Here is a 135,519-nt window from a genome sequence, read left to right on the forward strand (position 1 = left end):
CTTCTTAATCACCTGTTGCACCTGTAAACCAACTTTTTGCGACTCATGCACTAGCACACCCAGGTCTCTCTGCACAGCAGCATGTTTTAATATTTTATCATTTAAATAATAATCCCTTTTGCTGTTATTCCTACCAAAATGGATAACCTCACATTTGTCAACATTAACATAATATCCTCTCTTACCATTAAAGATTGACTAGCTCCAGTATCTCTTAAAATTCTGACTTCTTTACCTGCTCCTCCTGATACACATGAGTAAACTTTATCCACACAAGTAAATTCTTTAAAGAGATCTGGCACCTTCTTATCAATCACCTCTTGATCAGGCTGTACAATCTTTTGCCCCTCCTTCGCTTCACTTGGGCTTTCCTTTACCACTTTAACAAACCCCACTGTCTTATCCTGTTTTACCACATCAGCCTTCCCAGTGCTTTTCTTCAACCACCAACACTGTGACTTTACATGGCCTAGTTTATTACAGTGAAAACATTTGGAACTTTTCATTTCTTTTCCACCCTCTGGATTTCTTTTTTAATCTGAGGTACACTCTCCCTATTATCTCCCATCAGATCACCTTTACTTTTACCACTTGAGTATTTCTCATGTCCCCAGTTTCTATCCCTCACAGGCTGAAACTGATATCGGAAACCAAGCTTTGATTTATGAACTAATTCATAATCATCTGCCATTTCTGCTGCTAACCTTGCAATTTTAACCCTCTGTTCTTCCACATGAGTTCTCACTACATCAGGAATTAAATTTTTAAACTCCTCTAAAAGTATAATTTCTCTGAGAGCTTCATACATTTGGTCTATTTTCAAAGCCCTTATCCACCTATCAAAATTATTCTCTTTGAGCCTTTCAAACTCCATGTATGTTTGACCAAATTCTTTCCTTAAATTTCTAAACCTGTGTCTGTAGGCTTCATATGCACCTCAGATGGATTTTTTTCACCTCCTCATACGTCCCAGATACCTCCTCCAGTAGTGATGCAAACACTTCACTAGCCCTACCTATCAGCTTTGTTTGAATCAGTAATACCCACTTGTCCTGTGGCCATTTTATTTGTTTAGCCACCTTCTCAAATGAAATGAAAAAGGCTTCTACCTCCTTCTCATCAAACCTTGGCAATGTTAGGACATATTTAAATAGATTCCGACCAAGCCTTCGACTTTCATGCTCTTTCTCACTATCCTCATCACTATCATCCAACTGTACTTTTCCCTTTACGTCTGCCAATTTTAACTGACTGTCATGTTTCATGGCCATTTTCTGAAGTTCAAACTCTCTCTCCGTATCTTTTTCCCTGATCTGTATCTCCCTTTCTCTTTCTTTTTGTTCTTGTTTTTCTAGGGCTATTCTTTCTTTTCTCCTTTCTTCTCTCCCCCTTTCTCTTTCCTCTCTCTCTCTTTCTTTTTCCTCTCTACCTCTTTCTCTTTCTTTTTCCGCTCTCTCTCTTTCTTTTTCCTCTCTTTCGTATTCAAGCTGCTTTAATTCTTTCTCATGTTCCATTTGTTTAATTTGTAACTGAAGTTTTGCCATTTCCAATGGTCAAACTGTACCTCAGGCAACTTTAAATGCTTAGCCACCGCCATAATTACCTTGTCTTTTCGCATTTTGTCAGGTAATGTTAACTGCAATGTTTTTGCCAAATCTAACAGTCTGCTTTTCTGTCCGTAAAGTACTCAGTGTGACCATCTCCACCCCAAAAAACTTCAGAGCCTCTGAAAGAGCAATTGTCCACATCACACTCCCCACTTAAACTAGAATACCACACCTGAAAAGCAACCACAGTACGCCCACCCCTTCACTAAGCCAATCCAATAGATAGACTTTTATCCCGGACGAGTCCCCAATTTGTTATGAGCCAGGGTTTAGAGAACCCCAGAGTGTATCATGGAGCTCACCTGACCCACAACTTTTAATAGATTGTGGTATGGGAGCACGCGGCCCACTCTACATGTGTGGTACAGCAGAAATGGAAAAGTGTTTTTTAAAGCAAAACAATGTTATTGTATGAACTCAAGATAACCTTTTTAAAACATACAGTGAACATCTTAGCAACCAACAATTCAAATATAACCCCCAAAGAATACAACACTAAGTAATCCTTCAGCTGTTGTTTTAACATCCATAAGACTTTTTAAAAAACCTTTAAACAGAAGTACATCAGGTTAAACTCACTACCGAGAGCAGTTATTAGTTTTAAATCACCAAAGGGTCGATTTACAGTCTTCAGATTACAGAGAGAGAGACTCATACATCTTCTGGCTGTGACTGCACTATCCAGCTCTGAAAAATGAAACTAAAACACACCCTGCAGCAAACAGCCTAAAACAAAAGTAAAAAGCTGACAAACAGTCCAGCTCCACCCACACTCTGACATCACTGATAAACACCCATTTCTTAAAGGTACATTTCTTAAACACTCATTTCTTAAAGGTACTCTCACATGACACAATTCACATAATTCTCTGACATAACAATTACAAGCAAAATAATGCGGAAACTGTAAAATCTGAAATTAAAAACAGAAAATGCTGGGTAAACTCAGCAGGTCTGGCAGCACCTGTGGAGAGAGAAACAGAGTTCGCATTTTGAGACTGCATGACTCTGCTTCAGGGTTAAAGTGGGGTAGAAATGTGATTGATTATGTAGTTGGAGAGGTGGGGGGGTGGAGTAGAACAGAAAGTTTGGGATATGTCGGGGCTAAGGAGAGATTGACAAAGATGCCATGGACATGACAAAAAGAATGTTAATGGTAGCATTAAGGGCTAAAGAAGATGCTGATAGGGCGGCATGTGGTTAGCACTGGGACTGAGGCGCTGAGGACCCGGGTTCGAATCCCGGCCCTGGGTCACTGTCTGTGTGGAGTTTGCACATTCTCCCCATGTCTGCGTGGGTTTCACCCCTACAACCCAAAAATGTGCAGGTTAAGTGGATTGGCCACGCTAAATTGTCCCTTAATTGGAGAAAAATTCATTCGGGACTCCAAATTTTTTTTAAACGAAGATGCTAATCGTGGAATTAAGGTGAGACAGCAGAATGAGTTAATAGGAGAACAAAAGCTGGTGCTCAGTGAAAGCAAAACTAAAGAACAAGTGACAGGTGGCCATGTGCGCCGGGGTGGGTTTGCATTGGAACAAACAAAGAAAGGAAAACACAAGAAAGGTGTCAGGATGGAGGGAAAAGTTCAAATGTTAAGTTGTTGAACTCAATGTTGAGTCCAGAAAGCTGCCATGTGCCTAATCGGAAGATGAGGTGCTGTTCCTCTAGTTTGCGTTGGGCTTCATTGGAGCATTGCAGCAGACAAAGGACAGAGTGGGCATGAGAGCAGGATGGTGAGTTGAAATAGCAAGGAACAAAAGGTTAGAGTCGTGCTTGCAGACTGAGTGAAGGTGTTCAGCAAAGCGGTCGCCCAGTCTGCGTTTGTCTCCCCGACGTAGAGCAGCGAATACAGCAGATTGTCTGGCCCTTTGTTTCTTTGCCATTTGCAGGACTGTTGACAGTGAACTGGACAATGGGCCACAACCCTGCTAGACATCCACACACCTCTGCCACAAGGACCCCTGCAAGTGAGATAAGAAGGTCATGGGAATTAACGCAGACAATTGGGAGACAGTCACTGATGGCTGTGACCTCTGGAGGCTGACTGTTGGAAGAGGATTGGGCGGGGGAAGCAAAAATGGAAAGGTCAGCTGGCCGAGAAGAGGTCCCAGGAGAAAAAGAGGATGGCAAATTGTGTACCTTCTCGGACCATTGTCTTCCTCTGCAGGAAATGAGGCCGAGACGGCTATACCAGAGTAGGGCTCCAGAGCCACACCAGGCGATGCTTAACACAGAGTTGACCACCAAGGCACAAACCTGTGAAACAAGACAGGGGGCTGCTAAAGTAGTCAATTTGTTAAAATTGGTAGCTGTGTTGGCATTGGAGCAGTGATTACACTTCAAGAATATTTAAATAATTGTGAAACACTTTGGACAATTTGAGAATGTATAAAGTACGTGATAAAGTTTTTGGGCAAAATCTTGCTAGAAGTGTGAGCTACTAACAGCTTGGCAAGGGTCTTTATGAATGACAGAACCAGCCAGCAGTCTATCTTCTTAACCCCCATGAAGTTCAAGAAACAGAGAGATACAGATAAAGGATGAGTATCAAGCCAAATCAGCTAGAGAAAGAGAAATAAAGACGAAAATTAAAAAAATTATGAAGCAAGAGAGGAAAGAGGCAGAAAGGAAAAGTAACAAAAAATAAAAAAGCAATTAAAATATGACATTTGTAAAAACTCAAGCAACAATTGACTATCTGCAGGAATGAGGTTGAACAATTTTAAATGGTCTCTTTAAGAGAGGTTGATTGGCAGAACATTGTCAATTATCACATCATCAAAAGGTGACTTACACTGATAATTACCTGCCCTAACATTTGCCAACAAGCTTTCTGGACAAGGAAGATACTAATGAGGCAAGATTTTAAAACTAACCAGGAGGTCAAGGGTGAACTGATGTTTCTTGGAAATAAAAAATTTGAGCGGCATAAATCATCCAGCAAATTCTGACGATTCACGATTCATGCCAGATCTCTTCATACCCTGAACATGTTGGGTTGATTTGTATATTAAAATGACTTACATCGTTACAAAGTTATTTTTCTCGCAACAGTCAGCCCAATTTATAAAAGACTAGCAGAGACAGGACTCAGATGGATTGGTCAATTATATGATGCTATCAGGCTGGGTCCGCCGGTCCCCCAGCCATGTGTTTCTCGGCAGCACGTTGTTCACTGGCAGCGAGAGTCTGTCTTCCCACTGCTTGTCAATGGGATTGCCCATTGGAGCCACCATATGCCACCCGGAAATATGCGGGCAACGGGAAAAGTGAATTGTAACAGCCAGAGAATTCCGGCCATAATCTAAGAAACAAGAGTCACAAAGAAAATAAAGATTTAGATATCCATTGATCGTGTCCTCAAGTGAAACTGCTTCACAGCCAATGGGTCACTTTTCGCCGTGCAGTCAATGATGCTGTGGAGGTATAGGTTGCAGCCATTGCACGAACCATAGGCAGGAGTCTCCCTTCTGGGAACTAAGTCCCCACGCCGGCGGGAAAACCGGCGCCAACCACTCCGGCGTCGACAATCCCCGAAAGTGAGGAATTCTCCAAGTGTTCAGGGGCTAGTTTGATGCAGGAATGGTTGGCGCCATTCCAGTCGGCGCCAAAGGGCCGGCGCAAGTTTGCGCATGCGCGGAACAGCCGGCGTGATCTCGCGCATGCGTGGACCGGCCGGCGTATTTCCGCGCATGCGCAGACTGGCCGGCGTATTTCCATGCATGCGCGGAGGTTCTCTTCTCCGCGCCGGCCACCGGGCAATATGGCGGAGCCCTACAGAGGCCCGGTGCGGAGGAAAGAAGGCCCCCATGGAAACATCCCACCCACAGGATCGGCAGGCTCCGAGCGCGGGCCAGGCCACCGTGGGGGTCCCCCTGGGGTCAGATCCCCCCGCACCCGCTCCCCCCAGGACCGCCCCCGTACACTTACCTGCCAGGTCCCGCTTTGCGTGAGGTGACTAATTCACGCCGGCGGGACTGGCCAAAACTGGACGGCCACTTGGCCCATCGGGGCCCGGAGAATCGCCAGGGTGGCCGCTGTCAACGGCCCCCAACCGGCCCATATGTCCCACAAACAAGTGATCAGTTGATTTGTTTTTGTAGTGTTGGTTGGTGGATGAATGTGGGTGAGAATATTCGAGAACTCCCTTACCTTCTTCATAGAAATGCCATGAGCGAGTTAAAATGGTAGCAGCTGCAACAATGGCGGCACAGTGGCACATTGGTTAGCACTGCTGCCTCACAGCGCCAGGGACCCGGGGTTCAATTCTGGCGTTGGGTGACTGTCTGTGTGGAGTTTGTACTTTCTCCCCGTGCCTGCGTGGGTTTCCTCCGGGTGCTCCAGTTTCCTCCCACAGTACAGGTTAGGAGGATTGACCATACTAAACTGTCCCTTAATGTAGATTAGGTTTGGGGGTTACTGGGATAGGATGGGGGAGTGGGCCTAGGCAGGGTGCTCGTTCAGAAGGTCGGTGCAGACACGATGGGCTGAATGGCCTCCTTCAGCACTGTGGGGATTCTATGAGATTCTATTCCATGAAACAATTGCAGCATTCCTCCCCCTAACCCTCCCATCTCAGCATTGAACAGATGCTGAGTGGGCCATGATTTCTTCCTGCCTTAGCAACAAGGGTTCCAACACTAAACCAATCTATGTTCAGTCAGACTTGCTGTTTGTTCCTTCAACTAATGTTATTTCCTGTAAATTAGTACTTTAGAATTAGCATTAATTTGGAAAGGCAGTCTAATTTGTCAGCGAGACAGAAATTGGGTTAACAACATTTATAAGGTACAATAGGGTAGATTTTTATCCCACACAAACTTTCACAAGCCTTGATTCCAAAAACAATTGACTACAGACAGGAATGGTTCCAAAAATCAAATTCTACACAATACTTCTATAAACTGTTTGAGATCCAAAATCAAAAGTTGTATTGATCAACAGTGCTGAGGATGAGTTAGCAACATTTTCATCATTTACCTGACTTATTTTTGCCATGATATTTAAATATATTCTGAGTTTTCTATTTAAAGTTTCTATTTTGCTCGTTATGTTAGGTTCGGGAGCACATGGCCTGTCCAAAGCAGCAGTTTATCCTGTTTTCAGGCTGGTGTTACTGACTATTTAACATAGTGGAGGACATTGTGCGAGCCCCCAGGGAGTTCCTAGGTTTGATCAATGTACAGTTCCCTGTACGGGGACCAATGTTCTTTGATTTCTGATCAAAATCGCAAACTAGGCACGTAATTATTTCCTTCTTAGAAGAATGATTAGACAATATTTATTATTTCAACCTGAAGTGAAACGACATCCCAAGAGGGGGCTGTATGTTCAGATAACAGCTAATGCATTAATCAATTCAAAAAACCTCCATCAAAGGAAATATATTCTATGCCGGTCATATGAACCGATATGTTATGAAAGGCGGCAAAAGTAGTATCGATATCTTCTGGTTACTCCTTTTAACCAGATATTGTATAGTTCAAATATACTGGTTCGTGACAAACTTTAAGCAGGTAGGTGACTTCCGGTGATGGGAATGTGCTGCGAAGTCGCACATCAGGTGGCTCTCCTCCCTCGAAGCTGTAAAATAGCCTCTTTTCACCCGAAATTGCCCACCAACACCGAGGAAACCAGGAGCGGAAAAAGCCTGGAGAAACAAACAGCCGAACCGGCCGTCACACGAAGCGGCAAATCTCGGGCCTCGCCAGAGCGAGAAGGACTGGCCCAGGATGTTTCTCACAAGAGAATTGAGAGAACATCGGGAAGAGACATAAACAGATATTGAAGCTGCCATCAAGGGTGCGGGTGCAGAAGCTCCAGTGACTATGCAGGTGGTCTTGGACAAGGCGGATAGGCAACAGGAAGCTCAGCAAAATGCTATTAAAGAGCTGGAAAAAGCCGCAACAGACCAGGGTGACCAGATCGTCACCCTAGAGAAAGAGGAGGCAAGGCAGGTCAAACACAGGGGAATCAGAAGGGGGAAATCGACGACCAAGAGAACAGGTCCAGGGGCCAAAACCTACGGACAGAGGGGATCAGAGGTAGGAACCCCACGGACTATGGGACCCAAATGCTGGGCAACCTGGTGGGTAGGGACAGCTTCCCTCTCAGAAATTGACAGAGCACACCGGTCGCTCCGACCAAAGCCCAGAGCCGGGGAACAGCCGAGGACGATAATCGGCAAAATGCACCGGTCCCAAGACCGGGAACGAATCCTGCGCTGGGCAAGACAAGCTAAGAACCGTAACTGGGAAAGTCACCGGATTTGGATCTACCAGGATATTGGGGCTGACATGGCCATGCGCGGGCAGCATTCAATAGGATGAAGGCTGCGCTGTACAAAAGTAATAATAATAATAATCTTTATTAGTGTCACAAGTAGGCTTACATTAACACTGCAATGAGTTACTGTGAAAATCCCCTAGTCACCACATTTCGGCGCCTGTTCGGGTACACAGAGGGAGAATTCAGAATGTCCAAATTACCTAACAGTTTCGGGACTTGTGGGAGGAAACCGGAGCACCCGGAGAAAACCCACGCAGACACTGGGAGAACGTGCAGACTCTGCGTAAAGTTTGGGATGCTGTACCCAGCTCTGGGTCACATTCCAAGGCAGGGAGCACTTTTTCACAGAGCCTGTGGATGCGGACAAGTTTGTCTCAGAGAACTGACAAGGGAAACGGCAGCAGGGACTGCGAGGAAGAGATCATAGGAAGCGACTTTTACTTTCCAAATCGCCAACTGTGAACCACCATGTCGAACACTTTGCACGGGATTGTACTGGGGGCAAGGGAGGAAAGAGAGGAAGAAAGTTGCAAGGGCAGCAGAATGCAGGAGAAGTTGAGGGGAATGGCAGACAAGAAGCTCAGGGAACAGGCGACGGGAGGATGTACAACCAGCCCCGGGAGGGGGGCCACCACACTAGCGGGGAAGCTAGCACAGGGAAGCGTGTGGGAAAGAGAGGCCTTGGCACATCTCACACAAGGGGGAAAGTGGCTGGCAATGGGTGGGGGGGGGCGGGGGGCAGACATTAGAAACAGGGGGACAATTGAGGAAAGAATCAGAGGAAAGGGAGAGGGGAGGACAGCCCCAGAGCAGGAGGGGAAGGAAAACGGGGAGGGGAAAGAAAACACCACCAGCAGAACACTGGAAAAGAGGGAGCGAGGGCATTAGTCTGATTAAACAGGCCACACATATCTTTCGGGACATGGGCACGCGAAGGAAACCCACGCAGACATGGGGAGAAAGTGCAGACTCCGCACAGACAGTGACCCAAGCTAGGAATCGAACCTGGGATCCTCATGCTGTGAGGCAACAGTGCTAACCACTGTGTAACTGTGCCGTTCATGTATTCTGCAAGCTCCACAGGGTAGTAAATCATCTTTTCCCCCGCGCGACCTGTGCGAGTTGGAATATCCCCCCCCCCCCCCCCCCAAAGTCAGAAGAATCCTCTGAAGGCCGTCGTGAAGGAGGCCGCCGGACTCGCTTGGCATTTGGCTGGTGTCGGGCAACATTTATCTTGAGGGTGAATGCCATCTCCGGCACAAACGTCACGGCAGCTGCAAATCAAGAGGCTGTGGATCTCTGGGTTCCCGATCGGAGATCACCTCTGAGTCCGATTCAACGACCTGAGGCATCTCAGCTTCCTGACCCCCTTGAGGTCCCGTGTGAGCACACAGATGCGGTTCTGGAAGAGGTTTCTGAAGACGAGGTTCTGCGGTAGCTTGATCAGGCAACAGATGCGGTTTTAGAAGAAGTTTCCGAGGACGAGGATCTTTCCAATGAAGCAGCCTCCTGGACCGAAGATGGTTGAGGTGCTTTTTCACAATACGACCTTGGGCTTGCACCTGGTAGGACTCAGGTCCTGTTTGACAGAGGATAATGCCGGACACCCATTGGCTGCAAACACTAAGTCACCTGGTACAAAATGACTGGAAGGTCAATGTTTTGAAGGGCAACGCTCTTGCTACTCCTGGCTGCATCGTACTTTCACACCTCTATCTTGAAAAATCATGCTAAGGTGGGTACGAAGTCTTCGGCCCATCAGCACTCCCACTGGGGCTACCCCAATCACCGCATGGGGTGGTCCTGTAGCTAATCAAGAAACAAGCCAGCCTGGTATACATCGATCCCGACGATTGCTTTTTAAGACCGCATTTAAAAGTTTGCACCGTTCACTCGGCTGAACCATTCGAAGCCGGATGGTATGGGACGGTATGAATATACCGCATCCCATTCAACTGCAGAAACACAGAAAACACCTCACTCATGAAAGGAGTCCTGTTATCAGTAACAAGTACTTCAGGGAGGCCGTGCGTGCAAAACGACAAACGTAACTTCTTGATAGTCGCCCGGGACGTGCTTCCCGGCATCTTGTGTACCTCAAACCACTTCAAATGTGCGTCAATCACGAATAGGAACATGGATCCCTGTAAAGGACCGGCAAAGTTGGCATATAACCGTGGCCACGGCCGAACCGACTATTCCCAATGATGCAGGGGTGCAGCCGGCGGGAGCTTCTGATATTCTTGGCAAACAGAGCATTGCTGGGTCATCGTTTCAATGTCCGCAGTCGAGGCTCGGCCGCCATACGTAACTGCGTGCCATCATTTTCATCTTGCCACACCTGGATGACCGTTTTGATGTTCTTTCAGAATGAAGTCCTGCCCTTTATCTAGGACGATTACCCACGTACCCCACAGCAGGATACCATCCTCCACACTAGATTCAGACAGCTTAGAGGAAAATGCCTTCAACTCGCCTGGGAGATGTTGATGCTGTCCCCCGTATAGGACCACATGCCGATCCTTGGAAAGGACCGGGTCTGTCTGGGTCCAGTTATGGATCTGCGACGCTGAAACAGGCAAAGAGTCCATGAAATTTAGGGTCGCAACCACCATGGTTGTCATGGGGGTCAGCAAGGCGCGTGTTGATAAAGGTAAACTGCTCAGAGCATCTGCATTCGCAATTTGAGTCCCTGGTCTATGCGCAAATGAATATTCATAAGCAGCGAATAATAGGGTCCAGCGCTGGATGCACATAGAAGCAATGGGTGGAATTGATTTATTCTCTCTGAAAAGTCCCAGCAAAGGCTTATGATCCGAAATGAGTATAAAATGGCAGCTGTAGACATTTATTATGAACACCAACACTAGGCCTTCCTTCTCTACCTATGTGTGGTTTTTCTCCGCTGCAGCCAACGTACGGGAGGCGAACGCTACCGACCATTCCCTTCCATACTCCATGTTATGGGACAGAACTGCTCCAATGCCAAAGGGGGAAGCGTCACATGTGATAAGCGTGGACTTGACGGGATCGTAATGGGTGAGTAACCCGGAAGATAACAACTCTCCTTTTATCTGCCGGAAAGCTGTTTCCTGCGGCCGATTCCAAGGCCTTTTTCAGAAGGGGGTATAAGGGAGCCAATGTGGTAGTCAACTTCGAAAGGAACTTCCCGTAATAATTAATGAGACCGAGGAAAGATCGAAGCTCCGAGGCCTTTGTGGGGGTGGGAGCCTGCTGGATGGCGCGGACCTTCTCCACGACAGGGTGGAATTCTCCGTGATCCACCCGATAGCCGTAGACTATCTCCTTCTCATTAAACATGTACTTGGCTCTGCGTAGGCGGACACCAACTTCAGCAAACCGTTTCAAAACAGCCTCCAGGTTATTCGAGTGTTCTTGCTCGGAGGCACCCGTGACTAACACGTCATCAAAATAGACGGACACACAAGGGACCCCTCTCAGGATGCCCTCCATTACGCGCTGAAAAATAGCATAGGCAGACGACATTCCAAAAGGTAACTGTGCCTACTCGTAAAGGCAACAGTGTGTGTAGTCAAATTGCAGGGGTCAAAAGAGAGGGGGTACGGAAAGTGTCCGAAATCGCCTCAGTTTGCTGACCATTGTGCCGCTGGCCGGGAGTCTTCCGCCAGGGCCGGGGGAGTAGCGGGGGGTGGCCAGGAGGTGGGCTGCGTGGTCGGGGTGGACGGGCATGGAACATCATTGCCACAGCCTGCAAGGCAGCCATGCAGCTGACTGCCCACTGTGAACTTAGGGCCATGGGTATGGGTGACCCCCCAGGGCAACCTCTCAGTGATGTGTTGGGTGTTCTGGATCACATACAGGTCACCAACACTTGAAATAGTGCAACACTATTTTATTGAATCATTAACTGTTTAAACATACTTAGACTGTGGGTTAATACGATACTAGCTTTAACTAAAGACCTCTGCCTTTTCCTAACCAGTCGATGCACTCAGCACATGGTGAATGGCTGTGTTGCAGGCTGTGAGCTCTGTCCTCCTAGCTGGCTGCAATTCGAATGAGCGGGAACTCTGATGCTCCCTGTCTTTATGCTGCGGTGTTGTGTATGTTGATTGGTCCCATTGTGTGTCCATCAGTGTGTGTCTGCACCATGATATACTGGTGTATATTATGACATCCCCCTTTTATAAAAAATGTACCTGTGTGGCAATAAATAGTGTATAGTGAATGTTCCATAGCAGAATGGCCTCCTCCTGCTTCTATTTTCTATGTATGTTTCTATGTAAATCAGTCAAATGTGATTTCCCATTCACAAATCCCTGTGCACTCTGTCTGATTGTATTGAGATTTTCTAAATGCCCTGCTATAATCTCTTTAAAAACAGATTCCAGCATTTTTCCTATGATAGATGTGAAGCTATCCGGTCTGTAGTTTCCTGTTTGCTGTCTCCCTCCTGTCTTGGAAAGAGGAGTTATATTCGCTATCTTCCAATCTGATGGGATAACTTCTTTGAGTAGTAAATGCTGGAGCCAACCAGAGAGCAGGCTATTCCAAACCTGGTAATGTGTAATGAGGCAGGATTAATGAATGACCTCATACTAAGAGCAGCCCTAGCTAGCAATGGCCACAGCATGGTTGAGAATCTGGAGAATTTAGGAAATTAAAACCAATGCTTCTACTACTTCAGCACTTACTTCTTTTAAGCCCCTAGGATAGAATCCATCAGAACCTGGGGACTTGTCAGCTTTCAGTTCTAATAATTTCCTCAGTACTCTTTTCTTTGTGATTGGAATTGTTTCATGTGCCATCCCCCTTTCAGCATACCCATTTCTGGGATGTTATTTGTATCTTCATAACGTGAAGACAACTGCAAAATATCTGTTCAAGTCATCTGCCAATTCCTTATTTTCCATCATTATTTCCCAGCTCACTGTGTAGCAGACCAATGTTCACTTAACTTGCTCTTTTCCTATATAAATACTTGCAGAAACTCTTTACTGTTTTCATATTTCTAGCTGACTTTCTCTCATTTCCCCCTCCTTCTTAATGTTTTAGCCATTCTTTGCTGTTTTTCATATTCTGTACGATCTCCTAACCTGCCACTATTCTTTGCAGAATTGCCTGCCTTTACTTTCAATTTGATACTATCTTTAACTTCCTTTAGTTAGCCACGGATGCTGCAACCTTCTTCTCAAGGTTTTCTTTCTCACTGGAATGTATCTTTTCCGAGTGTTATGAAATAGCTCCTGAAATGTCTGCCACTGCATCTCTACTGGCTTGTCGCTTAAACTAATTTCCTCGTTCACTTTAGCCAGCTCTACCTTCATACCCTATCAATTGCCCTTATTTAAGTTCAAAACATTGGTCTTAGACCCACCCTTCTTTCCCTTGAACTGAATGTGTAATTCAATGGTGTTGTGACCATTGCTAATCAGGGCTGCTCTTAGTATGAGGTCATTAATTAATCCTGCCTCATTACACATTACCAGTCCTAGAATAGCCTGCACTCTGAGAAGTTGTCCCGAAAACACTTTAGGAACTCATCTTTCAGGCTACCTTTGCCAAGCCCTCATTATTTATTTCTGTAAACTATGTCCTATAGGGTGATGACAGTTAGGAGGCCTATAAGCTACTCCCACAAGTGACTTCCCACCTTTACTGTTTCTTATCTCTAGTCAACCCGATCTACGTCTTGACCTTTAGAACTAAGGCGATCTTACTCTCTTGTACCATTGTCATCCTTAATTAACAGAGCTAACTCTCCACCTTTTCCCACCTTCCTGTCCTTCCAGGTTGTCAGGCAGCCTTGAATATTCAGCACCCACTCTCTGTAAGTCATGCCTCTGTAATGGCTATCAGATCATACATTTTTATTTCTGTTTGTGCTGTCAATTCATCTGTTTTGTAAGAATGCTAAGTACATTTATAGGCAGAGTCTTTAATGTTTTTTTTACCATTCTTTCAATCTCTGGCATTATTTACTGGAGCACTCTTAAGTCTGTATCCTATTTCCCTCCCTGTCATCCTCTGATTATCTCTTCTTTTATTGCTACTTTGCTATCTTGCCTTGCCTTCTCTCTTCAATTGATCACATCTTCCCATATTTGATCCTTTATACCCACTGGTTAATTTGAAGCTCTCTGTACCACTCTAGTTATATGATTCACCAGAACATTGGTCCCAGCATTGTTCAGGTGAAGACCACCCCCATGGTACAACTCCCACTAGGTCCAGTACTGGTGCCAATGCCTCAAGATTCAAAACCCATTTCTCCAAGTCTATGAGCCACACATTCAACTCCCTTATTTTATTTGCCCCATGTTAATTTGCTTGTGACTCAGAGAAATCATCCAGAGATTATGGCGTTTAAGGTTCTGCTATTTAATTTAGCCCCTAGTTGGTCACACTCCCCAAGCAGAACCTCATCCTAGCCCTATCTATGTTCTTGGTGCCTACATGGACTAGTGGATCCTGCCCCTCCCACTGCAAGTTTCTCTCCAGCCCAAAGCAGATGTCTGAACATCAAGGCAGGCAAAAAACCCCTCTGGATTCTTCATCTCACCTCTGGAAAGCTGCGTCTATCCCCTGACGATACTGTCACCTATTATTACAACATTCCCATTTGCACCCCTTCCCACCACCCCCCAAAGCGCGAATGGATTCTTGTACAATGCTGCATGGTCAGTTTGCCCATCCTCCCTGCAACCCTCACTTCCATCCATACATGTTGCAAGCACTTCAAACCTGCATTTGCAAGGACTGAGAATCTTCCACATCTACCTTCAGCGTCCTCATACCCATCTCCACTGCTACAATACAGTGGCTATGCAAGTGGCACTTTCCACTAACAGAATGCTGGTTTAGCACAGTGGGCTAAACAGCTGGCTTGTAATGCAGAACAAGGCCAGCAGCGCGGGTTCAATTCCCGTACCGGCCTCCCCGAACAGGCGCCGGAATGTGGTGACTGGAGGCTTTTCACAGTAACTTCATTGAAGCCTACTTTTGACAATAAGCGATTATTATTATATTATTATGCTGCAGTCAGTCCAAATTACATTCTGCCAACAACACAACTAAGCAGTTTTGTGTGTGAATTTCAGTGCCAGTGTGATACCAGGCACATAGACCGAATACCTTACGATTGGCTGATGTAATCAAGCAACATGTTCCTTTGGTTGTTCATAATAAGCAGAGTGCAGATGTTACTCACGAGCCTGTGCTTTCAAAACCAAACAAAGTGCTGCTAGATGTGATTCTGCAATTGGGTAGCATATGCATAACAATCCTGAGTGTGCTAATAGCTACGTGAACAACCAGTTTAAGGTCAGTCAAGCTCAGAAGATGGCTCATTTACACTTACTAAAAATGACATACATTCATATATAGGACTTATTCTCTGCAAGAAAAATGAATCAATCCTTGCATCTTTTTAGAATTACCTGGTACTTGGAGAGCCTAGAGCTCCCTATTTCTTTCTCCATGGCACCCACTCGGCTGATCAGAGTCCACTTGCCAACCAATCGACATTCTTTACTCCTACAGTATGAATTAATATGATCGCTTGAAATTTGGCATTCTGCTTTCTTGTCCTGCTGTGTACAAGGTGAAAAGTTTCAGCAACATGTGTCTTTTCAGGAATGTATTACAAATCTTGGGCAGGATTCTCCATCCCACCACACCAGATTTCTGGTATGGCATGCCGTCAGGATTCTCCGTTTTGCCGGCTGGACAATGGGGTTTCCCTTTGTGGGCAGCTCCACCGGGAAACCCCCGGGCTGCCAGAGCAATGGAGAATCCCGATGGCGGAGAATTCAGCCCCTTATACCTGACATCCAGGCGCAAGATAAATTTATCAGCCGCCTCACAAACTCTGAGTGCATTAGTGGCAAAACTAATTTTATCCAAGAAAAGCAAAATGCTTTTAATATCCTTTGAGAACTCCAGCAATTATCCTCAGTTTCTTCAAGCTGTAATCTTCAAATTTCACTCAAATTCACGTCCAGCAGCCTAAACTAATGATGCCAACAGGTCTTTAACTCATTGTTAATTAACCCAGATACAGTGAAAAACATATAATAATCTTTATTGTCACAAGTAGGCTTACATTAACACTGCAATGAAGTTACTGTGAAAATCCCTTAGACGCCACACTCCGGCACCTGTTCGGGTACACAGAGGGAGAATTCAGAATGTCCAATTCACCTAACAAGCACGTATTTCAGGACTTGTGGGAGGAAACCAGAGCACCCGGAGGAAACCTACGCAGACACGGGGAAATCATGCAGACTCTGCACAGACAATGACCCAAGCCAGGATTCGAACCTGGGACTCTGGAGCTGTGAAGCAACAGTGCTAACCACTGTGCTACCGAGCGGCCCTGAGGAGGATGAAGGTTACAAAATGGGTGGCGCAGTTTACACAATAGGTGCCTTTGTGGCACCATTTCTTGCCACAGTTTAAACCCCCTCAATGTCATACAGGAAAACATTGATTTCTTTTTGGGAAAGCACATGTTCGAATTATTTATCAGGAGGGGATAATTTGAGGAAGAAAAATATAAACATTTCTGTTTTTATTTCGCAGATTTGACTCGGTTGCACAATCCAAGGTGAACTGAACCTGGTCGGTTAAAAGAAAAGAATTTAATCTCTGGATTCTTGCAAACCAAAATCATACAAACAAACTCCTTGTTAGGAACTATGGTTTACATAAAACGAACTGGCTGACACAAATTTTTATCCAGTTATTCTTTCATAGGATGTGAGCACCGCTGGCAGGGACGACATTTGTTCACCATCCCTAATTGTTTTTGAACTGAGTCGCTTGTTAGTGGCCATTTCACTGCAGTTAAGAGTCAACCACATTGCTGCGGACCTGGAGTCACATGTAGGCCAGACCAGGTAAGGATGGCAGATTTCCTTCCCTAAAGGACATTAGTGAATCAGGTGGGATTTTACTATAATCGATGATGTTGCACATCACCATTCATAGAATCCCTCCAGTGCGGAAGGAGGCCATTCGGCCCATCTGGACTGCACGACCCTCTGAGAGAGCACCCTACCTAGGACACCTCCTCCCCAAACACGTAACCCCACCTAACCTTTGGACATTAAGGGGCAGTTTAGCAATACGCCCACCTAACCTGCACATCTTTGGACTGTGGGAGGAAACCGGAACAACCTGAGGAAACCCACGCAGGTACGGGGAGAGCGTGCAAACTCCACAGTGAAAGTCACCCAAGGTCAGAATTGAACCCGGGTCCCTGGCGCTGTGAGGCAGCAGTGCTAACCACTATACCACCTTAACTGAGACTAGCTTTCTATTCCAGAATGAGTAATTCAATTAAAATTCCACCAGTTGCCATGGTGGGATTTAAGTCCATGTTTCCCCAAATCATTAGCCTGTGTCTCTGGACTGCTAGTCCAGTAATATGACCACAATGCCAGTGTCTCCCCCTTTTAAATACTTATGCTATAAGCTCAGTTCTACTTTTTACTTGCATCTCAAGGGTTCTATTACAAAATCTTGAGGGTTCGGTCACATTTCCTGGGAGTGACCTAAAAGCTATGCCACAGCCCTCTGGAATTTACTTTAATTTTCCTTAGTATTCCAGCTATTCACTGCTGTACAAATTACATGGGGATCCTTACAATAGCTATTGGTTAAGTGGTCCTCCAATTTTCTTTGAAGACCATTGGAACACACTTCACTCCCCACACACACTTTTCCCAGCCAGTCATAGCGGGCCATCGCTGTGAACGGCGGCGGCATTGCCCAGGCACTGGCTGACTTGACACAGACACAGAGGGAGGTGGCCCAGTCCCAGAGGGAGATGGCGCAGTCACTGGCTGAAGTGGCACAGACCCAGAAGGCAGTGGCACAGTCGCAGCATCCCAGACGGAGGGGTTCCATTCCCTGTGCTCCATGACCATGAGTATGCAGACTCTGGTTGAGGTGACAGCGGGCCTCCAAGACTGACAGTGCCAGGTGGAGGGGAGTCTCAGGGGTTAGCTCCCCTGTCCCATGGAGTAGCCTGGAGGCCATCGGGCACCCCGGGGAGGAGGAGGTGCTGGGGCCCATGCCGGTGACCCCCACAGGGGAGGTGCCAGAACATCGCAGCACCTCGGACTTCCCCCCCCCCCCCCCTCCTGTTCCTGGTGCATCTGATGGGCAGCCGGCAGATCAGGGCAGCACCACGGCAATCGGGTCCATCCAGGTTACAGGGTGGGAAATGCAGCAGGCCGCCTCCACTCCTGATGTACTGCCTGGGGATCTACCTAGGTGTAGCGATAGGGTCCGTAAAGCCAGAAATGTAGACACCAGTTAAGGTGGCACAGGTGCAGGGAACACTATAGAGATAAGGGCTAGGCCACAAACCTAAACATTAAACACCTGTGCACAATGTTACAACTTGCCTCAGTACTCTGTCAGAAGGGTGTGAGGGGTGGGCTGGTCTGGGCTGGCCGCGGAGGGGGCACGGGGAGGGGAATAGGCGGATGTTGGCGGTGGGCTTGGCCCAGGGATGCGGTTCAGCCAGCACTCACTGCTCTGATGTCCCCCACCATCCCCACCACCGCCACCCCTGGGATTCGATGCGACCGTGTGATGGAATGGCCAGATTGCGTGCAGGGATCACCCAGGTGGACGGTGAAAAGTGTCACCATGGACAGGAGTCAGATGTTGTTGAACAATGCGGAGAACCAGAGCTCATCGTGGAGCGGGTCGTCATCATCTCCATCCCATGGGTCAGACCCCTTTGTCACTGCCAAACCATAGATTGGTCTGTGGCCTCGGGATAGGCATCATCAGCCACGACTGCAGTGGATAACCCCGGTCGCCCAGGAGCCAACCACCCAGCTGGGGCTCCGCCTCAAAGAGGCTGGGAACCATCAAGTATGCCAGGATGAAGGCTTTGTGCCGCTGTCTGGGTATCAGGCGCAGACGAGCATGATGCGCAACTGATGGTAACACACCAGCTGCATGTTCATCGAGTGGAACCCCTTTCAGCTTGTAAAGACCGGCCTGTCATGGGCTGGTGCTCGTAGCGGCCTTGCACCCTGTCGATTACCCCCCTGGACCCAGGCATCTCGTTGATGGCGGTGAACCCCGCTGCACGGGCATCCTGGTGGGCTCTGTCCACATTGAAAAGGATGTATTGTGCCGACTGGGCATTTAGGGCCTCCATGATGGCGCGGATGCACCTGTGAGAGCTCTGTGAGAACCTGGCCAACTCCCCACTCGGCGACTGAAAGGATCCTGTGGCGTAGATGTTCAGGACAACCGTCACCTTGACAGCCATCGGGAGGGGGTATACTCTCACAATCCCCTGCAGTGTCAGGTGCCCCACGATCCAGCAGATATGTCGCACAGTCCCCCTGCTCAGCCTTCAACGGCATAACCGGTCCGGCAGGTCCTCAAATGACAGCCGCTGCCAGTACACATGGGGCCTCATGTGTCTCCTTCGCACCTCCTCCGGGGCCCTTTAGGCGGCCAGCTCTCCATCTTCAGTGGCTGCATCCTGTTCCTGTGGGCATGTTCCGCTGCTGCAGATTCCTCCTCCTCGAGCAGCTACGGCTTGTACAACCTCAGGGCATCCCTCAGGGCTGCGGCGACCAGCAGGAAAGCCACCATTGCTGGTTAAATTCCAATATCCATTATCTGCAGGGGGTGAAAGGCCGACAAGTTGGCATGGTGCATACCCCCATGCCCAACCAGGTCCAACAGGCTACATGGTGGCCCCAGTTGGCACTGCGGACCCATACGACTGGTGGTACTCTGCAGATCCAGAAGCCACAGTGGGTGGTTAGTCAGGTATGCAGCACGATGGCTGCCTTGCAGGCCACACCAATGGCGATCCATGCCTGGATACTATCCCAGTCCCGTGGGGTGGTCACACCAGCCCCACGGTCCTTCCCCGTCACCTCCCACCCCCACATCCAGCCAGCCCGACCACTTTCAGGACCGACAGCCCACAGTTGCATCTCTGCATGTCCTACCCCCTCTCTCTCCCTTATCATCCATGGCACCTATATCATGCTTTTTAAAAGCACAAGTGAACCTTACCATCGTGAATTCCCCCCAGTGGAGGTGGAGAATCGCTGAAGCTCTGGAGAATACCAGGTCAGGCCTGCTAATGATATGCAAACGATGTTTACTGTGCGTGCAGAGTGGAATGCATTGACGCCGCTGTCGAGGAAACTGAGAATTGCAATTTGAAGGGCGGCGAGGTTGCGCAGTGGTTAACACTGCTGCCTCACGGTGCCGAGGATCTGGGTTCAATCCCAGCCCTGGGTCACTGTGTGGAGTTTGCACATTCTCCCCATGTGTGCGCGCGTTTCACCTCCACAACCCAAAGATGTGCAGGGTAGGTGGATTTGCCATGCTAAATAGTCCCTTAATTGGGAAAAAAAATAATTGGGTATTCTAAATTGAAAAAAAGAGAATTAAAATTTGGCGTGAACCCGGAGCCTGCCATGATTTTGGCATCAAAACCAATTCTCCGGCCTATCACCTTTCCCGAGTTCGGCCGACGGAGAATCTTCCCAATATCTTCAGAGCCTCAATGAGGTTACTGAAATGCCAATAGTGATGAAAAAGGAGGCAAAGAACATTTCAACAACATTCTAAAGATTTTTCTTTACAAAAAAATTATACTTCCTCACAAGCATAACGTCAACAAAAGTTTAGAAAAAAACAGACAAGCCTTTTTTTAATCATGGGATGAGGGCATCGCTGGCTGGGCCAGCATTTATTGCCCATCCCATAATTGGCCTTGAACTGAGTGGCTTGCTAGGCTACATCAGATAACAATTAAGAATCAACCAGATTGCTGCAGGTCTGGAGACACATGAAGGCCAGACAAAGATGGCGGATTTTCCTCCCGAAAGGACATGAGTGAACCAGACGAGTTTTCAGACAATCGTGGTCATCATATTACCAGATTTTAATTCCGGATTTTTATTGTGGTGGGATTCGAAGCTAGGTCTAGCTTTGACAAAGAGTCATCCAGACTTGAAACGTTAACATAGAAAATGGAATCAGGAGGGGCCCATTCGGTTCTTCGAGCCTGCTCCGTCATTCATTATGATCATAGCTGATTACCAAGTTCAATACCCTGATCCTGCCTTCGTCCCATATCCATTGATCCCTTTAGCCCCAAGAGCTGCAACTAATTCCTTCTCGAAATTACACAACTCCCTTGTCTCTCAACAGACGCTGTCAGACCTGCTGAGATTTGCCAATATTTTCTGTTTGTCTTCCCCAGAGCATTACACTGAATTACTAATTCAGTGCCACCGCCTCCCTATTTAATTGTTGTCAAAATGGGTTTGATTGATCAATGTCAGGAATCGCACAAGTGTCCTTTTGAGTCGGATGCAGATCTGGAGATGCAGGTTGCAGATACCTGGAGACTCCAAGCCATGGAGGCTTGGCAAATATAGAATCATAGGGTCTTAACAGTGCAGAAGGAGGCCATTCGGCCCTTCAAGTCTGCACAGACCCTCTGAAAGAGCAGCCTACCTCGGCCCACTCCCCCACCCTATCCCCATAACCCCACCTAACCTGTGCATCCCTGGACACAAAGGAGAAAATTTAGCATGGCCAATCCACCTAACCTGCACATCTCTGGACTGTGGGATGAAACTGGACCACCCGGGGGAAACCCACGCAGACGTGGGGAGAAGGTGTATACTCCACACAGTCACCGAAGGCAGGAATTGAACCCGGGTCCTTGGCGTTGAATGGTCAGCTGTTTAAAATAGCAGAAATGTAATTTGAAAACAGGCTTTTACTGGCTTGAAATGGGACTGCAGATTTCATGTGAAGTTGGACCCTTTTGCTGTGGGTTTTGGTACATTATGCAACAGTGAGTAGAACCCTTATTAAGTTTTATTCTACAAAAAAGAAATTAGACCCTGCAGTTTTATAGACACAGGAAACATGTAGAGACAGAAATCCAAGTCAAAACCTCAATTAAGTCTCATTATTCCAAGGTAGCTGCAGTAATATCAAATACCCACGTGGCAGCAAGTTTTTATGATGTTTCTCTCAACTGTCCGTGTCAAAGTCCAAAACACCTTATTAACTCTTGAAAATAAAATAGTCCTGCAGTGCCATCTAGTGAACAATAGGCAATTTTTACTTTCCCAAGAATTATTATGAGTTGCAGTTTTAGACGATACTTTGTAAAATCATGCTGCACAAGCGTAGACCATTCATGCGTTGTGTCAGTATTAGCTCTTAGAAAACGTTATCCAATTAGCGATACTCCCCTCACACTGCAAGTTTCTCATTATCAAGTATCCATTTCACATATCCAGTTCCCTTTTGTAAGTTACGACTGAATCTGCTCCTGCCATACTTTCAGCCAGTGCATTCCACATCGTAGCAACTTACTGCACAAAATAAATTCCAGCTGGAATTTTTACCAAATATCTTAAATCTCTGCCTTTTGTTACTGATTCCTGCCAGAAAAAAATGTTTCTCCCTTAGAGTTTTATCAAAGCCCCTTGGGATTTTGAACACCTTGTCATTTGATTGTTCAGTGGCTGTGTATTGCTGAAAAAAGAGACATGTTGTTGAAGCTTTTCATCTTGCACTCAGCAGAACAGATGCAAGAATGCCAACTTTCAATGGGAACACGGCTTATACCGCAAGAGAAATGGGGTGCTGATTGGTTGCCATTTTGGGACTGATGTACTGGGCTCTGCCATCATTGAGGATGGGATAGTTTTTGGAACTTCTTCCTCCAGGTCGGTTATATATTTGTCCACCGCCATTCATCATTGGGGCTACAAAGCTTTGATCTGATTCGTTGGCTGTGGAATCACTGAGCTCCACCTATAGCATGCTGTTTCTGCTGTTTAACATGCATATAGCCTTGCATGTACTTTAGCAGCAGGTTGGTGCCTAATTTTTTATAAGCTTGGTGCTGTTCCTGCACTTTTCATGGAACCAGGGTTGATTCACTTGATGGTAATGATAGGGCAAAGATTGGTTACAGATTGTGGTTGAATACGATTCTGCAGTTGGTCCACAGTGCCTCATGAATGCCCAGTTTTTGAGCTGCCAGAATCTATCCCATTTAGCACACTGGTGTTGCACACAACACAATGGGCAATATCCTCAGTGTGAAGATGAAACTTTATATCCACAAAGACTATGTAGCGATCATTCCTACCGATACTGCCGAGGTCTACAACAATCTACAACAGGTAGATTGGTGAGGCAAGGTCAAGTAGATTTTTCCCTTCTGTTGGTTCCCACCTGTTGATTACCATCTGCCGCAGGCCTAGATTAGTAAATATGTGCTTTGGAGAGCTCATTCAGTAGTAGTACTACAAAGTTACCCGTGCCCATTGTGGGTTGAGTCGCTGTTGTGGGAACAGGGGGGTTGAGAATGAGGTAAGAATGAGGTAGAAAGGCAGATGCTGCCAGGGGGTGTTGGTGTGAGTGTCGCTATTGTTTGGAGAGGAAGGCAGAGGGTGTGAGCAGGCAGGGGGATGTGGAGGAGGCAGAAGAGTCGGCCCCGGCTGTAGCCCTCTGCCCATCTGTGCGGCGAGCACAAAAACCATACACAGCTTTCCAGGAACGAGCGCAAAACCGCTTTCTGCCACCGATCTCCGGGGTGCCAGGGGAGACCGGCTCGCTGCCATCTTTGGAGCACCACTAGGTTTACTGTAACACAACACAGAGTACGTTCTGTGTCCTTTGCTACCCTCTGTGCTTCTTTAAACTGGTGTTAAACATGGATGAGTACTGATACACCAGCTGAGGGGTATTTTTCTGACAAAGTCTGTATCCAATGGGGTCACACTGGGATGAGTGTTCGGGCCCTTGCTGTTTGTGGTTTATATAAATGATTTAGACATGAATGTGGGAGGGTTGATCAGTATGTTTGCAGATGATACGAAAATTGGTGGGATGGTAAATAGGGAGGAGGATAGCTTTAGATTACAGGAAGATATAGACGGGCTGGTCAGAAGAGCTGATCAGTGGCAAATGGAATTCAATCCGAATAAGTGAGAGGTGATGCACTTGGGCAGGACAACTCAAGCAAGGGATCACATGATAAATGACAGAGCCCTGGGAAGCCCCAACGATCATACGACCTGCACAATAAAGAACAGATGCAACCAAGATAGAATCCATGGATTTCTCAACAACCCACTCAGTAACACTGTGAATCAGTTAATTTTGTTGGAATTCTATCTCTCACATGAAGAATTCCTGTCTTCGTCTTTGAAGATATTTTTTCTTTATTCTTTCATGGGATGAGGGCATCATTGGCAAGGCCATCGTTTGTTGCCAATTCTTAATTGTCCTTGAACTGAGTGGCTTGATAGTCAGAGGGTCATTAAGAGTCAACCGCATTTCTGTGGGTCTGGATCACGTGCAGATCAGTCTAGGTAAGTGGTAAATTTCCTTCCCTAAAGGGCCTTAGTGGTTAGCACTGCTGCCTCACAGCACCAGGGACTTGGGTATAACTCCGACGTTGGATGAGTGTGTGGAGTTTGCACGTTCTCCCCGTGACTGGGTGGGTTTCCTCCAGGTGCTCCGGTTTCCTCCCACAGTCCAAAGGTTAGGTGGGTTGGCCATTCTAAATTGCCCCTTAGTGTCCAAAAAGATGAGGTTGAGTTCTGGGGATAGGGTGGTAGCGTGGGCTTAGGTGGGGTGCTCTTTCGGAGGATCGGTGCAGACTAGATGGGTCGAATGGCCTCCTTCTGCATTGTAAGATTCACTGGTTCTAATGAACCAGATGGGTTTTAGTGACAATTGAATATAGTTCCATGGTTTTCACTTCCAGATATTATTAATTAAATTGAAATTCCACCAGCTACCCTGGTGGAATTTGAACCCACCTTCCCAAGGGACTAGACTGAGCCTCCGGATTACTAGTCCAGCAACACTACCACTCCACCATCATCTTGCCTTGGAATTCTTTCGGAAAGTTGTTCCAACGGCCTATCCCGTTGTTCCAACGGCCTATTCAAACTCATCTCCCAAGGTTCCGTTGCCCTGCATTCCCAAGTGAGTGCTCAAGGGCACCTTCAGCTCTTTGTCCGCACTGAAAAGAACACTACTGTTCCAGAGGGATACCTCCACCCCAGCAGCATGGAGTTGCCAACCTTCTGTTGCCCTCTTTGATTGTCAGAGCCCTCCTGAGTTTCTGGTGACAATAAATCAAATCAAATCAATGGTAACCCCAGGACATTAATAGTTGGGGATGGTAATGTCATTGAATGTCAAGGGACACAAGTCTCTTTTGTTGGAGATTGACATTGCCTGGCCCTTGTGTGGCATGAATGTTACTTGCCATTTGTCAGCCCAAACCTGGATAATCCTTCTGACTCTATAATGGAGGGAAGGTCATTGGTGGAGCAGCTGAAGGTGTTCGGGCCGAGGACACTACCCTGAGGACCTCCTCCAGTGATGTCCTGGAACTCAGATGATTGACCTCCAAAACCACAACAGCCTTCCTTTGTGCCAGATATGACTCCAACCAATGGAAAGTTTTTGCACTGATTCCCATTAACTTCAGTTTTGCTAGGGCTCTTTGATGCCACACTCAATTAAACAGTCTTGATGTCAAGGGCAATCACTCTCACCTCATCTCTGGAGTTCAGTTCTTTTGTCCATGTTTGAACCAAGGCTATAATGAGGTCAAGAGCTGATCATCAGTGAGCAGGTTATTGTTGAGAAAGTGCTGCTTGATAGCACATTTGATGACCCCTTCCATTGCTTTACTGATGATGGAGATAGGGCGGTAATAGGCCACATTGGATTTGTCCCGCTATTTGGGGCAGCACGGTAGCACAGTGGTTAGCACTGTGGCTTCAGAGCACCAGGGTCCCAGATTCGATTCCTGCTTGGGTCACTGTCTGTGCAGAGTCTGCACATTCTCCCCATGTCTGCGTGGGTTTCCTCCGGGTGCTCCGGTTTTCTCCCACAGTCCAAAGACGTCCAGGTTAGGTGGATTGGACATTCTAAATTGCCCTGAGTGTCCAAAAAGGTTAGGAGATGTTATTGGGTTACAGGGATAGGGTGGGAGTGAGGGCTTAAGTGGGTTGATGCAGTCCCGATGGGCCAAATGGCCTCCTTCTGCACTGTATGTTCTATGTTCAAACGCTGTGACAATGTGGCCTCTGCTTCTGCGCTGAAGGGCAGCTTTCATGGGTCGAAGATTTTCCGATGAGATTGAATTGTGGCCATCAACTTATTTTCACCCAAGCTAATATGTTTTACCAACCCCCTGGCAGTGTGATCCTCAATGAAATCAAGTATGTTGCTCTTCCTGGACACCTCCCTATGGTCAGTCAACCATATACAAGGCGTCTCATTGGTGAGTTCAATGGGACCAAGATAAGAATGCTGCTCTTTGACAGCAAACACTGCTGACTCCGCAAAAGAAAAACAGCAGAGACGGAATATGCCTCAGTAATAGATTCAAATAGTGTATCAACTTCTAGGACCTCATCCTCCAATGGATCATATATACATAAACTTCAGGAAAGTCAGCCTAGGTCCAGAAGGTCCTCTTACAGATAGCCACCATCTGCCACAGTGCCTGGATCCTCCTGCCTAGCTTCAAAAATAACTCATATCCACAATCTCAATCTTTGCCCAGGTGTGTGGATAGTGACTCTGTAATGGAGAATGAGGCACTGCTCAATGAAAAAACTCAACTGTTGCAGTGAAAATCCATCAGTTCTACATGACTTTGGAAATTCCCCCATGATAGGTATAGAGTTGTCCTGTTGTAGGTCATCATCTACTTTTTTCAGAATACCGTGTTGAATATGAGCATCGACTTATTAAAGATATGGTTTGATTGCAGACATGGAGGGTGCCCCCTGTGGCGAAGGGTGGTGGCTATCTGAACTTTTTCTAGAAGTTTTCCCCCACCTTGGCCTTGCAATTTAATGTTTGATGGCAGGATGGGTACTGTTTTGACCCATTTCAGATGATCAGCTCATATTGTATCGCCAGCTCGTGTCAATTTTGAGTCAGTGTTAAAGCTATCTGCCAGTGACTTACCAAAAGTCTTGATCATGCTCTTTTACTTCACCTAGGAACTCTAATTTTGTTTTGCATTATTTCCAACTTCTTGAATTGTTTGTGATGCTCTGTATAAAATTTCAACACTCGGGAGTCCAGATGCAATGTTAAAGTGGTTTTATTATGCATACGGGGAGCAAATGTCAGGTAATCCAGCCATTTCTTCACCGAGGTTCAAATGAGCAGTTTATATGTTTTCATTATTAGTTACAACTTAATGGTATCGAGTAGACAAAGGCCACAGCACAATTGCCTCTGGTGGGCTGATAATGGTGTTCCTGTACAGTAATTGCAATGCAGACTTGGTATTGTCCTTCTGGACAGTAAATAATGTGTATTCTGTATAAAAGGGTGTATTGATGCGGTTTAGGATCTTCCCCATTTCTTAATTAGGTTATCCTGTACATCTTCTGTGGGTCTCCCCTTTCCTAATCACAACTGCTCTCATGTCAGGCTGCGATTGTCCGTGTATGCTTGACACCCTAGCTGCTGGTCCTCACTGGCACTCTGAAATTAATCCAAATTTTGCACCTTCAACTGTATTTCATAGATGTTCTTTCCTTATTCCTTTACTGAAATTATGAGATGAATAAGAACTGTCCAATCTTTCCTCATTGGAAACTTTGTGCCCTAATCTGCTGTTCTGCTTCTTTGCTCTGTAGTGCAAGCACCTCAAGATGGCTGCTGTAGGGTTTCATACCCTTTCAGACATTGATAGGCTTTGGACTGGGTGTATTCACCACTCTTGGGCCTGTCCAGCTAAGAGTCATCCAAAGAGCCCTGTAGGCACAGGTACAGAAGTTCAAATAGTCCAGTAGAACAGTGTAGATGAGGGTCACGCAATTTAAACCCAGGTCATAGAATTTACAGTGCTAAACCCAGGTCATACGATTTACAGTGCAGAAGGAGGCCATTCGGCCCATCAAGTCTGCATATGCTCTTTTGTCTTCCCATTCAGGTACATTACTCAAACTATTTTAATACTATATACACATTAGACCCCTACAGAGATTCTAGTAATGACAGATATCAATAATAATCTCATTGCATTAACCAGTTAGCATAAATTGAAGTTATTGGTCTGGTTAGGAAACAGCAGTGTTGCAACATTTTCTATAATTACTGTAGTTGGCAAGGTGTGACTAGATCAGTGTTTGAGGTCACCTATTCGTAACCTAGATGTGTAGATATAAAGCTACAGGCCTAAATTTGCCAATGACAAAGGTCACATGACAAGCAGTGCAAATTGAAGCATAATCTATCAATCTTCATAAGTGAAAGGGTAAAATTGCAGGAAACAGATTAAAGTTGCCAAATGGAAGACCGTTCACTTTGAATAGAAAAGAGGATGGAACAAGATATTTTCTAATAGATCAAAACATTTGAAGTCTGATATTTGGGTTCAGTCACAGGATTTTCTGCTCTTGGTCATGACATTTAAGAATTAAATGCTCAACAAATGCTGGCCTTTTAAGATCGAGAGATATGCTACACCAAAAAAAGCCCTGAATAGACCACTTCTATTAGAGTGGCACGAGCAGCTCTGCACACATCTTCAGGAAGGATATTGATTGAATGAAAGATGGTAGTGGTGCCTGGGCATGATGAGACCAAATCCAGCTATTGGTTAGCTTAGTTGGGTGGACAGCTGGTTAGTGATGCAGAGCAATACCAAGCAGGTTAAATTCCCATACGGCTGAAGTTATTTATGAAGGCCCACCTCTCAACCTATCCCTTGCCCAAGGTGATGATCCTCAGGTTAAATTACCACCAGTCAGCTCTCAAAAGGGGAGAGCTGCCTACAGCCCTCTAGGACTGGGGTGACTAAATTTGCAATTCCTGGAACATACCTCTTCATTCACCTGAGGAAGGAGCAGCGCTCCGAAAGCTAGTGACATCGAAACAAACCTGTTGGACTTTAACCTGGTGTTGTAAGACTTCGTACTGGAATTAAAAGGTTAAGGAGTGGGCAGCACGGTAGCATAGTGGTTAGCGGAATTGCTTCACAGCTCCAGGGTCCCAGGTTCAATTCCCGACCAGGTCACTGTCTGTGCGGAGTCTGCACGCTCTTCCAGTGTGTGCGTGGAGCACCCGGTTTCCTCCCACAATCCAAAGATGTGCAGGTTAGGTGGATTGGCCATGCTAAATTGCCCTTAGTGTCCAAAAAGAAGAGCCCAGTATTAGGGAGCCAGCCCAGAAATTGGAGGCAGTAAGAGCCACCATCAAATTATTATTGGTCAACCAAAGCTTAAGACGACGACTTGGGGCAAAAGGCAGATATTTGCCACAATTGCATAGAATGGCAGCTCAACCTCAAATGGCCAATAGTCTACTTCTATTCCTAGTTTGGTGGAAACTTAAAGGGTGTTTCCATTGAGGATAATTGGAGGTGGAAAAAAAAAAAGAACTTGCCAGGCCTTGAAGAATGTGTGGGACTAATTAGATAGTGAGCTAATACAGATAATTAACTGAATCACCTTCCTGTGCTCGATGACTCAACAATTGGGAGATTCTTCTGGTATGCAGGAATTGGAAAAGCATGGTAAATGTTAATCATTTTACTCTACTGCAAATATTGGCAACATACTACCCCTCTTAAGTGGGAAGATTGGAAAGACCAATCTATAAATTCTATAGTAAATCTAAAATATTTCAAGGAGAAATGAGAGAAAAAAAAAAGTGGACAGAAGTACATAATCTACATGTCTAATATTCTTTATTCAAAGAAATATACACATACAAATCCATTAGCTAAAGCAATAAAATAAATTGATGTTAAGGAAGTCATACTAATGGCACTGAAGCTTCTCATTGCACTCACGGCAAAGAATGGCACATTTCAAACAATCAATACTGCAGGAGATAAAGGGTGCTGTTTGGTTGATCAGCCAATTAATGTCAAAAGAATTAGTACTAAAGGTGAGCAAATAGCTGGGGCCCTAGCATGTGGAGTTTAAGAATTCCAACATGTATAGGGCCCTAACCATTTGCTCACCTTGCACGTTCAATGAAAAAAGTACAGCACAAAGCTATCTTGATCAGATCATTGTTTGCTGTGTAAACTGACAATGAGTCAAAGGTCACCACTTTCAGAGCTGAAAAGCAGGTCAACCTCAAATTACCCCGAAAAAGAAAGCATCTCAAAATTTGGAGCAACAAATGCCATTTGTTTATGTTGCTACCATGCAGTGGTGACAAGTTTATTTTTCACTAATAGGATCCTGCCAGTCTAAAACATTTCACCCAACACATAACAATGTGTATGAATTTCAGTGCTAGTGCAATGCCAGGTATTTAGGCAATTGTCCTAATGATTGGCTGATTGAATCAAATAGTACAAATTGTTGGGATTGTTTGAAATTTGGCACACATTAGTCCAGATGATCAGCTTTGGTAAAATGTTGCCCTTTTCAGCAGTACTAGTTCTGTATTGGCAAGCAATTGTTTTGTACTATTAAAATGGAACAAGTAAAGCCTTTCCATTATTGACTTTTTTTTTTTTTGCAAGAGGGGGGCAAATGAACATTTCAGCCAGTTAAATACCTAATCACAAACGTTACAAAGTTCTTTACGAATGAAAATATGCAGATCACTGAAGTCCAGGTGTTCTCCAACTATTCAAAAAAATGGACAGTGGTTTAAGGGAGAAAATTCTAAAGCTATTTAATTGCCAACATTTACTGAGGGAAGTTACCAATTTGAGACTGATCAGGATATCAGAAATGTTACCACAAGATCCTGTACACATGGTAGATTTCTAATATTCAACTTTATTTGTCTAGAAACATAAAATATATTTGGAGTCATAGGAGAGTTCAAAGGAGCAAGACAGAATAGTTTTTTTTACAAGTCGGGGGTGGTGATCAGATCGTTTCCATCTTGGAAATCAGTTCATCACAGATTTTTGATAGTTCCACATTTTCCTTAGTCTGTAGGAGACAAAATTAAAGTTTAGCATATTGCAAACCATACAAGCACCAGCATCTTGTCCTTTCAGGAACCAGAATTCAGTATTTCATCAGAAGCTGGGTTTTCTCTCCCCCCCCCCCCGTTTACCCCACCCCAGACTAAAAGTGACAGTTGCAACTCCAGGAATCACCGGGGTTATACAATATCCAAATTGATGCAAACTGAAATATACACAAATCTTGCTGAGAAACAATCCTCCAAAAAGGTCCCAAGTTTTCACAAGGATAACAATAATTTGTGTCACAAGTAGGCTTACATTTACACTGCAATGAAGTTACTGTGAAAAGCCCCTAGTCACCATACTCCTGCACTTGTTCGGGTACACAGGGAGAATTCAGCATGTCCAAATTACCTAACAGCACGTCTTTTGGGAGGAAACCAGAGCACCTGGAGGAAACCCACGCAGACACGGGGAGAATGTGCACACTCCGCACAGAGTGACCCACGCTGGGAATAGAACCTGGCGCTGTGAAGCAACAGTGCTAGCCACTGTGCATCGCTTGACCATTTTTTGGACAGTTGCTAAATGAATATACTATCTTATGGGGCTAAAGAGCAGATGGACAACCTTTCTTGCAAGGTCTAACCATTGCACTGCAGCAAAATATTACCAAATTTGCCACCTTCGAACTTGCAGCTTTCAGTTCAGTTTCCTGAAAACTGGCGTGCCAGGGAACAAAATTACAACATTCCTACAGAAATTGGATTAATCTGCAGATATATGGATCCTATTTATATGAATTGCCAAAAGGCAATTAAAGAAGTCGAAAGAGACTGATCAGTAGAGGAGAATTATTGATTTAATGCCCATTTGTCTGATGATCTGGAACTTTTGGCTGTCATCAGAAGAGCTACAATTCGATGAGAAAATTTAAATTCATACATTTTAAAATCCATGCGCAAGTAGTCACAATCAAACCAGTGTAGGTTTCACCACGTATTTTATAAAAATGACTCCCATACTCATGAATCTCTGTATCTGAAGAGATACATCTACAATGATTGAATGAAATGATCTTATTTAAATTTATCAACTTGCCTTTTCTTCCACACTCCTTTCCAAGGAATTGGCTTTCATTTGCTCCTTGCGCAGATGAGCCTGGAGAGCAGCAACCTCTGCCTTGTATTTGTTACGTACTTGCGCTATCTCTTCATTTGCCCTTTTCAGGAAAAGGAAGAAATTACAGACATCATGTCATTTACAAAACTCCACCCTCTTAGTATCCAGAGTAAGCCTGTATTACTAGGAACAGGAGTTTACTCGCCATTTAATTAGATCATAACCAATTACTCACCTTGATCATCTCAATACTTCTTAGCCAATAAAAATCTGTGCACCACAACATATCAATTGACAGCATTCACAACCAAGGAGGGTAATGGGACATGTTCACCTTCCACTTACCTTTGAGAGAATACTTCAATTTCATTAACCCACCAAGACCCCATGTTTTCATGGGGACATTTGTTGGCCTAGCAGAGGGTTCAATTACCAGGGGCATAGATTTAAGGCGATTAGTAGATGGGTTGGAGGAGACACTAAGAAAAACATGTTCACCCAGAGGGTGGTAGCCACCTGAAATTTACTGCCAGTTGGTGGAGTTGGTGGTTGAACCCGAACACATTAAAAACAAAAAGTTACCTGGATCTGCATCTAAGTGCTATAACCTGCAAGTCTACAGATCAACTGCTGGAAAATAGGAGCAGCTAGTTTCATTTTTTTGGCTGGCACAGACAATGGGCTGAATGGCCACATTCTGCATTGTAGCTTTTCTAAGGTATTCACCTGAATTTAGAAGAATGAGGGAGACTCCATGAAATGCATAAAATTCTGACAGGGATGGACAAAAATGGATGTAGAATGTTGCTTCCTCTGTCTTTGGGGGTTGGGGGGGTAGTGCGCGCAGAACAAAGGGCTCACAGTCTCAGGTGGAAGGGCATATAGCACTGAGGGGGAAGAGAAACTTCTTCATTCAAAGGTGGCAACTCTGTGGAATCTCTACTACGGAAGGTGGAGACACCAATTCATGAACATATTAGAAATAGATAGATTTTTAGACATCAAGGCGTTTGGGGAGAGCATGGAATTATTAGAGGATCAACCATGATCAAATTGAATAGAGGAGCAGACTCAAAATGTCTACTCCAGCTCCTATTTTCAGGTTGTTCATGGGCTTTATGTCATGAGTTGTTCCTTGGATGGTGAGCCACCTTCTTGAACTGCTACAGTCCTATGAGGCAAAGGTATACAGTGTGCAGTTTCATTCTTATTTTAAAAATTGTAGCAGTTTCAGTGACTTGCTAGGCTATTTCAGAGGGCAATTATCATCAACAGCAGTCTATATTATTAGCTGTTTAAGGTATTGATATGAAGGAGACAGCACACCTTCCATTTCAGGTAGAATAAAGCTTGATCTACACTGGCAGAGCATGGAATTTTTTTGAAATGAGTTAATATTTCTCAAGTGTCTGCCAAGACCAGATTAAGGTTGGCCCGTTAGAGCCATCCTCGACCTGGTTGAAAGCCACTGCAGATTTTCTATTATTTTTTAAATTTTAAAGTCTCCTGAAGTGGTAGATTTAACACCAGATTGTTAACTGTGGATTAAAAGTGACATTTCGAGCTCAATAAAACATCAGAGGCAACTCACTGATTCAATTTTTCTTCAGCATGAACTTTCAGAGCCTGGTATCTTTGCTCTTCCTTTTTAATCCTTGCAAGATAATCCTGGGCACATTTCTTGAGCGACTCTTCATTCTAAACAAAGGAATGAAGTGTAATTTTAGTATCATTAATTGCAATTAATTATTTGACCCAGCAGTGATGCAGGGTGTCTTTGGAAAAGAAGATTGCAGTTGAAAAAGTCAGACAGCAATGGGATTCTAGATTTTATTTATGGGGCATTTAGAAGCTAGCATACTAGTTAGGCCATAGTTGGAGTATTATGGACATGTGGTTATTGGAGGTCAATCACCTCCGTGCCAGAACATCTCTGCAGAGTTCAGGATTTTTGGTCCAACCAACTTCAGCTGCAAAATACCCCATCTGCCATCACAATGTCAGAAGGGGATGTTCACTGATGATTGCAGTGTTCAGTTCCATTTGCAACTCCTCAGGAACTGATGCATTCCATGTCCACATGCAGCACAACCGAGACAACATTCAGGCTTGGACTGACATGTGGCAAGGACAATTTGCACCACGTGTAAGGATGATTATCCCCAATCAATACAGTCACTGAATTCCCCCAAACCACTGATCAGAACCTTAACTGGACCAGCCACAGTGTGGCTACGAAAGCAGGTAGGAGACAAAGAATCTTTAGCAACAAAGACCTCCCAACTCAATGCCCATCCACCACTGGCAGCACGGTAGCTTCACAGCTCCAGGGTCCCAGGTTTGATTCCTGGCTTGTGTCACTGTGCAGAGCCTGCACATTCTCCCAGTGTCTGCGTGGGTTTTCTCCACGTGCTCCAGTTTCCTCCCAGTCCAAAGATGTGCAGGTTAGGTAGAGTGGCCATGCCCTCAAGTGTCCAAAAAAGGTTCGGTGGGGTTACAGGGATAGGTTGGAGGTATGGGTATAGGTTTAGGTAGGGTGCTCTTGCCAAGGGCTGGTGCAGACTCGATGGCCAAATGGCCTCCTTCTATGATTCTAAGATACAAGGCACATAGTATGTCTACTTGCCTACACGAGTGCAGTGCCACCACAACTAGCTCAACACCATCCAGGGCAGCACCATGGCAGTACTCAATCCACTGTCTTAAACATTCACTCCCTCTATCACAGGATTACTGGAATAGAAACAATGTGCAAGGGCAGAGGGAAAAGACAGAGGAATGACACCAAGTCATAATGCTTGTTTGGAAAGCTGATGCAGACAATGGGCCAAATGCCCTCCTTCTGCACCATTACAATTCTGTATACCATCCACAAAATGTAGTACAGAAATTGGCATGCCTCCTTTGATAGCACCTTCCAAACACACACCTAGGACAGGATAAAGCAACACAGGGAACACTTATCAACAGGTTTCCCTCCAAACCACCCCGACTTGGGAACAATATCGCTGTTCCAACATTTGCCAAATGTTCTACCTACACCAGATACCTTGCGTGACACACTACCACCTTCAAGGACAGTGTAATTGAAGGCCCACAAAAGGTTGGCCATCACCCTCAGCCCATGAAGAGAATAGTAAGAAGTCTCACAACACCAGGTTAAGTCCAACAGTTTTATTTGAAATAACAAGAGCGCTGCTCCTTCATCAGATGAACTTCACCAGAGGAAGGAGCTGTGCTCGGAAAGCTGGTGATTCCAAACAAACCTGTTGGACTTTAGCCTGGTGTTGACTTCTTACTGTGCCAACCCCAGTCCAGTGCTGGCATCTCCACATCATGAAGAAAATGTTTTAAAAAGCGAGGGGATGCATTTTGCAGAATGGATAGGAAAGGCCAAAGTTCTGCCAGTTCTAGTCAGCCCATTACCTGCAGATCTTGGCACCCAGTTTATTTGGGCCAGATCAATCTTTACTCTATTAAAGAGGACTTTCTACCAGTTAAATCTCTTTAGATTGTTCCTCGTCTATAGCCAACCTCGTCAGTGCCCCCTAAACATTTCCCCACTCCTTATCCATAGCCAACTTCATTACTGTCCCCTAAACATTCCCCTACTAATACTGGATCCACCTCATTCCCAACAACTAGGTCTAGCAATGCCTTTCTTCACTGGACTGGAAACGGTGCAGAAAATCCTCCCCAATACACTAGAGGAACTTTTGTCCCTCTCAAGTATAAAATCAACCAATTTTCAGTTTAAGATGGACTACTTTGCTGCCCAAAATTGCTCCAATCTATTCACATCGATAATGGATGTAGCAGCAAAAAAAGCACCAAGTTACTTGAAACAAAAGACTTACTTTTCTGTAACCTTCAATTGCTTCTTTCTGTTTATCAAATCGCTTAAACACCTCAGAAAATGATTTTTCAACTGAATTCAGCTCCTTTAAGACTTGCAGCTTTTCTTCTGTTACTTTCTCCAGCTCTGCCTTAGCCAATTCACTCTTCTTGCCAGATTCCTCTAAATTCAAAGAAAATTTATGAAAATGCAGATTTATAACCAACTATTTGATAGACACATCCCACACACACACACACACACACAACTACTCCAAAAAGTTGCAGCATCATGAATTTGCAAGTTTAATTTTTTGTCAAAGATTGTAATTGCAAAGAGGAATCTAAAGAGTCTGAAAGTGACTAAAACAACGTAACTCACCCATCATTTGAAAGATGACTTCAGAATATTCACTAACAATTTTCCTAGGAGATAATGTACAAGATGGTTAGACTTCAAAAGATTTAAACGAATTTCCAATGTGTAAAGTTACAAAACTTTATACATGAAAAAATGTTTCCTTACTTCATTTCTGCACACTGTGCTAGGCTTTCTTCATACTTCTGTTTCCATTCCAAAGTTATGGTTTTCTGACAAGTAACCTATGACATTTTTTAAAGCAATTGAATCCAAATGTCAGAAACCAGTTTACAAAGCACACGAACATATGCAAAAATGTTCCAACCTGCTACAGCAAGTGAAACTTGGGAAAGCATCCCAAATAAATTACAGTCATACTGCAAAGCAATGAATGCAGAGATGTAATCCTTCGGGAAGTTGCACATTTTTCCGCCCGGTGTGAATTCAAGCAGAAGTGTTGGAGAGGGTGAAAGGTATTTGGAAATGCAATGAGAAGGAGGTAGAATCACGACCCATCAAAACTGTTCCATTATTCAGTGAGACCTTAAATTTATCTGCGACCCAACCCATTTAACCCAAGTTAGCCAATGGTCTTGAGGGATATGGAGCAAACAAATATCAACGTCAAGTTTCAAAATTCAGTTGATCGGATATCAACTGTTATTTGGGGAATGTGAAGTGTTTCCTAATATCACTCCTGAAAAGTCTAATTTAAAATTTTTTTAAAAAGACTATTCCACCTAGATCTAGACCCCAGCTAGAAAATAATTCCCCTTCGCCATTTAGAATCATCCCCAATATCTTCAACTGCAGTTAAATAGTCATCCCTCAACTTTCTAAATTCTAGGAAGTAGCTACAAGGCAATGTTAGGCAACTTCCAACTCCATTGTCAGGAAGGGCAGACAGAAGAATTGCAAGATATAGGATTCTCATCCTGGCTCACTGGGCCGAATCGAGGGGTCAGGAGGTTGTGCGTTCATTGTGACTTAGGCTTGAGCTTATTCAAAGCGGATGCTATATTTTCAGCCGTGCTTTCGATAGATGTTAGAACTATGGATCATGTGGTTACTAACTTAACCATTAAAACAGGACAAGATTGCCCATGTTCACCAAGGCAAAGAAAGTAAAACTGGCTCAAAAATAGTTAGAGCAGAAAAGGGGAGAATGACAAAGGGTTAGAAACATAGAAAACAAAACAGGGAGGTCATTCGGCCCTTCGAGCCTGCTCCACCATTCACTATGATCATGGTTGATCATCAAGTTCAATACCCTGATCCCACCTCCTCCTCTTCCTTCCCCCTCTCCCTCCCCAATTCCACAGATTCACAACTCTGGGTGAAGAAATTTTTCCTCACTTCAATCCTAAAAGGTTTACCCCTTAACCTCAAACCCCTATTCTGGACATCCCCACCATCAGGAACATCCTTTCCGAATCTACCGTCTAATCCTGTTTGAATTTTGGAAATAGTGAGATCCCCTCACTCTAAACGCCAATTAATATAATCCTAACTGATTTCGCCTCTCCTCATAGGACGGTCCCGCCATCCCAGGAATCAGCCTGGTAAACCTTCACTGCGTTCCCTCCATAGCAAGAACATCCTTCCTCAGATAAGGACACCAAAGCTGCACATAATACTCCAGGTGTAGCCTCACCAATACCCTATACTTTAGAGGAATCAGAATGCAAGAGGCAAAACATTGTTGGAGGTGGAGGAGATTGCAGAGATAAAGTATGCCAAAAATTAGAGAAATTTGAAGAGCCAATATTATTTCATTTGAGAGCTTCTACTTGGGTCAGTGTGAATGGGGTGATGGTAAAGATAGCCAAAGTACTTGTGAAAAATCTAGATTATGAAATGTCAGGGCTTAGGCTCAACAAAAAAAACTCCATTAGCACCACAAACAACACAACCAAGGCCAGTACTGGTGAACTGCTAGACAGAAATATCAAATGGTTACTTTGCCAGTGTCTTCTCTTCAGTTCAGCTGTCATTAAAAGAATGACCAGACCACAGCAATGTGAGACTGTCAAAAACCCTTTGAAATGGCTTAGCATGCCACTTGCAAGGGAAATTAGGATGGGCAATAAATGCTGGCCTTTACCAGTGACCCAAAATCTCCCATGAAAAAGAGTTAAAGAAATAACATGCATAAGTCTCCAAATTAAAAAAAAAAAAAGTGGGCAGGGATTTTAATGCAAAGTTGAACATGAATTTTATTCATTCCTAGGTTTGTCAGCATTATTGCTCACCCCCCATTATACTTGGTGGTGGTGAGGTCCCTTCTCAAATTCTTCCACAGTAAGAAGTCTTATAACACCAGGTTAAAGCCCAACAGGTTTGTTTCGAATCACTAGCTTTTGCAGCACTTCTCCTTCCTCAGGTGAATTCTTCCAGTCCATATGGATTATATACAATAGAGCTTGTTAGGCCATTTGATTCAACCACTTTGCTATGTATTTGAAGTCAGACAAGCCAACGAGGCAAGGAAAGCAGGTTTCCTTCCCCAAAAGAACAGATGCCGTCAGACCTGCTGAAATTGTTCAGTATTTTCTGTTTTTGTTTAAAATACAGATGGATTAAACTCTGCATGTGAACAGACCATTTGAACTTTGGGGTGGAGGTGGGAGGAGGTAATGCACAGGTGCCAGGAAGCTTTCCTTTTACATAGAGCTGAGATGGTTGGAATAAGTGAGTGCGCAGATTTGTTGCAACAGTTAATAAGAAAGAGTCCTTTCCTGTGGCTAATATGGAATTAAAACAAAAAACGGTTATGTATCTCAAAAAGGAGTTGGAATGGAATTTCCCCAATCTTGAACTGGTATTATCGCGTCTAAACAGTGAACCCAGCTTGTTCAAATTCTCACTAAATATTTTAAAAATCAAATGTTGCTATAAAGAACAATATGTTGCCAAAGCTTTTTGTCTAGCTCCCAGGACAAAATGCAAGAAAGCAAATACCAAGTAATCACAACAATCTATACTATAGGAGAAGAGGATGCAGATTGGCTGAGGCATTGCCCTGGAGAATTCAACAGGGAGCAAGTTTAAGTAATGCAAAAACAGCCACATGGCTTGTTGGAAGTAATTCTGTGATTAGGCACATGAACAATCCTGTATGCTAATAGTTAAACAAACAACTAATTGAACAAAGTGGTTGAGCTTACAGAATAATTCATTTACACTTGCGAGAAGTGACATACATTCATAGGGACCTGTTCTCTGCAAATGGCAAGGCTTGGCAGAGTTGACCTTGTAGCCACCTGGGTTGGCCATTTCCCGACTTAAAATGGAGATCCACAAAGAATGATGGAGATCCGCAAAGAATGCAGGGCAATGTCGTGTTGGGTGTCCTGATACACAAATGAGCCAATACGGCTGTAGATGGTACAACTTGATTTTATTATGTTAACTAACAGATGCAACCAACTATAGACTTGGGTACCTTCACTACCAGCTAACTTATGGACCTAGCCCTATCACTAATGTTGGTGAGGCGCTCAGCACATGGTCTATGTCTGAGTGTCACGCTGCAAGCTCGGTGTCCCGAGCTGTCTCCTACCAGAATGAGCGGGTACTCTCGTGTTCCCCCTTTTATAGTGCGTGTGCTCTTACTAGTGATTGGCTGCGATGTTGGGTGTGTGCTGGTTGGTCCAAATGCCTGTCCATCAGTGTGTGTGATTGCACCATGATATGCTGATCTGGCTATCATGACATCCCCCCCCCTTTTCACAAGAAATATGTGCCTGCATGATAATAAATAAGATTGTGTACTGGGTGCAACTAAATGTGTGTGTGAGATTAACTACAAAATGTACAGGAGGCTAACTATATACATAGGAAGATGCCAGGTGCAACACAAGAACAAAAGTGTACCAAGAACGGAACAAATGCAAACTCTCGAACACAGAATGATAATAGAAACATGTCAACAGTACTGTAAACCAGTTCAGCAAGTCCAATGGAACAAAAGAAACCAAAACAGGCTCATAAGTTCAGTCTCTCAGGTGGGCGACGAATTCGGGTTGACCGCCTCAAGGGTGGGTCAGGAGCCACCAGCTGAGGAATGGGCCTATCGAAGGGCGAGAGGGGAAAATACATCGCGGCAGGAAGCTCAACAAAGTCGTCATCAGGGGCAACAGGAGGGCATGGCACCGGTGCAGAGTGTCGTAGCGAGCACAGAGTCAAACGAAGGGCCCGCCGATTGCGGCGGCGAATAAAGCCATCAGGCATGCGAACAACGAATGATCGGGGAGCCACCTGGTGGAGAGCCTCAGCCGTTGCTGACCAGCCACCGTCCGGAAGGTGTATGCGGACATTGTCACCAGGCTCCAGGGCAGGAAGATGAGTCGCCCGAGCATCATGTGCCACCTTCTGCTGATCGCGCTGTTGTTGCATCTTTCGCAAGACCGGGGCATGATCGAGGTCAGGAACATGAATGAACGGAACAGTTGTTCTGATGGTGCGACCCATCGACAGCTGAGCCGGTGACAGGCCTGTGGACAGTGGGGCCGAGCGATAAGCCAGCAAAGCTAGACAGAAGTCAGACCCGGCATCAGCAGCCTTGCAGAGAAGCCTCTTAACAATATGGACGCCCTTCTCCGCCTTGCCATTCAATTGAGGATACAACGGACTGGACGTCACATGCGTGAAGTTGTAGGCAGCGACAAAGGAAGACCATTCCTGACTTGCAAAGCAAGGTCCGTTGTCAGACATGACGGTGAGCGGAATGCCATGGCGAGCGAAGGTCTCCTTGCATGCCCGGATGACAGATGAAGTGCTGTGCAGGCGTATGACCTCCAGGTAACTCGAGAAATAGTCAATGAGAATAACGTAGTCCCTGCCGAGCGCGTGAAAGAGGTCGACACCAACCTTCGACCAGGGGGAAGTGACCAACTAGTGGGGCTGAAGGGTCTCACGGGGTTGCGCCGGCTGAAACCTCTGGCAGGTGGGGCAGTTGAGCACCATGTTGGCGATGTCGTCGCTGATACCCGGCCAGTACACAACCCCCTCGGGCCCTCCCGTCTGCACGTCTCTACTCCGAGATGGCTTTTGTGCAGTTGTTCGAGGACAAGCTGGTGCATACGGTGTGGGATCACAATCCGATCCAATTTTAAGTGGATGCCATCAACGACGGCCAGGTCATCCCGGACATTGTAAAATTCTGGGCATTGCCCCTTTAGCCACCCTTCTGTCATGTGGCGCATCACGTTGTAGCGGGGGGGGGGGGGGGTTCGCCGTAGTCTCACGTCGAATGTGGGCCAGACGTGCATCAGTGGCCGACAGATTGGCCGATGTGAAGGCTACCTGTGCCTCGACCTGGCACACGAACCCCTCGGGGTCGGACGGTGTGTTGACCGCCCTAGACAAGGTGTAGACAAGCTGAAAGTCATACCTCCGGAGCTGGAGCAGAATGCGCTGGAGGCGGGGTCATGTCGTTTAGATCCTTCTGAATAATGCTGACCAGGGGGCGATGGTCGGACTCTACAGTGAACTGCGGAAGACCATAGACATAGTCATGGAACTAGTCAATGCCCGTCAACAATCCTAGGCATTCCTTCTCGATCTGCGCATAGCGCTGTTCTGTGGGGGCCATAGCCCGCGAGGCATAGGCGACTGGAGCCCATGATGAGGTGTCGTCCCGTTGCAGGAGGACTGCACCAATACCCAATTGGCTGGCATCCGTGGAGATCTTGGTCTCCCGTGTGGTGTCGAAAAACGCCAATACCGGGGCGGTGGGGAGCTTGACCTTGAGCTCCTCCCATTCACTCTGGTGTGCAGGCAGCCACTGGAACTCAGTGGTCTTCTTGACCAGGTGTCAAAGAGCAGTCGTGTGTGAGGCAAGGATGGGAATGAACTTCTCCAGGAAGTTGACCATCCCGAGAAAGCCTTCTTGTCTGACGGCCGTGATGGCTGCCACCTTGTCGGCATCCGGCCAGACACCCGACCGAGAGACGTGGTTCCCCCAAGAACTTCAGTTCAGTCTAGCCAAAAGAGCATTTAGCTCGGTTAAGGCGCAGGCCCCGATCTTGGATAAGTGCAAAGACACGCTGGAGACGACCGATGTGCTCCTGTGGTGTTGTTGACCAGGTGATAATATAGTCTATGTAGACGCGTACCCCTTCGATGCCCTCCATCATCTGTTCCATGTTGCGATGGAACACTTTGGAAGCAGAAATGATGCCGAATGGCATTCTGTTATAGCGGAACCTGCCAAATGGAGCGTTGAAAGTGCAGAGCTTCCGGCTGGACGGATCCAGTTGAATCTGCCAAAAGCCCTTTGAGGCATCAAGCTTGGTAAATATTTTTGCCCGAGCCATTTCGCTCGTGATCTCGTCCCGTTTGGGTATGGGGTAGTATTCCCTCATGATGTTGGAATTCAAGTCTTTCGGGTCAATGCAGATCCAGAGCTCGCCGGAGGGCTTCTTGACGCACACCATGGAGCTGACCCATGGCGTTGGTTCCGTGACCCGAGAAAGCACTCCTTGGTCCTGCAACTGTTGCTTGAGGCGGTCCTGGAGGGGTGCTGGGACCCTATGAGGGGTGTGAATGACTGGGGTGGCATCCGGTTTCAGCTGTATTTTGTATGTGTAGGGCAACATGCCCATGCCCTCGAAAACCTCCTGGTTATGCGCAAGGATCGAGTGGAGCTGCGCCCCAAAGTCTACATCTGGAAAGTCAGATGTGCAGTCAGGAGACAAAGTGTGGACTCGCCGAATGAGGTGGAGAACCTTGCACACCCGTGTGCCTAACAGATGTGGACTCGCCGAATGAGGTGGACAATCTTGCACGCCTGTGCGCCCAACAGAGTCCTTCGAGGATCCTACGATCTCAAATGACAGCTTGGCCGTGCGCAAGTTGTGGGTGACTTCCAGCTGGCAGGACCCCGTGGCCGGGATGACATTCCCACTGTCAATTGGTGGATTACAATGGGAAGGTAGAATGGGTGGTTTGACCTTTAATGCCTGGAAGGCTGACCATGCGAGCAGATTGGCGAAGACACCAGTGTCCAGGCGAAATGTGACTTGGGATCGGTTGACCGTCAGGGCGGCACACCACTCATCGTCCGGATCAATGGTGTGGACTGGCAGCTGCTACTGGTGCCTACTTGGGGACAGCCTGTTCTTATGGATGACCGCAACACGGAAGGGCTTGCTGTCGTCGGTGTCGCCGGTCTGCAAGGTGTCTGGAGGTGAGCCAGTGAATGTAGGCTGAATGGCGTGCACGGTCCTGCAAGACTGGCGGAATTGTTGCGAGTTGGCAGTTTGAGGTGCTCGACAACAGGCAGCATAGTGGCCCAACCTGCCACAGCGTAGGCACTGTCGGGTTCTAGCAGGACATTGCCGCTTTAAATGTGCAGATCCACAGTTGCTGCACGTCGTGATGTCATTACGTTCGTAACGTTCATTGCGCCACCGCGCATGCGCGGTGCGGTCCTGTGTAGTGCGCGCCTGTGCATCGCGTTCCTCTGCCTCAGCATCCCCTCTTTTGGCACGTACTAGCGCGGGAGGCCTTGGAAAGCGCGCGAAATGGCCGCCCTCGTCCGGGCCGCGGGCGGTACTCGATCGACTGGATCCGCTCCGCCTCGGGGGCCCCGTGCCTTGCCGTTTCGGCCGCCTGGATGAGAGTACCGGCTGGTTGCGTTTTCATGGAGGACACAGGTCTTGATTGCAGTCGCTAGGGTGAGTTGTTTCACTTTAAGGAGCTGCTGGCGTAGGGTGTCTGACACAACCCCAAAAACTATCTGATCCCCTATCATGGAGTCGGAGGTGGCCCCGTAGCCGCAGGATTGCGCAAGGATGCGGAGGTGTTAGGTATGATTGAAAAGGTTCATCCTTACCCTGCAGGCGCTGCTGAAATAGGTACCGTTCGAAGCTCTTTTACTTCCACGCTGAAGTGTTCATCGAACTTGAGCAGCACCATTTTGTATTTTTTTCTGTCCTCGCCTTCCGCGAATGCCAGGGAGTTAAAGATGTGGATGGTGTGTTGCCCTGCCGTGGAGAGGAGAAGGGCTATCTTCCTGGTGTCTGATGCATTCTCCCAGTCTGTGGCCTCGAGGAATAGCTGGAAGCACTGTTTGAACAACTTCCAGTTTACACCTAGATTGCCAGCAATTCGGAGCGGCTGCGGCGGGCTGATGCTTTCCATGGATCAGGATGGCAGATTGCTGAAATGGTGCAGGTAGGTCTCAGTCGCTGGTCTGCGTCCACTCTTGGTATGTCGTGTTGGGTGCCCTGATACACAAATGAGCCAACACGGCTGTAGATGGTACAACTTGATTTTATTATGTTAACAGATGCAACTAACTATAGACTTGGGTACCTTCGCTACCAGCTAACTTATGGACCTAGCCCAATCACTAATGCTGGTGAGGCGCTCAGCACATGGTCTATGTCTGAGTGTCACGCTGCAAGCTTGGTGTCTCGAGCGGTCTCCTACCAGAATGAGCAGGAACTCTCGTGTTCCCCTTTTATAGTGAGTGTGCTCTTACTAGTGATTGGCTGCGATGTTGTGTGCGCGATGGTTGGTCCAAATGCCTGTCCATCAGTGTGTATGTGATTGCACCATGATATGCTGATCTGGATATCATGACAGGAAATTCAGTCAAGCCAGGAAAAACTAGCAGGCGCAAAGTTCCTGTGTATTAAAAAACTTGCAGAAACCCAGACAGCAGAAACCCAGACAGCACTGAAACCAACAGCCATCTGCATATTAATGAGCGATCCCCAGGAACAATTGAAACATTTAAGGTGAATAAGGCCAAGCCAGACTCCTCCACGCCAGCAGGAGCCAAGACAAAGGAAGGTCAACGGACACTCCGGGACCGCCCAGCCATCAGGGAACGGCTCCAGTATTGGAGAAATCGATCCAAGTGATCGGAACGTAGTCCAATCACTTGGAACCAGATACGGGGTCCGCCCCGAATGGCGCAAAGCCCCTGGGGACTATAAAGTAAAGTAGAGTCCCCAAGTTTAATTCGTCCTTCTTGGCAGGGTCACTCAGCAGCTCGAACCAACCCTTGACAGTGACCTGCCTAGCTGCCGCATCAACCAAGTAAGTCTCCAGTCAACGCACGCTACGAGATAGGCGCTCCTAGCTACCAGTCCATACCAGCTTTTGAATCCTGCAGACTCAGAATCGAACGAAAGGCCATTTGTTCCCCTGACCTGGTGGGCCAGTTCCAAAGCAAAGTATAGGCCTTTTAGTGTTAGAGATAGTCTAGTAAGTAGAGTTTTATGCATGAGTAGTGATTGACTGTGTATAATAAATGTGTTTTGATTTGAAACTTACTAACTGGTGTAGTGAGTTATTGATCAGTACTTGAACCTCGTGGTGGTATCATAAAGATACCTGGCGACTCTAGAGCAAAGGTTATAGAAACAGAGCAAATTAAGTAAAGACACAACAGGGAACATTTAAGAGCCAACCAAAAGTTAGCAACAACCTGCCAACCAATCATCACCCCTTTTCTCATGTGGTACAAATTGCATTTAAAATTTGATATTCCTCCATTTGTCATGATAAGTGCAAGACAAAGAGCTTCAACAACTCCTTTCAGTGATATTCCTTACTTCCAAAGAGCAAGGTGTCTGTTTTAGATAAAACTACAAAGACTTGAGCCTTGGAAACAGGGAACCATGACAAAGTAGTTGATACTTGCCTCTTCCTTTACAGCCAAAATTGCAGCATCCATGTCCTTCTGGCTGTATTTTAGCACTTCAATAATGGCATCTTCAGTAAGAATGGAAACAAAATCAGCTCCTGGATTGATAATAGGTTGCAGGTCAGGGATTATGGTACGAGTATCCTAAAAAGACAGACTTGCAGTAAGAAATTGCACACAGATTCACAACATCCCTTTGTTAGTACAATTAGGATTCAAATTTTAGTACCCTTAACAAGAGAAATATCTACTCCCCTTTCTACTAGGACTGAGTTAATTGGAAAGTTGTTCATTTATGTTGCAAACATATTGTGGAAATGGGCAAGAAATAATGCAACTTCTCTTTTCATGGAATGTGGGAATCACTTTCAGGGGCATTGCCCACCTCCAATTGCCCTTGAATAAAATGGCTTACTAAGCATTTCAGACAGCAGTTGAGCCAGTCACACGTAGGCCAGGTGGTAGATTTTCTTCCCAAAGGCAGTGAATCAGACAGGTTTTTAAAATCAACAATCACAATAGTTGTCGTGGTCATTACCAAGATGAGCTCCAATTCCAGATTTATTAACTGAAATTAAATTCCACCAACTTCCATTATGGGATTGAGTCCATGTCCCCAGACCACAGCCTAGGCCTCTGGACTAGTAATCCAGTGACATTACTAGGACACCATTGACTTGTCAATTAAAAAACAATTTGCACTGTTAGTGGTCCACAAACAGAGGAACAGTTCAGTAGCATTAGAGAGAAGAAGGTTAAGAGGAGACTTAATAGAGGCATACAAAATGATCAGAGGGTTAGATAGGGTGGACAGTGAGAGCCTTCTCCCGCGGATGGAAATGGCTAGCACGAGGGGACATAGCCTTAAACTGAGGGGTAATAGATATAGGACAGAGGTCAGGGGTAGGTTCTTTACGCAAAGAGTAGTGAGGCCGTGGAATGCCCTCCTGCTACAGTAGTGAACTCGCCAACATTAAGGGCATTTAAAAGTTTATTGGATAAACATATGGATGATAATGGTATAGTGTAGGTTAGATGGCTTTTGTTTCGGGGCAACATCGTGGGCCGAAGGGCCTGTACTGCGCTGTATTGTTCTAGCATTGTGGATAGCACAATTGCTTCACAGCTCCAGGGTCCCAGGTTCGATTCCGGCTTGGGTCACTGTCTGTGCGGAGTCTGCACATCCTCCCAGTGTGTGCATGGGTTTCCTCCGGGTGCTCCAGTTTCCTCCCACAGTCCAAAGATGTGCAGGTTAGGTGGATTGGCCATGAAAAATTGCCCTTAGTGTTGGGTGGGGTTACTGGGGATAGGGTGGAGGTGTTGTGTAGGGTGCTCTTTCCAAGAGCCGGTGCAGACTCGATGGGCCGAATGGCCTCCTTCTGCACAGTAAATTCTATGTAAATCTATGAATAAACAGCAATGCCTTACTAGAAAGGCAGCAAAATCAGAGTCGGTTTCAAGGATATGGGTAAATGCGAATAAACAAGTCAGCTGTGGCAGTAGTCTGCCTTCTGCCAGGAGGCTAGTTAAATTTCCATTGAGGACGATATCTAGACTCATGCGCAAGTGCACGATTGAGGGAATGACTGTTGCACTGTAAAAATGTGGAGATGCCAGCGTTGGACTGGGGTGAGCACAGTACGAAGTCTTACAACACCAGGTTAAAGTCCAACAGGTTTGTTTCAATGTCACTAGCTTTCGGAGCACTGCTCCTTCCTCAGGCTTTAACCTGGTGTTGTAAGTCTTCGTACTGCACTGTAAAAAGGCATTAAACCAAGGCTCCATCTTCCCATGGGAAGATGAAAAAGTACTTGCAACAACAAAAATCAGATAATGAAACTACTTACCATCATTTCTTCTGGTCGCTCAGCATGCTGAGTAGGTCTGGTTTCAAGATCCCAAAGGGTGGAACTGAAAAAAAAAAAAACAGGACTTTTATATAAAAATGTTTGTGATATTTTCAAATTTAGATAACTTCCCAATTTATTATTATTTTTTTTTTTTTAATTTAGAGTATCCAATTAACTTTTTCCAATTAACGATGGCCAATCCACCTACCCTGCACATCTTTGGGTTGTGGGGGCAAAACCCACACAAACACAGAAAATGTGCAAACTCACACAGACAGTGACCCAGAGCCAGGATCGAACCTGGGACCTTGGCGCTATGAGGCAGCAGTGCTAACCACTGCCACCGTGCTGCCCAGATGACTTCCCAAATTTAAGCATCATCTCTAACATCCACATTCAGTATCAAGTATATCAGATATTATTCCTGTTAATCAATTGTCTAAAAGCAAGATTTTTCTTTCCTTGACTGGTTGCAAAAGTATTAACAAAATTGGTGAAAAATACTGCATGCTGTAGGAGTGGAGTGGACCAAAATTCTATTAGTTACAAAATGTCAGTGATCACCTCCCATCTGAAACTTTAGCGGGGTTCAAAACAATCAAGTCCTGAATATTGTGGATGTAGATATCCGAGAAGATTCAAAATTTTCCAAACAATGCACACCTACTGCTATACTGACTCGGCACAAGCAATAATAGGATTGAGGAAATTGAACAATTTACCGATCAGGTGCCTGGTTAGTCAAACCAGAATTCGTCTCCATGTGTCTGACTGGGCTCTCTCTCAGAAGAGGATCAAACTTCAGGTAGAGGGATTGCTTTCTCAAAGCAGATGCATGGAACTGAAAATAAAAAGTCTGCATTCAATTCAGTGTTTGATGTTTTTAAAAAACTAGACGTTCACTTTTAAACAAGCAATTTCTTGTCCCCCTCACCAATGAGGGACATAATACGGAAATAAAGAATGTTATCTTAAATGCTTGGCAAGAAGAGATCAGGCAACTGCACCTGGGACCATCCTAGACATGAAGCTCCAAGATGTATGCCACTACTGGCCCACCCAAGTGAACAGCAGTTACCAATACTTTGATTGGCTGGCTGTGAGGAAGACAGTTGTTAGTGCGTTAGTGGATGGGGATTTGCAATTTGCCTTACTAACATTTTGGAAAAAAATTAATGTTATAAGACTTGTCCAGAACAAGAGGAAACACCAGGGTTGATTGAAGCATTTAATGCAGGGTTCAATTACTTTGCCAAATGGTGCACAAGCAATCATAAAACAGCAATTCAACACACCCATAATCAAACATCTTTCCAGTACTTCTTTCCTTTGTCTAGCAACAAAAACGGTTATAACTGAATATGGCATCAATAGTTGAAGTGAAAACTTTAGGAAAGCAAGGTTTACAATCAGTAATCAAAATGACAGCTGTATAAAGTTCCAAGCGGAAAGAAGAAATACAACATACAGCTTTAAACAAACAAATGACAGACATATCGTACTATTATCCAGCATTCAAAGAATATCCAGCATTCAAAGAAAAAGTTGGATACTGCGCACGTTATGCTCATCTTTGCATCATGATTTCAGTAATTACATAGAGCATGCATTTCAACATGTACAACTGACAAAAACGGAACCAAGTCTTAAATCTCAAAAAACAAGCCAGTCTTTATACTTACTGAAGAGTGGCCAAACTGCTCCAGGTAATCAATTTCTATTGGTTGATTAAATGCTGGAACTGTAACAAAATGGAGCAAATTATAAAGCATGGAAAATAAATTAAATCTCCAGTTGAGCATTGAATTCAGCTTAAATATCTCAAAAAGATGGAATCAGTAAAAATGGCCAGTAAAAATGAACAAGTGATCATAAAAGCTTACATTGCTATTCTAGTCTTGTCTGGCCTGGCTGTGCAACTCCAATGTGACAGATTCCACACACACCCTCCCTGCAAAGAATTGCTGAGTTCTGGGAATATGGCACTCCCTATCTGAAGTATGAGTGGTCGCTTGGTTTGTGGCATAAACAATGTGGCCTCGCAGAGGAAGCTGCTGGCCGAACCTTCCCTAACTTTACACAACAGGCGGTCCAAATTGCTCTCTCCTGTGAAAGGGCAGAACAAGGGGTGCAAGAGATGCAAGGAATAGAGGTGAATGCCTTAGGGCATGCTCCTAGTCATCTCACCACCTTGCCTGGACTGAACAGCATAAAGGCCCGACCCAGTGGCCAAACAACAAACCTTTTCTGCGCAGTCTTCCCCGTAGTCCAAATAAGGGGGAGCCATCTGCTTCCCCTCCTACACCTCAGTACGAGCTACTCAGGTGACATGGGGGCAGAGCTTCTTCCCAATTGGAGGAGCTCCCCATAGAATATAAACCCTGCCCTGAAAGCAGTTCTGGGAAGGAGATCCTGTAGGGAGAAGAGATTATTGTGACTAGTGTGGAATAAAGTGAGTTGTACCCCATCAGCCTGGCCTCTTGTGGAGTCTTTGCCTCAAGTCTTCAACACATTCCACTTAGATGCACCAGAGGAGTACGACGACTGCATGCAATTGCATTGTATGGCACCCCCGAGTGTCCCCCAATGAGCAGCACAGCAGCAGAGAGTGTTGCTTAACAGTGCCAAGGACCTGGGTTCGACTCCCAGCTTGGGTCACTGTCACTGCGGAGTCTGCATGTTCTCCCCATGCAGTGTTAATGCAAGCCTAATGTGACACTAATTGATTACGGTTGCGCTGCATGAAAATGGACACCTACTTGACATGGGAGTTGGACACCAGTGACCAAGGGTCATCTGGACTCGAAACGTTAGCTTTTTTCTCTCCCTACAGATGCTGCAGACCTGCTGAAATTGTCCAGCATTTTTTCTTTGGACAAGTGTAGCGGTTTCAGTGATTGGTCAGTAGATGTTTGACTGACTGCATTAAGACGGGAATTCAGCCATTTGGTGAGTAGCTAAGCCGGATTGGCTACCTACACGGGAGAACTTTTGGATATTGCAGGTACTTCTATTTTGCTGATTTGGCAGTGCCAATCATGAAGCCAGACAGAATGGTTCAATCAAGTCAACAGTGAACAGTGAATAATTACTTCGCGGAGCGAGTGATGGAGGGAATGTTGTGGGCTCCCGTCTGCAGATGCTTATTTAGTCAAACTGCTGATCACAGGTGCCTCGGAGCAAGAGCACTTAGATAACCTGGAGGCCGTGTTGAAACGATTTGCTGAAGCTGGTGTTTGCCTACGAAGAACCAAGTGCGGGTTTAATGAAGGAAAGAGTCTACTCGGCTATTGATTGGATTGCGAAGCTCGCCACCTCATCGTGGAGAAGGTGCCCACCATCCGGCAGGCCCCCAACCTTGGAGCCTAGATCTTTCTTCGGTCCCATTAATTACGGGAAGCTCCTTTCAAATTTGGCTGGCTCCCTTGCACGTCCTTCGGAAAAAAAGAACACAGTGGACTTGGGGCCGGCTGCAGGAAGCAGCTTTCGGCAAGCCCCCCCATGGTATGGGGGCCTTTGGAGGACAGAAGGAATGGCCAATAGCTTTTGCAACCTATACGTTGGCTGCAGCTGGAAAGAAAAGTTTGTGGACAGAGAAGGAAGGCCTGGCAGGGGTGTTCGCTGGAAAATGCTTTCACCAGTAGGTCTACGGCCGTCATTTATACTAGTTTTGGATCATAAACCTTTACCTCAGACTTCCAAGTGAGAAGAAAAGTAATTCGGTCCATTGCTTCCGCATGCCTCCAGTGCTGGGCCTCTTACTCGCCGCTTACGAGCACTCTTTTGAACAAGACTGTGGACTCAATTTTGTACGTGGAGTCCAAATCCACACAGACACGGGGAGAATGTGCAAACTTCAGTGACCTGGGATCAAATCCCAGGTCCTCAATGCCGTAGGCAGCAGTGCTAACCACTGCACCATGCCACCCCGTAAGAGCCCAATTATTGTTGTGAAATTGTATTAAAATGATTCAAAGCCAACTTACTTTGGTCAGCAGGTCGGAATTCTTCAGCTTCATCTTCAATTGTACCATTACGGAATACCGAGGATCCTGGCTCAGAGTAGCCAAAGTCAATAACATCCAGTGTTTCTGCATCAGTCATAGTTGATGGTACTCTGGCATCAGCAATTAGCCTTTCTAAACCAGATGCCAGCATAGACTCAGCAGTAGGTGAAGGGACACGATCCTAAGGAGAATAAACGTTTGTAAAATCATAATTAGCAATCATCTTCAGGAGCCACATGTAATCGGTTTGCATGACACTAATTTCTATAAACTAATTGGCAAACTTTAACTCAATAGCTTTCATAACTCAAAGCTTTCATGCCTTGGCATTGCAAATGCACATCTAAATATTAGGAGGGTCTCAGTCTCCACCACCCTTTCAGGTAGAGAGTTCTAGGCAGCTGGCTTTGTCTCCATGTTCATAAAAGGTCCTCCATGTCTGGCAGAGCTGGTGCACTGCTTTCCTGCTGGAGAGCAGCTCGAAGTCCATTTGCAACATGTTCCTCTCTGCCAGCAGACCCACAGTTGGGGTTGTGGAGTATCGCAGATCCACCTCAGTCAACCAGCTGTTGCCTGGCCGTCCTCGCCTCCAGCTTTGCGTGCTTGGAATGCAATTCTCCTCTCCTCTATGGTGGAGGGCAACACCTGCCCATTCTACTTGTTGGTTACATCCCAGTCTACCGTGACACCTGATCACAAAATGCCTCGTCGGCAAGGAGGGCCATGTCCAGCCTCACTTGGAATAAAAAAAAAATGGGATCAGGAGGCCATTCAGCCCGCTCCGCCATTCATTATTATCCAACTCAATAGACTATTATTCAACTCCGCTTTCCCCCATATTCTTGGACCCCCATCATCCTTAGTGGTATATCCAACTGCTTCTTGAAACCATACAATGTTTTGGACTCACCCACTCAGTGCTCATGAATTCCACAGGCTCACCAATCTGGGTGAAGAAATTGCTCCTCATCTCTGTCCTAAATGGTCTGCTCCATATCCTCAGACTGTGACCCCTGGTTCTGGACACACCTACCATCGGGGACATCCTTCTTGCATCTACCCTGTCCAGTCAGAATTTCATAGATTTCGGCACGATCCCTCCGCCATATTCTTCTGAACTCCAGCGAATACAATCCTAACCGATTCAATATCCCTTGTACGTCTGTCCTGCCATCCCTGGCATCAGTCTGGTAAACCTTCGCTGCACTCTCTATAGTTAGAACATCCTTCCTCAGATAAGGAGCCGAAAACTGCACACAATATTCCAGGTTTGACCTCCCCAAAGCCCTGTATTGTTGCAAGACATCCCTGCTCCTGCACTTGAATGCTCTCGCAAATGAAGGCCAGCGTATCATTTGCCTTCTTTACCACCTGCTGCACCTGCATACTTACCTTCGGTGACTGGTGTAGGAGGACAATAGTCTGCCTTCTTATTTTTGCTACCAAAGTGGATAACCTCACATTTATCCAAATTCTACTGCATCTGCCATTCATTTGCCCACTCACTCAACTTGTCCAAATCACACTGCAGGATCTCTGCACCCTCTGACAGCTCACCCTCCTACCCAACATAGTGCCATCTGGAAATTTGGAGATATTATGTTTTGTTCCCTCATCGGAATCATTTATATTGTGAATAGTTGGGGTCCTAGCAGAGATCTTGCGGATCCATGTAGGGTGTGGACCCCTGGGTCCAAGGGTTCACTGTTCCCTCCTGCTCCTTGAAAGTGTTCAGCTCTTTCACCATATATTAGTTTCCCCAGATTTGGGATTTGATCGGTCCATTCCTGGGTCCTATAAGCGGTGTGCCTTCACAGCTGGTGCTAATGCCCATGCACAAACTCATCCACCTCGGTTGGTGCGGTGAAGTGGAATTCCTTCCCCTGGAAGGTTACCCACAGTTTGGCCGGGTGCTGCATACATAATCCACGTCCCATTCTTGTAAGGGCCACCTTGTAAATTCAGTGCGGCATTTGGCCAGGTCTGCCCCAATGTCCTGGTAGACACAGATTGGATGTCCTGCCCACTGGCAGGACCATGTGCTTTGCCCAGTTCAGGATCTTCTCCCGATCTTGGTATCACCGTAGCTTCACTATTACGACCCTTGGCTGCTCCCCCACTTTAGGTTTTGGCTGGAATTACCTGTGGGCTGTGTCCATCTCCAGGGTTTCGGGAAAGCGCTTCCTTTCCAACCAGGTTACACAGCTGGGCCACTTAGTCCGTGGAGTTCCTGCCCTCTACCAGGGAGAGGGCAGGTCCACGAGGGGTTCTGGCAGTGCAACAGATTCTCCTGGTCTTCCAACCGCCCCTTAAATGGCCCTTGCGATGCTGCTGTCGAGGGGGGAGGGGGGGTTCCAACATGTTTGGCAGGCTATTATGTTATGTTAAAAATCAAAAGTCGATTGAGTTCCCAGAGGAGAGCCACCTTCCCTGCGTCTGCTCATCCCCCTCACTGGAAATCACTTCTCATTCTTCTAACTCCCAATGAGTACAGACAGATCCTGCTCATCCTTTCTTCATAAAACACCTTCACCTAGGAAAATCAGCCAAGAGAAACTCCTCTCAAATGCTTCTAATGAGAATATATCCCTCAAGGGGACCAGAATTGTGCATAGTATTACAGGTAGTACAGTATTATCAGTGTCTTTTACCGTTGCAGCAGTTCTTCCTCCATCTCCTTGGATTAAATGCCAACATTCCAGTTGCCTTCCTAATTACTTGCTGTACATATGCAATACTAATATGATTCTTGTAGCATACCAAATCCTTCCGTACTGCAACATGCAGTGGTCTCATTTTAAAAATACTCTGCTTTTCAGTCTTCCTGTCAAAATGGACAACCTCACATTTATCCACATTACACGATCAATCAATTTTTTGCACCCTCAGCCTACATCTCTTTGCAGAGTTTGCAACTTTTATTGTTAGCAAACTTGGCTACAATACAGTCAGTCTCTTCAACCAGTCATGAATATAAATGGTGACTGGTTGAGGCCCCAGCACTGGTCCCGATGATACTAGTTTACAGTTTGCAGGGTGGGACACCGGGGTGAGATTCAGAATTTTAACCCACCTGTGATAAAGTTGATGCTGAGACTTCCATCATAGGTTTAACTTTACAAGTGTTCCTGTGAATGTTGAGGTGAAGAAGTTTAGAATCAAAGCAACAGTCAATTTGATAAAGCTCAAACCTGGCGATTTCCATTTTCAGGATGAGAACATGGCCGTAACAGTTATATTCACAACACAAGGGGGAGATTTAGCGATAAGCAAAGAGAGAGCAAAGGGAAATCTATTTTGACACTTTTTCGATTCAAGTAGCCTCATTATGCTTGGCCACAATAAAAATTACAACATTTGGGATTCTTTTTTGGCATGGCAATGGCTTAACCCTGGAACAGAAATTTACTGGAAATTCTTTCCTCTTTCCAAAAGAGGAAAAAAAAAAAGGTTAACATTTGCAAATTGGTAGCAAAGTTCATACAGAAAGGAGTGTTGGGGGGGGGGGGGGGGGGGGGAGGAGTGGAAAGAGATGGGAGGTGAACATATTACTTCTTGCTTGTCCAAATCTAGACCACCATAGTCAGGATTAATTATTTTCCCCATGGTTTTAACTGGGAGAGCATTGGTTTACTTTGAACAATTCTAGAAAATAGCATTTAAAAAGATATTCCACCTTCAACATTGCTACAGGTCAACGAGGGAGAGCAGTGGTAGAGTGCTAATCTTTGGGTTACTCAGCCAGAGGCCCATGTTTGAATACCATGGCAGGCAGCTGGTGGAATCCGAATTAAAATAATTCTGGAATTTTAAAAAAATCAGGTAATCTGATAATATCCATCTGGTTCACTAATGTCTTTTAGAGAAGGAGGTCTGCCTACACGTGACAATGCTGGCCTTGCCAGTGGCACCAACATCCCATGAAAGAAAAAAAAAAACTAAAACAAAAAGATCTTTATTCCTTCTCCAAATGCATATTGATTAGAATAGAACAAATTGGGCAGCATGTGGCACAGTGGTTAGCACTGCTGCCTCACGGCACCGAGGTCCCAGGTTCGATCCTGGCTCACTGTCCGTGTGGAGTTTGCACATTCTCCCCGTGTCCGAGTGGGTTTCACCCCCACAACCCAAAGATGTGCTGGTTAGGTGGATTGGCCACGCTAAATTGGAAAAGAAAAATAAGTGGGTACTCTAAATTTTAAAAAAGAATAGAATGAATGCTACAATTTATTTGGGGTTCTGGGCATCATTGGCAAGATCGACATTCCACGTGTTCTCCGGAATAGGTGACAGTAGTGCTCAGATATTTGTAGCGAGTTGTGCTCGGATATTTTGCAGTCTGGTTATCAATTGGTAGCTCTAGGGTTTGATTCAGTGACGAGGAAGGAACAGTAATTCAGTCAAGTTGTTCTGACATTACTCAAATACTATTAGAAATACAGTCCTCTATCTTAGTCAGTCAGTCTCACAAAACAGATCGAGATGCTAAACAGGCATCAATTGCCATGATATGGACCCCCTAAGACTGTTTAAACAAGTGTGCAGGCAAGGCAAAATTAGAATACCATGTCTGGTATACAGATCACATGGTTAAAATGTCTCTAAAGCCACAAAGGATGTGTTGGTCTCCATTCCCAACATCAGGCCACAAGGCCTACTCGAGGTGGAGAATTCCAATGAAGCAGAAGGACAATGCAAGCGTGCAGTTAGGATTGGATACCCATCTACAAAATATGCAGAGGCAGATATGAATAATTTAAAAGCAGGTTCAGTAGAGAGAAAAAACTTGCATGATCAAATTAGGATTGCAGTACATGGACTAGACGTCCAGAGGCTGAGCCAAATGCTCCATGACAGTGAGAGCAAGTTAAGAAATATTTCATGTAGTCTTGACAATAAAAGCCATCTGGTTCAGTGATATTCCTTGGAAATCAGCTGATTTTACCCTGCCTGACTTACATGGGACTCAGATCCACAAGTGTGGTAGATGAGCATGATCATACCCATTTCTCTGCAATGGCTAAGTGACCATCAATATTCAAGGGTATGAAAGGATGGGAAGAAAGGGGTAGCTCTGTTAATAAAAGGGAGAGATAGTACAGTACAGTAATGTGAAACAGACAGCACGGTAGCAAGTGGTTAGCACTGTTGCTTCACAGCGCCAGGGTCCCAGGTTCGATTCCAGGCTTGGGTCACTGTCTGTGCGGAGTCTGAATGTTCTCCCTGTGTCTGCATGGGTTTCTTCCGGGTGTTCCAGATTCCTTCCACCACAAGTCCCAAAAGACATGCTTGTTGGGTGAATTGGACGTCTGAATTCTCGGTGCACCTGAACAGTGCCGGAATGTGGAGACTAGGGGCGTGTCACAGTAACTTCAGTGCAGTGATAATGCAAACCTACTTGTGACAATAAAAGATTAAATTAAAATGCAGAATCAATTTGGGCAGAGTTAGGGAATAAAATCAATGATGGGAGTGGTTTCTAGGTGCTGTGGGACAGTATAAATCAGGAAATAATGGAATACAATAACTACAGGTGATTTTAATCTTCATAAAGATCAGAAATGAAAGTGGCAAAGGCTGCCTGGAGTGTAATGGAAACAGTTGCTGAGAATATGCGCTGCAGCTAACCAGGGTTGAGCAAGTGGGGTAATAGGGAAATGGAGAGGTTGCCCACTATGCAGGAAGAGTAGAAAGGCAGATTATTTAAATAGAAATACGGCACAGAATTTTGCAGCACATCAGGGCTCTGGGTGTTTTGGACATGAATCACCATGCAGGTACTGCAACTGGAATGGTGGCCTTTATTGCAAGGAGAATGACTGGAAAAAGTAGGAGACTTGCTACAATTGTAGAGGGCATCAGCAAGACTTCACATTGAGCACTGGGAACAACTTCGGTCTCCTTACCAGCAGTGTACTTGCATTGGAAGCAGTTCAAAAGAATGTTCACTAGGTTGATCCTCAGGATGAAGGAATTATCTGACCAGGTGGGGTCTATACTCGAGAGTTTAGAAGAATGAGGTAATCTTATTGAAACAAAGATTGTGGAAGCTTGACAGGGTAGATATGGTGGTGTTGTCCAGCATGGGGGAAGAGAGCGCAATGTAAAAATAAGGAGTCTACCATTTGGAGAGAGAGGAGTTTCTCCTCCCGATCAGTATCTGGGATTCTGTGCATTGGTGGCTGGGTCACAAGACAGATTTTTAATGAATTAGAGGGATGAAGGGGAAAAAAAAGACATGGAGTTTAAGTAACAATCAGATGAGCCTTGATCTTATTCAATGGTGAGCATGCTCCGGGGGCTGAATAGCCTATTGTGTTATTATGGTCTCGACACCCTGGCAAGGCAAGTCACTTGGTTGTATCAAACTGTTACAGGGAAGAATGTTGTGGTGCATGGAGTTCAGTGGCTCAATGAAACTCACCGCCACCTTCAAAAGGCAATGAATGCTGGTTTTGTCTGCAATCTCCATATTCCCTGAAAAACGCAATAGTAACCATTACTTTCCAATGGAGTGCAAACTGGGACAAGGCCAGGATGAAAGCCAACTTTACATCCTGCAGAATGTATTTAAAATTTTGAAGGTATCTGACCTGCTGCGAAGAGTGAAATGTGTTTCAGCTCCATTATTTTGCTGAACTTTCTTTTTCCAGGATTTAATTTAATGTTCACTGCTAGATCAAATTGTAGGAACTGGGCATTAAAGCGGAGAAACATATTTGCATATTTTAGATTCATCTACTCACTTTTTGGAAGGTTGCTTGATAGGCATAGTAGAAACACCATTACAGTTGATTGTCTGAGCAAAGCTTGCTGGCTTCTGTACCTCATCTGTCTCTTTTACAGCAGGCTCCACACTTCCTATTGTATTTGGACACGGTCCATCAGAATTGGCACCTGGCAGTTCATTTGAACTGAGAAAATCACCAAATCTAGGATCTTCATCTGACCTTTGTACCTCACCCATTTCCTTTTCAATAGGATCAACATTTTCTACTGGATCTGATGTACACAGTTCACCAGAATTGGTTGCTGAGGTTGCTGGCTTATGTACCTCACCTGTCTCTTTTACAGCAGACTCCACACTTTCTATTGTATTTGGACACGGTCCATCAGAATTGGCACCTGCCAGTTCATTTGAACGGAGAAAATCACCAATTTTAGGATCTTCATCTGACCTTTGTACCTCACCCATTTCCTTTTCAATAGGATCAACATTTTCTACTGGATCTGATGTACACAGTTCATCAGAATTGGTTGCTGGTAGTTTAGCTGAACAGGGAGAATTACCAATTTTAAAACCTCCACCAAAGGGATTAAAATTCACATCATCCAGTTTGTCCCACTCGATGTTGTACTCCATCTTCGGGCCTAAAGCATCAGAATCTGTTTTCTCATTCTGCTTTATAGCTTCCGTAGTCTGTTTTTTGGATTTGCCACATACAATTTTCTTTGCAGTGGTAGCTGGCTTCTTAAGCTGCAACTGACCTCCAGGTCTTTTCCCCAACATTTTTGGTGGGTGTTTCTCACATTTAACACAATTATCATTGAATTCAATCTCCAACCTCACTGGTTGCACTAGGTCAACATCCTTTGTATTTTGAGACGATTGATCATGCTCAGGTAGTGTACTTGGAAGCTTTGGCTCCCCTGGTTTCAAGCTGATAGAGTCTTTTGGGGGAAGTTGTGAAATTTGCACTCTCTGACTTGCACTAGGATCCATCTTCTCATGACTGTCTTTCCCACAGTTGGATAATGTTGGTGATCTGATCACCTCACAGTTCTGTTCAACATTGCTTGGAATTTCCACCAGTGGTGAAGGGACATCTTTTGATACATGGTCCGCATTGCTGTTGGAGGGAGTGGTTTGGGACCGATTTGTAGTTTTCTTATGCAGTGCTTGGTCACTCATGGAGGAAGTCTTTGTACATTGCTCCACACAGTCAAGTTTGGAGTTGCTCAATTTCTCTGCTGGGGAGTTTAAGATCTTGGACACACCCTGAAAAGGATTCATTGCATCAAGCATGTCAAAATCAAGTGTATATGTTCCTTTGGGCGAAATATGCTCCTCATCTTCGTGACTGCCATTATTGGCAGTAGTTTGTTTGGCCTCTGACAATAGTAAAAATAAAATGACAATTTCAAAGGTCAGCCTCCATTATGCTATGTCTAATTGTTCAGTAATAAGTCTGCAATTTAATCTCAAATGTATTTACTCCAAAATCCAATTCTTGATTGTTTTTGCCAAATATCTAAAACAAAGATTTGAAACCAGTCAAGAAGCAATTTTTATAGTACAACAGAAATGAAACCCATGTTAAGTAAATTGGAATGTGATGGAACAATAGGAAGCTTTTAAGAACTGGTTCGGGTACGGTCAGTCAATCGAAGTGGGTTGCTTTATCCTGGCTGGTGTAGAGGTTCCAGTGGTGTTGGAGCTACACTCATCCAGGCATGCAGAGAGTTTCAATCACAGTTGGTCAAGTTCAGTTTCTGCTCAAGTGGTGACGCCAGGGACATAGATAGTGGGGGCTTCAGTAATGGTAATGCCATTAGAGATGGTTGGATTCTCAGATATCCATTGCCTGATTTAATGCTACCCAGGATTTGCTAAAAATAGACATTATCGGAGGAGTTACTAATGGTGCAATCAGAAAGAGTCAACATCCCCACTGCTGCCCTTCTGATAGAAACTGTTGGGCCTAGGACAGTACCCAGAGAAATTCCTGCATGGCATCCTGAGACTGAGATGATTGACCTCAAACAACCACCTTCCCTGCAACCAGGTATGACTGCAACCAGTGGAGATTTCTCCTCCATACCCATAATCAAATTGGACTGACATATTTGATGCCAGTGACCTCAAGATGGATCACTCACTTGGCACTCCTGGCAGAGGATTGTTGCAAATGAGCCTCATCGATGTGATGGGGTCTCCCCTCATTGAGGATAGGGCTATTTGTGGAGCCACCTCCCAATGATTTAATTGTCCACAATTCATGACTGATGTGGTAGGACTGCAGAGCTTAAAATCAAATCCTTTGGTTGTGGGAAATTACTTAGCTCCTGCTGCTTTCACTGTTTAGCACACAACTAGCCTCATGTTTTAGTTATACCTGGTGCTGCCCCAGGCATGCCCTCCTGCATTCTTCATTGTACTAGGGTTGATCCCCTAGTTTTCAATGGTAGAGTGGAGGATATACTGTACGATGTGGTTACATATTGTGGCTGTACACAATTCTGCCATTGACAGCATCTCATGGATGCCCAGATCATAGCAAAATCTATCCAGTTAAAAGTAAAGTCACTACCAGCACAGAAGCACAGTGGTTAGCACTGCTGCTTCACAGTGACAGGGGCCCAGGTTCGATTCCCAGATTGAGCCACTGTCTTACTGTCTGCCCGGAGTCGGCACATTCGCCTAGTGTCTGCGTGGGTGTTCTCTGGGTGCTCCAGTTTCCTCCCACAAGTCCCAAAAGACATGCTTGTTAGGTGAATTGGACCTTGAATTCTCCCTCAGTAGGTGAATTGGACATTCTGAATTCTCCCTCAGTATACCTAAACATGCTCCAGAGTGTGGTGACTAGGGGATTTTCACAGTAACTTAATAGTGTTAATGCAAGTCTGCTTGTGACACTAATAAAGATGATTATTAGTCCCAGGTGACCATAGGCTGCTTTTCCCCTTTTGAGGGGGGAGAGAGGGGGGACTGCTGGTGATTTTAACCAGGGGATCACCACATTTCAGTTGAAGGGCAAGGTTGAAAAGGCATGGCTTTCAGGAATAACCTCAGCCGGTACAGGAATGGAACATGCACTGTTGGTCTCGCTCTGCATTATGAACCAGCTGTCCAGCCAACTGAGCTAAACCAACCCAGTTATCATAGTAGCACCAAACAACACAATGGACAGCTATGTGATGGTGAAGACAAAGTCTGAGAAGGACTGTGATGGTCAGCCTTACCAACAGTCATGGACAGATGCATTTTCCCTCACCGCCTGCTGCAGACCCAGTCTTGCAGCAGTGTCATTTGGGACTAAGCCAGTGCAGTCAATAGTGGTGCTACTGAGCCACTTTTTGGATGGATATCGAAATCCCCCACCCAGAGTATATTCTGTGCTCTTGCCACCTTTCAGGTTTCCTCCAAATGTTGTTCAACCAGAATACAGACTCATCAGCTCGGGGAGAGGATTCATTTTTATGATGTAGATGCTGCTAGTTAGGCCAGCATTTATTGCCCATCCCTTGAACTAGCAATTTCAGAGGGCACTTAACAGTTAACCACATGGCTGTGGATTTGGTGATAATCAGCAAGAGAATTTCTTGCCCATCTTTGACCCAATGCCAAAAACATCAAAAGGTCAAAAGTCAACATTACAACTCTTAGGGCACCTACCTCCTGACTGTATACCACTGTGTCGCCACCTATGCTGGGTCTGACCCGTTGGTGGGATGGTGATGTCTGGGACACAATCTGTACATGTCAGGCTATTGCTCGACAGGTCTCCCAGATGTTAGTAAGGAGTGTGTAGGATCAATAAGGCTGGTTTTGGAGTCATCATTTCCAGTGCCTAGGTCAACGTTGGGTATGCCATCTGGCTTAATTGGTTTTTGTAGCTTGATACGATAGATTGGGTTGCTCACCTGCTCGGCCATTTCATAGGGCAATTGAGAGTCAACCAGGCCTCTGAACACAGGATTAGTCCCAGGGGACTGGAGGATTGCAAATGTGACGACGTTTAAGAAAGTGACAGACAGGTTAGATCAAAGATACAGCAGAGAAAGAGCCATTCAGCCCATCTACACCCCTCAGCTCCCTCTCTTCTAAAGAAAACAACCATAGCCTATCCAATCTTTCCTCAATGTTGCAATAATCAAGGCCAAGGCATTGTGGAAGGAGTGTGCACATGAAATGAATGCAGGCTATGTAAAAGGGATACTCGAGAAACAGGTTGTTGCATGGTGGTCTGACAGGTTGAGTAAGTGGTTTAAAGTGATATGTGGAACACCGAGGTTCGGGAGTAAAAATGCCAGAAAGCTGTTTAAACACTGGTCTGGCATCAACTGGAGTACTATGTCCAACTCTTGGCACGGCATTTTTAGGTTTAGAGGATGGAGAAACGTTGAGAACGTTTTAGGGATAAAGAACTTGTCATGTTTATAGATTGAAGAAGCAGGCGCTGTTCGAGATTTAGTCAGTGCTCAAATTGATGAGGGGTCTGGACAGAAAACTGTTCCCATTGATAAAAAGGGTTGAGAAACAGGATACAAGTTGAGCCAAATGTCAAAGGAACCACCACAGACATTGGGAGAACAACTTTAGGCAACAAGTGGTTAGGATTTGGACTGCATGGCCCAGGAGTGTGGCAGAGACAGATTAAATTGTAGCTATAAAAAAAAAAAAAAGGGGGAATTAGTTAAGCATCTGAAGGAAAGAAAATTTGTAGGGCTACGACGACAAGTGCCGAACAATGGAAATGGCAGAGAGTCAGCATAGATATGATGGGCTGAAAGACTTCCTATGCTGCAACTATTCCAAATCCAATAGTTTTGGAAATCAAGACAATTCAGTTTATTATTCCTTTTCTCATGTGACTTGATTTCACAAATCTTGTGATGTAATGAAAATAGAGCTCTGAGTCAACGTATGATTGTTTTTAATCAATCCATGTAAATTTGAGCACATTTACCTGTTTTCTCTGGTTGGAGATTAAAACCTAGAAAGTCAAAAGTACCTCCAGAATCTTCATGCCTGCAATTGAGACAGAATTGAATTAATTTTGTTTTTACTCAAGTTATATTTCAAACAAGAAGCAGCACGGTGGCACAGTGGTTGACACTGCTGCCTCACACTGTTGATGACCCGGGTTCGATCCCTGTCCGTATGGAGTTTGCACATTCTCCCAGTGTCTGCGTGGGTCTCAAATGGAAAGCAGGCTCAAAATTGTTTCTGGGCGTCTTTGTTCGCAGACAGTCTAAATGCAATAAGAAAGGCAAATGGAACGTCAGCATTTATTACAAAAGGACTGGAGTATAAAAGTAGAGAAGTATTGTTGCAATTGTATAGGATGTTGGCGAGACCACGTCTGGAGTATGGTCTCCATTTTTGGTCATTTGAGGAAGGATGTGGTGGCATTGGAAGCAGTTCAGAGGAGGTTCACCAGATCGATTCCAAGTATGAAGAAGTTGACATATGAGGAAACAGTTTGGGCTTCTACTCGCAATCTATAACAAGAATCACAGATATAGGCCGAGAGGCAGTAGTTTTAAAACCTGAGATGAGGAGGCACTACTTCTTGCAGAGGGTGGGGAATTTGTGGAACTCACTGCCCCATAGTGCCAAGGAATTGGTACTAGTGGAATCGGAGTCATTAAATGGTTTCAAGAGGGAGATTGATATATTTTGGATTTTAAAAACAGGTTAATGGAATATGGGAACAGCTAGAGAGGTGGCTTTGAGACCAGGAAGAGATGAGCCATGATCTGATTGAAAAGCAGAGCAGGCTCAAAGGGCTGAATTGCCCATTTCTGCTCCTAGTTCCATGTTCCTATGATAAGGTGGATGTGTCTAGAACATGAGGACAATTTCACAATAAAGGAGTAGGTCATTTAAGACCGAGACAAGGAGGAATTTATTCATTCAGAGGATGGTGAATCTTTGGAATTCTCCATCTCAGACAACTGTGAAATCTCAATTATTGGGCATTTTCAGGCAGCGCGGTGGCAGTGGTTAACACAGCCTCATGGCACGGAGGACCCAGGTTCAATTGCAGCCCCGGGTCACTGTCAGTGTGGAGTTGGTTCTTCCAGTTTTTGCATGGATCTCATCCCCACAACCCAAAAATGTACAGGCTAAGTGGATTGGCCACGCTAAATTCCCCTTGGAAACAAAGGAATTAGTACTAACGTTTAGGCATGGAAGTAGAAAATAGGTCATGATCTAATTGAATGGGAGAGCAGGCTCGCCAGGCTGAATGGCCTACTCTGTTTCTAAGTACCTGTTTAAGTCACTATTGATGTTTAAACAGGTCCTCAATCCAGTTAGCGGTCTTCTAGGTTCAATGTTAAACAATAATGCATGCAATACATTCAAGATGAAATCTAGGTAATAAAGGGAGAATGAAAAAAAGTAAGCGTGGGAAGCAGCATGCACTAGAGCATGGAATTGTTGGGCCAAGAGAAAATACAATGCTGTAATATCCAAAAACCTCAACTATTATACAGATTGCTTAATGAGCTTAATAAAAACATACCAGTGTCACACATACATACAGAAGATAGGAGACTGCATTTTGGCCCTTCGAGCCTGCACGATCATGGCTCATTATCCAACTCATAGCCTTTGATCCCATTCTCCCCAAGTGCTATATCTAACCGCCTCTTGAATATATTCAATGTTTTTGCACTAACTACTCAGTGGTAATAATTCCACAGGCTCACCACCCTGTGTGAAGAAATGTTGGCTCATCTCCATCTGAAATGGTTTACCCCGAATCCACAGACGGTGACCCCTGGTTCTGGACACACCCATCATTGGTAACATCTTCTCCTGCATCTACCCTGTCTAGTCCTGATCGAATTTTATACACCTCTATGAGATCCCCCCTCATTCTTCTGAACTCCAGCAAGAACAATCCCAACCTGGTCAATCTCCCCTCATATGACAGTCCTGCCATCGCTGAAATCAGTCTGGTAAACCTTCACTGCACTCCCTAGAGAACAAGAACATCCTCCCTCAGAGAAGGAGACCAAAACTGCACACAATACTCCTTCCTCAGAGGAGACCAAAACTGCACACAATACTCCATGTGTGGCCTCACCAAGGCTCTGCATAATTACAGCAATTACATCCCTGCTTCAATACTTGAAACCTCTCGCAATAAAGGCCAACATACCATTAGCTTTCTTTACTGCCTGCTGCACCTGCACCTTCAGTGACTGGTGCACAAGGACACCCAGGTCCCACTGCACTCCCTTCTTCCAATTTACAACCATTCAGATAATAATCTGCCTTCCTGTTTTTGCTTCCAAAAAGTGGATAACCTCACACCTACCCAAATTATACTGCATCTGACTTTAGTGGAACATTTAGAAAGCCTTGGCAGTATCAGTTAAGAGTTGGCATGGATTTATGAAGGGAAAATCACTCTGGGGGTTCTCGAACCCTGGCCCATAACAGTATCCAGATGTTACATTTTGTTCTCTCATCCAAATCAACAATATATATTGTGAATAGCTGGGGTTCCAGCACTGATCTCAGTGGTACCCCACTAGTTACTGCCTGCCAATTTTAAAAAGGACCTATTAATTCCTACTCTTTGTTTCTTCATCTCAGTTCACCCTCCCACCCAACTTGGTATTGTCATGTGTGAGTACCTTTAAGAAATGGGTGTATATAAGTATCTGTAGTGAGTACCTGTAAGAAATGTGTGTTTATTACTGCAGTGATGTCAGAGTGTGGGTGGAGCCGAGCTGTCTTTCTACTTTCGGTTTAGGCTGTTTGCTGCAGGGTGTGTCTTAGTTTTGTTTTCAGAGCTGGATAGTGCAGTCACAGCCAGAAGGTGTATTAGAGTCTCTCTCTGTAATCTAAAGAACTTAAATCGATCCTTTGGTGATTTAAAACTAATAACTGCTCTCAGTAGTGACTTTAACCTGATGTGCTTCTGTTGAAAGGTTTTGTTTTAAGTCTTATGGATGTTAAAAGAAAAGTAAGAATTACTGGGGGTTGTATTTGAATTAATGGTTGCCAAGATGCTCACTATGTTTTAAAAAGGTTAACTCGAGTTCATAGAATAAACATAGTTTTGCTTACAAAATACTTTTCCATTTCTGCTGTACCACACCTGTAGAGTGGGCAGTGTGCTCGCCATACCATAATAGAGTAAAAGTTGTGGGTCAGATGAACTCCATGATACACTTTGGGGTTCTCTAACCCTGGTCCATAACAGTATCCAGATCTTATATTGATGATTTGGATGAGAGAACAAAATGTATGTTGTGAATAGCTGGGGTCCCAGCACCGATCTCTGTGGTACCTCACTAGTTACTGCCTGCCAATTTGAAAGGACCTATTAATTCCTACTCTTTGTTTCTTCACTGCCAACCACTTTTCTGTCCATCACAACACATTTTCCCCAATCCCATGCGCGTTTAATTTTGCACAATAATCTTATATGCGGGACTTTGTCTTTGACAAATATACCACATCGAATGGCTTCCCCTCGTCAACTGTACTGATTACACCTTCAAAGAATTCCAACAGATTTGTCAAGCATGATTTTCCCTTCATAAATCCATACCGACTCTTAACTGATACTGCCAAGGCTTTCTAAAATGCTCCGCTATGAAGTCCTTGATAATGGATTCAAGAATTTTCCACACTACTGATGTTAGGCTTACTGGTCTATAATTGCCTGCTTTTTCTCTACCTCCCTTTTTGAATATCCGAGTGACATGAGCTACCCTCCAATCTGCAGGGACAGTCCCAGAGTCTACAGAATCCCAGATGACCAACAATGCATCCACTATTTCCAGAGCCACCTCCTTAAGCACTCTGGGATGCAGATTCTCAGGCCCTGGGGATTTATCCACCTTCAATCCGATCAGTTTTTCCAGCACCATTTCTCTACCAATGTTGCTCTCCCTTAGTTTTTCCCTCTCACCAAACCCTTCATTCTCCAACATTATTGGGATCCGATTTGTGCCCTCTTGTGAAGTATGCATTCAATTGCTCAGCCATTTCTTTGTCCCTTATTATGCATTCACCTGTTTGTTTCTGTGGGGGCCTACATTTATCTTTACCCTCCCTTCAAGCTTCCTTTCATACTGTACTTCCCCCTTCTTAATCAATCCCTCAGTCTATGTTTAGAAGCTAGTGGAGGCACGACAACTAGCTTCAGTATCCAAAAAAAAACATTTGCTCTAGTTAAACAATGTGGATTATGGGGTTAGGATCAGGCTTGGTCATGTTACTATGCCCAGACACCTGGATTCCCACTACTCATACAGGCTTATATATGAAGTCACTGGAAGTACCAAAAGGCAACTAAGCTATAGTTCCATGGACCAGTAGCACCTACCTTCAACATGAACCGATCTCAAATCCAGTGAACAGACTATGGTAGTCTTCAAGAAGACTACCATAATACCAGTACCAAAGAAGAATACAGTAGTTGGTTTGCCTCAACGACTACCGACCGTGCCCTGACATCTGTTATCATGAAATGCTTTGAGCAGCTAGTCATGAGACGGATGAATGCCAGCCTCCCAGACGGTCTTGATCCATTGCAGTTCGCCTGTCACCACAACTGGTCCACAGCAGATGCTATCTCCCTGGCTCTACAATCAACACTCAAAACACCTCAAAAACAAGGACACCTACGTGAGACTGCTGTTCAGACTACATCTCCACCTTCAGCACCATTATCCCGACAAGACTAATAACCAAACTCTGCAATCTTGGACCTGACCCCTATCTGTGCATCTGGATCCTCAACTTCTTCACCAACAGACCGCAATCTGTCAGGATAGGCAACAGCCACAATAGTCCTCCACAATAGTCCTCAACACCGAGGCCCCGAAAGGATATGTGCTCAGTCCTCTACGGTACTCCCTATACATACACGACTGCTTGGCAAAATTTAACTCCAACTCAATCTATAAGTTTGCGGATGATACGACTGTGGTGGGCTGTATATCAAACAACGACGAATCAGACTACAGAAGGGAGTTAAATCACTTAGTTGCATGGTGTACCGAAAACAACTTCCTCTCTAAATGTCGGAAAGACCAAGGAACTGATCACCAACTTCAGGAAACCTAGCACGATCTCCCCCCCCCTCCCCCCCCCCCCCCCCCCCCCCCGCATCAATGGCTCCGAAGTGGAGATGGTCGATAGCGTTATGTTCGGCAGGGGGGGTCACCATCACCAGTCTACCCTGGTCCACTCATGTTGATGCAACAGTCAAGAAAGCCCAACATCTCTACTTCCTGTGGAAGCTAACAAAATTTGGCATGTCTGCATCGACTGTCTCAAACTTCTACAGATAGAGAGCATCCTATCCTGCTGCATCGCAGCTTGGTATGGCAACTGCTCGGCCCAAGATCGCAAGAAACTGCAGAGTGTGGTGAACTCAGCCCAACGCATCACACAAGCTTGCCACCCCCACATTGATTCTGTATACACCTCCCGCTGCCTCAGGAAGGCTGACAGCATTACCAGAGACCCCTCCCACCTAGACTTTGCCTTCTTTCAGACTCTTCCATCAGGCAGAAAGTACAGAAGTCTGAAGACCCACACATCCCGACATAGGAACAGCTGCTCTCTCCACAGCTACTAGATTCCTCAACAACTCCCCCTCGGACTGATCGGTTCCATGTTAAGAAAACTATTCACGACGCCCTATGCTGCTCTTGCTCATGTATTTGCTTTGTTTGGCTCCTTGTTCTGCACTGTAACCAATCACTGTTTGTCACCATACCATTTGTCAATGTACTCTGTTGATTATGTTTTGTCTACTATGCACGTACGGTGTACGTTCCCTTGGCCACATTCCCTATTGTCACTGTACTTTGATACATGTGGCAATAAATCAAATCAAAAAAAGTTACTGAGGCAGTTGCATGGGGTACTTCAGCAGTTTCGCTCCACTCCCAGTGGGTACTGGTCCAAAAGAAAAATGAGCAAATTTGGATGAAACAGCAATTGGGTCAAACATTGACATTGGAACAAACATACATGGTCAGATCAGTACTGGTTTCTCCCATAGATCACTTCTCCACCATTAAAGTAGTAAAGCATACAAAGATGCTTCACACACCTCAAGTAATCTTATTCTTTCATGGAAAGGGAGTGTTGCTGACACACCAGCATGTGCTGCTCATCTGGAATTGCCATCAAAATCAGTGCAGTCTCTGATGTGGATAGCCCTACAGTGCTGTCAGGTAAGGAGTCCCAGGGTTTGACCTGGTGATAGCAAAGGAACAGCAATACATTTGCAAATCAGGATGGGTAGACACTTGGGGAGGGAAATTTGCAAATGGTGGTGTCCTATGCACTTTGCCCCGAGGTGGTATTGACTACTGGTCTTGCAGCTGCCACTAAACTATGGGCAAGCAGTAAAAAGATTGAATATATACGGTGGTACTTTTGGATGAAGTGGGCTGTTTTGCTTTAGATGGTGTCAGGTTTCTGTTGACAAGTAGAGGGAATTCCATCACACTAAGGGTGAGAATGTGAATTAGCCAAAAAGATTAAAGTCCAAAAGGCTTACAATGAGGAATCATGTAATTGCAGCATATGTAGCATTTTATGATCTGGAGTGAAATGCAGATGCTTCTTGGCCACTTCACCTTTATTAGACTTCAAATGGATAGAAAAAACAGGCTCACCCGCTGTTTACAGGTGGTGGACAAATTATTTGCAAAGTGGCCGCAGCATTGAATTAATTTGTATGGACTTCCATCCGTCTGGCCTCCAAATCCAAAACAAGGTGGTTGACTCTCAAAATGCCTTCTGAAAAGGAGGGCAGTTAAGGACAGGCAATAAATGCTGGCTCAACCAGTGACGTGCTCACACCCCATAAAGTGAATGAAATACATTGCATGAATTCATCCTCCGCAGCATATGCTAATGTGATCTATAACCAGCATCCACCTTGTTCATTGTCTCTTTGTTTCTTAGCTTCATCCAAACCAAATTCCACGTCTTGATTTTCTCATCCAAGATACGCTCATTAATAAACTGATCTCATCCTTTAATAACAGTGTTACCCCCACCTTTCTGCAGCCAACCTCCCATATTCCCTGGTGGCAGAAGACAAGATAGCCCCTCTTTACAATCCCCACCTCCTTACTTAGCAGCATGACCTTTCCAAAAGGGTCCGACCGTCCCCTGCATGGTCAGAACATCATAACCGGAAATCAATGTAGATTCTATGCACAGAGCCATGGGTGAGGATTTCTGCAGATGAACTGAAACAGGGTAATAAAGAGGAGGCAGTACGAATGGCAGCATGGACATGGATTAACACATCTCCGATGCCAGGCAAGACATTTGGAAACATGAATCAAACCATCTCCACTGTCATTTAATGGCATTTCCAAATACAACTTGAAGGTTACTAACGACCAGAAACTGCCCAGCCATATAAATACTGTGGCCACAAGTGGAAGGAGTGACTCATCAACTCCCAAAGTTCAACACCAGCAAAGACAAAGCAGCTCACTTAACATTCACCCCCTAATAGCACAGGGCTAAATAGCTGGCTTTTAAAGCAGACCAGACAGGCCAGCAGCACGGTTCAATTCCGGTACCAGCCTCCCCGAATGTGTGCCGGAATGTGGCGACTAGGGGCTTTTCACAGTAACTTCATTTGAAGCCTACTTGTGACAATAAGCAATTTATCATCTTCATTTCATGACGGTATATACCATCTGCAAGATGCACAACAGCAGCACATCTCTGAAATACACTATTCCAAAAACAACTTGTATTGATATCATAAATCAAACAACTGGACTTCCGGTTGCGGCAGGGATGAGCTAGCCGCACGTTTCGGCGGCTCCAGCTCCGACGGAACTTCGGGCTCTTTTAAGAGCCCCAACGGGGACTTGGACGGCCGTAAAACTCGGTGCGAGGGAAGGGAGTCCCCCCCGAACGACGGAGGGAAAAACCGGCGGTGGCGAAGGCTCTGCAGCCAGAAGGTCAGAGGGAGTGGAGCAAAATGGCGGCGGAGAAACCACAGGTGACATGGGGGCCTGAGCAGGACGAGGTGGTGAGACGGTGCATGGACCTGCTGAAGGAGGTAATGACCCCGTTGTTACAGGCAATTGAGGGGCTTAAGGAGACTTAAAGACCCAGGAGACTGAACTTCGCGTGGTGGAGCAGAAGGTGTCAGGTATTGAGGATGAGGTTCTGGGCCTGGCGGTCAAGACTCAGACGCACGAGGCACTTCATAAAAAGTGTGCTGATAGGATAGAGGCCCTTGAAAATGGAGCGCGAAGGAAGAACCTTAGGATACTAGGTCTCCCGGAGGGTGTGGAAGGAGTGGACTGTGGAGCGTACGCAAGTAAGATGCTGAGCTCACTGATGGGTGCTGAGGCCCCTGCGGGCCCCATGGAGGTGGAGTGGGCAAATCGGATCCCGGCGAGAAGACCAAAAGCGGGAGAACCACCGAGGGCGATAATCGTGCGATTCTACCGCCTTAAGGACAGAGAAGAGGTTCTGAGATGGGCTAAAAAAGGTGCGGAGTAGCAGATGGGAGAATGCGGTGGTAAGGATCTACCAGGATTGGAGTGCGGAGGTGGCGAGAAGGAGGGCGAGCTTCAACCGAGCCAAAGAGGTTTTGCACAAAAGGAAGGTGAAGTTTGGGATGCTGCAGCCGGCAAGACTATGGATCACGCATCAGGAGAGACGCTATTATTTCGAGACGGCGGAGGAAGCATGGTCCTTCATCAATGAAGAGAAACTGGACCGGAACTGAGGGACTGATGCTGCAGGGAACTGTTTTTGTTGTTATTATTGTTTTTGTTAATGGGATGATGAAAGTTAATAGAGAAGTAAACAGGGAAGGGGGGGGGACACTGGGGAAATGTGGGCACCGGTGAGGGGGGGGGGGGGGGGGGGGGGGGGGAGGCGAGACATAGTCAGAGAATGGGGAAGGAGAGGGGGAGGGGAAAGGGAGCTGCGCCATAAGAGGCGGATCAGGTAAAGGGATGTTCCCGCGCCAGAAAGAATAAGACGGGAAAACAGGCGCAAGGGAGTTCCCTCACACCGGGGGGGCCGAGGAGCGAGCAGGAGTAGCCGGGGTCAGTTGAAGTCAGCTGACGTACGGAAGTGATATGGGGGGAGCAATCAAGCTAGATAGGGATCTGGGGGGGGGGGGGGGGGAGAGAAACAACTGGGTTGCTGCTGCGGAAATCCAAAAGGAAATGGCTAAAGAGAGGGTGGTCGGGAGCGGAATGCGACGCTGGGGGAGCGAGCGGGAGCGCAGAGGCGGGATATGGGACTGGCCTAGAGAAGGTAGTGGCTAGTCGACACAGGAGGGGGGCAGGTAGCCCCCCAGTGAGGCTGATCACGTGGAACGTGAGGGGCCTGAATGGACCGATAAAAAGGGCCCGAGCGCTCGCACATTTGAAAGGACTAAGGGCAGACGTGGTTATGCTCCAAGAGACGCACCTAAAGGTGGCGGACCAAGTTAGGCTAAGGAAAGGATGGGTGGGACAGGTGTTCCACTCAGGACTGGACGCGAAGAACAGAGGGGTGGCCATTTTGGTGGGGAAACAGGTAGCATTTGAAGCAAAGAACATCGTAGCAGATAGTGGAGGTAGATATGTAATGGTGAGTGGTAGGCTGGAGGGAATGGAGGTCGTGTTGGTTAATGTGTATGCCCCAAATTGGGGCAATGCGGGGTTCATGAGACGGATGCTGGGGCGTATTCCGGACCTGGAGGCAGGAAATTTGATTTTAGGAGGGGACTTCAATACGGTGCTGGACCCGGGGCTAGATAGATCCAGCTCAAGGACTGGAAGAAGGCCGGCAGCGGCCAAGGTACTTAAGGGGTTTATGGACCAAATGGGGGGAGTGGATCCATGGCGATTTCTTAGACCCAGGGCTAGGGAGTATTCCTTCTTCTCCCACGTCCATAAAGTGTACTCCCAGATAGATTTTTTTGTTTTAGGAAGGTCGTTGATCTCTAGGGTGGAAGAAGCTGAATACTCAGCCATAGCGGTTTCGGATCATGCCCCACATTGGGTGGACCTGGAAGTAGGAGAGGACAGGGCGCAGAGAACACTGGCGATTAGATGTGGGACTGATGGCGGATGAGGGAGTGTGTGCAAGAGTGAGGGGGTGTATCGAGAGATACCTGGAGGTCAATGACGACGGCGAGGTCCCTGTGGGAGTGGTCTGGGAAGCACTAAAAGCGGTGGTCAGAGGAGAGCTGACTTCTATTGGGGCCCACAAAAGGAAAAGAGGCCAAGGAAAGGGATAGATTACTGGGGGAGATTTTAAGGGTGGACAGGGAATTTGCAGAGACCCCGGAGGAGGAGCTGTACAGGGAGAGGAGACGACTCCAGACCGAGTTTGACCTTCTGACCACCAGAAAGGCGGAGGTACTGTGGAGGAAGGCACAGGGGAGGAGGTATGAATATGGGGAAAACGCTAGTCGCCTGTTGGCGCACCAGCGAGGGAGATAGGAGGAATTAGGGATGAAAGGGGAGATACTGTGCGAAGGGCAGGAAAGATAAATGAGGTGTTTAAGACCTTTTATGAGGGACTGTATAGGTCTCAGCCCCCAGAGGGAGAGGAGGGGATGCGGCAGTTCCTGGACCAGTTGAGGTTCCCGAAAGTGGAGGAGCAGGCGGTGGCAGGCCTGGGGGCGCCGATTGAGGTGGACGAGGTTATTAAGGGACTGGGAAGCATGCAAGCAGGGAAGGCCCCGGGGCCGGACGGGTTCCCGGTGGAATTCTACAGAAAATATGTGGACTTGTTGGCCCCGTTGTTGGCGAGGATGTTCAATGAGGCCAGGGAAGGGGGGACACTACCCCCGACAATGTCGGAGGCGACGATATCGCTAATTTTGAAGAGGGACAAAGATCCGATGCAGTGTGGGTCCTATAGACCTATTTCACTATTGAACATGGACGCCAAACTGCTAGCAAAAGGTGCTGGCATCGAGGATAGAGGACTGTGTCCCAGGGGTGGTGCACGAAGACCAGACAGGGTTCGTAAAAGGGAGACAATTGAATGTTAACGTGCGACGGCTATTAGGGGTGATAATGATGCCTCAGTGGAGGCAGAGATAGTGGCGGCAATGGACGCAGAGAAGGCATTTGATAGGGTGGAGTGGGAATATTTATGGGAAGTGTTAAGGAGGTTTGGGTACGGATTTATTCGCTGGGTTAGACTACTTTATGGGGCACCGACGGCAAGCGTAGTTACAAGTCGACATAGATCGGAGTATTTCCGATTATATAGGGGAACAAGACAGGAATGCCCGCTGTCTCCATTGTTGTTTGCGCTGGCAATTGAACCTCTGGCCATGGCGCTGAGAGACTCCAGGAAATGGAGAGGGGTGACTAGAGGGGGAGAAGAACACAGAGTCTCGTTATACGCAGATGACCTATTGCTATACGTGTCGGACCCAGCCGGGGGGGGGGGGGGGGGGGGGGGGGGGGTGACAGAGGTTCGGGGAATAGATTAAACATGGGGAAGAGTGAATTATATATGTGATACATCCAGGGGACCAGAGTAGAGAGATAGAAGGCTTACCGCTAAGGAAAGTGGAAAGAAACTTCCGATACTTGGGGATTCAGATCGCTAGGAGCTGGGGAACCTTGCACAGACTTAATCTGACACGGCTGGTAGAACAAATGGAGGAGGACTTCAAGAGGTGGGACATGCAGCCTCTGTCGCTCGGGCGGGCAGGGTGCAGGCAATTAAGATGATGGTCCTCCCGGGGTTCTTATTTGTATTTCAATGTCTCCCTATTTTAATCACCAGGACCTTTTTCAATAAAATAGATAGGAGCATTACGAGCTTTGTGTGGGCAGGGAAAGTTCAGAGAGTAAGGAGGGGGTTCCTTCAGCGCAGTAGGGACAGAGGAGGACTGGCACTACCGAACTTGGGAGATTATTATTGGGCCGCCAATGTGGCAATGATACGTAGATGGATGATGGAGGGTGAGGGAGCAGCGTGGAAAAGGCTGGAGAGAAGGTCCTGTAAAGGGACGAGTCTAGAGGCGCTGGTGACGGCGCCGCTACCGTTCTCACCGAAAAAGTACACCACGAACCCGGTGGTGGCGGCAACACTGAACATATGGGGACAGTGGAGGCGACAGAGAGGGGTGCGGGGAGCCCTGGTGGGGTCCCCTATCAGGAACAACCATAGGTTCGCCCCAGGAAGAATGGATGGAGGATTTCAAAGTTGGTACCAGTTGGGAATTAGGAAGGTGGGCGATTTATTCATAGATGGGACTTTTGCGAGCTTGGGAGCACTGGAGGAAAAGCATAAGTTACCCCGGGGGAATTTCTTGAGATATATGCAGGTGAGGGCGTTTACTAGACAACAGGTGAGGGAATTTCCGCGGCTCCCGACACTGGGGATACAGGACAGGGTGCTTTCAGGGGTGTGGGTCGGAGAGGGCAAGGTGTCAGAGATTTATAGAGAGATGAGGGAAGAGGGGGAGGAGTCAGTGGGCGAACTAAAAAGAAAGTGGGAAGAATTAGGGGAGGAAATAGAGGAGGGTATGTGGGCTGATGCCCTAAGCAGGGTAAATTCCTCTTCCTCATGCGCCAGGCTTAGCCTGATTCAATTTAAGGTGCTACATAGAGCACACATAACAGGAGCAAGATTGAGCAGGTTCTTTGGAGTGGAGGACAAATGTGGGAGGTGTGGCGGGAGCCCGGCAAACCACGCACATATGTTTTGGGAGTGCCCGGCACTGGAAGGGTATTGGAAGGGAGTGACGGGAGTGATTTCGCAGGTGGTGAAGGCCCGGGTCAAACCAGGCTGGGGGTTAGCTCTATTTGGAGTTGCGAGAGTGCAGGAGGCGAAAGAGGCCGACGTTGTGGCCTTTGCGTCCCTAGTAGCCCGGCGCAGGATCCTACTCACGTGGAAGGAGGCGAAACCGCCCGGACTGGAGGCCTGGGTAAATGATATGGTGGGGTTTATTAAACTGGAGCAGATAAAGTTTGCCCTGAGAGGATCGGCGCAAGGGTTCACCAGGCGGTGGCAGCCATTTCTCGACTACCTAGGGGAACGTTAGAGGGAAGACGGATGACCAGCAGCAGCAACCCGGGGGGGGGCTCAGTTGAGTACAGGTCAATAGAGTACGAGGTTTTGTTACTTGTTTATTATTATTGTTAAAAAGTTAAAAAATTTCTGTTTTGTTACTGTTATCGTTTCGCTTGTTTTGTAAGCGGGAAAAATGTTGCTCAGGGAAAAAAATTTCAATAAAATATATATTTTTTTTAAAAATAAATCAAACAACTTGTATTGATATAATAAAGCCATCAAGTCATTTTACATGGTGGTACATTTGGACAAAAAAAAGGCATTTGGCCAGCTTCCTACTATTCAAAAACTGTGGGTCTGTTACACTGATCCAAAATAGCTAATGGGGCCTTTCGCACTTCAATATCTCATCTGAAAAGAAAGCACTACATTCTTTGACACAGTATGGAGATGTCAGCCTAGATTTTCATGGTCACGTCTCTGAACCAAGTAGAAGAAATGATCAAGCACCCATAAAGTAATACACCAACTAGAATTAGTCACTGGACAAATTCAATGTCACTGGACAAAATTTGGAAGTAACTACTAACACCACAATGAAAGTGCACCCATCAGGTGGACTGCTGCAGTTCGAGGGCAATAAATATTGGTATCAGTGATGCTCAATTTTCATTCATTGAGTGTACTGCACAAAAACACTGTCTTGTGCAAAAAGTAGAACCGTTGAACATAACTGTAGTCGGTTCTAGTTGTCATGTAGGTCAGTAACAATGGAACGGTATCTTCAAAGTTGGTTTTGCTGCACGGGCATACAAATGAATATTTTGCAAATACAGTAAAGACATCAAAAGAAATACGAGAGCTTGGAGCATTTGGAGTGGTGGGGGTGATGCTATTAATAATCTTTTTGTGTCACAAGTAGGCTTACATCAACACTGCAATGACGTTAGTGTGAAAATCCCCTAGTCGCCGAACTACAGCACCTGTTTAGGTACACCGAGGGAGAATTCAGAATGTCCAATTCACCCAACAAGCACGTCCTTTGGGAGGAAACCCAAGTAGACATGGGGCGAACGTGCAGACTCCGCACAGACAGTGACCCAAGCCGGGAATAGAACCCAGGCCTCTGGTGCTAAAGTAACAGTGCTAACCACTGTGCCACGTTCCCTTCAGATGCATTTTCACTAATAAAACAAGGGTCTTACATTCAGAGGGAGAAGAGATGCAATGTCAAAAAAGCAGAAGCACACACTATACAGGCTAATCAACCTGCTCATCCCATTCCACTCAGATTCAGCCCAAAGCCTTGCAGTGAGAGTGGACAAACCCCCCCCCCCCCCCCCCCACAAATTTTGACACTGACTCAGGATTTCAAGATACACCTGTGACACATCTGGAAAGCACCCTAGAATTCAAAAATAAATGGACTCTGCAGTATTCGAACAGTGATCTCACCCATCAGCCAAACATGAACAAAATAAATCAACATACAACACAGTATTCAATTGTAACTCATTATAACATGTATCAAAATACTTTTTCTTACACTTTTTCTTCAGTCACGTCAAGATTTTCCGAGCACCCAGTGCTTCTCACATCATGTTTTCCAGCCTCAAGTGCATCCCATGTATTAGTCAGGTGCGAGCCAAGCACTATGCGTGTAATAGGGTCTCTTACAGGAGTCTGAAAAGACACCTAATACACACAAAAAAAACTTATATAAAGTTGGAATATACCAAGAGTTACAGCATACAAATAGTGGTCAACAGATGACTTAAATAATGCGGGGGAGAAAAGACAGTAAAACAAGGATCGTGCTCAATTTTCTTTTACCTCTACTGTCAACCTTTATTTAACTGTGCAGGATGCCAACAAAACATGCAAGTTTGAAGCTTGAATTAAGGACCAGAACGAGTGTGCACAGTTCAGTTCAATGAAGCCCCTTCATTTTTATAAATGTAGAATTCTCCCTTAGCACCAATGAAATTTAAATTCAAAATTGGACTGCAGTAGAGATTTCTTATTTCGGGATTTGTACTGAGAAACTTGGCATATATTATTTGTCATTATGCTAATGCAAAAGTTATGATGCCTCCATCAAATATTGACAGTAAATTCATGGGTTCAAAGGTCAAGCAAAAAGATTAGTCTCAAAAACATGCAGCACTAAACTATATGAAAGCAAGTTTGAAATTGACTGGACAAGAGCATGGCAGAAACAAACCAGGCCTTTCAGAACAGCACCTGATAGCAAGGCAATAAGGAGAGGTCAGGGCAGTTGGACTAATCAAATGACCCCTCCTGTGCTAACCATTCTAAAACGCAGAGAGTCTACCTTGGATAGCTTCATTGACCCTTTGGGAGGGACGTTTTCCTTCTGTGACATGCGAAGAATTGATGGCCTTCCTGAAGTCTCCACTTGTAATAATGGGTCACATTGTTCATCCATTATGTTAAAACTTTGTAGGTCAATTAAATCCATGCTAGTAACAGCAAGAAACAAAAATCATTTTCTTGGGGAAAAGAACGAATGCCAGTTTTTATTGCACAAAGTGCAAGAAAACCACATTAATTTTTCAATTACTTTACAACTTAAAAGGAGTTCACAATAACAGATATTAAGTCAACAGAACAGAACATTAATAATATTCATTAGTGTCACAAGTAGGCTTACATTAACACTGCAATGAAGTTAGTGAAAATTACATGGATTGAAAGCACACGCCAACTTGAAGAGCAAGAACACAACAGTTAATTCATTGACTTCCCGAGGCGCCCATGGAGTGAGTGGTTGCACACAGGGCATTGATTGGAGCTCTTTTTACCTGAAAATGGGGGAATTTTGACAGGAAAGTGTAGCTGAAGGTGTGGAGGAGAAGTTTCCTCCCAGGAGTGGCATGTCTGCTGGTTATCAGATACGCAGGAGGTTAAAGACCTGGCCAAAGAATTGGAAGAGACCTGTGGCACAGCAGCTATTGGGAAGGTGACGGAGGGGGAAGGGTGGTCTCAAGTTGGAAAACCCCAGATGGAGCAGTTGATGGCATTTAGAGAAGAATTCCACCAGCAGCAAAGGGAAATGCAGGAAGATCAGTCGAAGGCCTTTGAGGGAGTGGTAGCACCCCTGAAAGGATCGACGGAGAGAGACGAGAAGTGCCTGGAGGCACAGGGGTCACAGATCCGGGAGATGAAGATGATGTCCGACCACAGCTTACCCGAGGGCCGGCCCGGGGGGGGGGGGGAGAGAGAGAGTGTAGGGAACACCGGGTGTCACTATATTGGACCCATTGGAGTGCATAGGGAGAATTATGGGCATGCTAGAGGGGTTCAGGCCCTTCTCAGGCTATAAGCTGAATGTCATAAAATGTGAGGTGTTTCCGGTTAATGCAGCAGGCCAGGGAGCCAATCTTGGGGCGTTGCCATTTAGGGTTGCCTGAAACAGGTTTAGGTATTTGGGGGTTCAGGTAATGAGGGAGCATGCAATGATGCACAACGGAACCTAACAAAGTTGGTGGAGGAGGTTAGGGAGGACATTAGGAGCTGAAATCCATTGCAACCAAGACTGGCAGGGAGGGTCCGGTTGGTAAAAATGAACGTTCTGCCAAGGTTCCTGTTTCTATTCCAGACCCTCCCAATCTTCATTCCAGAGACCTTTTTCCAGAAACGGGATGCAGCAATTTTGGAGTTCATATGGGTGGAGAATAATAAAAATAATCTTTTATTGCCAAAAGTATGAAGTGACTGTGAAAAGCCCCAAGTCGCCACATTCCGACACCTGTTCGGGTAAGCTGGTAAAGGAATTAAACACACGCTGCTGGCCTTGTTCTACATTACAAACCAGCTATCTAGAGACAGAGAGAGAGCCAGGACAGCGAAAACAGCGCGGGAGGAGAGAGCGGGGACAGCGAAAACAGCGCGGGAGGAGAGAGCGGGGACAGCGAAAACAGCGCGGGAGGAGAGAGCGGGGACAGCGAAAACAGCGCGGGAGGAGAGAGCGGGGACAGCGAAAACAGCGCGGGAGGAGAGAGCCGGGAGATTTAAAAAGCGCGGGAGGAGAGAGCCGGGACAGTGCTGGGAGAGGTGAGTGCACAAAACGTGTGGCAGGAGTGCCTTTAGACATGGAATGCTGATTGGAACAGAGTGCATCTGAGTTTAGGTGAATGCTGATTGGAACAGAGTGCATCTGAGTTGAGGTGAGTGACTGAGATCGGGTGACTGGCGAGAGAGGGCTGTTTTTGTTGGTGTTCGGGTTTATCCTTGAGGTTATATTAAAAAAATGTTTTTAAATTATTATTTAAATTAATTAACTAATTGAATATGGCTGGACAGGTGATGTGCTGTTGCTGTATGATGATGGAACTGGTGGATTTCATTGAGACCGTCAGTGACCACATCTGCAGCAAGTGTTGGCTGCTCGAGGAACTTCGGTTCAGAATTGATGAGCCGGAGACCGAGCTGCGCACACTGCGGCACATCAGGGAGGGGGAACATTACCTGGACGCTTTGTTTCAGGAGGCAGTCACACCCGGTAGAATAAGTACTGTTAATTCGGACAGTGGTCAGGGACAGAGTGGTGTGACTGCAAGGGAGGCAGGTAGGGGGATCCTGAGTTTAGGAGTTGAGGAGCCTCAGCCCTTGACCAACAGGTATGAGGTACTTGCTCCCTGTGTGGATGAGGAAGAGGGCTGTAGGGAGGATGCGTTGACTGACCACTGCACCGTGGTACAGGAAGCCATTCAAGAGGGGGGAGCAAAAAGACTAGTGGAGTTGTAGGGGATTCTATAATTAGGGGGATTGATGGCATCCTTTGTAAGCCAGATCGAGAGTCCCGCATGGTATGTTGCCTGCCCGGTGCCAGGGTGAGGGACATCTCTGATCGGCTTGAAAGGATTTTGGAGAGGGAGGGGGAGGATCCAGTTGTTGTGGTCCACGTTGGGACTAACAACATAGGTAAGACTAGGAAAGAGGGCCTGTTTGGGGATTATCAAACACTAGGGACTAAATTAAAGAGCAGGTCCTCCAGGGTTATAATCTCTTGATTACTCCCCGAGCCACATGCCAATTGGCATAGGGTTGAGAAAATTAGGGAAGTTAACACAAGGCTAAAGGAGTGGTGCGGGAAAGAGGGATTCCATTTCATGGGGCATTGGCATCAGTACTGGGGCAGGAGGGACCTGTACCATTGGGACGGTCTTCACCTGAACCATTCTGGGACCAGTGTTCTAGCGAATAGGATAAATAGGTTGGTCACAAGGACTTTAAACTAGCAAGTTGGGGGGAAGGGAAGTATAAAGCTATGGACAGTATAATGGTTAATGGAGATCAAGGCAGCAGGTTACGTGACAGGTTATTATGTAGAGATATGGGTTCAAAGACAAGGAAAATTAGGAGAAAGGGCAAGAGGAAAAATAAATTGCGAATAGTTCCTGATCAAGGTGTTAGGATTCATAACAAAGCATAAGTGTACTTTACCTGAATGCTCGTAGTATACGAAATAAGATAAATGAGTTGATGGCGCAAATCATCGTGAATGACTATGATTTAGTGGCCATTACTGAAACATGGTTAAAAGATGGTCACGACTGGGAGTTAAATATCCAAGGGTATCAGACTATACGAAAGGATAGAATGGACGGTAAGGGCGGTGGTGTAGCATTGTTGTTTAAGGATGGCATCCGGGCAATAGTAAGGGATGATACTGGTGCTATGGAGGACAAGGTTGAATCAATTTGGGTGGAAATCAGGAATAGTAAGGCGAAAAGGTCACTGATAGGAATAGTCTATAGGCCACCAAATAGTAACAGGATGGTAGGGCAGGCAATCAGCAAAGAAATAACGGATGCATGTAGAAATGGTACAGCGGTTATCATGGGAGATTTTAATCTGCATATCGATTGGTTTAACCAGGTTGGTAAAGGCAGCCTTGAGGAGGAGTTTATAGAATGTGCCCGGGATAATTTCCTTGAACAGTATGTAATGGAACCTACAAGGGAACAAGCGGTCCTAGATCTGGTCCTGTGTAATGAGGTAGGATTGATTAATGATCTCATAGTTCGGGATCCTCTTGGAAGGAGCGACCACAAAATGGTGGAATTTAAAATACAGTTGGGGGATGACAAGGCAAAATCAAACACTAGTGTTTTGTGCTTAAACAAAGGCGATTACAATGGGATGAGAGAAGAACTAGCTAAGGTAGACTGGGAGCAAAGACTTCATGGTGAAGCAGTTGAGGAACAGTGGAGAACCTTCCGTGCGATAGTTCAGTGTTCAGAAAAGGTTCATACCGACAAAAAAGAAAGACGGTAGAAAGGGGAAAAATTGACCGTGGATATCTAAGGAGGTGAGGGAGAGTATCAAATTGAAGGAAAAAACATACAAAGTGGCAAAAATTAGTGGGAGACTAGAGGACTGGGAAGTCTTTAGGGGACAACAGAAAGCTACTAAAAAAGCTATAAAGAAGAGTAAGGTAGACTATGAAAGTAAACTGGCTCAGAACATAAAAGCAGATAGTAAAAGCTTCTACAAATATATAAGACAAAAAAGAGTGGCTAAGGTAAATATTGGTCCTTTGGAAGATGAGAAGGGAGATTTAATAGGAGATGGGGAAATGGCAGAGGAGCTGAACAGGTTTTTTGGGGTCAGTCTTCACAGTGGAAGACACAAATAACATGCCAGTGACTGATGGAAATAAAGATATGATAGGTGAGGACCTTGATGATTGTAATCACTAAGGAGGCAGTATTGGGCAAGCTAATGGGGCTAAAGGTAGACAAGTCTCCTGGCCCTGATGGGATGCATCCCAGAGTGTTAAAAGAGGTGGTTAGGGAAATTGTAAACGCACTAGTGATAATTTATCAAAATTCACTAGACTCTGGGGTGGTCCCAGAGGATTGGAAAGTAGCAAACGTGACACCACTGTTTAAAAAAGGAGCTCGGCAGAAAGCGGGTAATTATAGGCCGGTAAGCTTAACTTCAGTTGTAGGGAAAATGCTGGAATCTATCATTAAGGAGGAAATAGCGGGGCACCTGGAGGGAAATTGTCCCATTGGGCAGACGCAGCGTGGGTTCACAAAGGGTAGGTCGTGTCTGACTAATTTGGTAGAATTTTTTGTGGACTTTACCAGTGCAGTAGACAACGGGGAGCCAATGGATGTGGTATATCTGGATTTCCAGAAAGCTTTTGACAAGATGCCACACAAAAGGTTGCTGCATAAACTAAAGATGCATGGCATTGAGGGTAAAGTGGTAGCATGGGTAGAGGATTGGTCAACTAACAGAAAGCAGAGAGTGGGGATAAATGGGTGTTTCTCTGGTTGGCAACCTGTAACTAGTGGGGTCCCTCAAGGATCAGTGTTAGGCCCGCAGTTGTTCACAATTTACATAGACGATTTGGAGTTGGGGACCAAGTGCAATGTGTCAAAGTTTGCAGACGACACTAAGATGAGTGGTAAAGCAAAAAGTGCAGAGGATACCGGAAGTCTGCAGAAGGATTTGGATAGGTTGGGTGAATGGGCTAGGGTCTGGCAGATGGAATTCAATGGTGCCAAGTGTGAGGCTATCCATTTTGGGAGGAATAACAGCAGAATGGATTATTATTTAAACGGTAAGATGTTAAAACATGCTGCTGTGCAGAGGGACCTGGGTGTGCTGGTGCACGAGTCGCAAAAAGTTGGTGTGCAGGTGCAACAGGTGATTAAGAAGGCTAATCGAGTTTTGTCTTTCATTGCTAGAGGGATGGAGTTCAAGACTAGTGAGGTTATGCTGCAATTGTATAGGGTGTTGGTGAGGCCGCATCTGGACTATTGTGTTCAGTTTTGGTCTCCTTACCTGAGAAAGGACATATTGGCACTGGAGGGAGTGCAGAGGAGATTCACTAGGTTGATCCCAGAGTTGAGGGGATTAGATTATGACAAGAGGTTGAGTAGACTGGGACTGTACTCATTGGAGTTTAGAAGGATGCGGGGGGGATCTTATTGAAACATATAAAATTATGAAGGGAATAGATAGGATAGATGCGGGCAAGTTGTTTCCACTGGTCAGGGAAAGCAGAACTAGGGGGCATAGCCTCAAAATAAGGGGAAGTAGATTTAGGACGGAGTGTAGGAGGAACTTCTTCACCCAAAGGGTTGTGAATTCCTTGCCCAGTGAAGCAGTTGAGGCTCCTTCTTTAAACGTTTTTAAGAAAAAGATAGATACCTTTCTAAAGAATAAAGGGATTCGGGGATATGGTGTACGGGCCAGAGAGTGGAGCTGAGTCCACAAAGATCAGCCATGATCTCATTAAATGGCGGAGCAGGCTCAAGGGGCCAGGTGGCCTACTCCTGTTCCTATTTCTTATGTTCTTATATCTAGCCCACTGAGCTAAATCAGTCCTTCAGGTACCTAGGGTGAAGAGGGCCTTGCTACAGAGACGGAAAAGCGGCTGGCATTACCAAATCTGTTGCACTACAATTGGACAGCAAATGCAGAGTTGAGGCAGTAGCAGGAAGGAGAGGGATTAGAGTGGAGGAGGAGTCCTGTAGTGGTTCCAGCCTGAGGACCATGGTGATAGCGATGCTTCCGCTGGCACCAAGGAGGTACACGGTGAGCCCGGTAGGACAGGCCATGATTAGGGTGTGGAACCAGTTAAAGATACTTGAGGGAGGTTGAGGATGGAGGGGATGTCAATGCTAACACCACCGTGTGGGAACCATAGGTTCAAGCCCAGGAAGACAAATGCATTGTATAGAAGGAGGGGTTGGGGAGGGCGAGGGTTTTATATCTGGAGGAGGTTTGAAAGGCTGGAAGAGCTGCAGGAGAGGATGGAGCACCCAAAGGGAAACGAGTTCAGGGATATGCTAGTGAGGGACTTGCGTGGAAGGAATTGAGGGTTGCCCAAGCTGCTGCAGTACACCCTATTGGAGCGGTTGCTGCTCCAAGATTTAGAAGGGTAGGATTGGGGATATACACAAATGGCTGGGGAAGCGCAGTTGGTGAGGATCAAGGAGAAATGGGAGGAGTGGGGGGGGGGAATAAGAAATAGGATGGGGAGTGTGGAGTGGCAATGTGCAGGGTAAATTCATCCTCCTTGCGTGCAAGAATGAGTTTGATTCAGTTTAAGGTGGTGCATATGACTTGAGCAAGGATGAGTGGCTTCTTCCAGGGGGTGGCAGATGAGTGAGAGAGGTGTGGGCAAGGACCAGGGACATTATCTAAGGTTGTGGTGGGTACAGCCCAGGCCAGACTCTATCGCAGCGATTCCAGGCTATCGGAAATGCCGGAGCCGATGGAGGGGAAGAAGGCCAACGTTGTGATCGGAGCTTCGTGTTGCCTGGCGAAGGATTTTGTTGGAATGGTGGTCGACAACGCCAGGGTGGTGGCCTGGCTGGGAGACCTGTTCGACTTTCTCCGGGTGGAAAAGATAAAAGTTTGAATTTCGGCGATCAGTGGAGGGCTTTGAGACATGGTGAGGGCTGTTCAAGAACATGTTTGAGAAACTGTTCATCGTGGCAGCGTGGGGAGGAGTGAAAAGGGGCAAAAAACTTGCACAAACTGTGCACAGCGAGGTGTGGAGAATGTTATTGGATTTATCAAACTGTGCACAGCGAGGTGTGGAGAATGTTATTGGATTTATCTATGTACCTTTGAATATGTTTGGAATAAAATAAATTTGAAAAAACAGTAGTTTTTGAACAAAAACATTAAGGCATTTATGATTTTATAACAAGATACAAATCGAACACAGAGCACAAGGAGGCCATTCGGCCCATCGAGTCTGCACCAACCCAGTTAAGCCCTCACTTCCACCCTATACCCATAACCCAATAACCCCACCTAACCTTTTTGGTCATGAAGGGCAATTTATTATGGCCAATCCACCTAACCTGCACGTCTTTGGACTGTGGGAGGAAACCGGAGCATCCGGAGGAAACCCACGCAGACACAGGGAGACTGTGCAGACTTCATACAGACAGTGACCCAGCAGGGAATCGAACTGGGACCCTGGCACTGTGAAGCCATAGTGCTATCATGCTATAAACTTAATTCAGTACACAACATCCCCCCACCATACCCAGCGAACAGGCTTTATACACAAAATTCCCAATTCCCTTCATCGCTCTCAATGATCCCACCAAACAAAACTAACCCCCCCTTCCTTATTGTTTTGCTCACAGTTTAGTTTCCCCCCGAAGTCTATAAACGGCTGCCACCTCCGGCCGAACTCTAACATTAAGCCGAACTTAATCATCTCAAGCCCGAGAAACCGGGCCATGTCGCTAACCCATACCCCCAATTTCAAGGGCTCCCGAGTCCCTCCACGATAATAGGATCCATCTCCGGGCTACCAATGAGTCAAAGGCCAAAACATCAGCCTCTTTTCGCCCCCCCGGGACACACGGTTCTTCCGACACTCCAAAGATCGCCACCACGGAACTCAGCACCACCCTCATTTTAGCACCGTGGACATGACTCGGCAAAACCGTGCCAGAATCCCCCAAGCTTCGGACATGTCCAAAACATGTGGACATCATTTGCAGGTCCTCCCGCACACCTCATACATCTGTCCTCCACCCCAAAAAACCTACTCATCCGGGCCACCGTCATGGTTGCCCGGTAAACCACCTTGAACTGTATCAGGCTGAGCCTGGCAAATGATGAGGACATGTTGACTCTGCTCAGAGCATCCTCCCACAAAGCTGCCTCTAGCTCCTCAGCCAACTCACCTTCCCACTTGCGCTTTACCTCCCCTATCTGGGTTCCCTCCCATTCCATGAGCTCTTTATAAATTTTGGAGACCCCCCCCTCCGTTTTTGTGACTACCTATCCTGTATCCCGTGTGGCGGCAGAAGCGGAAAAGTCAAAACCTGCCTTCGCACAAAGTCTCTCACCTGCAGACAGCGAAGCCCATTCCCACCCAGCAATTCAAACTCCTCCAAATCCGGAAAGCTCCCATAGTTAATCACTCCTAACCAGACAAACATTGGGCTTATCCAGCTTATCCCATTGCCCCTGGATTTCCCCATAAATTTCCACTTTTCTATTAAAGTACTTCATCTTATTTTCTTTTGAAAGTCACAATGGAGTCTGCCTTCTCCACCCATCAGGTACTGTGGTACATCACACACACAAAAAAAATTGCAAATCAAACCTAGTTGCTGCACAAGTTTCACCTTGTGTCACATTTGGTTGCCAGGCACCTTAAATCAGTGTTTGTTGATCCTAAATCAGTACCTGTTGATCCTCGATCATTCGCTGTCCAGCCCCACCCCCATGATAATTTGAGCACCATCAAAATGCAGTCTCAACATTTGCTCCAAGAGTAAAACCAGAGCTTCCCCATTTATCCACATGAATGGTTACAGGGATGAGGGACTCAGTTACGTGATGCTGTCCCCTCCAATGCAGGCGGCCATTTGGCCCATCAGGTTCACACCGACCCTTCGAATGAACACTCTACCCACGTCCACCCCACCCAATCCCTGCAACCTCACGAACCAGCACATGCATGGACACTAAGGGGCAATTTTTAATGGCCCATTCACCTAACCTGCACATAAGAACTTAACATAAGAACACAAGAACCAGGAGCACACCATCTGGCCCCTCGAGCCTGCTCCGCCGATCAATGAGATCATGGCAGATCTTTTATGGACTCAGCTCCACATCTTTGGACTGTGGGAGGAAAACAGAGTGCCCAGAAGAAACCCACAAAGACACGGGGAGAACGTACAAACAGCACTTGTGACCCAAGACCATAATTAAACCCAGGTCCTGTGATGCAGCAGTGCTAACCACTGTGCCACCATAGTTAAGTAGGGATTCAGATTTTGACTCAGAAATGAAAGAACACCATATTCGGGGCAGCACAGTAGCCTTGTGGATAGCACAATTGCTTCACAGCTCCAGGGTCCCAGGTTCGATTCTGGCTTGGGTCACTGTCTGTGCGGAGTCTGCACATCCTCCCAGTGTGTGCATGGGTTTCCTCCGGGTGCTCCGGTTTCCTCCCACAGTCCAAAGATGTGCAGGTTAGGTGGATTGGCCATGATAAATTGCCCTTAGTGTCCAAAATTGCCCTTAGTGTTGGGTGGGGTTACTGGGTTATGGGGATAGGGTGGAGGTGTTGACCTTGGGTAGGGTGCTCTTTCCAAGAGCCGGTGCAGACTCGATGGGCCGAATGGCCTCCTTCTGCACTGTAAATTCTATCTATGATATTTCCAGATCAGGATCAGTGACCTGTATCAGTAATCAATGCACCCATTGCTTAGAGAACGAAAGCACATGGATTTTGCTTTTGAAGTCATAAGCACGGAAGAAAAAAAAAAAAAAAAAAAAAAGTTTCTCCTGTCACTTTTGCCTTTTAGGCATTACTTCAAATCTTTGCCCTCTCATTCTCAATCCTTTCAAGCTTGGGAACAGAGTCTCCCCAACTACTCTGTCTAACCTGTTGTAACTCCCACAGAATATGCACTATTTGTTGCCCCACAACCTCCAATGAATATGAACTTTCCCAACAGGACAAGGCTGCTCCTTTAACGAGAGGGGCCCTCAGTATAAAACCCCCCACCTAGGTGCAGGTCAGGGAGAGAGATCCTTCAGGGAGAGGCGACTGGTGTTATTATAATACGAGCATAGTTTTGCACCCTACTTGCCATTCATGCTTTTCTCTTGGCATGGATACAAGTCCCTCGCTACTTTAAATAGATCACTATCAATACTTTGGGGTGTATGGTCGACCAGAAACTGAACTAGTCCAGTCATATAAATACTGGAGCTAGAAGAGCAAGTCAGAGCCTGGAGAATCTTGCAGGAGACGTCCCTCCCCAAACAGCTCTGTGGGTGTACCCACAGTACATGGACTGAAACAGGTAAGAAGGCAGCTCACCACGCACCTTCGAGGGCAAGTAGAGATGAGCAATAAATGCTGGTGTGATGAACAGTTACTGCCTTATCATCATGTAAGGTGATGTCCCCTTTAAGACCAGGCTTGGAACCCTGGGGACTCCGCCTCTGGCTCCGCCCATCTGGGAGCCATACATAAAGGCCTGACTCATGGTCTGTATAGCAGTCAGCTCTCGTCCAAATCTGTAGCATAGTTATTAGCCTAATAAAGCCTTCTTTACAGTTTAATCTCTAAGCATCATTATTGAGGGCACCTCAGCTGGCTTTGTCAGCGACACTCACATCCCTGAAGGAATAAAGTTGGGATGCCCTCCCAGTTTTGACAGAGGCTCCAAATGAAACCTGGTGTATTTCTAAACCATAGCCTGCAGGGTTAAGGACACAGTGTCTGAGAAGTTAGGATTTGCCCAGGGAAAGCAGACTTTTTAAATATAGCACCTTGGATACAGGGAAGGCACTTCACACAAGTAATAACGTTTGAGAGAGAGCTACATTGTGCTGAGAGGGGGAGGGGTTGGAAGACGACATAAATCAAAAAGAGGATTTGTTGAGGTGTAGGTTATTGAGGGGGAACCCAGCCAGGTTAGGGTGCAGATAACGATGCAGCAATATGGCCAGGAAAGATGGGGAAGCTAAGGAGCTGCCTCTCCTTCCCCACCTTTAAACATAGTAAGAAACCCGTGTTTTTCACGAATAGAAAAGATACAACAGGCTGAGGAAATGCAGAAAACCCAAAATAAAAACGAAAATCAAGAGCAATGCTGGAAGAAAAGCTGGGCACCGAATCTTTCCCCGGGCTGCGGTACTCCCTGTGTTTGTCCCCGGACTGCGGTACTCCCTGTGCCTCTCCCCGGACTGCGGTACTCCCTGTGTTTGTCCCCGGACTGCGGTACTCCCTGTGCCTCTCCCCGGGCTGCGGTACTCCCTGTGTTTGTCCCCGGACTGCGGTACTCCCTGTGCCTCTCCCCGGGCTGCGGTACTCCCTGTGTTTGTCCCCGGACTGCGGTACTCCCTGTGCCTTTCCCCGGGCTGCGGTACTCCCTGTGTTTGTCCCCGGACTGCGGTACTCCCTGTGCCTCTCCCCGGGCTGCGGTACTCCCTGTGTTTGTCCCCGGACTGCGGTACTCCCTGTGCCTCTCCCCGGGCCGCGGTACTCCCTGTGCCTCTCCCCGGACTACGGTACTCCCTGTGCCTCTCCCCGGACTGCGGTACTCCCTGTGCCTCTCCCCGGACTGCGGTACTCCCTGTGCCTCTCCCCGGACTGCGGTACTCCCTGTGCCTCTCCCCGGACTGCGGTACTCCCTGTGCCTCTCCCCGGACTGCGGTACTCCCTGTGCCTCTCCCCGGGCTGCGGTACTCCCTGTGCCTCTCCCCGGGCCGCGGTACTCCCTGTGCCTCTCCCCGGGCTGCGGTACTCCCTGTGCCTCTCCCCGGGCCGCGGTACTCCCTGTGTTTGTCCCCGGACTGCGGTACTCCCTGTGCCTCTCCCCGGACTGCGGTACTCCCTGTGCCTCTCCCCGGACTGCGGTACTCCCTGTGCCTCTCCCCGGGCCGCGGTACTCCCTGTGCCTCTCCCCGGGCCGCGGTACTCCCTGTGCCTCTCCCCGGACTGCGGTACTCCCTGTGCCTCTCCCCGGACTGCGGTACTCCCTGTGCCTCTCCCCGGACTGCGGTACTCCCTGTGCCTCTCCCCGGGCCGCGGTACTCCCTGTGCCTCTCCCCGGGCCGCGGTACTCCCTGTGCCTCTCCCCGGGCCGCGGTACTCCCTGTGCCTCTCCCCGGACTGCGGTACTCCCTGTGCCTCTCCCCGGGCCGCGGTACTCCCTGTGCCTCTCCCCGGGCTGCGGTACTCCCTGTGCCTCTCCCCGGACTGCGGTACTCCCTGTGCCTCTCCCCGGGCCGCGGTACTCCCTCTCTCACCTCCGGCTCTCTCTCCTCGAGTCGGGCCTTTTTTTCCTCCTCCTTCACGCGCAAATTTTAAAATCCGACCGTTTCTTGCCGCCGCCAATCCAAAGCGGCCGTTCCTTCGGGTTGAAGGTCAAACTGTTTCAAATTAACCAATCAGCAGCGACGCCCAGTTCCACTCGCGAGATGCCGTCACACGCGGCCACTGCGCCTGCGTCGCTCTGGTGCTACTCCACCAATGAGAGTCGGCGGCGTCCAGCCCACCTCTGCCACGCCTCCTTCAGCTCTGTGATCGCCAGGTGATGTGGGTCATTGTACCTCACCTTGTCGCATTGTACTGAATGGTGTGCAACCTTTTTGCAGAGAATTGCACGGAATTTGCTGCCTGTAAACAGGTCTGGTTGGCAACACTATCCTGCTCATCACATCACCTCCTGTCTGGAGGAACAACGCCTCATCTTCCCATTAGGCACTTTACAGCCTTCTGCACTCAGTATTCATAGAATTTACAGTGCAGAAGGAGGTCATTCGGCCCATCGAGTCTCTTTGAAAGAGCACCCTACCCAATCCCAAACCTCCACCCAATCCCCATAACCCGACCCAACACTAAGGGCAATTTTAGCATGACCAATCCACCTAACCTGCACATCTTTGGACTGTGGGAGGAAACCGGAGCACCCGGAGGAAACCCACGCACACACGGGGAGAACGTGCAAACTCCACACAGACAGTGACCCAAGCCAGGAATCGAACCTGCGACCCTGGAGCTTTGAAGCAACAGTGTTACTACCGTGCCGCTTTCAGACAGCACTCATCTTTATGCTGCTATTCACACCTATGGACCAATCCTTGTTTCTTCAAAATACTGCTCATTACCACTCCCTTTGGTTTTGGTTCCCTGATATTTCTGTTGTTTAATCTTCCTTGCCCACAAACCTATCCCTGACCTCTTTAGCTCCCATCTGTGCCTCCTACCTTTTTCAACAGCGTAAAACCCATCACATCCCTCCCTCTTTTCAGTTCAAAGAAATCATATTGCATTTGAAACAGTAACTGTTTGAGTATATATTGAGTTCAACAAATTCCGACCTTGAACCTCTTCTCTTTATAATAATCATTACTGTCACAAGTAGGCTTACATTAACATTGCAATGAAGTTACTGTGAAAAGCCCCTAGTCACCACATTCCGGTACCTGTTAGGGTACACAGAGGGAGAATTCAGAATGTCCAAATGACCTAACAGCACATCTTTTGGGACTTGTGGGAGGAACCCGGAGGAAACCCACACAGACATAGGGAGAACGTGCAGACTCCACACAGACAGTGACCCAAGCCAGGAATCGAACCTGGGACCCTGGCGCTGTGAAGCAACAGTGTTAACTACCGTGCCGCCACCATGTTTTTGCTTTCAGACAGCACTCATCTTTATGCTGCTATTCACACCTATCTGGACCAATCCTTGTTTCTTCAAAATACTGCTCATTACCACTCCCTTTGGTTTTGATTCCCTGACACTTCTGTTGTTTAATCTTCCTTGCCCACAAACCTATCCCTGCCCTCTTTAGCTCCCATCTGTGCCTCCTACCTTTTTCAACAGCGTAAAACCCATCACATCCCTCCCTCTTTTCAGTTCAAAGAAATCATATTGTATTTCAAACAGTAACTTTCTCGCTGCCAGACATGCTGAGCTCTCCCGGCACTTTGTTTTTAACTCAGATCTCCAGGATTTGTAGTGTATTGTTTTTATTTTAGTTAAAAATTGAGTAACAGAAGCAATAAGAACGTATGAGAAGAGACCAGCAACTAACATAAAAAAAGAATCCAAAAATCATAGGCATATAAACTGTAAAACAAAGGGGCCGATTAGGGACGAAAGGAGGATTTTGGCATGGAGGCAGAGGACATGTCTGAGATACAAAATGAGTACTTTACAAGTGCCTTTACCAAGGTAAAAGTGCTGTCAAAGTCATAATGGAAGAGGAAGTCGTTGAATGATTGCATTGACTAACAATTGATAAAGAGGAGATATTACAAAGACTCGTATGAAAACTGATTAGTCACCAGGATTGGATAAAGCACAATGAAGAATACAGAAGGAAGCAAGGATAAAATTGCAGGTGCGCTGGCCATAAACTTCAAGTACTTCAATTCATTGGTAGTGCCAAGACACTGAAGACCCGCACATCCAGACATAGGAACAGCTTCTTCCCCACAGCTACTAGACTCCTCAACGACTCTCCCTTGGACTAATCTGTTCCCTGTAAGACACTATTCATGACACCCTATGCTGTTCTTGCTCATGTATTTGTTTTGTTTGGCCCTTGTTCCACACTGTAGCCAATCACTATTTGTCAATGTACTTTGTCAGTTATTCTTTTTGTCTACTGTGTACATATTGTGTATGTTCCCTTGCCCGCAGAAAAATACTTTGCACTGTACTTTGGTACATGTGACAATAAATCAACCAATCAATGAATTGCATATGTTACACCCTCCTGGGATGCGGGGACTGACGTATGAGGAGTGATTGAGGTATAGGATTATATTCGCTGCAGTTTAAAAGAATGAGGGGGATCTCATTGAAATCTATAAAATTCTAACACGACTAGACAAGGTTGTTGCAGGAAGAGTGTTCCCGATGGTGGGGTAGTCCAGAACCAGGGGCCACAGTCTAAGGATACAGGGTAAAACATTTAGGACTGAGATGAAGAGAAATTTCTTCACCCAGAGAGTGGTAAGCCTGTGGAATTCACTATCACAGGAAGCAATTGAGGCCAAAACATTGTACATTTTCAACAGATATAGCTTTTGGGGTTAACGGGATCAAAGGATATGAGGGGTGGAGCTGAAACATGTTACTGAGTTGGATGATCAGCCATGGAGCAGGCCAAAGGGCTTTTGCTGTTCCTATTTTCTATGTTTCTGTGATAAAGCCAACAAGTGTGCGGCACAGTTGCACAGTTGCTTCACAGCTCCAGGGTCCCAGGTTCGATTCCCAGCTTGGGTCACTGTCTGTGCGGAGTCTGTACATTCTCCCTGTGTCTGCGTGGGTTTCCTCCAGGTGCTCCGGTTTCCTCCCACAAGTCCCGAAAGATGTGCTGTTAGGTAATTTGGACATTCTGAATTCTCTTTCTGTGTATCCGAACAGGCGCCGGAATGTGGTGACTAGGGGCTTTTCAGAGTAACTTCATTGCAGTGTTAATGTAAGCCTACTTGTGACAATAAAGATTCTTATTATTAACTGCAGCCCAGTCAGTTTAATCTCAGTGGCGGGAAAGCTTTTGGAAATGATAATCTAGGACAAGATTAACAACCACTTGGACAAATGTAAATGAATTAGGGGGAAATGAATTAGGTTTATGAAAGACAAATTGTGTTTAACAAACTCAAATTATTTTTTTGACAAGGATTAACGTGGTGTACACATATGGCCTTCCAGAAGGTGTGTGGTAAACCACTGTTGCACCTCTATTAGGTGATGTATGGTAGGACCTGTAGGCGGAGTATAAATATGTGTGTCCTCCATGCTGCAGCTATTTCACCAGCTGCTGTGGGAGGCCACACATCTTAGATGTGTTGTACCCAACTCAATTCTTTGTGCAATTGATCGTGCATCAATTTATTGCTCTAAGATGTGTGGCCTCCCACAGCAGCTGGCGAAAATGAGGAGTGCATGCTTAGCACGGCCCGCTTAGCCATCCTCGTCTATATGGTCCAGAACGGAGGCCCGATCCCGGCCGCATGCGCCCCCTCATGGAGCTCCCCCTCCCCCACTGCCCCAAGGCCCTCAAACGCTGTCTGGGGTTCTTTTCGTACTACACTCTGGGTCCCAAACTATGCAGACAAGGCCCGCCCACTCATACAGTCAGCCCATTTTCCCCTGACGGCTGAGGCACAACAGGCCTTCGCCCGTATCAGAGCCGATATCGCCAAGGCCACGATGCATGCAGTAGATGAGACGCTGCCCTTTCAAGTGGAGAGCGACGCATCAGACGTCGCCCTAGCCGCCACCCTCAATCAGGCAGGCAGACCCGTGGCATTCTTTTCACGCATCCTTCATGCCTCAGAAATTCGGCACTCATCCGTCGAAAAAGAGGCCCAAGCTTTCGTTGAAGCCGTGCAGCATTGTGGCATTACCTGGCCGGCAGGAGATTCACTCTTCTCACTGACCAACGGTCGGTAGCCTTTATGTTCAATAACACACAGCGGGGCAAGATCAAGAATGATAAGATCTTGAGGTGGAGGACCGAGCTCTCCACCGACAATTACGAGATTTTGTAACGCCCCGGAAAGCTCAACGAGCCCCCAGACGCCCTATCCCGAGGTACATGTGCCAGCGCACAAGTAGGCCAACTCCGGATCCTACACGACAGCCTTTGTCACCCGGGAGTCACACGGTTGTACCATTTCATAAAGGCCCGCAATCTGCCCTACTCCATCAAGGAAGTACGGACAATCACCAGGGACGGCCAGGTCTGTGCAGAGTGCAAGCCGCACTTCTACCGGCCAGACCGTGTGCACCTGGTGAAGGTCTCCTGCCCCTTTGAGCGTCTCAGCATGGATTTCAAGGGGGCCCTCCCCTTCACCGACCGTAACACGTATTTTCTCAGTGTGGTCGATGAGTACTCCAGATTCCCCTTCGCCATCCCATGCCCCGATATGACGTCTGCCACCGTCATCAAAGCCCTCAATACAATCTTGCTCTGTTCGGTTTCCCCGCCTACATCCACAGTGACAGGGGATCCTCCTTCATGAGTGATGAGCTGCGTCAGTTCCTGCTCAGCAAGGGTATCGCCTCCAGCAGGACGACAAGCTACAACCCCCAGGGAAACGGACAGGTAGAGAGGGAGAACGGGACGGAATGGAGGGCCGTCCAACTGGCCCTACGGTCCAGGAACCTCCCGGCCTCCTGCTGGCAGGAGGCCCTCCCTGATGCACTATACTCCATTCGGTCAGTACTGTGCACCACCACTAACAACACACCCCATAAACGTCTTTTTGCCTTCCCCAGGAAGTCCACATCCGGGGTGTCCCTCCCGACTTGGCTCGCAGATCCAGGACCCGACCTATTCCATAGGCATGTCTGACTCCACAAGGCAGACCCGTTGGTGGAAAGGGTGCAATTGCTCCATGCAAACACCCAGTATGCCTACGTGGCGTACCCCGACGGCCGCCAGGATACTGTCTCCCTCAGGGACCTGGCACCAGCAGGTTCCACACACACACACCCCCGACCCGGCACCACCCTCCAATCCCCCGGTGCTTGCAGGAGCAACCTCCCCGGGACCATCCGTCCTCCCCCTGCTCACGCCCGAGGATGAAGAGGATTTCAGCACACTCCCGGAGGCACCGGACATCAGACCAGCGTCGGCATGGCTGCCACCACTACGTCACTCCCAGCGGCACATCAAGGCCCCGGACCGGTTAAACCTCTAACTGGTCCACTGGACTTCAAAAGACATTTTTTTCTCTCTCTATCAAATATTGTAATTGTAAATGTAAAAAAAAAGAAAGCCATTTGTTGTATATAGTTATCCACCACACCCACCGGACTCAATTTTAACAAGGGGTGAATGTGGTAAACCACTGTCGCACCTCTATTAGGTGATGTATGGTAGGACCTGCCTGCTGGCTCCGCCCAGTAGGCGGGGTATGAATATGTGTGTCCTCCATGCTGCTTTGGATCCGTTGATGAGTATGGGAAGGATTATAGGCCTGTTGGGAGGTTTGGATGGTGCTCTGGGTATAAAAAGTGAGGTTTTCCCAGTGAATGAGCTGGGTTGGCATGCAAATTTACAGGGGATGCCATGTACAGTAACAAGGGGTAATGTTGCTATATTTATTTGGTATAAATATGGCGGTTAATAAGGTCACCTTTCCTAATGCTAATTATGAGTATGCTTTCAGAGTCGCCAGGTATCTCTCGCTACCGCCACAAGGTTCAACCCGAATACTGATCAACGAGCCAATACACCAGTTAGTTAGTTCAAACCCAATGGTATTTATTTACACACAGTATGATTTACTCATGCACAATAACACTACAAGCTAAACTATCTCTATCACTAACACCTATACTTAACTTTGGGTGCCCATTTAGTCAGAGGAACAATGGCCGTTGTTCGGATCTGAGGCTGTTGGGTTCGAACAGCTAACAGGAGTATAGCTAAGGTCGTCTGTCTGGTAGCGAGCATTAACCTTGAACTTACTTACTTCTGGTGATGCTGGCGGATGTGTCTCTCTGCTTGAGAGCCGAATCCAAGAGGCTGAATCTCTGGTGGGTGTTCCTTCTTATACTTAGAGGGGCTTTGAGTGCTTTTAGGCGGGCCTTAAACTTGGTCCCAATTAATTGGGCAGCTTCTTGATCATTGTCATCGATCCAAACCATAAAGGGGTGGGTGCCCTGATGGTTGGGCGTGTCTTAGGTGGCCGTTGGCCTTGTTTTGTTTGTGTCTTTCGGTTGGGGTACTGGCACCGGGATGTCTGCGACAGTATCGGTACCTGAGTCCTTTGTTCCTCGGTGATGGGCCATCAAGATGTTAGTCGACTCAAAGTTTTGATCCCGTCTGCTGACTGCTTCCCAAATATACATTCAGATCTGTGCCTGCTTGTTGCTTAGTATTGTCCACATTTCCGTATAGTCTCTGTGAGCGTCCAGTTTGTATACCGAAAGTGGCCAAACCAGATGGCTACACGCCCTCCTTGTGATCCTCAATGCGAAGCGTGAAGGATCATATTACTGAATCTTCTTTGTTCTCTGCCTCAGTCGAGCACCCGCAATCAAGGACATGCTCTACTCTACTCTGTCCTATGGATTGGAACTTTTACCTAAATTGCTTTATATACATCACATTATTATAAAATTCTAAGGGGCGCTATGACATTCAGGCATGCATTACAATTAAAACACGGGAACCTCTAACTATTCTTATCTAAACTACCCTTAGTCAATTAAAAGAATTTACAACAGTATAAACTATACAACAGCAGCATTACATGTCTCTGTATCTTGGCGGTCAAGTACAGGATTTCACATCTTTATTAGAACAAACAAAAAAATTAGTCGATGCACTTTATTCACTTAAAGCGAGTGGGGGGTTTGCGGAAGTCGGAAAATAGGGGGTCTGAGGGTATATGCCAGAGAGCGGGAGGCTTTCCTTCGCCATTTCCGAAGTCTCAGTGTCTGGATGACACTGCAGAGTATCGATTTGACTAACAGTGCTTCCATGACGTAGGACAGGGAATGCCATGTGATAAATTTGTCACAGCAGGTTGGTGTATCAGTGGCTGACTCTGGGTGTGGGGTATGGCAGGGATGGGAAACATTCACAGCCTGTGGGGTAGGGGTCAGGGTCAGGGTCGCATCCGCGCGCAACTGGAGTGATCCCACGAAGATCCAGATGTAGATCATGATGTCTGTCTTCATGTTCTCTTTTTCTTTCTTGGTCTTCCTTTGTATTCTGTTGTTCTGGATTTCCTGTGGACACAAGCATAATATCTGTTATTATCTTGTTTAAGATTTTGTATGTCTGTCTGTCTGTCCTTTTTTACCAATTGCCCATTAGAATTGTCACCATATGTGACTCACTCATTCTTTTTTTTAAACCAAATATTTTGAGGACCAGACATGTGAAAAGAAAATGCTGTCACAGCGCGAGCAGTCTCGCAGCCTGTGTGAGCGATGCGGTGAGTGTACCATCCAAGTGTATGAGGATGTAAATAGCATATGGGAGAGCAACCCAAGGGTCGCCAGATAACAAACAAAAGAGTTTTGAATGAAAAGTTCTGAATGGGCTGCGTATGGGCAAGAATGGGTGGAGTCACCGGATAGGACGGTGACCATTGCCGTAAGTGCACTACCCGAGCATAGCTGACCAAATAGGGGTCCTCAGGCAGGGTGGGGACCAGTGCCGTTACTTCACTGCCTGAGCGACCGGACAAGAACGGAAAGAATTTGTGTTCATCATGGATACTGCCTCTTATGATTACCTTCGAATCAGAAGAGTAGTTATGATTGGGTGCCTGCCGACAAACTAGTTCCTTTAACTGCCAGTGGGCGTTGAAAGAGTGGTGGCGTGGGGCCATGAATAAACTTTAAGTGCACAAACAACATTCAACATTTAAAGTAACAAACATTTAAAGTAACAAAGTAACATAACAAAATCGGGCAGTCTCCATCAGAAGAACACCGTAAATCTCCCTTGGTTCCTTTTTACCATCATCTGGACACCTCATTGCTCTATAGCGAACAGAGTCGCAAAGAGGCTCGTCTGTTGGGAGTCAGACTCTGGGTCATCATCTTCTTCCGGTTGCCACACTCGTGACTGGAGTAGCTGTGCCAAAGCTGCTCGGGGCAAAGTGGGGTCCATCTCAACATTCTGGATGAGTCTGTAAGAATTGTCATGGTGCCAATGTTTCGTGTCGAGGTTGGAGGTGGTAGGGGGCAATCCATAGTCGTCGGGCGGTGGGTCCGGATCAGGGGCTTTTATATACGTGGGCTCAAAGGGGTCGATCAAATCCTGTTCGGAGTCGCTGGGAGTGGGGCCTGGTGCAGGAGTGTAATCGTGTTGCGGTGCCATGGGGCTGTCGCTATCGCTGTCGCTGTCGGTGCTGGATGAATGAAGGGAGAGGCGGAGTCGTGCCTCTGGGGGTGGAGTCGCAGTAGTGTCTGAGGATGGGCTGGACTGGTTGGGGGAGGGTAGGAATAGATCGTCCGTGGGCGGGGGGTGGTCATCTGCTGCTGCAAGTGAGATGTGGTGTGAGTGGTTGTTCTGTGTGCCATAAGCCTTAAGCTGGTTTATGTGAAACCATCCAGACTTGCCATTGGGATAGGTGATCTTATATACGGAGGGGCTGACTTTATCAGAAATGGAGTAGGGTCCTGCAAATTTGGGGGAGAGGAATGAACTGGGGTTGTATCGGGATAGCATGACCTGCTGCCCTACTACAAATTCTGTGGCGTGTACTGTCTTGTCAAAGCAAACTTTAATTTGCTTCTTTCGTGTCCCAAGCCTAACAGCTGCGGCGAGCTGGGCTGCTTTTACATTATCGAGAATCTGCTGTACTGCTTTCTCATGGGTGAGGGCGGTGACTGTGGGGCTGGCCAAATCAAGCCCTAACAAGTATTCTGTCCCCTTCATGGGTCGTCCGGTCATGATTGGGGGTGATAGGCAATGTGAAATTTTTGTCGGATGCCAAAAATTGTGAGGACGTTTTTCATGACGCGTCCTGTAAAATGTGAGCCTTGGTCGAACTCTATACTGCGGGGAAGTCCCTATCTTGTGAAGATGTGCTGCGTTAGGATCTTGGCTGTTGTTTTTGCAGTATTAGTTCTGGATGGAAAAGCTTCCACCCATTTTGTGAAGGTGTCGATGACCACCAACTTAAAACCATTCTTGCAGGGGGGGGGGGGGGGGGGGTAGGGGTCCTATGTAATCAATCTGTAAATTCGTCCAGGGGCCATTAACAGGGAGGGTGTGACTGAGCTGACCTTTCCATGAATATCTGTTTGGATTGTTCTGGGAGCAGATTAAACTGTTTTCGATGTAGTGCGTTACATTGGATTTTAAATCGGGCCACCAGCAGAGAGGTCTGAGGTGGGCAAGGGTTGCCTCTATGCCTTGATGTCCATGATTGTCATGGAATTGGCAAATAATTTGGTTTCTGTCCTGGGTGGGGACTACATAAATACCTTCTTTCAAAATTATACCGTCATGTGTCGTCAAAGCGTTCTTGCATTTATCGTACGGGGCTGGGAAGTTGCCTTTTAAAACTTCCCTGAGCTGTGCGTCTTCCTTTTGGGCCTGAGCTAAATCTTGAATGTTGATCTGTGAGACCTGGACCGCATGTACTGGGGCACTCTCGGGGGGATTCCAAAAGTGACCGTGCCTGGAACCTGCCTTTGCTAGGGCGTCTGTCTTAACGTTACCGGGGGGGGGGGGGGGGGGGGGAAGAACGATGGTGGCTACGAACTTTAATGATACCATATTTCCGATCTTTAGCTGTCCTGAGAATATGCTGGAGTAATGGGGCTGAGGGTAGGGGTTTTCCATCCATGGAAACAAATCCTTTAGATTCCCACAGGGCTAGGAATTCCGTTAAACTATTGCAGACATATAAGCTGTCGGAGTATATGTCAGCTGGGGTCGAGAACGAGTCGGGGTGCTCTACAATATATGCTATGGCTGCTAATTCTGCTGCCTGTGAGCCCAGATGTCCAGGCAATTTCAAGGATATCTCCTCTAACGCGCATCCCTGCGTGTCCTCTACATAAATGCCACAACTAGTCATTTGTTTACCGTTCAAAACTGTGGAGGAGCCATCCACATAAATCTTAAGGGGTGCGCCTATGTCTGTGGACTGGGGTCTCTGGGGTGTAGTACCTGGTTACGGGGGAGCTGACTTGGGTACGAAGGGTCCTGTGTTGTGCCTGGTGGTGATTATTTCACACTCGTGGGATGCCTTCGTAATGTAAATTGTCTGCAAAGAAAGTGTGTGTTTTTGTCTTCTTTACTGTAATGTCCCGTCCTTGTAAGAGAAGGGTCCATCGGGCGGCGCAAATTTGGCTGACCGTGCCGTTCTTTAGTCTACCATCTAGTAGAAGTTGGGTTGGGGTGTGCTCTGTTAAAGTGGTGACAGGGTTGAGTCCTGTTATGTAGGCGAAGTATTGAACAGCCCAAAAAACTGCGAGCAGGAGCCTTTCGCAGACAGAAAATCCTTGCTCAAATGGGTCGAGAACTCGTGAGGCGTATGCTACGGTGTCTAAATGATCGTGTCTTTCTTGGAAGAGCATGGCCAAAAGGGTTCGGTCGGTGGTTGCAACCTCAATTGCATATGGGGAGAGTGGATCTGGGACCTGTAACGCGGGAGCTGGGCTGTGGGCTCGTTTTAATGCATCCACGGCATCTGTGTGCTGTGGAAGCCATTCCCATGGGGCTTGCTTCTTTAGGAGTTCGGAAAGGGGGGCTGCCTTTGTCGCAGATCCGTCTATGTGATTCCTACAGTAGCCAACCAGTCCTAGAAATGACCGGAGGGCTGTGACATTATGGGGCAGGGTAATTTGACAATGGAGTCAATGCGTTTCTGCTCGATCTCACGTTTGCCATGGGTGATCACTGTGCCTAAGTAAATTACTTTTTCTTGTAGAATCTGGGTCTTTTTGGGGTTTACATTACATCCAATTTCTTGAAGGAGTACTTATTCAGTGAGAAGCGAAATGTGCTCTCCCTTAGTGTCCGTCTGTAGAAGCAAGTCGTCTACATAATGGACAAGGCAATCGGGTCGGGAAAATTTAGCTAATCCATTCGGCAGCTGTTGGTGGAAAATGGAGGGGAGTTGTGGAAGCCTTGTGGTAGGCACGTCCACGTGTATTGCTGTCCCTGGAACGTGAAAGTAAATTTATATTGGCACGCTTTATCCAATGGAATGGACCAAAAGCCGTTGCTAATGTCCAAAACCGGAATTTATTTTGACTGGAGTCCCTGTTGGAACATTGTCTCGGGACCCGTGGCTACGGTGGGGGCTGCTACTGGGGTTACTTTGTTTAGTTCCCTATAACCGATGGTCAGTCGCCATGAGCCATCGGGTTTCCTGACGGGCCAAATTGGGGCATTGTTCGTTGAGGCTACTGAACAGAGTACGCCTTGGTCAAGCAAACCCTGGATAAACTTTGCGATTTCTCCCTCTGCTTGTTGGGGAAAACCATACTGTTTTGGGGGTTTAGGGTCGGGTCCTGTAATGTTGACTAAACCTGCTATCTTGCCACAGTCGTGCTTTTGCTGGGCAACAGAAGCTTTGTGTCGCTGCAAAACGTCTCTAACGTCTTTATCCTGACTAATGGCTTAGGGTCGAACCAGAAATCTCCTACTGCGCTAATTCTGTGTGCGTAGTCTCCAACTGTGAACGTGGCGGGGGCTCGTGCTGCCTTTGCCATTCTCCACACACATTTGTTTACGGGGTCGAACAAAAGATTGTGGGAGCTCATAAAGTCTATCCCCAAAATGTGTTCGGCTGTCTGGGATAGATCTACGAGAACAACAGGATGTTTGGTTTTAATGCTTCCTGTCTGAATCGTTACAGGGGCTGTAATGTGTCCCTGCTGCAAGTGCCCTGTGAAACCGCTGAGAGTAATGGTGTCTGTGGTGGGCCATGTGTCTTGTTGAAATATTGTGGAGGAATTTAGCGTGCTGCGGGATCCTCCTGTGTCCCAAAGAGATTCTTCGGGGTGTCCCCGGATTGTGCCTGCCACTACCGGTCTTCCGGACTTGTCCCAAAGGGTGTCGCAGACCGAAGTTCGGGAGTCCGAACACCGTCAATCGATGCCGTTCATGTCTGCGTTATCGGAACGGGCGCTAATACTATGAATTGGCTTGGCCCTATTCTTATTCAGGGTGTTTGCCTGCTGGTTTCGCTGCTGTTTCTGGGGCGCATTGCACTCTTGTGCTTAGTGTCCTAATTGTCCGCATTTGTAACATTCTTGGGATTTAGGCTGCTGTGGGCTATTTCTTCCCTCATTTACCCATGCGGGGTTCTGATGCGTCCTGACTGGATGCATGTTAGCATCTGCCTGCTCTTCCTCTGCTTTTCCGTAATCTGATTTTCCATGAAGGGACTGTTCCCAAGCTCGGGATAATCTCTTTAGTACCCATTTCTCATTGTGGGTCTCGTCTGAGGGGTCATAATTGGCGCAAGCTCTCTGTCCTGCTTTGGTCGCTTGAGAGTCCATTTGGCCATATTGTCTGGTGTCAAATGGGTGCGGGCTAACTCTCCGAATACTGCTGTGAAATGAATCCAAAGCCGTCCAGCAAATGCTGTGGGGTGTTCGGTCTTTTTCTGCTTACATTTATTTAGGCCTTCTACGGGGTCTCACTTATTGTAGCTGATCGCATCTAGGATCGCAGCATGCATTTCTTGGAGGGTGCCTCCTCCTACATTTTGTGGGTCAGGAAGGGCTACCACGACTGAGGGGTCGAGGCTCAAAACTGTGAGCTTCACTTGCTCTTTTTCATCCAGGCCGTACATTGTCGCCTGTTGTTTGACTCTCGCAAAATAATGGTGTGGGTCCGATGTGGATAGGAACGGTGTTATCTTATCGCACGCATCCCTTAATTGAGTGACGGTTAATGGGATGGTGTACAGAAAATCTGGGTCTCCGTCTGTTGTGGCCCTGCGCTGTGTGGTGACAGGGTTCATGGGGTTGTGCTCTACCTGTGCGGTCGGGGGTGGGGGTGCTTTTCTTTTCTGAGGTTTGTCCTGAGTACATGTTCCATGTACACATCGATGGGCAGTCTCATTTAACTCCTGCTAATCGGGGCCATTTTCCTGATCTAACTGGGGTCCGAATGTATTCTGGAATCCATTTTGTACAGAAAGCAGGGATTGCAGGTCTGCAATTTGCTTTCAGCATTTGGCGTGGTCTACCGAGCTCGGTCTTGGAACTGTGGAGTGCTCGTAGGGCTGCTTTTAAATTGTTACATTGTCTCTTTAATTGCTCAACTTGGTATTTGATGTGTTGGGTGTTCTGGATCACAAACAGGTCACCAACACTGGAAGTGGTGCAACTCTATTTTATTATAAGGTTAACTATATTAACATACTTGAACTGTGGGTAAATGCAATACCAGCTTTAACTGTTGACCCTTGCCTAGTCCTAACCAGGTGATGCACCCAGCACATGGTGAATGTCTGTGTTGCAGGCTGTGAGCTCTGTGCTCCGAGCTGGCTGCTACTAGAATGAGCGGGAACTCTCCTGTCCCCTGTCTTTATAGTGCGTGTGCTCTCACTGGTGATTGGCTGCAGTGTTGTGTATGCTGATTGGTCCCACTGCATGTCCATCAGTGCATGTGTGTGTGTCTGCACCATAATATACTGGTGTATATTATGACAGTGTTCTGTCTCTTCTCGTACCAACACCGTGTGTTGCGTGTCTTGGTAGGCCTTATCGTATTGTGACTGAAAGCTGCTTAAGTGGGCGAGACAAGATTAGTGTGCCCATTTGACATCAGCCATCTCCTTGTCCTTCGCCGCTAACTGCTCTCTAAGTTGTCTGTTAACATCTTCGTACACACTAACGTCTCCCTCACTATTCTTATCTCTCTCTTCAATCTCTCTGCGGAGCATCCTCACGACCTCCTCTGTGCCTCGCAATTGTGCCAAGCAGGACACGATTGCCATCGGCTTACGAGCTTTCCCTAAGCTTTTCTTATGAATCTCAGTCAGGTTCTCCCACCAAGTATGCCCTATACTTCCGGGACCTGTTTCATCATTTGCACAAAATTCGCTCCAAAGGGGCCATTCTTTTCCTTTGAGATATTTTCTAATTTCCTCTTCCCAAACGGGACACTGCCCTGCTCTACTGGTCGCTGCAACCTCGAATTCCTGGGGGTTCATAAGGCGTTCCATTGCCTTCATTGCCATTTCTACTGCTATCTCTGGGTTTCTACCGAATTTGGAACAGGAGGGAATAAAGTGGTGATGTAAACACGGCTACGGCTTACGCTATTTTCCGGTCTACAAAACTCCCGACAGTTTTACGCAACAAAATCTATCAAGTTTACCTTATATCCCTTGTTAGCACGCATGCAAATAACACACATCCGAATCTTGAAGGTTTGATCGATATTGGTCTTACGCTTGTGGTTTTTCTTTTTCCAATTGGGTTTCTAATTCAAATTTGGGTTCTCTCAGAGTGACAAAGCCGGAGTCCCGGCAGAGTCGCCAGTAATATTGCTATATTTATTTGGCATAAATATGGCGGTTAATAAGGTCGCCTTTCTTAATCCTAATTATGAGTATGCTTTCAGAGTTGCCAGGTATCTCTCGATACCGCCACAAGGTTCAACCCGAATACCGATCAAAGAGCCAATACACCAGTTAGTTAGTTCAAAGCCAATGGTATTTATTTACACACAGTATGATTTACTCATGCACAATAACACTACAAGCTAAACTATCTCTATCACTAACACCTATACTTAACTTTGGGTGCCCATTTAGTCAGAGGAACAATGGCCGTTGTTCGGATCTGAGGCTGTTGGGTTCGAACAGCTAACAGGAGTACAGCTAAGGTCGTCCGTCTGGTAGCGAGCGTTGACCTTGAACTTACTTGCTTCTGGTGATGCTGGCGGATGGGTCTCTCCGCTTGAGAGCCGAATCCAAGAGGCTGAATCTCTGGTGGGGGTTCCTTCTTATACTTGGAGGGGCTTCACGCGCTTTTAGGCGAGCCTTAAACTTGGTCCCAATTAATTGGGCAGCTTCTTGATAATTGTCATCGATCTAAACCAATAAAGGGGTGGGTGCCCTGATGGCTGGACGTGTCTTGGTGGCCGTTGGCCTTGCTTTGTTTGTGTCGTTCGATTGGGGTACTGGCGCTAGTAAGTCTGCGACAGTATCGGCTACCTGAGTATTAGTCCTTTGTTCCTCGGAGATGGGCCACCTGCTTCATTATTATTGGGCAGCGAATGTGGATAAGGTGCGGCGATGGTTGAAAGGAGAAGGGGTGGAGTGGGTTAGGATGTAGGAGGAATCTTGTAAGGGGTCTGGTTTGAGGGCTATGGTGAGGCCAATGGCACCGAGTAGGTATTCAAGGAACCCGGTGGCGCAGTCCACGGTGAAGATATGGAATTAATTGGGGAGGCATTTTAGGGTGGAAGGGATGTCAGTGTTAACGCCGCTGTGCGAGAATCATGGATTTGTGCCAGACGGGATGGATAATGTATACAGGAGGTGGAGGGAAGTGGGACTGGCCAAGGTGAGGGATCTATATTTGGAGGAAGCGTTCACCAGTCTGGAAGAGCTAGGGAGAGGGTAGTACTGCTGAGGGTTAGTGAGTTCAGGTATATGCTGGTTAAGGACTTTGCGCGAAAGGTCTGGAGGGGGTGCCCCAGATTGCCGGGATACACCCTGCTGGAATGGCTGCTGCTTCCGGATGTGGAAGGGGAGGGAAGAATTGGGGATATAAACAAGTGGCTGGGGGGCAGGGAGGCGAACGGGTGGCGAAGATCAAGGAGAAATGGGGAGGGAAGTTGGGAGGATAGATCAATTGATGAGTATGGAGTGATGGTAAACGGTACCTCCTCCAGTGCAAGGATGATCCTGATACAGTTTAAGGTGGTGCATAGGGTGCATCTGACTCGGGCGAGAATGAGTGGGTTCTTCCAGGGGGTAAGAGATGAGTGTGAGAGATGTGGGCACATGTTTTGGGGTTGCGGGAAAACTGGGAAGATTCTGAGCGGGGGTGTTCGCGGTCTTAGCCAGGATAATGGAGGAGGTGAACCCAGACCCTTTGGTGGCGATATTTGGGGCTTCAGGGGAGCTGGAGCTCATAGAGAGGAGGAAGGCCGTTGTCTTGGCCTTCGCCTCTCTGATTGCGGTGAATTCTACTAGAATGGCAGTCGACATCGCCACCGGGGGTAGCGGCTTGGTTGGGTGATGACTACGACTTTCTGCGGTTGGAGAAGATAAAGTATGAGTTAACGGGCTCCGCAGAGAAAAGGTGGGGTGTTTGTGACCGTGTTTGAGGAGCTGTTCCTCGCGGGGGCGGGGAAGGGGAAAAAGATGTACAGACTGTATAATTGATTGCTGGGAAGTATGTTTCCCAGGGTGTTTATGGGTTGTAACCTTTTTTGATACATGTCTGCAATAAAATACATTTTTTTAAAAACAAATGAAGATAAAATACTTATAAAAATTGGATCAATGAGACCATATTTGGTGCCTGAAATGAAGGTTTTGATATTGTAAGACTGGCTCTGCAGCAGCAACAGTGTCTGTCAAATTACCACATTTGCTTTAACAGGTGAGCTCAGTAGATGTTCCTTTCTTCCAATTTTGCACGCACAGCACTTTCTCCCAAGTTACTTTCTTTAATAAACATTTTATTAAGGTATTTATGGTTTTATAACAATAACAGAAGAAACTGTACATACAAATATAAACATAGTGCAAAAGCCATCTTCCCCCCCTTTACTAACACCCTACTCTAAACTAAACCCCAACCACCCCCCCCCCCCCTTCTGCTGACCGTTAATTTTCCCCCAGGAAGTCGACGAACGGCTGCCACCTCCGGACGAATCCTAACATTGACCCTCTCAAGGCGAACTTGATTTTCTGCAGACAGAGAAAGCTAGCTATGTCAGTTAGCCAGGTCTCCGACTTCGGGGTTGGGTCCCTCCAAGCTAATAGAATCCGTCTCAGGGCTACCAAGGAAGCAAAGGCCAGACCGTCTGCCTCTTTCTCCTCCTGGGTTCCCGGGTCTTCCGACACTCCGAAAATCGCCACCTCTGCACTCGGTACCACCCTTCTTTTCAATACTTTGGACATGACATCTGCAAACCCCTGCCAGAATCCCCTAAGCTTCGGGCATGCCCAGAACATATGGACATGGTTCGCTGGTCCTCCCGTGCACCTTGCGCACCTGTCTTCCACCCCAAAGAACTTGCTCATCCTGGCCACTGTCATGGGAGCCCAGTGAATGACCTTAAACTGTATCAGGCTGATGTGGACGCTGTGGTGATATGCATCACTGTAAATACACAAGGGGTTAATGTAGATACACTAGGGCACTGTAAATACACAAGGGGTTAATGTAAATACACTAGAGCTAAATAAACACTAGAGGGAGCACCAGAGACATCATGACACACAGACATTCAACCAATAGGTCAGTAAGATAGGACACGACCAATGGGCAGTCATCCACACACCCAGAGGTGACACTACCACAAGGGGGCTACCCATATAAAAGGAAAGGGCACTCATGCTCTTTCTCATTCCATAGGCGACACTCAGAGAGACAGGGCAGATCAGGCAAGCATCACACCCACCGCATGGATTAGAGCAGACTGGTTAGTTAGATCGAGTTACTATAGTGAGAGTCGAACCCAAGTAGGTGAATTGTTAACTGTTCAATAAATGTGTTAAATCTATCTCCAAGTCTGAACCTTCCTTTGTCAGAGTATACATCAAGGAAGCAGCTTATGTTACATGAAGAAGCATAACACAACATGGTACCAGTGAGTGACCTGTTGAATCTATATAGTTCAACTCAACAAATCCATGGCACCCAGGCAAGATGCTCAAGATTCCGGTTCCACAGCAGCTCAGGTACCACGGCAATCTCAGTGCAAACTGGCGTGCGTTCAGGCAGAGATTAGAGTTCTACCTGGTAGCGTCTGACCTAGATGGCGTGGCGGATGCGGAGAAAATAAAGCTGCTACTTACCGTCACAGGTGCAAGAGCAGCAGAAATCTTCGAGACCTTCAAGTATTCCAGAGGGCAAGAAAAGAGAGACTTCCAGGCAGTCCTGGACAAGTTTCAAGAATTCTGTGAGGAAAACACAAGAGGGAACAGTAAAAGAGGCACCAATACTTACCACGAGGCGAAGGGAGGCCTGCAAATGCAGAAAACGGCAGTTTTGATTGGCAGCCATCTTGGAACAGGAACTGCACGGCAAAAGAAACTTACCGGAAAACAGTGTTGTGCACATGCGTGAGAAGCCGGGCATGCGCAGTTGCGAAAATGGCGCAAAAAGAGCAAAAGCAATCTGCACATGCACAATCCATTCCTACGCTCTACGTCACAAGCGTCATGACATCAGACGCCCCGGACCACGCCCACATAAAGTATCATTTCCTGCATTATTAGAACAAAGAAAAGTACAGCACAGGAACAGGCCCTTCAGCCCTCCAAGCCCGTGCCGACCATGCTGCCCGACTAAACTACAATCTTCTACACTTCCTGGGTCCGTATCCCTCTATTCCCACCCTATTCATGTATTTGTCAAGATGCCCCTTAAATGTCACTATCGTCCCTGCTTCCACCACCTCCTCCGGCAGCGAGTTCCAGGCACCCACTACACTCGGTGTAAAAAAACTTGCCTTGTACATCTACTCTAAACCTTGCCCCTCGCACCTTAAGCCTATGCCCCCCAGTAATTGACCCCTCTACCCTGGGAAAAGCCTATTGTAAGACCGTGTCCTTGGGTTTCAACCCAATTCCTCTTGGGTAAGGATGTACAGCACTAAACTTTCCTCACTTATTTGCGTTCATGTTAAAAATAAACGACATCCTGGATCCATAGAATCAGTGCCAACTGAACATTACAAAACATTAAACCGTTGCTACTTAGGGTATAGAAGCACATCACAGGATTTGTAATCCAGAGGCTTGGGTTAATAGTCTGAGGGCAAGAGTTAAAATCCCATCATGGAGAATTTAAATTCAATTCATTAATCTAGGTTAACGTTCTGGAACCGGTGACGACGAAAGTACCAGATTATTGTAAAAACCCACCTGCTGCACTAATGCCCTTTAGGGGAGGAAACCTTTGCATGACATTGTGCAAGAGGGTTTTTTGTGCATTTTTCTTCTTTTTATCCATAGATAAGTAGTATAAGGTTGATATATTGTGCAACATGCTTGAATGTCACAGGGTTATGAGGTGGAGGGTGGGCTGATAGATCGTGTGCTAGTCTGTCAAGCACGTAGATCTCCAATGGGTCATCCTGTTCCTTTTGCAATAATAACTGCTGAACAATTAAACCATCAAAACCACCGTTATGCCAAGTCTGAAGTTGGGGGGGGGGGGGGGGGGGGGGGGGGGGGGGTGAGAAGAAACAGTCTTCAATATACATTCGGGGCATCACACAATACAACTCACAAAGATAGGGTACACAAGACATCAGGAAACAGCCCTCTAAAGTCATAACTCACAGGATAGTCGGACAGACAAGATCTACAGAGGCCAAGTTTGATGACCTTTTGATATGAAGAAGTCAAATGCACTCGAAACGTGTTTCCGTTTTTTTTATTCAGATTGCCAGCATCTGCAGTATTTTGCTTTCATTTGATCACTTCGGATCTGTGAGAAACCAGGCTGTGGGGATCTATTTTAGAACCGTAATAGTTATTATTCTATTGGTGTCTGAGTAATAAACTTGCATTTGGATGACACACTCAACCATGAACCATGGGGAATTATTTAACGGCATTTAAAAGATTCCTAACAGACAGGTAACCAAAAGCTTGACCAAAGAATTTGGTCTTAATGAGTGATTTAAGGAGAGAGGTTGAAAGACAGAGAGGGAGAGTTTGGAAGGGCTTACGGCCTTGTGGCCAGTAATGGTGGACTAAAAAGCTGGGATACACAATTGGCCAGAATTGGAGAAATACTGAGGGTTGGAGGAGGATGCTGATGCTGGGGGATTCAGCAATGGTGTTGCCATTGAATTTCAAAGGCAGATATTTAGGCTCTCTCTTGGTGAAAATGGCTGAAACATTTGCTTAGCCGTAAAATCAAATTAATATATTACAGGAAATACTTTGAAGTGGGATAGCTCAAGAAATGCAAGCTCATTCCTTAAGGAGTAAACATATGGTTGTGCTGCATCTTCATCCATCAAAAAGACACTGGGGAAAGAAAGATTTATTAGTACACAAAAGGACATATCTGCTAGGTCGTTATTGCAAATGATAGTTTGTTCTCCCCTGGCTAAATAAAGGTTAAAAAAATAAATCTGCTGTGTTGTGTTGGGTGCTCTGCTACACAGACGAACCAACACGGTTGCGGAAGGTACAACTCAGTTTTATTACTAACAATATTAACATTTGTAAACTGGTTACTGTGGTTCGTTCACTACCCTCTAATCTGTGGACCCAGCCCTAACACTATCTTGGAGAGGCACTCAGCACATGGTGAACGTCTGAGTGGCATGCTGTGAGCTCTGTGCACTGAGCTGTCTCCTGCTGGAATGAGCGGGAACTGTGGTGTTCCCCGTTTTATAGTGCGTGTGCTCTCACTGGTGATTGGCTGTGATGTTGCGTGTGTGTTGATTGGTCCGTTGATCTGTCCATCAGTGTGTATGTGTGTTTGCACCATGATGTTTATCTGAATATCATGACATGCTGGAGAGCTGAGTGTAACATTGGACCAACTGTAATGTTACACACCTGCCAGAAATGAGGTGTACAGCGAAAGGCATTGTAAGATGTATCTAGATTGTGTTAGTTACTTAATGCAAAAGTACTTTTTCTTTAATCATAGAAGTTACAGTGCAAAGGGTGGCCATTCAGCCCATCGAGTCTACACCGGCCCTTGGAAAGAGCACCCTACTGAAGCCCCATGCCTCCACCCTATCTGCTTATTCCGATAACCCAACCATTTTGGACACTAAGGGCAATTTAGCATGGCCAATCCACCTAACCTGCACTTCTTTGGACTGTGGGAGGAAACCGGAGCACCCGGAGGAAATCCACGTATACACAGTGTAATAATCCACAGGAGGCAGGGGTTCCGTCACCACACCAGTATTTATTTGCAATAACTTATATACAAGAGCAGCTCCAAACAGTGCTGCTAGCATTCCAGTCAACTTAAGACTGCCTCACAAAGCCTACACAGGTGCTTATATGGGCCCCCTCAATGAGCTATCATTGAGGGAGTTCATACGCCAATTAGCCAACCAATAATGCCAATTGGAGGTCATTACACCCCTCCCCCCCAAGGTCCGAGGAATTCCTGCCAGCTGGCATTCCTCTGAGCTTCTTTCTGCTCCTCCTGTCCGGGTCTGTCACCTCAGTGTTGTCCGCCGGGTCGTTCTCCGACGTGGGTGGGGTATACCTTCTTGGTGCCCGTCTTTTCCTTGACGACCTCCTTGGAAGTTGTTCTTCCTCCTCCTCGGGGAGAGGTGTCGCGGCGGCCTCGTCGAACGTGTCCATCTCTGACTCTGACGACTGGATGACGGGGTCTGGAGAAATTGCTCGGGGCTGGGGTGTGGGTATCTTTCCCGTCGGAACTATCCCAGCTTGAGGCGGTCCTGCTTCGCCTGCCTCCAGGTGTGGTTCCGCTGCCCTTATTTGGTCTAAGTGTTTCTTCAGCACCTTACCTTCTATCGACACTTTATATGATATGGGCCCTGTTTGGGACACTACCGTGCCTTTGACCCACGTTGGTCCATTCCCATAATTCTTGACCCAAACCGGTGCCCCCACCTGGAGATGTGTCTGCTGCCGACTATTATCATGCCCCTGCATTGGACCTCCTGTTGTTCCTCCACTTTCCCCGTTAAATTTGGGAAAAGGAGACTCAGTCTCGTTCGCAGCCGCCTTCCCATTAAGAGTTCAGCTGGCGGTATGCCCGTTGTGGAATGCGGTGTGGTCCTGTAATCAAACAGCCAGCGGGAGAGCTTTGTGTCCATTGACGCTGCCGGCTGCTTCTGGAGTCCCGCTTTTAGTGTCTGGACCGCTCTCTCTGCCAGGCCGTTGGATGGTAAGGGGCGGTATTGATGTGGCGGACTCGGTTTCCCTTTAGGAATTTTCCAAATTCCCCACTTGTGAATGCCGTTCCGTTGTCCGACACCAATACCTCCGGAAGTGTATGTGTTGCAAACGAGGCCCTGAACTTTTCAATTGTCGATGCTGTGCTTGCCGTGTTTACCCGGTGGACGTCCAACCATTTGGAGTGGGCGTCCACTATCACCAAAAACATTGAGCCCATGAAAGGGCCGGCATGGTCAATATGCAGGCGGGTCCACGGTCTGCCTGGCCATTCCCACGGATGCAATGGCGCAGCTGGTGGCACTTTGCCCCTGTTGGCACTCCTGGCACCAACGTACCAATGCTGCTTTGTCTGTGTCCAATTTTGGCCACCAAATGTAGCTTCGAGCTAGCATCTTCATTTTAGTCACCCCTGGGTGTCCGTGATGTAACTCGGATAAGATTGCCCGACGGCCCTGAGCAGGGACTATTACCCGGGCTCCCCATAATAGGATACCGTCTTCTACGGTTATTTGGTCCCTTCTGCTCCAGTATGGGTGCATCTGGGGCTCCACTGGTCTCTCCAGCTCCCCTGTTAGCAGTAAATGCTTCATCTTGGCTAAAACTGGGTCTTTTTGCGTCCACAACCAAATATGTTGTGCGTCCACTGGTAGGGTGTCCAAAAAATTTAGAGTCATTACGGTCTCCTCTACTTTCGGTATTAGCGGCGGGGTGTCTGGGAGGGGAAGTCTGCTCAAAGCATCTGCTACTCGCGTTCCCGGTCTGTGCTCCAGAACTTAGCTATACGCCGCCAGTAGCAACGCCCAGCGTTGGATTCTAGCTGATGCAATCGGGGGTATTGACTTGTCTTCTTTTAATAACCCTAATAACGGCTTATGGTCCGTCACGATGGTGAATTTCCACCCGTATAGATACTGGTGAAATTTTATTTTACTGCAAATATCACTGCCAGTCCTTCCTTCTCGATTTGGACATACTTTCTCTCAGCCATCGGCAAGGTCCTCGAAGCATAGGCTATTGGCCGTTCTTCCACATTCCTTTCCTCTATGGGCTAAGACGGCTCCTACCCCATAAGGTGATGCGTCACACGTGACCACCAACTCCTTCCTTGGGTCATAATGCTCTTCCACCAATTTAATTAATTCTTGGAAAGGTATCGTGTCCGGCGTATCAGGATAAGTTAGACTACGTATAATGGCGAAGGCTGAGGGTCCGCACGCCGACAGCAGTATAACCCGTTTCCTTCCGTCCTCCGTTATCTCATTGGCCTGGAAAAAGTAACACATTCTCTTCACATACTGGGACCAGTCCTCAATAGTCGGGTCAAATGCATCCAACTTCCCAAAAAGAGGCATTTTTGAAAGAGCAAGGCTTACCCTCCGAGTGCGGCAGCTGGTCTCCGCAAGGTTCTTTGTTTACCTCGTCGCCACTGTAATAATCCACAGGAAGCAGGGGTTCCGTCACTACACCAGTATTTATTTGCAATAACTTATATACAAGAGCAGCTCCAAACAGTGCTGCTAGCATTCCAGTCAACTTAAGACTGCCTCACAAAGCCGACACAGGTGCTTATATGGGCCCCCTCAATGAGCTATCATTGAGGGAGCTCATACTCCAATTGGCCAACCAATAATGCCAATTGGAGGTCATTACACACAGGGAGAATGTGCAGACTCCCCACAGACAGTGACCCAGGCCGGGAATCGAACCTGGGACCCTGGAGCTGTGAAGCAACTGTGCTAACCACTGTGCTACCGTGCTGCCCACAATTTAGGCAGAGACTCTCTGGCCTCCACGCTGCATGTTTTTCGGAGGCGGCTCACCATTGGCCAGTGGTGGAATTCCCATTGAATCCACCCCACCCCGCCAGGAAACCTCTGGCGGGGGCGCGTCGTCGGCAGGACCGGATGATCCTGCCGGCGTGGACAGCCGGAAAATCTCACCCTTGGTGTAATATTCGGCTGTTAAGTAATGATTGATCAACGTTGATTTCAGTTTGTCGTAGTAAAAGCTTTAACATGTAAAATCTTGTGCTTCGGTTATTTCGATTGGTCATTTGTAAAATTCATCTCTTAAATGTCTCAGTCTCTACAGGGATGGTAACAAATGTGGGACTTGTTTGTTCTATTGTTGCATGGGAATCCAGTAAGCTTGTGATGTTATGAATGTAACAGAAAACATTCTTCACTTTGTTAGGTTCAACAGAAATTGGTTTACTTCCAAACTAAAACTGGCCTAATTTCATGCTTGGTTTTGAGTTCTAAAGCTCCAGCAGCAAAATCCAAAGGAATCCGCAAACAACTGACAATACATCCTTCAAAGAAGCATTAATTAAAAATAGGGGCATGCACAATTACATAATGTGTTCAAGAACTTTGGGACATTTTAAAAACACAAATAGATTGGTTGACCAAAAACACTGCTCTCTCTCTCTCAAGAAATATTTCCAGTTTTCTGTTAACACATTTATGCCATTTGCCTTTTTTTTTAAAGGCACGTTCTATGCCTAAGCGATGAATGCCGCTGTGAATGCTGTTAAGAGATTGGATGAGGAATTGGAGTTGGCTTCTCTCATCCATGAACATATACAATGGAATTCAAAAGGTTCTCTAGAATTATGTGAGACAGAGACACACAAACAAGCACACAGAATCACAGAATTGTTACAGCGAAGGAGGCCATTTGGCCCATCGTGTTTCTGCCGGCTCTCCAAGTGAGCCATTCCCACCGTCTCCCCATAACTCTGCACATTCTTCCTTTTCAAGTAACAGTCTAATTCCTTTTTGAAAATTATTATTGGTTATTATTAAATTAATTCTGTTTTATATTTAGACCATTGGAAAAGTTAAAGACCCTGCAATACGGTGCTTCAGAACAACAAGTGAGATTCTGGGTTTTTATGCAATTACAATTGTGAGGTTTATAAGACTATTGTTTTCGGGACTGAATCTTTAAAGTTAAACGAAGGAGGTCATGTGACCTAATTGGAAGCTTGTGTGACAGCAAACCACCCAGATTGTGTTATTGGGAAGGTGTGCAATGTGGTTACACTTAGAGACAATGAACAGATTCTCAGTCTCCAAAGCCCCAGAAAAGTGACTTGAGAATGTCAAGTTGTACAATGTGCTGTAAACTGTTCATTTCATTCCACAATGGAATATTGTTGGGGCCTGAACAATACCTAATCAGCATTTCTACCTGGATATAAGGCCTGTGTGATTGTTTCCATGGAGATGGGCTTTGAGAAGGAAAAGGTTTCTAAGGCATCACGGAAAAATCTCAGACAAGGTTAGTCGGTCAGGATCTAGAAGAGGAAGAGCAGCTGTAGGCAGAAAGTTGCTGTGGAGGGACTTCCAGGAGAGCCCTGTAGGGGGAAGACGATCACGGGGCAGCTCCCGCTAAAGGACTAAACATTCAGGGTTTTTTTTTTGTTTTGTTTGTTTAGACCTGGGGGTATTTCTATTCTTGAAAGAACGCAAGCAGCGCTCCCCCGAAGGTACGAACAGGAAGAAAAAAAGAAGCTGCAAGGGACCAGACCGACGGTTAGCTGAGGCCCGTGGGAGAGGAGCTGTGTGGTGAACCACATATTGCTACTATATATATACTTACTGTTATTCGTTATTCGTCCTACTGTTATCCACCACTGTATATATGTTCACTGTTGTTCATATTCACTGTTACTTACTGTTGTTGTGTTGATGCTTCTGTTAGCTCCGCCTGTGGCTCCGCCCCTTGGGTGAGGTATATAATTGGCAGACCCGTGGCCAGCTCTCAGTGCGGGAGCAGCAACAGGCTGGCATACATCTTAGCTTATTAAAACCACTGTTCTCTTCTACAACTCGACTCGTGCAAATTGATGGTCCATCAATTTAATAAGCTAAGGTATCACAATGGACGCCATTCTTAAGCCTGACCGACTTGAACTCGACCCGCAGGCAGCTGAAGCCACTGCAATCTTTGAGCATTGGCTAAGTTGTTTCGAGGCCTACCTCGACTCCTCGGCCGACGATGTCTCCGGGGCGCACAAGCTGCGTCTCCTCAACGCTCGGGTGAGCCACAACATTTTCCTATTAATTAGAGACGAGGCCTCGTACGAAGAGGTGGTTGCACTGTTGAGGCTGGGGAATGAGGTGTTCGTTTGACATCTTCTTACCACGCAGCATCAGTGCCCTGGTGAATCGCTGGCAGAATTCCTGCGTGACCTGAGGGTACTCGCCAGGAATTGTAACTGCCAGACAGTTACGGCAGAGCAACACACGGAACTCATGATCTGGGACGCCTATGTGGCCAGAGTCTGGTCCAGTTATATCCGGCAACGACTGCTCGAAAGGGGTGCCCTTGACCTCAAGGACACGGTACAGCTATCTACCGCGTAGCATTCCAGAGTTTGGATGCCTTCATGCCTGACCACGCGGCATCCTCGTGGACATCAGAGGCGTGGCCATCACTCGACCCGGGCATGTCCCATGCCTGTGCCGCGCGGCTGCCCGCCAACTCCGGCAACGTTGTCCAGCTCGGAACGCGACCTGCAACGAGTGCGGTAAGAAGGGGCATTTTGCCAAAGTCTGCCTGGCCCGACCTAAAGTTCCCAAATCGAAAGTCTGCCAGGCCTGACCTGAAGCTCACAGATCCCGCAGTGTGGCATCGTGCCTGCTGGTACCGCCCCCTTCTGATGCGCAGGCAGGCGGCCCCACAAGACGAGACGGAGGTACAGGCGAGCCTGAAAAGGAAAACGATGGCGGACCAAGCAGCGGAGCGGGAGCAGGACGCAGCGACCAGCATAAAGGAGGCGGCCTGGTCGGAGCTCCAAGCAATGATGAAGGAGACGATGCACAAAATACAGCAGACCATCGAAGGCCTGGAAAGGGAAGTGAAGGAGCAGAAAAAAATGATTCTGGAGTTGGCGAGGGCCGCCTCGGACAGAGCGACAGGGTGATCACCCTAGAAGCCGAGGTCAAAAGGTTAGTAACGGCCCAGGGGAGCCTAACAGGGAAAGTGGAGGACCAGGAAAATAGGTCCGGACGGCAAAACATTAAAATAGTGGGTCTGCCAGAGGGCAGAGACCCAACAGGCTACATCACCCAAATGATGGGCAAGCTAGTGGGAAAGGAGCGATTCCCAAACCCACCAGAAATAGACAGGGCTTCGACCCAAGCCCAAAGCCAGGGACCAGCCCAAGCTTCACCGGTTCCAAGACCGGGAGAGAATCCTAAAGTGGGCCTGGCGAATGAAACAGAGCACGTGGGAAGGGAAGACCATAAGGTTGTATCAGGACATTGGGGCGGACCTGGCCAAAAAAAGGGCTGAATTCCACAAGGCGAAATCAGCACTGCACAAAAGCAAGGTAAAATTTGGGATGTTATTCCCGGCCAAATTCTGGGTAACATTTGATGCACTATCAATTACTACGAGGCGAGAGTAGAGAATAATTAAGGCTTTATTAAGCAGAGATATGTGGCCTCCTGCAGCTGCTACCAGAATGGAAGCAGCTCGGGTGTGCACACACATTTATACTCCGCCTACTGGGCGGAGCCAGCAGGCAGGGATTTACCCCCGTACCTATAGTACAGGAGCCTTACCGTATTACCTCTAATAATCATCATTACAATCAGTGGTGACTACCACATTCACCCCCTGTTAAAAAAGAGTCCAGCGGGGGTGGGGAAAAAATTTGCAGTTTGGTTGAAAAATTTACAGTTCAGGCAACATTTGCAAGTTCAGCCAGTCGGGTGCCTTGATCCTCCGCTGTGAGCGCCTCAGTTCCGGTGGTGATGAGGGCGCTTACTTGGTCGCCTGTGACTCCGGGAGCGTGTTGTCCTCGTCTTCATCCACGCGTGGAACCAGTGGGAGGACGGATCATCCTGGGGCGGGGCTGTGGTGAGGTGCGCTGGGGGGAGGGTGAGTGGCGCCGGGGCAATCGGAGGGGGGGGGTGTCGGGTGGTGGGCCGTGTGTGGGGACCCAGCTGGTGCCCCAGCTGGTGCCAGGTCCAGGTGGGAGACTGTGTCCTGGTGCCCGTCGGGGTGCGCCACGTAGGCGTACTGCGGGTTCGCGTGCAGCAGTTGTACCCTTCCGACCAACGGGTCTGCCTTGTGGATCCGCTCGTGTTTGCGGAGGAGGACAGGTCCAGGAGCTGCCAGCCACGTTGGAAGCGAAACCCCAGAGGTAGACATCCTGGGGAAGGCAAGGAGACGTTCATGGGGGATTTCATTAGTTGCAGTGCAGAGTAGTGATCGGATGGAGTGGAGCGCGTCGGGGAGGACCTCCTGCCAGCGGGAGACCGAGAGATTTTTAGACCACAGGGCCAGCAGGACGGCCTTCCAGACCGTCCCATTCTCCCTCTCCACCTGCCCGTTTCCCTGGGGGTTGTAGCTGGTCGTCCTGCTTGAGGCGATGCCCTTGCTGAGCAGGAACGGACACAGCTTATCACTCATAAAGGAGGATCCCCGGTCGCTGTGGACGTAAGCGGGGAAACCGAACAGGGCAAAGATGCTGTTGAGTGCTTTAATGACCGTGGCAGGCGTCATATCGGAGCATGGGTTGGCGAAGGGGAAGCGGGAGTACTCATCGACCACGTTCAGGAAGTATGTGTTTCGGACGGTGGAGGGGTGGGGCCCTTTGAAGTCCATGCTGAGGCGTTCAAAGCAGCGAGAGGCCTTCACCAGGTGCGCTCAATCTGGCCAGTAGAAGTGCGGTTTGCACTCCGCGCAGACCTGGCAGTCTCTGGTGACAGCCCTGACCTCCGCAATGGAGTTGCGGGCCTTTATGAAGTGAGAGAACCGGGTGATCCCCGGGTGACAGAGACCATAGTGTAGGGGCCCGGAGTCGGTCCACTTGTGCGATGGCACATGTACCTCGGGATAGGGCATTGGGCGGCTCGTTGAGCTTCCCGGGGCGATACAAAATCCCGTAATTGTAGGTGGAGAGCTCGAACCTCCACCTTAAGATTTTATCATTTTTGATCTTGCCCGCTGTGTATTATTGAACATGAAGGCAACCGACGGTTGGTCAGTGAGGAGAGTGAATCTTCTGCCGACCAGGTAATGCCTCCAATGCTGCACAGCTTCCACGATGGCTTGGGCCTCCTTTTCGACAGAGGAGTGCTGAATTTTGGAGGCATGGAGGGTGCGGAGAAAGAATGCCACGGGTCTGCGGGTGGCGGCCAGAGCGACGTCCGATGCATCGCTCTTGACCTGAAAAGGGAGGGACGCGTCGACCGCGTGCATCGTGGCCTTGGCGATGTCTACCTTGATGTGATTGAAGGCCTGGTGGGCCTCAGCCGTCAGGGAGAAAACTGTGGAGTGGATGAGTGGGCGGGCCTTGTCCGCATAGTTAGGGACCCACTGGGTATAATAGAAGAAAAACCCCAGGCAGCGTTTCAGGGCCTTAGGGCAGTGGGGGAGGGGGAGTTCCATGAGGGGGCGCATGGGATTGGGGTCGGGCCCGAGAACTCCATTTTCCACAACACAGCCAGTTGGTGCGGAACACGCACTTCCCCTTATTGTACGTGAGGTTAAAGAGTTTGGCGGTGTGGATAAATTTGAGAAGGTTAGCGTCATGGTCCTGCTGGTCGTGGCCGCAGATGGTGACGTTATCTAGGTACGGGAAGGTGGCCTGTAGTCCGTACCGGTCAACCATTCAGTCCATCTCACGTTAGAAGACCGAGACCCCGTTAGTGACGCCGAAAGGAACCCGGAGGAAATGGTAAAGGCGGCCATCTGCCTCGAACGCAGTGTATGGGCGGTCCGTCTTGCGGATGGGGAGCTGGTGGTAGGCAGCTTTCAGGTCCACTGTAGAAAAGACCAGGTACTGTGCAATCTGATTGACCACATCAGATATGCGTGGGAGGGGGTACGCGTCGAGCTGCGTGTACCGATTGATGGTCTGACCATCCTGTGTTTCTCCCCAGTCTTAACTATTACCACTTGGGCTCTCCAGGGGCTGTTGCTGGCCTCGATGATGCCTTCCCGCAGTAGCTGCTGGACCTCTGACTTGATGAATGTCCTGGCCTGGGCACTGTACCGTCTGCTCCTGGTGGCGACAGGGTTGCAATCCGGGGTGAGGTTTGCAACCAGGGAAGGTGGGTCGACCTTAAGGGTCATGAGGCCGCATACGATGAGGGGTGGTAGGGGTCTGCCGAATTTTAAAGTTAAGCTTTGGAGGTTGCATTGGAAGTCCAGGCCGAGTAACAGGGCAGCGCAGAGATTGGGGAGGACGTAGAGGCGGAAGTTGCTGAACTCTACGCCCTGGACGGTGAGGGTGGTGATGCAGTACCCCCGGATTGCCACGGAATGGGATCCGGAGGCCAGGGAGATTCTCTGGGTAATGTGGTGTACCGCAAGGGAGAAACACCTTACCGTAGAGGGGTGGATGAAGCTTTCCGTGCTCCCGGAGTCAAGAAGGCAGAAAGTCTTGTGCCCATCGACTTTTACCGTTGTCGTTGCGGTTGCGAGGTTGTGAGGCCGGGAATATACGAGCGTGATGGAGGCGAGCTGCAGCTGGTGCTGGTAGGCCCCGGGCTGGTCGGCGTTGGTGGCAGGTGATGAACGGCCAGACGAAGTTCCCGACGAGCAGGGGGCCTGGGGTGCCATCCAAAATGGCGCCGAAGATGGCGGCGCCCACGGGCCGCACATGGGGAGTGTAGGACCGCTGGGCTAGGAACTGCAGCGATCGATCGGGCCTGGCACACCGCAGCAAAATGTCCCTTCTTTCCGCATGCCTTACAGGTTGCGCTCCGCGCCGGGCAGTGCTGCCGGGGGTGTTTGCTCTGCCCGCAAAAGTAGCATTTGGGCCCCCCGGGGTTGGCTGGCTGCCACGCCGCGCAGGCTTGGGGTGGGTTAGGGGCGGTAGCTGTAGCTGGTGGGGCCCACGATGTCCATGTGGGTGCCGTGCGGTCGGGGGCGTACGACTGTACGTTACGGGAGGCTACTGTTAGTGAGTTTGTGAGCTGTCTGGTCGCCGCGAGGTCGAGCGTACCCCCTTCTAATAGACGCTGGCAGATGTACGCCGACCCCATGCCCGTAACTAAAGCGTCCCTGATTAAAAGTTCCGTATGTTCGACTGCCGAAACTGACTGGCAATCACAGTTCCTCGCCAGGATGTGCAGGGCACACCAGAAATCGTCCAGTGACTCACCAGGGAGTTGCTGCCTTGTGGACAGGAGGTGCCTGGCATAGAGTTTGTTGGTCGACCGAATATAATGTCCTTTCAGAAGCTCCATTGCTTCAGTGTAAATGGGCGCATCCAGGATAAGCGAGGAAATGAGGGTGAGGAAAGCAAACTGGAGGGTGAGACAAGGGCCAGTAGGTGAAAGGTTAAACAGGGCCAGAGCTGGGCAAATGCTGGGAGGAGGGCCACCGTACTAGCGAGGAGGGCCAGCACGGGAGGGCAGGAATGGATGAGGGCCACGGCGTCCCTCTCAGGTGAGGGGGAGCGTCTGGCACAAGGAGGGGAGGGGGGTGCAGAAGGGGGGAGAGAACGCGGGGGGGGAACAAAGAGACAGGGGCTAGGGGGGGGAGAGGAGTCTGGGGGAGTACGCTGAACAAAAGAGAAGCAAAGAGAAGGGTGAGATAGTGAAGCAGTACAGACATAGGCCTCGGCGGGCAACGAGCAGGGCTAGGAACCAAGAGGGTGCTGCAAGAGGGCATCAGGGTGGCGGGAGACCCCGGAGCGCAGGGGAACAGCCGTGTGGCGTACACACAGCTCGTGGCCACATTGGGTGACCCTGGGCAAAGGGAAACCCCTGAGCGCTGGGGCACGACCCCATGGTGAGAGCGGTGACCCTGGCCATTTTGGAAGGCCCCCTAGCAAAGGTGAGGCACGGTCAATTTGACTGGAAACGAAGTTGAATAAAACTGCGGCTTTATTAGTATCAAATGTGTGGCCTCCCACAGCAGCTGGCGAAATGGCTGCGAGCTGGAGGCCACGCATATTTATAACCCGCCTCCTGGGCGGAGCTAGCATGCAGGGGCCACAGATGAACCTGTAGTGCAGGTTCTACCGTACAACCTCTAATATCAGAACACAGTGGTTTACCACATTCACCCCCTGTTAAAATTGAGTCCAGCGGGGGTGGTGGATAACTATATACAATTAGAAATTTTAATATTTACAGAGCAGTAAAAAAATGTCTCAGATCATCCGGCAGGCCGATCAGCGGTTCAGCCGGTCCGGTGCCTTGATGGTTCTTTAAGATCGACAAAGCGGTGACATAAGAACATAAGAACATAAAAACTAGGAACAGGAGTAGGCCATCTGGCCCCTCGAGCCTGCTCCGCCATTTAATGAGATCAGAGCTGATCTGTGTGGACTCAGCTCCACTCTCCGGCCCGTACACCATATCCCCGAATCCCTTTATTCTTTAGAAAGGTATCTATCTTTTTCTTAAAAACATTTAAAGAAGGAGCCTCAACTGCTTCACTGGGCAAGGAATTCCAGTGATTCACAACCCTTTGGGTGAAGAAGTTCCTCCTAAACTCGGTCCTAAATCTACTACCCCTTATTTTGAGGCTATGCCCCCTAGTTCTGCTTTCCCCGACCAGTGGAAACAACCTGCCCGCATCTATCCTATCTATTCCCTTCATAATTTTATATGTTTCAATAAGATCCCCCCGCATCCTTCTAAACTCCAATGAGTACAGTCCCAGTCTACTCAACCTCTCATCATAATCTAATCCCCTCAACGCTGGGATCAACCTAGTGAATCTCCTCTGCACTCCCTCCAGTGCCAATATGTCCTTTCTCAGGTAAGGAGGCCAAAACTGAACACATACTCCAGATGTGGCCTCACCAACACCTTATACAATTGCAGCATAACCTCCCTAGTCTTGAACTCCATCCCTCTAGCAATGAAAGACAAAACTCGATTAGCCTTCTTAATCACCTGTTGTACCTGCACACCAACTTTTTGCGACTCGTGCACCAGCACACCCAGGTCCCTCTGCACAGCAGCATGTTTTAACATCTTACCGTTTAAATAATAATCCATTCTGCTGTTATTCCTCCCAAAATGGATAGCCTCACACTTGGCAACATTGAATTCCATCTGCCAGACCCTAGCCCATTCACCTAACCTATCCAAATCCTTCTGCAGACTTCCGGTATCCTCTGCACTTTTTGCTTTACCACTCATCTTAGTGTCGTCTGCAAACTTTGACACATTGCACTTGGTCCCCAACTCCAAATCATCTATGTAAATTGTGAACAACTGCGGGCCCAACACTGATCCTTGAGGGACCCCACTAGTTACAGGTTGCCAACCAGAGAAACACCCATTTATCCCCACTCTCTGCTTTCTGTTAGTTAACCAATCCTCTACCCATGCTACCACTTTACCCTCAATGCAATGCATCTTTAGTTTATGCAGCAACCTTTTGTGTGGCATCTTGTCAAAAGCTTTCTGGAAATCCAGATATACCACATCCATTGGCTCCCCGTTATCTACTGCACTGGTAACGTCCTCAAAAATTCTACCAAATTAGCCAGACACGACCTACCCTTTATGAACCCATGCTGCGCCTGCCCAATGGGACAATTTCCCTCCAGGTGCCCCGCTATTTCCTCCTTAATGATAGATTCCAGCATTTTCCCTACAACCGAAGTTAAGCTTACCGGCCTATAATTACCCGCTTTCTGCCAACCTCCTTTTTTAAACAGTGGTGTCACGTTTGCTACTTTCCAATCCTCTGGGACCACCCCAGAGTCTAGTGAATTTTGATAAATTATCACTAGTGCGTTTACAATTTCCCTAACCACCTCTTTTAACACTCTGGGATGCATCCCATCAGGGCCAGGAGACTTGTCTACCTTTAGCCCCATTAGCTTGCCCAATACTGCCTCCTTAGTGATTACAATCATCTCAAGGTCCTCACCTAACATATCTCTATTTCCATCAGTCACTGGCATGTTATTTGTGTCCTCCACTGTGAAGACTGACCCAAAAAACCTGTTCAGCTCCTCAGCCATTTCCCCGTCTCCTATTATTAAATCTCCCTTCTCATCTTCCAAAGGACCAATATTTACCTTAGCCACTCTTTTTTGTCTTACATATTTGTAGAAGCTTTTACTATCTGCTTTTATGTTCTGAGCCAGTTTACTTTCATAGTCTACCTTACTCTTCATTAAACCTTTTTTAGTAGCTTCCTGTTGTCCCCTAAAGACTTCCCAGTCCTCTAGTCTCCCACTAATTTTTGCCACTTTGTATGTTTTTTCCTTCAATTTGATACTCTCCCTCACCTCCTTAGATATCCACGGTTGATTTTTCCGCTTTCTACCGTCTTTCTTTTTTGTCAGTATGAACCTTTTCTGAACACTGTGAAAGATCGCTCGGAAGGTTCTCCACTCTTCCTCAACTGCTTCACCATGAAGTCTTTGCTGCCAGTCTACCTTAGCTAGTTCTTCTCTCATCCCATTGTAATCGCCTTTGTTTAAGCACAAAACACTAGTGTTTGATTTTACCTTGTCATCCTCCAACTGTATTTAAAATTCCACCATATTGTGGTCGCTCCTTCCAAGAGGATCCCGAACTATGAGATCATTATTCAATTCTGCCTCATTACACAGGACCAGATCTAGGACAGCTTGTTCCCTTGTAGGTTCCATTACATACTGTTCCAGGAAATTATCCCGGATACATTCTATAAACTCCTCCTCAAGGCTGCCTTTACCAACCTGGTTAAACCAATCGACATGCAGATTAAAATCTCCCATGATAACCGCTGTACCATTTCTACATGCATCCGTTATTTCTTTGCTTATTGCCTGCCCTACCATCCTGTTACTATTTGGTGGCCTATAGACTACTCTATCAGTGACCTTTTTGCCTTACTATTCCTGATTTCCACCCAAATTGATTCAACCTTGTCCTCCAGAGCACCAATATCATCCCTTACTATTGCCCGGATGCCATCCTTAAACAACAAAGCTACACCACCGCCCTTACCATCCATTCTGTCGGGGGCGTAGAACTGGACATTGCGCAGGGCGACCATCATGGAAAGCGCTAGTGTTTTAGTGTCTACGAGGTCGCGCGTGGCCCCTTCTAGGAGCCGCTGCCTGATAACATCAGACCACAGAAGCGTCCTGCATAAGGAGATCTGAGTGCTCCTTAGCTGTAACATCCTGGCAGTCACAGTCCCGAACTAGTGGGATCAGCGCCCTCCAGAAGTCCTCGATTGACTCACCAGGTAGCTGAGTACACGTTGCGAGCGCGTGTCTGGCGAAGAGCGTGTTCGTCTTCTGTTCATAATTTTCTTTGAGTCGAGTCATAGCATCAGCGACATTGGGCGCATCCTGGATCAGCGGGAAGACTTTGGAGCTGAGTCTGGAGTACAAGATTTGAATCTTCTGAGCCTCTGGAACAGGGGTCGGCGCCGCGTTCATATACGCTTTAAAACAAGCTAGCCAGTGCTGAATGTCTTTTCTGCCGTCGCTTGCGTGTGGATCCAGCTGCAGGCGATCTGGTTTAATCCGGAGGTCCATCTTCTGAATCTGATACTAATAAATTGAGGCACGATCTATTTGATTGGAGACAAAGTTGAATCCAAACTGAGGCTCTATTAGTATCAGATGTGTGGCCTCCCACAGCAGCTGGCGAAATGGTTGCGAGCTGGAGGCCACGCATTTTTGTAACCCGCCTCCTGGGCGGAGCTAGCATGCAGGGGCCACAGGTGAACCTGTAGTGCGGGTTCTACCATACAACCTCTAATATCAGAACACAGTGGTTTACGACAAAAGAGAAACCCCGGAGTGCAGCGGCGCGTCCACCAGGTAAGTGTGGGCGATCCCAGAGGACCGGGGGGGGGGGGTCAGAAACCCCCAACCAGGATTGTTATCTGGAATGTAAGGGGACTCAACGGCCCAGTGAAAAGATCCGGAGGGTTCGCCCACCTAAGAAGCCTAAAATCAGACAAAATCTACCTGAGGGAGAAGGACCGACTGCTGGTAAGGAAGGGCTGGGTGGGACAGACGCACCACTCATGCTACGGGATGAGGGCTAGGGGGGCAGCAATATTAATTAGCAAAAGGATGAGGTTTACGGAAACCAAGGCAGTTATGGACCCAGGGGGGAGGTACGTCATGGTCAGCGGTGTCCTGGAAGGGGCACCTGTTGTACTGGTAAATGTGTACGCTCCCAACTGGGACGATTCAGAATTCATAAAGAAGACCATGGCGGAAATCCCCGCCCTTGACACACACCGACTGATTATGGGGGGCGACTTTAACTGTGTGCTGGACCCACTGACCAACCGATCAAACCCCAAAATGGGGGAAAAGTCTGGCATGGCTAGGGTGCTAGGGGCCTTCATGGAACAGATGGGGGCGGTGGACCCATGGAGGTTCCTGCACCCGGGTGCAGTGGACCCATGGATGTTCCTGCACCCAGGAGAAAAGGAGTTCTCGTTCTTTTCGGAGATGCACAAGGTATACACCGGTATAGACTTCTTTGCAGTGGGGAAATCGGTGCTTCCAGGGATCACGGGAACGCACTACTCCGCGATCGTTATCTCCGACCACGCTCCACACTATATGGATGTGAGGTTGGAGACAGGCCGGGCCCAGCGCCCCACATGGAGGGTGGACACAGACCTCCTGGCCGACAAGGCTTTCTGCCAAAAAATATCGCAGGCCACCGGCGATTACGTTAGTAACAACCAAAACGGGAAGGTCTCACCTTCCACGTTCTGGGAGGCACTGAAGGCCATGATCAGAGGAGGGTATCATAGCCGACAAGGCAAGTTGAGATAGGGAAGAGAGGGTGGCCAGGCAACAGCTAGTGGACTCCATTCTGGAAGTCGGTAGAATGTACTCCGAGGCCCCGACTGTAGAGCTGCTGGCGGAGAGGAAAAAGCTGCAAATGGACTTTAACCTGCTATCCACTAGGAAAGCAGTGTACCAACTCTGCCAGATACGGGGGACCTTCTGCGAACACAGAGACAAGACGGGCCGCCTATTGGCTCACCAGCTGAGAAGGCAAGCAGCCACGAGGGAAATAGCACAGGTTAAGGGTAGCAAAGGCAGACTGGTAACAGAGCCAAAGGAGGTCAATTAGGCATTTGAGACCTTCTACCGGGGACTGTACAGCTCCGAGCCCCCCGACGGGGACACGGGAATGAAACAGTTCCTAGACAGACTGGAACTGCCAGGAGTGGGGGAAGACAGACAGGGGGAACTGGAAGCACCAATAGACCTGAGAGAAATCATGGAGAGCATCAGCTCCATGCAGGTGGGGAAGGCACTGGGACCCGACAGGTTCCCGGCGGACTTCTACAAAAGATGCGCACCAGCCCGGGCCCCACACCTAAGGGACACTTCCGCGGACTCACTGGCAGGGGGCACCCTGCCCCCAACGCTAGCGCAGGCCACAATCTCACTAATACCCCAAAAAAATAAAGACCTGACGGAATGTGGATCATACAGACCCATTTCATTGCTGACCGTGGATGCGAAAATACTTGCAAAGGTCCTGGCCAAAAGGCTGGAGGGCTGCGTACCAGAGGTGGTCGCAGAGGACTAAACGGGCTTTGTCAAGGGTAGGCAGCTCACAGCGACATCAGACGGCTGCTGAATATGATAATGACCCCCCTCACCCCGGGCAGAGATCACCAGATGTGATTGTCTCCCTGGACGCAGAAAAGACCATAAGACCATAAGACATAGGAGAGGAAGTAAGACCATTCGGCCCATCGAGTCCACTCCACCATTCAATCATGCCGGATTTCAACTCCATTTACCCGCTCTCTCTCCATAGCCCTTAATTCCTCGAGAAATCAAGAATTTATCAACTTCTGTCTTAAAGACACTCAACGTCCCGGCCTCCACCGCCCTCTGTGGCAATGAATTCCACAGACCCACCACTCTCTGGCTGAAGAAATTTCTCCTCATCTCTGTTCTAAAGTGACTCCCTTTTATTCGAAGGCTGTGCCCCCGGGTCCTAGTCTCCCCTGCTAATGGAAACAACTTCCCTACGTCCACACTACCTAAGCCATTCATTATCTTGTAAGTTTCTATTAGATCTCCCCTCAACCTCCTAAACTCCAATGAATATAATCCCAGGATCCTCAGACGTTCATCGTATGTTAGGCCTATCATTCCTGGGATCATCCGTGTGAATCTCCGCTGGACCCGCTCCAGTGCCAGTATGTCCTTCCTGAGGTGTGGGGCCCAAAATTGCTCACCGTATTCTAAATGGGGCCTAAATAATGCTTTATAAAGCTTCAGAAGTACATCCCTGCTTTTATATTCCAAGCCTCTTGAGATAAATGACAACATTGCATTTGCTTTCTTAATTACGGACTCAACCTGCAAGTTTACCTTTAGAGAATCCTTTAGAGAAAAAGGCCTTTGACAGAGTCGAATGGAGCTACCTCCTCGAGGTACTGGAACGGTTTGGGCTGGGAGCGGGATTCATCGCCTGGGTGAGGCTCCTGTACAACACTTCCAAAGCGAGTGTCCGAACTAACACCACCAGCTCTGAATATTTCCAGCTGCAGAGAGGAACAAGACAGGGCTGCCCCCTGTCCCCACTCTTGTTCGCGCTAGCGATCGAACCCCTGCCTATAGCCCTGCAGGACTCAAAAAGCTGGAAGGGAATCCGGAGAGGAGACAGAGAGCACAGAGTCTCACTCTATGCAGATGACCTGCTCCTCTATGTCTCGAAGCCACAGGACGGACTGAAGGCAAAACTGCAAATACTGAGTTTGGAACCTTCTCGGTGTGGTGAACCACTGTAATAGGAGATGTAAGGTAGGACCTGCACTACAGGTTCGCCGGTAGCTCCTGCCGGATGGCTCCGCCCACGGAGAACTGTATAAATATGCATGACCTCCAGTGCCCTGCCATTTCGCCAGCTGCAGCAGGAGGCCACGCATCTGACTGTAATAAAGCCACAGTTGTAACCAACTTTAGTCTTTGTGCAATTGATAGTGCATCACTCGGGTTACAAACGTAACCTGGGCAAAAGCGAGACATTCCCAGTGAACCCAAAAGCGGGAGGGATAGAGCTGAAGGGGCTCCCGTTCAAAACGGCACAGAACAGATTCCGTTCCCTAGGGATCCAAATAGCCAGAGACTGGACACAGATCGACAAGTGGAACCTGACCAGCCTGGTGGAGGAAGTAAGAAAAGACCTTCAACGTTGGGGCTCACTCCCACTCTCCCTGGCGGGACGAGTGCAGACGATCAAGATGAACGTACTGCCAAGGTTCCTCTTCCTGTTTAGATCCATCCCGATCTTCATCCCCAAGGCCTTTTTCCAAAACGTAGACAGGCTAATCATGGCGTTTGTGTGGGGGGGGTAAGAACTCGAGAATTCCCAAACTGACACTGCAAAGAGGGAAAGTCAGAGGGGGCCTAGCTCTACCGAACCTACAATGCTACCACTGGGCAGCAACGGCAGAAAAAGTGAGGGGATGGGTACAAGAACCCGACACAGATTGGGTACAAATGGAGGAGGCATCCTGCAAAGGAATAACCCTCCGGGCCCTGGCCACAGCAGCACTCCCATCCTCCTCAACAAGGTACACAATGAGCCCAGTGGTAGCGACCACGCTAGTTGAGACAGCACTTCGGGATAACCAAAATGTTCCTTTTGGCTCCCATCTGCCGCAATCACAGATTCCCCCCCAGCCATGCTAGATACCACCTTGAAAAGATGGAGGAGGGACGGGCGCACACTGACGGTCGGGTATTTCTACGTAGGGCGCAGACTGGCGACACTGGACGAACTGACGAGGAAGTGGAAACTATCAAGAGGACAGGAATTGAGACACCTCCAAATAAAGCACTTGCTCCGCAAAGAGACAGTAGGGTACCCCAGGCCCCCAGAAAGTACACTACTAGAGGACCTGATAGGCACAAGCAGTGAGAAGGGAGGGCTATGTGGGAAAATATATGGACAGCTACTGGACAGAGCCCGAACACCACTGGACGGGACCAAACAAAAATGGGAGGACGAACTGGGGACAGAGGTAGGATGGGGACTCTGGAGCGAAGCACTGAGCAGGGTGAGCTCCACCTCCCCCTGTGCAAGGCTAAGCCTAATGCAGCTCAAAGTGGTGCACAGAGCGCACCTGACCAGAACCCGAATGAGCAGGTTCTTCCCGGAGGTGGAGGACAAATGTGAACGATACCAGAGGGGCCCGGCCAACCACATGTTATGGGCTTGCCCCAAGCTTGCTGGGTTCTGGACAGCTCTCTCCGAGGAAGTGTCCAAGGTTGTGGGGGTGAGGGTGAAGCTATGCCCTCAATAGTGGCAATCTTTGGGGTATCGGAGCAGCCCGAGCTACACCTGGGGAAAGGGGGCCAACGCCCTTGCTTTCGCTTCCTAATTGCACGCCGGAGAATCCTGCTCGGCTGGCGATCGGCAGCACCACCCACAGCTGCAGACTGGCTCGCTGACCTCTCGGAATTTCTCCACCTGGAGAAGATTAAGTGCGCCATCAGAGGAAGGTTTCCTGGGTACTTGGGGGCAGTTTGTCGGCCTGTTCCAAAACCTGTTCGAGGCCAGCAACGAGGAGTAAGCCAGGGGAAAAAAAAAGATGACGAACCAAAGGACTGCGCAACCCGGGGGAGAAAAATGGGGAAACCACAAGAGAAGAGGAAGGGTGCTGAAACCAATGGAGGGGGGGAGGAGGAAGGGGAGATATCATAGACCGATCCAGAGGGCAGCACAATGTACATACAGTTAGTCAAATGAAGCACAAAACAAACCTCTCTGTAAAATAAAGCAAATTAGCGCGGGCAGGAAAAATGTAATGTATATAAGTAACTGTATATAAATATGAGAAAAGCCAATAAAAATATATATTTTTTTTAAAGTTGCTGTGGTTCACCGCCCATGAATGCAGGTAGTTTATGCTTGGATTGGAAAGACCAAATTCGCAAGTAATTAAAATAAGACTGGGAGATTTGCCTAGCTTGAACGAGAGAAACAATCTCTGGGGAAGAAACCTCACAGTAAAAGACAATTCTGAGATTACAATTTCCCAGGCTGAGATGGGAAAAGAACGGAAGTAAACCCTCAGGAGAGAATCATCTTGAATTGGTGATGGCAGAATTGAATGTCGACTTAAAGGACAGTGCAAAATGTATCTGCAAAGTCTGATTGCAATTGTGCTGAAAGAAAAAGGGGAATGGCCCATTTTGTGATTTAAATTATATGTTGTTCACAAAAATGTTTAATCAATAGTGATTTTGTTGCAGTTAACATCTTAAAACATGAAATATTGGCCTGTCATCCTTACAGATATTCATAAGAAGTTCAAACTAATTTTTAAATCTTCAGAGATGGGGAGGCAGTGGTGTAGTGGTATTGCCACTAGACTAGTAATCCAGAGTCCCAGGGTAATGCTCTGGGGACCCAGGTTCAAATCCCGCCACTACAGATGGTGAAATTTGAATTCAATAAAAATCTGAAATTAAAAGACCATAAAACCATTGTCGATTGTCTTAAAAACCCATCTGGTTCACTAATGTCCTTTAGGGAAGGAAATCTGTCGGCCTTACCTGGTCTGGCCTACATGTGACACCAGATCCACAGCAAAGTGGTTGATTCTTAACTGCCCTTCAAGGGCAATTAGGGATGGGCAATAAATGCTGACACATCCTGCGATGCCCACGTCCCATGAACGAATAAAAAAACCCAGCATAAACGCACTTAATAATAATCTTTATTATTGTCACAAGTAGGCTTACATTAACATTGCAATGAAGTTACTGTGAGACTCTAAAGTAAAGCAATCAAGTGATATTGAATTTGAATCATGTATGCATGGATCAGCGTTCATGTCACGCCAGCCCTCAGTACCCGGTAAAATTGGGAAAGCCGATGATCCGACAAGCAAACCCAATACAGCAAGCTCTCAGGCTTCAAGAATCCCGGTGTCACCATATTTAAAATGGCAGCAAAAGAATCCCTGTAGATTCCTCACCATCGGACCTGCACTCCGCATCCTGCAACTTAACGTTGAGGGCTAACTGCTGCCAAACGTTAGCCGGCAAACGAGTACCAATCAGAGCTCTCACCCAGAAACGCACAACTAATGTGATCTGAATCCGAGAAAGACACATCCCATCTGATGAAGCTGGCAGTTATAAAATCGACGGCTTTGACCTGATATGCCATGTTGACCATCCAAAATATGGATGGGCCACATATGTTCAATCGACCATAACAGACGTAGCCTCCCTCTCTTCCACTAAACACATTGATATAATCTAGATTGGGGCCTTCAAGATAGCAAATGTCTCCAAGCCCCCCAGCACCAGCTGGAACAAACATGTTCTCCTTGCCCTATCACACCCAGATGTCAATATTGGAGACTTCGCCAGCTATCACACAGACTGGGGCTATCATGAGGTTGATGCTGATGGTGCAAAACTTGCAAATTGGGCCGCACAGACTGACCTCAATAACACATAGGAGCAGAATTAGACCATTTGATCCATCGAGTCTGTTCCGCCATTCAATCATGGCTGACATCCCCATTCTCCTGCCTTCTCCCCGTAACCCCTGATCCCTCTATTAATCAAGAGCTCGATCTTATCCATGACTTCAAACAGCCAGGAACGTTTCACAATGCAAGATGCTGGTGTGACTAATCAACTGCCCGTTGCTGGGTCAGCTCAATACATGGCAACACACTCCAACATCATGCCAAATCTTGCATAGCATCCCACACAGCCAGCACAGACCAACTCTGACCCACATTAGCCTTCAACTATCATCACCGGCTCAAAGAAGCAGTGGAACCTACGCAAAGCCAACTGGGAGAAATACTGCAAGGCACTGGAACAAAGTGTGGTAACGATACCACCCTGCCAAATCCCATAGATCAGGCATACTGCCGCTTCTGCAAAGCCATCTACAAAGCGGCCACCGAATCCATTCCCCAGGGGTATCACCCAGTGTAACACTCCCTGTCTCAAAGAGGAATGTGCTTCTCTCTTTCAATTTTACGAAGAAACTGGTGACCCAGATGTAGCTGATTATTTGATGAGGACCTTGGACTCTACCTGCCAAGCTAGGCGGGAAGAAATCACCAGAAACTTGAATTTCACTCATTCCAGACAGAAATGCTGGAGGTTCCTCCGCCACCTTGAAGCAGCCCAGCAACTACTAACACTAAGCCGACTATCTGTAAATACCAACAAAGTAGTGACCCGTCTCCTCCCTATGGGAAAGGCACCCTTGGGGAAAGAAGTGAAAAAGCAAAGATTGAGTAGAGAGCCTTTCAAAGGCCTTACAATTTCAGATCATGTCCTAAACCCTTCACTACAGTGGAGTTGGACAACGTGCCAGAAAAAATCAAGCCCAGAACTGCTGCTGGCTATGACAACATTCTTCCTGAGTTCCTCAAACATCTTGGCTCATGTGCCCACTCTGGTTGCTCAATTCCTCACAAAGGTTATCTGTAAAGGAAGGCTGCCTAAACCCTGGCAACATCAAAATATAATAACAATCTTTATTGTCACAAGTAGGCTTACATTACTGCAATGATTTGCTGTCAAAATCCCCTAGTCGCCACATTCCGGCGCCAGTTCGGGTGCACAGAGGGAGAATTCAGAATGTACAAATTATCTAACAGCACGTCTTTCAGGCCTTTGTGGGAGGAAACTGGAGCACCCGGAGGAAATCCACGCACACGGGAGAACGTGCAGACTCCACACAGACAGTGTCCCAAGCCAGGAATCGAACCTGGGACCCTGGGGCTGTGAAGCAACAGTGCTACCCACTGTGCTACCGTGCTGCCCTAAGCTATCGGCTTCCCAAAACCAGGCAAAGACCCAAACTTCCCTTCAAGCTACCAACTAATATCTCTGCTCTCTGTGCTGCAAGGTCTTAGTGTCTCATCTTGCAGCGCACAAAGCTAGAGGTGGAGAAAATCTTGAAGGCTGAACAAGCTGGTCTTTACATATGCTGTCAGTCTTGATCTAGGTGCAGCATATGACATACTCTGGAACCAATACGCCACCATTAATAAACACTTCCACATCACAGATCCCACAACCCGCCCACCCGGCTTCAACCTGTCATTGGGCATTCCTCCA

The 135,519-nt window shown here is 47.2% G+C and overlaps 1 protein-coding gene across 3 annotated transcripts; it reads right to left on the reverse strand.

Moving 5' to 3' along the window:
* Positions 1 to 29,638: 29,638 nt before the first annotated feature.
* On the reverse strand, positions 29,639 to 91,332 carry tacc3 (transforming, acidic coiled-coil containing protein 3). 3 transcript variants are annotated; one of them, XM_072497521.1, is made up of 17 exons: positions 91,217 to 91,332; positions 78,756 to 78,903; positions 77,967 to 78,115; positions 63,375 to 63,436; positions 58,431 to 59,796; positions 54,758 to 54,812; positions 51,664 to 51,865; positions 49,360 to 49,418; positions 48,400 to 48,518; positions 47,675 to 47,738; positions 45,825 to 45,971; positions 36,329 to 36,405; positions 36,185 to 36,228; positions 35,826 to 35,986; positions 33,560 to 33,666; positions 31,948 to 32,068; positions 29,639 to 30,868 (listed from the first exon to the last, which is right to left on the reverse strand). In XM_072497521.1, exons 2-17 carry the CDS (start codon positions 78,900 to 78,902, stop codon positions 30,803 to 30,805), a joined length of 2,946 nt encoding a protein of 981 aa, XP_072353622.1. In that variant the 5' UTR covers position 78,903; positions 91,217 to 91,332; the 3' UTR covers positions 29,639 to 30,802. The 3 variants fall into 3 exon arrangements, with proteins under 3 accessions (XP_072353622.1, XP_072353621.1, XP_072353623.1); XM_072497520.1 differs by lacking the exon at positions 91,217 to 91,332 and adding an exon at positions 89,280 to 90,114; XM_072497522.1 differs by lacking the exon at positions 91,217 to 91,332 and adding an exon at positions 89,287 to 89,438.
* Positions 91,333 to 135,519: the final 44,187 nt, after the last annotated feature.

The sequence above is a fragment of the Scyliorhinus torazame genome, chromosome 3, assembly GCF_047496885.1.
Source record: "Scyliorhinus torazame isolate Kashiwa2021f chromosome 3, sScyTor2.1, whole genome shotgun sequence".
Lineage (NCBI taxonomy): Eukaryota > Metazoa > Chordata > Chondrichthyes > Carcharhiniformes > Scyliorhinidae > Scyliorhinus > Scyliorhinus torazame.

Bases quoted from the DNA above. Each gene is read 5' to 3' on its own strand.
- tacc3 (XM_072497520.1), bottom strand. From the start codon at position 89,488: ATGCTACAGATTTGGACGAGAGCTGACTGCTATACAGACCATGAGTCA. The intron at 54,813-58,430 runs GTGAGTAGATGA...CAACATTCACAG, and splicing joins ATCAAGCAACCTTCCAAAAA to GAACACTTGTAAAGTTAAAC. The intron at 35,987-36,184 runs GTGAGTTACGTT...CTTTGAATTTAG, and splicing joins AGTCATCTTTCAAATGATGG to AGGAATCTGGCAAGAAGAGT.